The following is a 144,179-nucleotide window of genomic DNA, read 5'->3' as shown; positions in this document are numbered from 1 at the left end:
AAACCATCTTTTATACAAATAGTGGTTACTGTATACACTCTATAGCTTGATAGATGTTAAAGACGACTAATTTGTATTCATTTGTACATATGCTAGCTTTCTTCTTTTTTTTCTTTTCCACGTCCTACCTTTTCTAGAAAACGCTTTGTTACAAAATCAAAATGCAATTGCTATGGGACGTGACATAGTCTGATGAATATTCAGGCTGGAAAACACTTCTCTTTAGGGGGGAGGAGGATATATTTTAAGACTTATTGTTCCATTTCCTTAACTTAATACCCTTACACTTTCTCTTAGTTTTCTTTTGGTGTGTACAAGGAAATGGCAACTTTTTTTTCTCAAAAAAAAAATAATAATAATAATTCCTTTTCATTAGTTATTAGATTAAAATTGTGCCAATGCCTATCGGGACTGTGTCTTGTACACTACGTGGGCAGATTTGATGTCAAGATTTTTAAAAATCCAATGTTACTTCAGTACTGTCCCCCAACTGCCTTTAACCTCAACCCTTTCCACAATCCTCATGGCACCTACACACAACCCTTTATGGAGTATCATAGACTCTCTAGACATTGGCAACCCTTCCTTCTCTCAAGTATTTTATCATGTGTTGAAACAGGGTTATTTCTATTTTCATCACTGTGGCCTATTCAGTCTTCCAATGTGCGGACAAGTAGGAAATAAAATTCAGCTGCCAAGTGTCTACATCTTTTGGTTTACAGCTTGCTACATAATTTGCTATTATTAGTTGACCATGTGACCTAATTAGCTTTTAGGAAACTGAGATTTTACTTTTATGACAAAGTCCTTTGCAACCAGTAACATGATTATAGCTCCGGGACAGGAGTAAGCCCAGAGGTGTTTTCTGTATTTCCTTTTTTTTTTTTTTTTTTTTTTTTTAATTTAGAATTTTACTGAGATAGTTGTAGGTGCACAGTCAATTGTGAGATATGATACAGAGAGATCCTGAGTTCCCGTTACCCAGCTAACTCTTTTAGGGTTACTGGACCCAGCTGCAGTGTGGGAGGAGGGGCTTCCCACACAATAAGCAATTGTCACACTACCTGAAGATAGCATCTGATTCCACAGGTTAAAGGTGCACTCCTACTGCCACTTGAGACATGAGTCACTACCCTAGGCCATCACCTTTGCTTCTGACTGACCAGCTACAGATTGGGGGGTTCCAACGACAAAGAACTTAGGTTTGATTAATTCGCTAGAGCAGCTCACAGAACTCAGAGAAACAGTTACATTTAGCAGTTTATTAAAGGATGTGGATCAATAGCCAGATGAAGAGATACATGGTGGTGGGGGGGGGGGGGGTTCCTGAACAAAGGACTTTCTGTTTTCATGGAGCTTGGAGCCCAGCTCGGTGGCACGTGAGAGCATTCTGGTTCCCCAAGCATGAAAGCTCTCCAAAAACAAGGACCGAAAAACCCCTATCCTCTTGGGTTGTTATGGGGGCTTTACTACAAAATATCAGGACTGACTAACTCATTGACCATTGGCTAATTCAACCTTTGACCCCTCCCCTCCCTGTAAGTCAGGGGGTGGGACTGAAAGTTCCAACCCTCTATTCAGACTTGGTTCCCCTGGCAATCAGCCTTTATGGCTCTGAAGTGTTTTCAGGAACTGTGGAGGAAGTCCAAATGTATCTGAGAAATAAACTTTGGGTTATTTGAATGAGCAAATATATATTTCTTATAAATCATTATATCCCAGGAACACATGGCAAAACTATAGTACAATGCTGCAACCCGGATATTGACATTCATACGCTCAAGCTACGGAACATTCCATCACCACAAGGATCCCTCATGTTGCCCTTTTATAGCCACATCTGTTCTCCATTTCTATAATTTTGTCATTTCAAGAATGTTCTATAAATGAAATCATACAGTATATAACCTTTTGGGGATGTACCACACTTTGTTTATCCATTCATCCATTGAAGGACCTCTGGAGTGGTTCCAGGTTTTGGATCACAAAAGAAACTGCTGTGAACGTTCATGCGCAGGTTTTTGTGTGAACATAAGTTTTCACTTTTCTGGGATAAATGCCCGGGAGTGCACTTGCTGGCTCGTATGGTAGTCACAGTTTCTCAAGAAGCTACCAAACTGTTTTCCAGAGCGGCTGTGCCATTTTACATTCCCACCAGCATAAAGGAGCATTCCGGTTTCTCTGCATCCTTACCAACATTTGGTATTATCACTATTTTTAAGCCATTTTTATAAAAGTAGCCTGATGTCTCAATTTACATTTCACTAATGCCTAATGCGGTTGCACATCTTTTCATGTTCTTATTTGCAGTCTGTATATCCTCTTCTGTGAAATGTCTTTTGCCCATTTTCTAGTTTGATTGTTTTCACTGTTGAGTTTTGAGAGTTCTTTGATTTGCAAATCTTTCTTATAATCTGTAGCTTATTTTGTCCTCTTATGGAGACTTTTGCTCTGCAAAAGTTTTTAGTTTTGATGTGGTTCAATTTATCAGTTTTTCCTTTGATGCATGGTGCCATTGGTACCGTAGTCAGATGTGAGCCAGAAAGATTTTTTTTTTTTTTTTTTTTTTTTTTTTGCAAATTGTCATTTCCTAATTAAGTGACATGGTCTTGAGCTGTATAGAAAATGGACTCTTATGGGGCGCTTGGGTGGCTCAGTCAGTTAAGTGTCCTACTTCTGCTCAAGTCATGCATGATCTCACAGTTCGTGAGTTGGAGCCCCACATGGGGCTCTTTGCTGACAGCTTGGAGCCTGGGGCCTGCTTTGGATTCTGTGTCTCCCTCTCCCTTACCCCTCCAGTGCTTGCTCTCTATGTGTGTGTCTCTTTCTCTCAAAAATAAATAAACATTAGGAAGAAGAAAGAAAGAAAGAAAGAAAGAAAGAAAGAAAGAAAGAAAGAAAATGGGGGCGCCTGGGTGGCTCACTGGATTAGGCATCCGGCTTCAGCCCAGGTCATGATCATGGGCTTCCTGGGTTCGAGCCCCTCATCGGGCTCTGTGCTGACAGCTCAGAGCCTGGAGCCTGCTTCAGATACTGTGTCTCCCTCTCTCTCTGCCCCTTGCTCACTCTGTCTCTCTGTCTCCCAAAAATAAATAAACATTAAAAACATTTTTTTTAATTAAAAAAAATAAAAAGAAAATCGACTCTTATTATTTAAGTTAGATTTTTCCTTTGGAGAAAGGAATCTGAGAATGTTCAGTTCCAGGCTCAACTCTTTATCAATATCATTTCCTCTCCTTAACTCTTCTGATGTCAGCCTTTGTTTACTCATTTTTCAGTCTGAGATTCAGCAGGGCTGGTAATTTAAAACCTGGGACATGTAATGGAGCAAAATGGATAGTTAAATAAGAGTAACTTCTACTTGAAGGTTAAAGCAATTACATGTCCCCTAGACTTGGAAATTGTTTACGTTTTTTTCCCTCTACATTAGTACACTGAGTAACATGTAATAAGGCACAATAATATGAAAAGAATGATAGCCAAGAGCCACTCACTTGGTTCCTTTAAATTGCAACCTGTAATCTGACAAATACTGAACTCAAAGGATCTTGATATTTTCAGTTAAAGGATTCTGTTCTTTTTCGTGTGCAAATATCACTTGGGAATACCATCATAGGTGCTTATCAGCCATTCACACCGTAGAATAAATGAAGACCCTGGTATCAAGTATTCGTTGGGAAGGGAATGGGTCAGAATAGGGGGTCATTATACAGACAAAAGGAGAGAAAGAGGTAGCCATAGTGAGGGATTGGAAAGGGAGGGGAGGAAACAAATGAGAAAAAAGGAATCAAGGATTAAGTTCACCAGCTCTAAAAGTTCTGACTGGTTCTCAATGAATCATTAACTCTCTGAACTGTTATAAAAAGGACACAAAATCTTACTGAAGGGGCAATGAGGAAAAGGATAGTTCTCTTTTCTGCTGAACCCAATAATTGTATCAATACTGCTACCAGTACTCTAATAATTGCCATTTATTGAGTATATATGATGTGTTGTTCACTGCGGTAGGGCTTCAAAAACATTGTCTCCTTCAATTATGACAATAATCCTTTGAAATAGTATTGTTTTTCCCATTTAAAAAAAAATTTTTTTTTCAACGTTTATTTATTTTTGGGACAGAGAGAGACAGAGCATGAACGGGGGAGGGGCAGAGAGAGAGGGAGACACAGAATCGGAAACAGGCTCCAGGCTCTGAGCCATCAGCCCAGAGCCTGACGCGGGGCTCGAACTCATGGACCACGAGATCGTGACCTGGCTGAAGTCGGACGCTTAACCGACTGCGCCACCCAGGCGCCCCAGTTTTTCCCATTTTTTGAGGTAATTTAAAATAAAGGAAATTTGGGGGCACCTGGGTGGCTTAGTTGGTTAAGCAGTCTGACTGTTGATCTCAGCTCAGGTCTTGGTCTCAGGGTTGTGAGTTTGAATCCCGCATTAGGCTCCACCTTAGGCTATTTAAATAAAATAAATAAAATAAAATGAACATAAAAATAAATACAAAATAAAAGAAATTATGTAATTTGTCCAAATCCACAGCTGCTAAATGATGGAATCAAGATTTAAGCCCAGGCCTGGCTTACTCAGGCATAGTCTCCTTCCCACTATACAACACTGGCTTTATTCAGGTCCTTAATGGGGACTGAAGGCTTCTTCCTGCCTGCTCCCTAAGCACACGTGTCTACCCTGACAGTGCAGCAGGGGCTGCTTTTATGTACAGCTGTAAAGTGGGAGTGGTCGAAGGAGAGTGTTCTCCAATCTGGGAGCTGCCCCCTCTTCCCCGCCCCCACACTGCCCTGAGCCCCAGCTCCTTGTGCTACTCCCTCCCACTCTTTGCTCTGAGTCGGTGTTCAGCAAAGAACCAGAGACATTCACTCAAAGATGCCACTGGATGGATGTAGTGTATGTATCAATTGCACGTACCACAAGTGAACAAACCTTTACCAAGCATGGCCATGTGTCAGGGGCAGTAGCCAGTGCTAGGGAGAAAAAGATGAATGAAACACAGCCTCCGCCCCCCAAGGAGGTCTGAGTCAAGTGGGGAAGACCTGTATGGTTCTGAAGTGATCATTTATGATGTCTTCCAGAAAAGAGGGTGCTTGTATTAAAAGAGGGACAAGACATAATGACTTGAAAGCCAGTAAGTGGTTTCCAGATGCCCGAAGGGTGAGCACCAGCCTTCAGAAGAGGTGTTGTCTTCTGAGTTCCTTCTGTCTGGACGTGAGGACAGAGGGAGTCTAGCCCTCAGAAGGGATTAGTGGAAAGCCATAGAAGGATTCACAAGTGGGGAGGTAAACAGAGGTGAGATCATTGGAGGAATAACAAATGGTTCTGCGTTGAGAGCAGGGCGTCGACTTGGAGAATCCTTTACCTCAAGATGATGCTCAGAGTTTTGTTGTTGTCTTATTTGCATGAGGAAATGTAGATGCTTCGTCTCAGAAGTGAAACAGATTATGTAAAATCTGAACTATAAGCCATGCTTCCTTTTGTTGGATGGTGCTTTCTGGAGCTCTGTTGTCCTCTTCTGGAACATTGGGGCCCGTTGTTGAAACCCGGGGTCAGGGTGAGTGCTGGTTTGAGAAGTGCATATCCCTATACTTTTAATCCCCCGGCACCTAGACTGATGGGGAGGAAGCACAGAGAAGCTCAGGGGAGTAGCAGGAAGAGAGTCATGTGAGGCTGGAGCAAAGCAGAAAGGAAGGAGAGAGGGAAGAAAAAAGAAGGAGATGGAGAGCCAAGTTTTGTTGGGAAATATTTGGAAAGAAACGACAGCACTCAAGACCATAAACTTCTTGGATTTTTCTAAGGTGTTAAAGTTGTGTGTCCCTTTCTTGGATTCTTAAGGCAATTTCTGTTTATAAGTGGGATATGAGTCCTGCCACTCCTGTGCCACCCTGGTGACACATCGAGTCTTTGGAGCACCTTAGCTCGAGACTGGTGAGTGGCAGCAAAATGAGGTGCCTGGGAAGGACAGAGATTCAGGGGTGAGAGGAGTGGGAGATGATAATCGTGTGTAGGGCCACACCCCCCAGGAGCCACTTCTGTCGTTTGTCATCAAACACCCTCCTCCACACCGCACCCTATCCTCTGGCCACACTTCGATTGACAGGATTATTGGGGGAAAATGTGGGCAAGGAGAGGGATGAAGGGTGGAGCCTCCCAAACCCAGATTGGTGGAGGAATACAACTGGAATTTTTTTCGATAAGAAACTTAATCCACTTAGCGGTACCATTTCCAAATGGGGAAATTCAGCCCATAAGCAATGGTCGCAGCACGCGGTACTCGTCCGGGTGGGGAGCAGCAGAGGCTGAGCTGTCTGCTAATGTCCACACTGGTTGGGCTTGAGTGGCTGAAGTTGCATATGCAGCAGCTTTCGGAGGACTTAAGGATGTAGGTTGCAGAAAGTCTGGGGAAAGCTGAAAATTGCAGGTGTGTGTCTGTGCGTGTGTGTGTGTGCACGTGTGCACATGTGTGGGCAGGGGGGAAAGCTGCCGTAGGCATTCTTCCTCACCAGGATAAACACAGTTCTCTAGTACAAGGTTATACATTATTAGCTCCTAAAAAATATAAAGAATTGTTTTTATCATCGTGTAGGCTGAGCATTTTTGCATCACTGAACCTGAGTATGCGTGTTGGATACTAATATCTTATTCTTTCAAGAAGACTTTTTTTCCTCTTCCTTTTTTTTTTCCTGTTTTAAAGTAGACTCTTTGAAAGGTGCATATGAACCCGGTTTCCATAGCAATTGCAAGCATCAGTGATAACCCAGAGCTTCTAAGTTATAATACACAGGCTACCCTATTAATGAGTTTCAAGCTGCATTTCCATGACACAACAGCTCAGCCGCTGATAGATAAGGTCAGACCCCATCTCCAAACTTTAAATTAAATCAGGAGAGATCAAAATGCAACAGAAGGAGTGTCCTTTTGGAAAGTGTGCTGTTAAAAAAAAAAAATATGTTCTTTGTGGAGGCAAAACAGTTGCTTTTGTGGTTTGTAATGCCCAGATGGAAAAATTCTAAAACAGATACAGCTTCTTCTGGGATATTAATGGCATGTTGTCATTTCCTTATGCTATTTGTGAGTGAGTTTTTTCCTGTGGTAGCTCCGACTCGAAGAAAGCACATAATCCTTTGCTCCAGGAAGAACCGATGTGATGGTTAATTCTTGCCAGGTCTGGAATAACACAAGTTCAATTATAATATATTAAGTTGTTTATTCAGGCACTAAACGCTGAGACCCAGTGCTTGTCTTCAAGAAGCTGCCAGATCAGTGGAGAGCTCGGCCTTGTCACCAGACCATTTCTCTACTGGGCCGGAGTGCTATACAGAGGCACTTAAGGGGCGTTGTCCAAGGTCTTGAAACACCTTTCTGTGGAGTTTAGTTTGAGGATAACAACTTGCAGAAGAAATGGAATTTTTGTTAAAAAAAATTTTTTAACGTTTATTTATTTTTGAGACAGAGCATGAACGGGGGAGGGTCAGAGAGAGAGAGACACAGAATGTGAAACAGGCTCCAGGCTCTGAGCTGTCAGCACAGAGCCCGACGCGGGGCTCGAACTCACAGACCGTGAGATCATGACCTGAGCCGAAGTCGGCCGCTTAACCGATTGAGCCACCCAGGCGCCCCAGAAATGGAATTTCTGAATGAAGAGGGGCAGGCCCTGGAAGATTGGCATTCCCGATGCAGAAAAGAAGCAACTGACTCTTGATTTCGTTCAGGTCATGATCTCACGGTCATGAGATCAACCCCCATGTCAGGGAGCCTAAGTGCAGAGCCTGCTTAGGATTCTCTCTCTCCCTCCCCTGTTCTCTCTCTCTCTCTCTCTCTCTCTCTCAAAAATAAATAAATAAACTTAAAAAAAAAAAGAAGTAATGTGGCTTTTTCAGGGCTCTGCAAGGTGTCCTTTTCCAGGGAAGGTGAGGGATTAAAGAGACAAGAAAGGTTCTGGAAGGATTCACGTACCACACAAAGGCAAAAGACCCACTAACATGTTTAGCAGGAGAGCAACGTAGTCAGACTCTTATTTTTGAAAGACCCCATGGCCACACAGTAGGGTCTGGAATGGAACAGGGTGGGGAGGACAGAGATGGGGACAGGAGCACAGACGTGACATTGGTCTCAGAAAGGGAATGATTGTAATGTTCAAATGCTGAATCTCTCACCTTTCACTCATAGCCAGGTCAGAGCCCTCTCTACACTAGCGCCAGGCAGTGTGGTCCCTAGACTGGCGCCATGAGCATCACCTGGAAGCTGCTTAAAAATGCAAATTCTCGAGGTGCCTGGGCAGCTCAGTCAGTTAAGTGTCTGCTTCTTGATCTCAGCTCAGGTCTTGATCTCAAGGTCATGAGTTCAAGCCCAGAGTTGGGCCCTGAGCTGCGCGTGAAGCCTACTTAAAAAATAATAATAATAATAATAATGCAAAATTCTCAGGGCCAGCCCCAGACTTCCTGAGTCAGCATCTCTGGGACTGGTGCCAGCCACTGGTGCTTTAACAAGCTTCCCAGGGGATTGTTATGGACGGTCAAGTTTAAGAACCACTCCTCTACAATACAGCTTTTTAATTAGCTGAGCTCAACTCTGTGGGACAGCCCTTACTGTTACTGTGTGTGTGTATGTCTGTGTGTGTGTGTATGTCTGTGTGTGTGTGTGTCAGACCTCACAGTTACTGTGTGTGTGTGTGTGTGTGTGATGTATATACAATTTTGCAGAAATTCATCACACTGAATGGCAGGACTGTGCACAGGTTTGCCAAGAAACTTCCACAGGTATCCTGCCTGATTCAGACCACAGCCAAACTCAGACCACTGTCCCTACCTGTCCTCCTGCTATTCTTTAGTCCTTCCTCCTCATCCTCCCATACACCACATCCTCACCCACCAATCCACACACACACTCAGTCACTGTTGCCGTGGGCATTCCTGCTGCCACTACAGGGTCCCAAGACTTCCCCACATCTCCATCTCTGCCTGGGCTGTTCCTTTTGCCCAGAATACATGTCTCCCTGTGTTTTTTTTTAAGTGTATTTATTTATGTTGAGAGTGACAGAGAGCAAGTGGGGGAGGGGTGAGAGAAAGGGAGACCAAGGATCTGAAGCGGGCTCCGTGCTCGCCAACCCTGAGATCATGACCCGAGCCGAAGTCAGACACTTAACCAACTGAGCCACCCAGGCGTCCCTGTCTTCCTGTTTTCACGGCATGTTTCACTCAGTCTTCCACATTTAGTGCAAACCACACCTCAAACTCCTGAGTCAGAATAGTGGGTGCCTGCCTTGGGGGAGGCAGAAGAGTCTAGTAATTGACAATAGCAGATTTAGAGTCAGAAAGATCTGGATGTGTACCCGGGCTCCACCATGTATTAGCTGAGTCATCTGAGGCAAAGCTTGTCGCCTCTTTGAGTCGAGTTTCTTCACAATCCAATGAAGACAATAATAAATAATACCTTCCATTCCCAGTAGTTGGAATGATTAAATGAAAAAATATTAGTAAAACCCATGGCTTCTAGTAACTATTCAATACATGCTATTGAATGGTTCTTATTCGATATTTGAAACTACTCAAATCAATATTGAATATACATTCAAAAACACCATTTTTCTCACGTGCACACATCTTTCTCTACACCTGCTAAAGTGCTGATCATTTCTGTAACAGTGTCAGATATTTCTGAACGTATCTCTTGTCTCCAACTGGACCACGGGCCTCTTGGAGACAGGAACTGTGGCCACGCTCAGATACAGCTTGTTACCTGAGGCCTCTCAAGCTTTGGGGCCATGAGCTGTGAGGGGCACCAGTGAAGACAGAGTGAAATGCTCCCACAAGGCAAGCCTTGAGTGGCTGCTGCTTCAAGAAACCTTCTCTTTGAAGACGTCTTTGGTGTCTTCATCACCAGGAGTAGGAGATAAAATGAGAGGGCAGGAAGCAGGCTTTAGATGTAAAGCCAGGTATACATTTTAATTTTAAAATGCATTAAGACTTTGGGGCGCCTGGGTGGCTGAGTCGGTTAAGCATTCAACTCTCAATTTCCCCTCAGGTCATGATCTCTACGTTCATAGGATCGAGCCCCGCATGGGGCTCACAGCGCAAAGCCCGCTTGGGACTCTCTCTCTCCCTCTCTCTCTCTGCCCCTCCCCTGCTCGTCCTTTCTCTCTCAAAATAAATAAGTAAACTTTAAAATAAATGAATGAATAAATAAATAAAATTCATTGAAACTTCAAGAACAGTTTCAAGTTTATGAAATAAAGGAATTAATTCTGTCTTATGAATCCAAGCCAAAGGTAAGAACCGCATTCAGTTACTTACAGTAACACACAGCACTTTATATTCTCAGAATGTTTTTTTTTCTCTTCAGAAGTCTCTTTATTAGCTACTATGGACTTTGATAGCAGCGTACAATGTTTAGAGCTGGAAGGGGCCTTAAAGACCCTTTGTTCCAACTCCCTCACCTTAGAGGTAAAATTCTCTGTCTCATAAGCAGCAGAGACCAAAAGATCACCCAGGGCTTATGAAGCCAAGGGGAGGCCATATTTGTATATAGCCACACCATCTCCTCTTTTATATATGGGGAATATAAATTGAAGACAGATTGAAATGTGTTTTCAAATTGATTTGGGGGCTGTTCTTATATTTAGAACTCAGAAAAGCCTTCAGGGAGCATCTGTCCTTTCCTAGAAAACCTCACCACAGACCAGCACCTGACACCCTCTCTGGCTGACGCTGTGCCTTTTCTAGCTGTGTGAGGAGGTACCTTGCTCCTCTGGGGGTGCCTGAGCAGAAAAACAATGCAGAAAAACAAGAAAGATCAGTGGTGCACTCGGGACAACCCACTACGTCTAAATTTCCTATCTTCTCTGAGTGACGGAAGAAGAGGTGCTCATGGTCCCCTTCTGCTTTGTCTCCTTGGCTTCCTCATTTGTGAGATGCAAAACTACTGATGTCGTGAGGTTGTGAGGACTTATGAAATAACACAAGAAGAGGGCTTAGAACAGTGCCAGACATCATTGCCTGTACTTAATATATATATTTATCTTTTAATGTTTACTTATTTATTTGAGAGAGAGAGAGGATGCACAAGCAGGGGAAGGACAGAGAGGAAGAGTGAGAATCCCAAGCAGGCTCTGCGATGTCAGCACAGAACCTGATGCGGGGCTTGAACCCACGAACTGTGAGATCCTGATCTTAGCCCAAATCAAGAGTTAGACACTTAACCAACTGAGCCACCCAGGCGCCCCTATTTAATATTCTTTTTGATATTGTTAGCACTGTCTTGGAGCTCTCCATGGGGCTACAGGATCAATCACAACCTGGCATTGAACAAGGGAAAACTCTGCTGCTCACAGGTAGGCGGGACATGTCACAGGAGCCAGCATACTCTTCACATCACAGACTAGGCTTGGTTCTTGAACGGAGACCTGGCTGCACCATTATCGGACCTTGTGGAGAACACCCTTTAGCATTAGAGCTGCTGAGAGTGCCCTCTACAGACAGCCCTCCACTGTCAGCCCACTCTTCTCCAGGACAGGCTCAGCTGAAAAGAAACACTTGGCTCAAGATCACAGCTCCTTCCTGAGGTGGCCCAAAACCAATGACTGATCAGTGTAGGGTTCTAATGGGCCTGTTCATTTGGACCCAACTCGGGACAACTCTGAAAGGCAATTCCAGCTTCAAAACTCCCTGTGGAGCTGGCCAAGACTTAGCCCTGAGACTTCATCACAGATGGGCTTCTCCTTCAGCCCAGTCTCTCGTCCTTCCCCTCCCCAAACCTGGTGTTGTTTCCAAGAGCCCCTCTAATAACTCCCCAAGTCTGCTTCCTAGGAAAACCAACGTGTGACAGACCTCTAACATTAGAAGTGCTGAGCTGAGGGACGCCTAGGTGGCTCAGTCGGTTGAGAGTCTGAGGCTTGATTTCGTGATTTTGGCTCAGGTCATGATCTAGCAGTTGTGGGATTGAGCCTCGTGTCAGGCTCTGTGCTCAGTGTGGGGCCTGCTTGGGATTTTCTCTCTCTCCCTCTGTCCCTACTCATGTGTACAGTCTCTCTTTCTCTCTCTCTTTCAAAAAAAATGCAGAGCTGAGATTGATCTAATGTCAAATCAAAACATCTCTGTCCAGTCGTCAGAAATGAGTCATCTATACCATCTACAGCTGGCTGCAGTGTCAGAGATCTGTGTGGTTACTGACTTTTTCTTGGCAAGGTGGCATGCAAAGCTAGTAACAAAGGCACAAAGAGAGAAATAAACAGGGGTTGGAACACCTGCCTTAAGCATTGCCACACTTAGGGATTGGTTTGACAGGATCCCCTTGTCCCCAACTCTTGGCATAGGAGCTTTAATCAGCCTATTGTTCAGGTCCTGCAGGACCCCCAAATCTCATTTTATCTATCCACAGTGTATTGGGGATTTCTGGCCTGTTGGTTTATCAGACTCTGATCAGGAGTGAACCCCTGTGTGGACACCGATTCATGACAATCTCAAGTCCAACCAACAACAAATAAATACCAGCTACATTCTTAAAAATCCATCCAACATACCCAAAATGTGGATGGTCATGCCATCTGTTAGAAAATACATGCAAGTTATCATCATGGGGTGGAAGCTTCTCCATGTTACCTTTGGAATTCACTAAAGGTTTGTCATAGTTTGAATGCTATCTGTAGTTATGGGGTATCAACTCCAAGATTCTAATCTGTGCCCTTCTGGTGCCCTGTGATAAAGAAGAAAGAAATTATATTTTAATTTTCTGTCTGCTTTTTCTATTCCTAAAAATTATCTCCTGTCTGACATTGGGTTGCTACTGCCAATATCAGAGAGATTACTATCTATGTTCTCTTCAAGGATTATTTATGATTCCAGGTCTCACATTTAGGTCCTTACTCTATTTTGAGTTTATGTTTGTATGTGGTCCAGCTTCATTCTTTTGCATGTGGCTATTCAATTTTCACATTTTCCCAACATTCTTTGTTGAAGAGACTGTCTTTTTTCCATTGGATATTCATTCTTCCTTGATGAAGATTAATTGACCGTATAATTGTGGGTTCATTTCTGGGTTTTCTATTCTGTTTCATTTATCTATGTGTCTATTTTTGTGCCAGCAGCATACTGCTTTGGTTATGACAACTTTGTAATATAACTTGAAACCCAGAATTGTGATGTCTCCAGCTTTTGTTTTCTTTTTTCTTAATGTTGATGTAGTCCCAGTAGTTTATTTTTGCTTTTATTTCCCTTGCCCCAGGAGACATATCTAGAAAACAGATGGGAATATAAACAGGTTGGGATACCTCCAGGGATATTAATGGTATTGCATGAAAATAAGTAAGTAATGCTAAATAGCATGTGCATTACTTTTATTCTTCTCCATCATATGTTGCTGTTTTCTTCCTGCCACAGACAAAACATACAGATGGCCAACAGACACATGAAAGATACATGAAACAAGATAGTATATTATTGTGTAAAGACAGACAAAACAATATTGACATTTGATTTTCATTATATTTCATTATGTTGTCATTCATTATATTTCATTATACTGCCTACTTATTCAATTCAGAAGGAATGTGTGCAAACAGTCTGAAGTGTGTAAGTGTCATGCAAGCAGGAGAAAAAAATTGTAAAAAGACAAATAGCAAAACCAAAGGAATTATAGAATCTATATCCTAACTGTCATTTCAGGATCAGAAATAAGAGTAACCACTAGCGGTACATAATATGCGCATTGGCAGGTTCTTGACCATCTGGGACTCGAACCATTTTGTTTGTTGAAACATTTACCCTCCATGTATTGATATGCTGGTAGTTCAGCTCATCTGAAAAAGTCCATACAATAAGTCTCATCATTGTCAGTTGCTTGTCTCGAGAGGACCCAAGAATGTGTAAGTGAGTACGTAGATTTTGGTATTATCACTAATGCCCCTTTGTTTAAGTAACTTTAATCAAATATCCTTGAACTTGAAATGTTACATAAATTTTGTTTATATTGCATTGGGAATGCAAAAATGAATGATCCGGTCCATGTTCTCAAGGAGCTCCTTTAACTGGGGCAAATGTTTGCTTAATAACTGCAACACATTGTGACAAAGGTTTAATAGGCAAGTGTGAGAAAGCACAAAGGATATTGAATGTCTATTTTAAATAGATCCCCCCTCTTTTATCCATAGAATCTGCATAGCACCACATTTTTGGTTAGTGGCTAAGGAGAGGGAAGAGAATTTTATGATCATGCTTAGCTTTAATCTTTAATCTTCTAGCATGTTGAAACAATATGGTGTATAAGAAATAATTTGAATTTGGAGTCAGAGCACATGAATTTGTATCCAGGATCTGTATCTTATTAACTGAGTCTAAGAGTGACTTGACTAATGCCACATAGTTTTGTCATATGTAAAAGGGAGTAAGAGACAATTATGGAGAAAATAATACCACCACCACCAACAACAATAGCTAATATTTCTTAAGCACTTATTATGTGCTAGGCCCTGTTCTTGTTTACAGGTATTCTAATTTCATGACCCTTTGAGGGAATTACCACTATTAATCTAAATTTACAGATAAGAAAATTGGGCACAAGAAAAGTTAAGTCGTTTGTAGAAGATGGAGGTAGTTTTCACAAGTTCACTGGTGACTCCAAGACTGGAAACAAACCAGTCTAATTGTCTTCACAACTATGTAGCAGCTAGTGTAACCTGATATATATCTACCTTAAAGGCTTGTGATGAGAGGCTCAACTGAGATATATGTAAATACTTTGTAAACTATGAACTTTGTCAACACGTGCCTACAGATTTTAGTTGTGCAGTATGTGTAGTTTAATAACAATTAACATTTGCATACAATTATTAAATTTAGATCATGTGTAATTTAGTAATAGAGCATGTATGCCAACCAGCATTTTAATATTTAGAATGCCAAGGGAACTTCTGGAAACAGAATTTGAAAGATAGAACTACTACATAAAAATTAGCATAAATAGCCTGACTTCTTTCTATAATTCTCTTTCCCTTGGAACAGACTTCAGTCGAATGAAGTTTATCTAAAATTCATTCAGCCTCCTTCAGGATGGCAGACTTCACTTTTTCTTTCCCACCCTCACTGAAATGACAGTAAAGAAGTATAAAAGGGAATACATCTATAATAGAACTAAAAAGGGGATAAAGGGCCATGGATTGACCAGAGATTTTGACAAATTTCTGAAAGACTGAAAACATAAGGGGTTATTTTGACAGATGAAATAGTGGTGGATGCAAAGCTCACAACACAGAAGGGGGAGAGGTCGCTGAACAGCCTCTGAAGGTGGGGGGATTCTGAGCTAAAAGCTGTCAGGTACAAAGAGTTGGATTGCAAAGTGGGGTAGAATTCATAATGATTAACAGAAATACTAGTCAAAATAGTCAATATTGACTAGTCAATATAGTCAAAAATAGCTATAACAGGTACTCCACTCCCCACACCCCCATGTAGGAGGACTACCTCTACTTTTGAATAGGAGAATGACTTTATAAAGAAATTGAAAGGTCTGGAGTCCTATTGTGGTTCTGGGGTGCCCTACAGGAAAAGTTTCTTAGTTTTAACTACAGAGAAGATCTTCAGCCTGCCTCCCTTATTTCTGTCCTTCACCCCCCGAAATAAAGCTCCCTCATGAATGATATGCCTTCCCTCTCAGGTGAAGACAGATCTACATAGCTCCAGAGGGAAATTAATATCAACTGTCTTTAAAAAACCAACCTGTTCCCATATTTCTAAGTTCAAATGTACAACTAAAGATTGCATGGCATTTGAAGAAACCAAAAACTCATGATAGAGGAACCCAATGTAATAATTTTTTTGTTTATTTATTTATTTTGAGGGTGACTGAGAGAGAGTGTGCATGCATGTGCACATACTGGGGAGGGGCAGAGAGAGAGGGAGAGAGAGAGAATCCCAAGCAGGCTCTGCACTATCAGCACAGAAATCACGAGTTGGATTCTCATGATGAGAATGACTGAGCCACCCAGGTGACCCCTTAATGTAATAATTTTTATTTTTATTTATTTTATTTTTATTTTTTTATTATTGTTTTTAATGTAATAATTTTTAAAAGATCCCAGAGGAAAAAGGAATTCTGGGAATATAAGATAAGGCTGAAAGAAAAAAAAAGCTTTAACTGAAAGTTAAGAAGAAAGCTATTTAAAACCCTCAGGGAGATTCGAGAAAATGTTGCATGCATAATATAAGAATAAGGTGTTATAAAAAGCAGCATGCAAAGGAAAACATTCTTGAAAATTAAAAATATTTATTAAATACACTTGAGAAAAGAGAGAAAATAAAAAGAAAATTAAGAGATACAGAAGATCACATGTAGGGAGTTGAGTATCTATCTAATCAGAGTTCCAGGAAGAGAGAGCAAGAAAATGCAGGGAAGGAGATAACCAAAGAAATAATAGAAGAAAACTTCCTAGAGTTTAATAAAATCATATGTTCAACTGTAAAGAGCTCAATAAATGTCTAACAGAATAAGTACAGAAAAGCTCACACTGAGACACATAATTAAAATTTTATAAGAATAGTGATAAAGACACAATCCTAGAAGATTCTGGGGGTCAGTGGGAGATGGAAAAAGAAACCAAAATGATACATGACTTTACAAACACCACATTCTAGAAGACAATGGGTCAATGTCTCAAACTTCTGAAGAAACATTTTTTTTCAACATGCTATTTTATATCCCAGAAAACTTTGAACAAAGTCAAGAAGCCAAATAAAGACATTTCAGACAGGCAAGGATTGAGGAAGTTTAATAACTACACATACTTCTGAAAAAAATTAAGTTACTTGAGAATGTAGTTCAGCAAAACCAAAAATAGAAGGAATCCAAGAATGAGAAAAACATGGAAGACTTGAGAGCCAAGAAACAGTGCAATGAAAAGAAATTCCAAGATGACAATTATACAGCAAAGCTTCTAAGGCAACAGGTTAGTATTAAACACAGGCATATGAAGTTCCTATAAAAATGTCTTTAAGCAAAGTGGGTCATCTTGGTGATTAGGTGAAAACATATGCTCTATTTAATAACAAGGAAAAAAAACCATAGGCAATTAAAAAGCCCAAAGGGGAAAAACTGACGAAAAGAACACGGTCAAAGTAAGAAAGCAAAATAAAATATGATGTAAACTTTGCCAAGTGAGGTAGAGAAGACAGAGGACAGAAAATTTGAGGGTGTTTTGGGGGAAGGGAGGGTCTATGAAATAATAATGTTCGAACAAGGGTTAGTACATTCTCTTTTATCTAAAATGCTAGAAACTAAATGTCCCCTAGATAGGCATAGACTGCGAGTAACTGTACTCATAGACATTGATGGTTTTTCAAAGAAGTGATGTATAATAAAATAAATTTAACACTAAAGTCACTTTGAATATAATTTAGTCTTTGATGATGCAGAATAAAGTCTAAGATCATTCATTGATCAAAGATCATGATTCTGAAAGTCTTGTTTTGATAAGGCACAAGAAGTATTGGGTAATTTATCTGCAGGTTAAAAAGCAAGAAAGAGGTCTTTATTTTATGGTACACACACACACACACACACACGGATAGATAATGAGGAACAACATTCAAGACTATCAGTGTTTTCTAAACAGTGACTAGAGCTTTGAATACTCATGAATGTTTTCCATGGGCATTGTGGAGGCAAGACTTGCACTCTAAAATATTCAACTCATAAGCTTATCAGTGGCAGGATGAGTGGGAACTGTCTGCTTCAACTCCCTCCCCTCCACTACCCCTAATGTTCTACCCCAGTCTCCTTACTTGTCTGCTCTCAGGTAGCATAGAATTTTTGTTTCACAGGATATCCCATGGAACATTAGAAGTGGCATAGAAGGAAATCGGGCTCAGATTTTGGAGGAGGTGGGGAAACATCTAAACCATTCATCTTTACTGCCTCATTTTCAATGAGAACAGCTTCTCTCTTATCTGCTTTATTTATTATGCTTCCCTGTCAGTTTGCATTTGAGGAAAGAGTTTGCTTCTAGGGGAAAACAATCACCACAAAATAACTACTAAATCATGAGTTATTGGATTTGAGTCTATCTCACACATCGAAATCTGTGACGTATTCATTGACTTTAGAGCAGTGTCTCTGCTGCCTCTGGAACATGGGACTTCCCAGTTCCATAAATACCCAGCTATGGGCAGTAGTCTTCTGAACCCTGGTACTAGACAGGGTCACTTTTCCTTGCCCATTGGAATTGTTTTCCTTCTAGAACTCCCCCTCCCGCACATCCCACCCTTGGCCCTGTATGCTGGTCTCAGGACCTACCTTGGAGCCCTTGGCTATGACACCCCACTGAGCAACTCTCAGCCCTCATGGGCCAAATTTCTAGTGTGTCTTTCCCACAGCTTGGCACAGCTCCAGGTTGGGGGATCCCTTATCAACCACAGATCCAACTCTGCCTCACCCATCTTTTCACTAAGAAGACAGATCAAACAGAGAGATGAGCTCACTCTGAAGACTCAGTTTGGCATGGGAACAGAAGCAGAGCGAGCTTGCATGGATGTGTAAGTTCTGCATGGTAGTCTTCTGCCTGACACAGTCTGGGATTTGGGAAGTCGTGCCTGCTGAGCATCCCTGAGGGGCTATGGGTACGCCTACACTATTGCATTCCCTGAAAGGCAAACTCTGCCCTACTTATTCTGTGACTCACTCAGCGCCTGTTCCCTCTTGGAATTAACCCAAGGAAAAGAGTCCTCTCAGCAAAACAAAGTTTGCCTGCTTCCTTGTGTGTGGCCTGCTTATTTTATTTTTTGGAGCTTTACTTTAGACGTGTAGAGCAGCCTGAGGCCCCCCTCCCCGCTTTTTTTTTTCCATTTTGTTTTGTGTATCTTCTTAAAATTGTATCTTAACTAGAACTACTCTTTCTCCCGTGGTGGTTTTATAGCTCACAAGGTGAACCATGACCCTGAAAGATCAACAGGAATACCCTTAGGATATGTTAAGAGAGTATCATATATAATAAACATGCTCCCCAGTACTAGAACAAGGGCCTCAGGAAGAAGGACAGCCGTTCCATCTTGGTTATGGGCAAATGGGACTAGGAGGCACAGAAGTGTTAGTACTTCATGGTCACCTCAGGGCAGGGTTTAAACCCAACAGGTACCTGGGGGTGAGGAAGAAGTAATATTTGAAAAATGCTTGGGGTTTGGGAATGAGAGGACATTTTATCAGTCTTAGCCTGAGTTCCCCAGGAAACAGTTTTAAGCAACAAGTTTTCATGCCCCACTTTACTTTAGAGAGCAAATCCAAGAAAGCAGGAGTGAGGGGAAAAGGTACTGAAGTAGGGAAGGCAGGAGAAAGATATTAGAGGTTTTTGTTTGTTTCACGCTAGCCACAGCTTCATAACAAGTAGAGGCAATTGCCTGGTCTTATGAGGCTTCTACAGAAAGGCTGTATGAACCATTGCATCTCAGAACAGTCCACTACAGTGGAAGAAGGAAAAATGTATCCTCTGGGCAGAGCAGGCTCATCATGTGAGAGAAGGTTTCAAATACAGACATACAGATGTCAGCAGTTACAAGTCAAGCCAGGGTGCATTAAAATTACTTGAGCTTAGGGGAATATGAAGGAGATATCAACAGTATTTGCTGCAGCTGGACTGATTTGGCAAGTGTGTTAATTTTTAATTTATCTTATGTATGTATGTATGTATTTACAGAGCCTGTGCATGAGAGCGGGGGAGGGACAGAGAGGGAAGGAGAGACAGAATCCCAAGTAGACTCCATGCTATCAGTGCAGAGCCTGACTCGGTGCTCCATCCCACAAACCACAAGATCATGACCTGAGCCAAAGTCAAGAGTCAGATGCTTAACGGACTGAGCCACCCAGGCACCCCAGAAGTGTAGGCTTGCTTTTTTTTTTTTTTTTTAAATTTTTTTTCCCAACGTTTATTTATTTTTGGGACAGAGAGAGACAGAGCATGAACGGGGGAGGGGCAGAGAGAGAGGGAGACACAGAATCGGAAACAGGCTCCAGGCTCTGAGCCATCAGCCCAGAGCCTGACGCGGGGCTCGAACTCACGGACCACGAGATCGTGACCTGGCTGAAGTCGGACGCTTAACCGACTGCGCCACCCAGGCGCCCCGCTTTTTTTTTTTTTTAATGTAGGCTTCCTGCCCAGCACAGAGCCCAAGGCAGGCCTTGAACTCATGACCCTGAGATCAAGACCTGAGCTGAGATCAAGAGTTGGACACCTAACCAACTGAGCCACCCAGGCACTCCTTCATTTCTATTAGTAAAGCTTTAGAGATTGTTTTTGGTTGTGGAGCATTTGTGGTGAATAGACTCTAGGATGGCCCCAAATTTTCCCTGCCTCCTGATATTCACATTTTTTGTGTGATCTCCTCTACTCCAGTTGGGGAGGGACCTGTGACTTTCATCCAACCAATAGAGTAATTGATGGGATGTCACTTCCACACTTAGGCCACATATAATTGTGACTTCTGTCATTCTAGCAGATTCTCTCCCTTCCTAGTTTTGATGAAGTAAACCACCATGTTGGAGAGGTCCACATGGCAAGGAAACACAAGTGGCCTCTGGCTAACAGCCCCCAAGGAACAGAATCCTGTTGCAAAACATGCACTTAGAAGCAGATCCTTCTCGGGGCGCCTGGGTGGCTCAGTTGGTTAAGTGCCCAACTTCAGCTCAGGTCATGATCTCCCAGTTCGTGAGTTTGAGCCCTGCATCAGGCTTTCTGCTCTCGGCACAGAGCTTGCTTCGGATCCTCTGTACCCCTCTGTCTCTGCCCTCTCCTCTCAAAATAATGAAATAAAAACCTTAAAAACTAAAAAAAAAAAGAAGCAAATCCTTCCTCATTTGAGTCTCAGATGAGGCTCCACCCCCAGCTAGTAGTCAGGCCTCGTGAGTGACCCTGATGTATAGGGCCCATCTAAGCTGCAATGGATTTCTGACCTATAGAAACTGAGAGAATAAGTAGAAATGCATTGTTTAAAGCTGCTAAGTTTGTGGTAGTATTGTTACACAGCAATAGATAACTACTATGGCATCCAAGAGGAGGCATGGCTAAGAGGATTGGTTAAGGGACAAGACAAGCCTCTGGTGAGAATTAGGAAATACTAGCCTAAAATAAAAAGGCTCTGCAGAATGGAACAGGCTGGAGATCAGGTGCAGACATGGCGATCCTTTTGGGCAACAGGAAAGGTCTTGGCATCCTACTGCCAAGTTCAAAGATATTTTTAGGAGGTTGCAATTGGAAATGCTCAATGACAAGAACGTTCAGTGCAAATGTGTGATTCGTGTGTCAGAACGAGAACCCGTTAGACAATGAAGAAGAAACATGCTTGCGCAAAGCTTTGTGCATAGTAAGACTTCCTCAGATGGTTTTCAGGGGCCCGAGTCTTTTTGCTTTACGTAATTTTATGGTTTTGATAATGGGTAGCTGGGGTGGGGGTTAAGTGAGGCAGACAAAAGATTTCTCAAAGCCCACGTGCTCTATGAAACACTGAGGAAAGGGAAATGCAGTAGTAAAAGTAAACTCTGTGTTTGCTCACTGTCCCAGGGGATGGAAGATTCCCACTGGACACATGCGATCCAACATCACAGCCCAGAAAGAAGACGGTATGATGTTTACAATGATCTTTACCTCCATTGGATGCAGTAGCAAGATAACGCATACATTAAAAGGTGAATCATCGGTCTCAGAAAAATGTGGTCTGGTGGTCGGGATCACGAGGGACTATTGCTTTATTCTGGCTTTCTTTAGACACAGAATCCAGTAGCAGGAGGTATTTTTTGTGTTCAGAAGGAGAAAGAGAGAAAGGGGAGTTTGCCCATCGGTAATCCATACTTCCTACATATAGGCTGAAGCATCGTCTTTTCTCTTTTCTCTGCCATTTTGTGATCACTAGATTTCCTGCACGCAGTTCCGAAGCTTAAGCTGCAAATTAGTTGTTGTTTCGTGGCTAAAAGAGGGATTTAAGAATTACTGCATGTATGGGACGCCTGGGTGGCTCAGTCGGTTCAGCGTCCAACTTCGGCTCAGGTCATGATCTCACCATTCATGAGTTGGAGCCCCACGTCAGGCTCTGTGCTGACAGCTCGGAGCCTTGAGTCTGCTTCCGATTCTGTGTCTCCCTCTGTCTCTGCCCCTTCCCCACTCACATTCTGTGTGTGTGTCTCTCGTCTCTCTCTTTCTCTCTCTCAAAAAAAAATACACATTAAAAAAATTAAAGAATTACTGCGTGTGGTATCCATGGTTGATGTGGGGCTAGGGAGTGGGCTGAGGTGGAACATTCTAATGCTTGTTTACTTTTGAGAGAAAGAGAGAGATGGAACACGAGCAGGTGAGGGGCAGAGAGAGAGAAAGGGAGACACAGAATCCAAAGCAGGCTCTAGGCTCTGAGCTGTCAGCACAGAGCCCGACACGGGGCTCGAACTCAGGAGCCGTGAGATCATGACCTGAACTGAAGTTGGACGCTTAACCGGCTGAGCCATGAGATGGAGCATTCAAAACCCCAGAATATAGTGTATTATTCCTGCCTCTAAGACTGAAGCTGGAAGAGCCTGTTTATAAAATATTTTCAAAATTATGGAGCTCCTTCTATATTTGAAAATACTGTCCTGGGCCTTCTCGAACAATCAAAGAAATCGCTCAAAAAAAAAAAAAAAGCTTAGCAAGCATCTGAAACACTGAGCTAACACCATCAAAACACTTTGGGATAGAACAATTGGTGGGGAAATCTTCCCCAGAACAATTGATTTTTCAGTGCATTCAACAACTGCCTAATAGTTACACCCATCAGCTTAAGGGGGAAAATATATACTACCATATAAACCTCTGAATGTGCTTTACAATAGCTACAATTTCGGAGAAATGAGACCTTATTTTAAAGACGGATTCTTAAAGCTGTTACAATTTTTGAGTAACACTAATGGGCAAGGCAGGAGCTGGCTTCAGTAACAGTGTTTTATTTTTCCTTGTAAAAACTACTACTTAACAACCCACATCCTATTTCTTGTTCCACGTGATTGTTGCTACCCAAGGCAAGGTGCAAGGGGAGAAGGGGAATATGAAAAATCCAACACAAGGATTGAGTCACAGAATGCCCCAGAAAATAGGATCCCTCCTGACACTCTCATTAGCCAGCTCTCTTCTTATCCAATATTATCTTTTGTGATTTAAAATATTTTTAAACTTTTATTTAGTTTTGAGAGAGACAGAGACAGAATGTGAGTAGAGTAGGGGCAGAGAGAGAGGGAGACACAGAATCCAAAGCAGGATCCAGGCTCTGTGCTGTCAGCACAGTGCTCCATGTGGGGCTCGAACTCATGAACTGTGAGATCATGACCTGAGCCGAAGTCGGATGTTTAACCGACTGAGCCACCCAGGCGCCCCTCCAATATTATTTTTAAGTGTGAACAATATAAAAATGTCTAAAAAGGAAAGAAAAACCCCAAAGACTTCAAATGGCAGCTTTACTATTTCTTATTATGTTATTTAAATATGTAGGGACATAATGCTAGGTATAATAAGCCACTCGTGTGTATTGCTATTGTACAAATATAAATCAAAGATAGGCTTACAAATGAAATATGAACAAAACTACAAAGTGACAAAATATAAATTAACAACATTAATGTGATAAATAAGGTGGATGTGACAAAGCCAAGCTGGTATTCAGAGTGTAAATATTCATTCATTTATGCGTTTATTCATTCAGTACACATTAATCGAGTGCTTGTTATTTCCAGTGGCACTCTTCTAGGGAATGTAGATACGTCAGAGAACAAAACTAAATTCCCTGCCTTCATGGAGCTCACATTCTACTGGGATACGATAGATAATAAACCAGATACATGAGTGAAATATATAGTGTATCAGATGATAATGAGTGCTAAGGAGAAGAATCTAGGGAAAGAGAGGGAAAGAATTTGAGGAAAAGGGAATTGCCACTTGTGATACAGGAAGGCCTCATGGAGAAGGTGACATTTGTTATAAAAACTTGAGTGATTATAGCAGCACTTTCAACAATAGCCCAAGTATGGAAAGAGCCTAATGTCCATCAACTGATGAATGGATAAAGAAGATGTGGTTTATATATACAATGGAATACTACTTGGCATTGAGGAAGAATGAAATCTGGCCATTTGTAGCAACATGGATGCAACTGGAGAGTGTTCTACTCAGTGAAATAAGTCAGGCAGAGAAAGACAGATACCATATGTTTTCACTCACATGTGGATCCTGAGAAACTTAACAGAAAACCATGGGGGAGGGGAAGCGGGGGGAAAGTTACAGAGAGGGAAGGAGGCAAACCATAAGAGACTCCTAAATACTGAGAACAAGCTGAGGCTTGATGGGGGGTGGGGGGAAAGGGGAAAGTGGGTGATGGGCATTGAGGAGGGCACCTGTTGGGATGAGCACTGGGTGTTGTATGGAAACCAATTTGACAATGAATTATACAAAAAAAAAAAAAACTTGAGTGAGTATTTGGGTATTATTGGGGGTGGGGCATGGTGAGTGTTCCAGTCTGAGGGAATAGTGAGTGCAAAGGCTCTGGGGCAGGGGTGAGCGTGTTTGTAAGTGGTTCTGCTATAGGGCAGGTTCTTTTGAGTTCAACAGACTTTTACTACCATGTGCCCTAAGACGACTCGATTTTTCCATCACTTTCCCCTTTTTCAAATTATTGTGAAACTTTTACTCTTCCTGTCTTGGCTGTTAGGTCATTTGTCTTTTACTGGAGACTAAAGACATCTTTTATATATTATATCTACTTCATTTTGTTTAAGTTACATAATATGATGGTTAATTTCATGTGTCAACCTGACTGGCATAAACGATGCCCAGATAAAACAGTATTTTTGGGTGCTTCTGTGAGGGTGTCTCTGGAAAAAATTAGCATTTGATTCAAGAGACTGAGACATTCACTCTCTCCAGTGTGGGTGGGCATGATCCAATCCGCTGGGGCCTGAATGGAATAAAAACTCAAAGGAAGGGGAAATTTTCTCTTCTTGAGCTTAAAATACCCATCTTCTCCTGTCCTCAGACATCAAAGTTCCTGGTTCTCTGATCATTGGACTTGGGACTTATACTGGTGGCCCTTAGGGTCTCAGGTTTTTGGAATCTGACTGAATTATACCACTGGCTTTCCTGATTCTCCAGGTTGTGGATGGCAGATTGTGGGACTTCTCAAACCTCATAATCTCACAGGAACCAATTTCCATAATATCTATCTATCTATCTATCTTCATCATCCTCATCATCTATTTACCTACCTATATCCTATTGTTTCTGGTTTTTTGGAGAACCCTAATACAGGTAATGACAATCAAGTGATATATTATTTAACACCAATGTGATAGCAAACCTAACCACACATGCAGACCCTGAAATACAGTGATGGAACTCAGGGTTAATTGGTCAACAGGATCATATGGATTATGTTTAATTTAATATTTTAAAATTATTATCAAAATCTAAAGACTGAACTAGTAAAGTTTCATAGAACACTCACAGGCTTCTGACGATATGTTCATGGATCTCGTGTGGTCTGAGGAATCCCACTTTAAGAAATCAAGAGGGAATGCTTTGAAGCTGGCCTTCGTCCTGGCTGGCTTATGGCCATATGTTCCACTAGCAAGATTTCTCCACTTCAGCTCCGGTGATGTGGCTGAATGATTCAACACATGGTTGGGGAATCTGCAGGATGTCTGGCTAGAAAGTAAATCCAAAACAACAACCTTCAGTCTTTTGTTGTCATACCCACCTGTGAGAAGCTTCTGCGATTGAAACTATGTACCGCCTAGATCTTCTACCCACAATATCTACCCACCTATCCCAGATAGGGCAGGAAACGACTTTGTCAGTTTTGCAGTAGAGAGAGGAGATTAGAATCTAGGCAAGCAGCATCTGCACCTTTTCTGTTGTGCCTGAAATCTACAGCCAAGGCAGGAGGAAGGCCTGAGAGCAAATTTTATGATGCTGGCCCATCAGTCATAAGGCAAGACTGGGTCTTAAGGTTGAAGGGAAAATAGCATGTAAGGCAATGAAGCTCAGGCAAAATGGCTTTTTGCCCAGGTTTTAGGAGCCTGCACTGTTCTAGGTGACAGTTCTGAGAAAGTTCTTTTTCAAAAAGCATAACGCAAGAGAGGTAAATAGGGCCCTACCATTAGAAATGGATGTAGAAGGCAATATCTGTTACAATAACTGGTGCGTATCTGTGACATTTAAGATAAAATTGGAAGAACTCCAAGATATTTTGTAAAGGATTGAGCATAGTAAGAAAAAAAAATTCTTACTGTGGTCTGGAAAAATGGTTATATATTCTTGACCAAAATTTTTTAGTTAATCTCACATGGAAAAATAGATCACTTTGGTAGGATCTCCTAACTAATCTGAACTGGATGCAACGGCTTTAGGTTTCCATCCTTAAATTTTTTTTTATCAGGAGTAACTTTAGACCACCAGCCTAACTTCTAGTGTAGACCTCCATGAGATTCTAGGACACAATCTTGGCCGAATAATATGATTATTTCCTCTTAGAATAAGAACATAAATTTCATATGTACCAAGATCTTTTCTTTTTTATTCACACTCTCTGCTTTACCCCCTTATCACCTTCGGCAGCACTTTCTTTTCAACGCACACGCATGTGCGTGCACACACACATACATACCATATATACATTTAAGAGGCAGAACTGGCATCGCATGGGACTAATAAATTGTTTAAATAGCTCCAAGACGTGGGAAATGGGTGTTTCACATCTAAGATCTCACATCATCTTTCATGTGGGGTATCAGAAGACACATGGCATCAGCATCTGATATCACAAGGGAGCATAGCATAGCACTGGGATAAGGAACAGCGACTCTAGAAGTTAGACTTTCTGGGTTGGAATCTTGTCTCTACTACTGACTGGCTGTGTGATTTACTTAACCTTTGTGCCTCCATTTGCTCACTTGTAAAATGTGTGTAATAATTTTACCTAACCCGTCGTGTCATTTTGAGGATTAAATGAGTTAATATTTGTGAAGCATGTGGAAGCATGGAAAAAATAGACAAAGAAATAAGTGAGGCTTGTTTTAGAAAAAAAAATAGCAGAGGGATTCTTATGAATTGTGAAGGCATGACAATGAGGTAGTCAGAAAGTGTTAGAATCCTGAAATAATAGCAGATCTTCATTTTCCAACTTGTGTGGGATTTTGGTTATGCAGATGACATTGTTTTTGAGTACAAAGCAACCAATGCCTCAAGAACTATCTGGCACTTTCTCCCCCTAAGGTGAAACATGGGTTGTAAGAAAAAGTAATACATGTTCACGAAAATGCACTGATAGGTTAAGAAATGAATAACTGCTTGATATTCCTGAAATACCTTTTTCAGTATTATCACGAAGGGGCTCAGGAATGAGTGCCGTTTGTAGAATAAAAACTCAGTAGACGTTAATAACTAGAAAGATGCAAATGTCTTTAATTGTTGCAAGAGTGCTTGCTTTATACAGTATAAATACTGTAGTGGATGCTGTGATGTGCAGCTCAGATGCTACCTGCAGACTGAAGCTCTCATTTCTTCAGGTTGTGAGAGTGTTGGCAGCTGCAAGCCTTTATCTGTTAGCCCTCTCTAGAAATTGTCCTCTGCTGAAGAGTGCTGCATCATCCAAGGTCATACCCCCTTCCCATGTTGAACCCATAGCCAATGACGGCTCAATCTGGGTACATAAAGAGCTGCCCCATTTGACCCAATGCGAGACCATTCTTCAGGGCCAGTCCATATGATTGGTTGAGGCTTTTCTAGTAATTGCTTCTCAATTCAACTTCTTCCTCTATCCATCTTGCTTCTTCCACTCTCCCATAGTTATTAATCCAAAAAACACTTTGCAATAAACCTCTTACATGCAAATCTCTGTGTCAGAGTCCAGTTCTTGGAAACTTGACCTGCAAAAGGTACACAGTGAGTAGAGTGTATACCAGTTACAGTGATATGAAACCACGGGCATTCTGATATCTCATTCCCTTTTTCACAGGGATATCTTTATGTATTGCAATCTTCTTTAAGGGCTTCCTTAATTTCTTCAACAAGGTCATCATCTATTGGTCCCTGGATCACATTTCATCAAAGCACCTGGCTACAGTCAGAATCCAAGAATGCACGCTCTCCATAGAATAATGGTCAAGTCCAGGGTGAATAGAATTTTCCAACCAAGAGTCCTATACTCCAACTGATCTTTGATGAATGAGAGTTTAAGTGATTCCAATTATAATTGTTAAATAACAGGTGAAATAATATTGGGTGAGGTCAAATCATGTAATATCTCCCTTCGGAAAGAAAACCAAGGAGCTTATGGAACAGAGTGTAAGTTCTGTTTAAATGCCTTGTTCTTCAAAGTGTTCACGTGATTATATAATCACCGTAAGCAAGAAAGCTTGGACAATCTGTTTTGTTCAAAAATGCCTTGTCTGATTAGATGTGAAAGATCTTTATTTCTCATCTTAAGCTTAGAGGAACAGGTACGTTTTTATCCTTAATGTGAGGTGGGTCAAGATCTGGATCCAGCTTAACTGGATTTGTTTAACTTTGTGAGTTCCTAAATTCTCACACAGTGTCTTGAGAATGCTATTACAAAATTCCTGAAGATACGTAATTCTAATAGTACCACTGGCTTGAACACTGACACCCAGTATGATAAACCAGCCAGGTCCCAAGTTTTCTTGCTGTGCTCTTTGTAACAACACACAGTAGCAAACCGTACGGGGATATTGGATAAATACTTACTGAAACATAAAAGAATAGGGATGGTAGCAGTTACTTATGCAAATTCAGTGTAGATTATAGCAGCATGCTACATTCATAGAAAAGTTACCATTGTTATTTTGATGAATACTTGGTAATTCTAACAACACTGGCAAATGGCATTTAAAAAAAAAAAAAAAAGATCGGAAATGTTGTTACCAGTCATGGATTCCACGCAACAGAGACACCTCCATTTTGAATTCAGAGCCATACTGCACATTATTGGAAATGCCATACAGTGCAAAAACATGTTGGTACTGAAGCCAGGTGGTGTGACCTGCTCTCATAGCTCCTGAATGGAGTTTAACAGCCTTTAATTGCCATACTCTTTCAAAGGCAGTCCGACTTCATGCACAGTGTGCATTTAACATCCTTGGGAGTTATTTCAAATCTAGGTGAAGAATGGGTCTCTCTTGACGGATACTTTTCTTGGGCATCAAAAATTATGAAATTTTATTCCATCAAGAAACACCGTTGGATTGCTTTGTTGTAGGCTTAATGCATAAGACATGCCTTCGTATATTATGTAAGGACACTCTCTTAAATTACAGTGCTAAAATAAATGACACAGCGCTGTGAGGTAAACAGCAATTCCTTTACCAGATTGATTCTGTTTGTGACATTTAAGTCTCCAAACCATGACTGATCATGCTGGGAAGGAGGGTGTGGCAGATTACATTTTTCAAAAATGGCCCACCCCACATGCTGTTCTCCAATGTGACCTTGCTACCACCCCAGCGAGAGGTGGAGTCTGTTTCTCTACCTTTTAAATCTGGGTAGGGCCCTGTTGAGTGCTTTGACCTTTAGAATACGGTAAAAGTGAGGCAGTGCCTATTCCAAGCATAACCTTCAGTCGGCTTGGCAAATACTTCTTTCTGCATCTTAAAAGCCAGCTGCCGGGTTAGAAATGTAACCTCCCCGGAACTACCATACTGTGAGAAGCCCAGGCCACACAGAGATGGGATCCCATATGAACAGAGACATAGAGGGAGGGAGGGAGAGAGATAGAGACAGAGGGAGAGAGAGAGAGAAAGAACAAAACACCAAGCATGCATGTGAAGTAAGTCATCTTGGAAGTAGCTCACCCCAACCGATGCCATGTGGATCCAAGAAGGCCCCAGCTGAGCCCATCCCGAATTCTGGATCATGAACGAAATAAAAGTGATTTCTTCAATCCTCTAAGTTTTGTAGTAGTTTGTTATGTAGCAATAGATAACTGAAACAAAGGGATTTGCAAATAACCTGATTCATTAATCAAATATGCTGGCAAGTATGGGAGCTTAGATGCATTTTTGAGACTGTGGTGTCGTACTGCCTGCCTTTAGATTCTGGATCTGCCACTTAAAAGCTCTATGATGTTGAGCAACGCATGCCTCAGTTCTCTCATCTGTAAAATGGAGATAATAGCCACCTCCCAGGGTTGTTCTGGGGACTGAATACCAAAGACTTACAACAGTGCCTGGAAATTTAGGAAGCCCTTATATAGATTTTAGCTATTCTTATTTTTATTTATTTATTTTTATTTTTATTTTATTTTTTTAATTTACATCCAAGTTAGTTAACATATAGCGCAACAATGATTCCAGAACTAGATTCCTTAATGCTCCTTACCCATTGAGCCCATCACCCCCCACAACCACTCTAGTAACCTGTTTATTCTCCGTATTTAAGAGTCTCTTATGTTTTGTCCCCCTCCTTGTTTTTACATTATTTTTGCTTCCCTTCCCTTGTGTTCATCTGTTCTGTGTCTTAAAAGTCCTCATATGAGTGAAGTCTTATTTGTCTTCCTCTGACTGACTAATTTCGCTTAGCATAATATCCTCTAGTTTCATCCACGTAGTTGCAAATGGCAAGATTTCATTCTTTTTGATTGCCGAGTAATACTCCATTGTGTGTATGTGTGTATATATATAAATATATATATATATATAGGGGTGCCTGGGTGGCGCAGTCGGTTAAGCGTCCGACTTCAGCCAGGTCACGATCTCGCGGTCCGTGAGTTCGAGCCCCGCGTCGGGCTCTGGGCTGATGGCTCAGAGCCTGGAGCCTGTTTCCGATTCTGTGTCTCCTTCTCTCTCTGCCCCTCCCCCGTTCATGCTCTGTCTCTCTCTGTCCCAAAAATAAATAAATGTTGAAAAAAATTTATAAATATATATATATATATATTTATATATATACCACATCTTCTCTATCCATTCATCCATCTATGGACATTTGGGCTCTTTCCATACTTTGGCTATTGTTGATAGTGCGTCTATAAACATGGGTGTGCACGTGCCCCTTCAAAACAGCATCCCCATATCCCTTGGATAAATCCCTAGTAGTTCCATTGCTGGGTCGTAGGGTAGTTCTATTTTTAATTTTTTGAGGAACCTCCATACTGTTTTCCAGAGTGGCTGCACTAGTTTGCATTCCCACCAGCAGTGCAAAAGAGATCCTGTTTCTCCACATTCTCGCCCTGAGTTGTTAACATTAGCCTAGATTTTAGCTGTTATTATTGCGACGTAGAGCTGGGCCTCAACATTGTTGACCAGTACAGCGCCCTTCTGTTCAACACAGTAGGAGTGAGCTTTTAGAATCAGACAGAGCTGAGACTAAATCCTGGATCAACCATCTATGTGTAATTCTGGAGCCCCCGCTGGGCCTCAAGGTTCCCCTCTGTGGTACGGGGATAGTAGTACTTCTTAAGGTTGTGAGTGTTCGATGAGCTGACCAAGTAAAGCTCTGAGCTCAGAGGCTGGCATGCAATTAGTGTACCGTAATTGTTGATCCCCTTGGCACCACAATGTCCCTTTTGATTCCACATAGGGTGAAACTCTCAACGCAAGAAGAAACTGACTGGTTTTCAGTTCGTCAGCAACGTTAAACAGAGCGGGTACTCAAGTTTTGGGGTGAAGGCCTAGTTCAGTTGTTTTCAAGGAGTACCTGGAACTATACATATTTACAAGAATAACTTGCTGATATCCAGTTGTTTTCTTTTTCTTTCTTAAGAGGATGCTCTCCTTGTCATACAAAACCATATGGTTTGGGTAACGGTAACTGGCTGAGGATGCACGGCATCAATTATCTATTACAACTCAAAGCTATCAATCAAAACACATGTTATTTCCTATGCCCCAGGCAACCAAAGGCATCAAACTAACAAGAACTCAGAGGAGCAGATAAACATGAATGTTGAGCTACAACGTTCCCAGGAACACACAGAACAACACCAGTCCCTATTCCTATCAGCTCACTCTGGCCGGTACCAGGCAGAGCTGGAAACATAAGAGGTGGTGGTGGAGGGGGGATGGGGCCCCCCGAATCCCAAGATTGGGGCTGATATAAACTCGAAAGAGAATGTAAACACTGACTCTGCTGCAGGGAGTAAACAAAGCCTCGTCAAAATAAAGAAGAGGGGTGCCTGGGCGGCTCAGTCAGTTAAGCGCTCGACTTCAGCTCAGGTCATGATTTCACCGGTTCCAGAGTTCGAGCCCTGCACCGGGATCTCTGCTGTCAGTGCAGAGGCCCCTTTGGGTCCTCTGTCTTCCTGTCTCCATGCCCCTCCCCCACCTCTCTCTCTCTCAAAAATAAATAAACATTAAAAAAAAAAATAAAGGCAAGAGGGTCAGTGATTTCTGGAGACTTGCCTCCTGGACAAAAAGCAGTAAGAAAACTTAGAGTGATGTCAGCTCATGAGAAAATAATGGCAAAGTCAGGAAAAATAGAGGAGTAGATCAGAATAAATCACCTTTTAAGTGAGCAGAGTCAGGGACCAGGAAGGACAAAATTCCCAATACCTGTTTTATATCAGCGTGGGAAACTAGCTCATTTTAACCTGTCATTGTATATAAATCACTCTTCAAGCTTGGTGAAGGCAGGAATTCTTCTTCTAATACATCATATTTACCTGCAAATGGGTTGCCATAAAATGATAATGGTGGATTTTGCTAAGGAATATGTCAACACTGTAAGGATTGACCCCGCCTCCACCCTGCAAAGAAGATGTGTGGGGAGAGTGTGAAATGTATTATTAAAGGACATTAAAGCACGGTCGAATTCTTGGTATAAAGGGGAAAATAAAAGGGCACCCGGGTGGCTCAGTTGGTTAAGCATCTCTGACTCTTGATTTCAGCTCAGGTCACGATCTCACAGTTTGTGAGTTTGAGCCCCGAGTCAAGCCCAGTGTCAGGCTCTGCACTGACAGTGCAGAGCCTGCTTGGGATTCTGTGTCTCCCTCTCTCTCTCTGCTCCTCCATCCTGATCTCTCTCTCTCTCTCTCAAAATAAATTTAAAAAATAAAAAAAGAGGGGGGGGAATAAAGGCAAATGTACTGGCATAGTGTAGAGTTCTAATTAACAGGTAGAATGAGCCCTGAATTCCAGATTCCTCAATTAGAAGTGACCTAGTAACCTCTACCCTACATCAAGATCCCAATAAATCATATAATAGCATGGTATTTATTGAGTACCGATGGTGTGCTAGACTCTGCTCCTTTTTTCAAATGCATGGCTTTACTTAATCCATATAATAACCCTATGATGCAGGAACTATTTTTAACCCTCATCATGTAGCTAAATAAATTGAGACAGAGGAATTAACTTACTTGGCCCAAGTCACACCACTACTAAGTGCTGGAGTCAATATTTGAATTTAAAACTCCTCGATTACAGGGTCAAAACTCTCAGGCTCTAAGCTATATTACCTCTATTAACCCTAGATAATATTTACATGCTCCTAAATACTTCCCCAACAGGATTACCCAGAACAGATTATCCCATGTCCTCAAGTAATTTTTACTTTCTATATTCTGTAACTATAGAGTCAATAAAACAAAGAAATAAACATAAGCCCCACATGTTGGAACAGGAGGAGATAGAGCAAATATTTTATGAAAGATTCAAGCATACTTTGTACTGTTGGAGCACCTAACTGACTAGTTACCTCCTACATAGAGAAGATACACAAGTATTGTTCATTGACTGACAAACCACTAAACTGACCTTGGGAGAAGCGTTTTTTGGTTTTCATTTTTTTTAATTGTTTTTTTTGCTAGGCTTCTAAACTCAGTGAGTTCAATGCCTGTGGTGGACAGCCTCTAAAAGGGTCCCTGGTGGTTCCTGCCTCCTAGTATTCTTGCCCTTCCTATAATCCCCTCCCCTTGAGTGCAGGCTGGACCTAGTGGCTTGATTCTGATTAGTAGGCTATGGCAAAGATCACAGGTGCCCCCTCTGAGGTTAGGTTACAGAAAGCCCTTTCTCTCTTGATCTCAGAGAGTCCTCACTGTGGGGAAGGCAAACTGTCATGTTGTGAACTTCCCTATGGATATGTCCATGTAACAAGGAATCAAAGGAGACCTCTGGCCAGCAGTCAGTGAGAACCTGAGGCCCTCAGTCCAAGAGTCCCCCCCCCCCCCCCCCCCCGGCCCAGATCTGAATGCTGCCAGTAACTAGGTGAGTGAGCTTGGAGGCTGATCTTCCCTGAGATAAGACTTCAGCCCCAGCTGGCACCTTGACTGCAGCTTTGTGAGAGACCTGGAGTCTGAGGACACAGTCTAGCTGCTCCCAGATTCCTGACCCACAGAAAAGGGGCCATGATAAATGCTCATGGTTTAAGCCACTAAGTTATGAGGGTAATTTGTTACACAGCCATAGACAACTAATACAGTGCCCCTCCATTCTTGTGACACACAAAGGGTGGACTTTCCATTTGAGAAAGTCCAGTCAGGGGAAAAAAAAATTCACAGGAAATCTTGTTGCCATGGCAACAGATTACTGTTTTCTTATGCCCAGTGTAAACACCAGCTACCAATGCTGATGGTTCTGAGCCCACAAATTTCCTCAATTAAAAGAGGAATTAAATGTTGAGGGAGACATAGGTAGTGGGCCTGTCACATGGCCATTGGTCCCAGAATCACACCACAGTGGCCTTTTTTGGCATGCCAGCAGTGGTTTAGGACTGAGTGCAAGGGACAGTCGGGGGAGTAATTATTTAGTCTTTGGCAAGAAAGGTGGTGGTAAAGGCAGGCCAGCTTAGATACCCCACTTCCAGCCAAATGGAAAGGACATTGCTTGGCTTTCAGATACGTTCAGAAGGAGAAATAGTAACAAACCAAACTGAATACTTAACCTTTGTTTAATGCTCTATTCTTTTCAAGCCGCTGCCATGATGTTATCTCGACTGGCACCTCCCAATGGCCAAATCAGATGGGCAGGGAAGGCATTGAATTACATTCGAAAGAGTAAAAGTGTATTTTTGTGGTTCTTGCCTTGTATTAAAAAAACATACTATGTGAGAGACTGTCAGAGAAGCGACTCTTCTGATATCACAAAACCACTGGGCAGCAGAAGCAGGGTGGGAACCAAGTGGTCATTTCCCCAGTGAGGAGCCCTTTCTGTCCCCTGCCCCTCTCTGCTGGTCAGACATTCTCCCTCACAAACCCCTCTTTTCTGTTCTGGGAATTGAGCAGCCCTACGTTGGAGGTTGTGCCCCTGAGCCACTGCTGGCACCATGAAGCTTATATGTCTTTCCCTGGAGTCGTGGGAGGCCATCTGTGCCCTCACATTTTAAAAAATTGAGGTCATTTTTGGGACTTGTTCATATAGCACCGTTTTTGCAAACTTGATATGCACAGACCTGTCTAGGAACTGAGTTAATGTTCAGATTCACAGGCCCTGCCTCCCAGAGATTCTGATTAATTAGAACTGGAAAGGGGCCCAAGACTGTATTTTTTCCAAGTACCTTCGTGTGATTCTGATGGAGGTGATACGTGCCCAACTTTTTTTAGAAAGATTTTCTTAATGTTTCTTCATTTTTGAGAGAGAGAGAGAGAGAGAGAGGTGCAGAGAGAGAGGGAGACACAGAATCTGAAGCAGGCACCAGGCTCCGAGCTGTCAGCACAGAGCCCAACATGGGGCTCGAACTCACGGACCCTGAGATCATGAACCGAAGTCAGACACTCAACCGACTGAGCCACCCAGGTGCCCCTTGGCCAATTTTAATAAATGCTCCTCCTTATCAGTACTGTGTTGTAACAAAGAGCTAAAAGAGCATACACGTGAATACACCCACAGAAGAATATCTTGTGTTATGTAGTAAGTTGCTTTCTAAAAGGTTGTATGTGTCTCACATTTTATATATCACTTCACATGCGAAAGACTTTACACTCACATAGTATTTTTCTTCAGGGTAAGGGCTGCATCTTAAAGGTTGTTTACTCCTCAGCACCTAAGCACAATGCCCGGTTTTGGTCGAATTGAATCTTGGTTGAACGAATGACTATTGAGCTTGTTCAAAGAGGGGGTAGGTCTTGAACCTTGATGACTAGTCAAAGACTCATTCAACATACAGCAGTACATCTTAACGTCATTCACTCTCATCTCCATCTAATGATTATAAGGCATGATGATTCTGAAGGGTGAAAGACAAATATAAGATGGAAACTGAAATAGCTCTCTGAATGAGAAGCCTCTAGAAAAGTGGTTACCTTAGTCTCAGGGTCTTTCTTTTCGTCTCTAACCTTAAAAGTTATAGCCTCAGCTTTGCCAGGAGACTTTATGATCTATTACATTTGTAACTCCTAGAGAAGGAGAAGGGATATGATTAATGGGGGCCAACACAAAGCATCCAATTCCCCTTTCCCAAATCACAGGGCAGACGAGCTTTGTTCGTGAATCGACAACTTACAACGTATTATTTAGCACAGTGAATTAGGATCTCTTAAATAGGTGTGAAACAGAGGTACGTATAGTCACTAGAACAGGAGCTGATGAGGGTGTGGCTGGCCCAACTTAAGAGACCAAAATACAGCAGGATGCTGGCTCCAGTAAGCCTCGGGAGCGGGCATCTACCCTGAGCTGTCAAATGAAGGTTTTTCAGCTGATTTGTTTATGTGACAGCTTGCCTGTTAACAGAAAAATATTGATTCCTCTGGCTTAGCAACGAGGCTCTTAAAACATTTCATCCCTAAACTCATAAATTGGTAATAAAAAAAATTAAGCTTTCCCGAGGAGTTTGCTTGGCCTCAAATGTTTGATTGGACAAGGCACAGATATTTTTCCTGATACTGCAGTTAAGAGCCAGACTTTCTGCTTTCTCTGGTTTGACTTATTGGATAAGCCTTTTGAAAAATGGAACTTGTACTTTGTTTTATTTGAACCTCAATGATGATATACATCTCAGCAGTAAATTTTTAAATAGCTGCGTTATATATGCTGAATAAATGATGAACCCAATTGTGCTTTCAGTCATCCTCATAGAGCATCTGGAAGGTAATCAGGGTCAAGATTGAGAGACAGAAGGATAGGGACCGAGAAAGATTTAATATATGTCATGTTTCTGACAAGTGAGGAACTGTTGATTGATGCCAAACTGTTGATTGATGCCAAACCCAAAACCATCATATATGGTAAAATCACTGGGGACACACTCCCCACACACCAAGAAGGGTCTTTTGAAATTGGTGTCTAAGTAAACATCATCAACACATAACAAAGTTGATAAGTTATAGGCACAGATCAGAACAGTGGCTCGTGTTGTAGACTGTTTCCAAAGCCCGTGCTTTGCAGTGTCTCAGTTCAGTATCATCAGAGTCCTTTCCTGTAGTTATGATCCTTTTGCTTTTTAGTTTTCAACAGCTTTGTTGAGGCATAATTGACATACAATAGGCTGCACATATTTTGAAGTATATACTTTTCTTTTTTAAAAATTAAAAAAAAATGTTTACTTATTTTTGACAGAGAGACAGAGTGCGAGCAGAGGAGGGGCAGAGAGAGAGGGAGGAGACACAGAATTGGAAGCAGGCTCCAAGCTCTTAGCTGTCAGCACAGAGCCCGATGTGGGGCTCGTACCCATGAACCGTGAGATCATGACCTGAGTCGAAGTCAGACGCTTAACCAACTGGGCCACCCAGGTGCCCCGAAGTGTATACTTTTCTAAGTTTTGCCATATGCATACACCCATGAAACCATTATCACAATAAGATGGTGAACTTATGTATCACCCTCCAAGGTTTCCTGGTTCCCCTTTATCATCTCTTGCCCACCCCTCTCTCCCAAGGAACCTAGGGGCAGATTAGTATCTGCTTTCTGTTACTATAGATGAGTTTGCACATTCTCAAATTTTCTGTGAATAGAATCACACACTCTGCACTCATTTTTGTTGCTGTTGGGGTTCTTTCAGTCGGCATGATTATTTTGAGTTTCATCCATATGGCTGCATAAATCAAAGTTCATTCCTTTTAATTGTTGAGTAGCATCCCGTTGTATGGATGTATCACCAGGTTACATTCACCTGCTGAGGACCCTGGGGTTGCTTCCAGTTTGGGGTTATTAGAAATAAAGTTGCTGTGAACATTAATGCACAAGTCTTTATATGAATATGTGCTTTCTTTTCTTTTGGGTAAATGCTTCCACGTGAATTGCTTGGATCATATAGTAGGTATATGTTTAATTTCTTGAGAAACTACAAAGCTGTTTTTCAACTTGTTCATATCATTTATATTCTCAGCAGCAGCATAAGAAAGTTTCCGTTCCCTCTATTCACACCAAATCTTGGTATGGTCAGTCTTTATCATTTCAGTTTAATTTTAATTTAATGTAATGGATGCATAGCGGCATCTTACCGCGGTTTTAATTTGCATTTCCTTACTGACTAATTATGTTAAACATCTTTTCCTGTGCTTATTTGCCATCAGTATACATTTGGTGAAGTGTCTCTTAAAATCTTTTGCTCATTTTTTTATTGGGTGCTTTGTTTTGTTATTACTGAGTTTTGGGAGTTTTTTGGTTTTTTTTTTAATATATTCTGAACGCAAGTCCTGCATGAGACATGTGCTTTGCAAATATTTTCTCCCAGTCCTTAGTTTGTCTTTTCATTCTCTTAACAGTGTCTTTTGAAGAACAGATGTTTTTGACTTTGTTGAAGTCCAATTTATCAATTTTTTAAATAGATCATACTTTTGATATGGTATATAAGAAATCTTTGTATTATCCAAGATCACAAAGATTTTCTCCTGTGTTTTCTTATAGAAGTTTTTAGTTTTAGTTTTTAAATTTAAGTCTAGGATCCATACTGAGTTAAATTTTGTATACGGCGTGAGATATGGACTGAAGCACTTTTTTGAGAGCACACAGATTTTCAATTATTCCAGCACTGTTTGTTGAAAAGATTATCTTTCTCCACTGAATTTACCGTTATACCTTTGTTTAAAATCAGTTTTCCATATATGTGTGAGTCCATTTTTGAACTCTCTGTTATGTTTTATTGACCTATTTGTCTATCTTGGTGTAATCGTATATTGTCTTGATTACTATATATTTAATATTGTCTTGATTACTACAGCTTTAAAATAAGTCTTGAAATCAGGTAGTATCTGTCCTCAAAAATTATTGTTCTTCAAAGTTGTTTTGGCCATCCTAGGTCTTTTGCATTTCCATATGAATTTTAGAATTTGATTTTCATTTCCTACAAAAAAAAATCTTGTTGAGAACTTGATTGGGATTACATTAACTCAATACATCAATTAAGGAGGATTCATACCTTAATTATATCAAATCTTCTGACCCATGAACAAGGTGTACCTCTCCCTTTATTTAGGTCTTGTTCCCTCAGCAGTGTTTTCTAATCTTTGGTGTACAAGTCTTTCTTGTCTTTTGTCAGGTTTATCCCTGAGTATTTCATATATTTGATGCTATTTTATTTTTTTAAGTTTATTTTTTAAAATTTATTTTGAGAGAGTGAGAGACGAACAAGGAGGGGCACAGAGAGAGGGAAAGAGAGAGAATCCCAAGCAGGCTCCACACTCTCAGTGCAGACCCCAGTGCGGGGCTTGAACTCAGGAACCACAAGATCATGACCTGAGCCAAAATCAAGAGTCCAATGCTTAACTGACTGAGCCACCTGGGTGCCCTTCTTTGATGTGATGCTATTTTAAATGTTACTGCTTCGTTCTGTTTCTGATTGTTGCGGGTATTTAGCCATACGCTTGATTTTCATATATTGATTTTGTGTCCTGCAATTTCGCTAAACTTGTGTTTTAGTTCTAGCAGCGTTTTTTGTTTTGTTTTGTTTTGTTTTTTGGTAGATATAATCAGATTTTTTACATAGATGATCATGCTGTCTAAGAATAAAGAGAGTTTCACACCTTCCTTTCCGATCTGAATACCTTTTATTTGTTTTCCTCATTGGATTGTACCGACTAGAACTCCAGTCCAGTGTTGAATAGAAGCAGTGAGAGCAAACATCCTTGTCTTGTTGCTAATCTCAGGGGGAAAGCATTTCATCTTTCACTATCAAGTATCATGTTAGTAGATTTTTTGTACATGCTTATGTTCATTTTCTGTTGCTCATAAATGCATTACCCCAAAACTTAGCAACTGAGAGCAGCAGTTATTATCTCACAATTTCCGTGAGTCAGGAATCCAGACATGGCATAGCTGGATGCGTCTGCCTTCAGGTTTCTCACAAGACTGTGATCAAGGCATTATCTGTGACTGTCGTGTCATCCAAAGTCTGAGTTCAGGGAAGATCCACTTCCAAGCTTACTCATGTGGTTGTTGGCAGGATTCATTTGACTGTGGGTGTCAGTTCCTCTTTAGCTCTTGACCTGGGGACTCCAACCCTTTGCCACATGGGGCTTTCTGTAGGCAGCTCAGCTTCTCTCAGAACAAGTCAACGAGAGAGCGTGAGAGGGCCAGCAAGAGGAAAGTCACATTCATTTTGTCAACTAATCTCAGAAGGGCCATCTTATCACTTTTGCAGATTTCTGTTTGTAAAAAAGTGAGTCATCGTTAGGTCTGGCCCACACTTAGGGGAAGGGCTTATATAGGGGGCAGGCAGCATCAGAAGCCATCTTATAGTCAGCCTACTACAATGCCCTCTGTCAAGTTGAAGAAGTTACCTTCAGTTGTTAGTTTGCTGAGAGTTTTTATCAAAAACGGACGTTGGATTATGTCAAGTGAATTGTACTTCGTGTGGTTTCTTTCTTAGTTTGTCTCATCTGGTGACTTTTTAAGGCTTGTTTACACTGATTGGATTTTCAGATGTTAAACCAAAACTGAATTCCTGAGATAAACATCACTTGCTCATGATGTATTACCTTTTTTACATATTGTTTGCTTCTACTTGACAAAACTTTGTTTATAGTTCTTATACCTATGTTAGTGCAGTATAAGAAATACTGGTCTGTAGGTTTTTGTTTGTTTGTTTTCTCATAATGTGTTTGCCTGGCTTTGGTGAGAGGGTGGTAGTGTTGGCCTCATAGAACCAGTTGGAAAGTAGTCCCTCCCCTTTGGTTTTTGGGAAGAGTTTGTGTAATACTGGCATTATTTCTTCTTTATGTATTTGGTAGAATTTATCAGTGAAGCTATTTGGGCCTAGCAATGACTTTGTGGGAAAGTTTTTAACTACAAATTCAATTTTCTAGTAGATGTAAGTCTACTCATATTATCTATGTCTTTTTAAGTAAGCTTGGTAGTTTGTGTCTTTCAAGGAGTCTGTCCATTTCATATAAATTGTCAAATTTATTAGCATCAAGTTGTCCGTAACATTTCCTTCTTACCCTTCTAATGTATGTGGGATTTGTAATGTCACCTCTCTCATTCCCGATATTGCTAATTTGTGCATTGTCTCTCTTTTTCTGGTGAGACGTTTATCAATTTTGTTGTTTTATTTTGCAAATAAAGAATTATTGGTTTCATTGATTTACTTTTTTGTTTGTTTTCTATTTCGTTGATTTCAGCTTGACTCCCGTTAACTCCTTTCTTCTGCTTACTGTGCTTTTATTTTGTAATTTCTTTGGGTAGAAGTTTAGGTCTTTGATTGAGACTATCTTTTCTAATCTAAGCTATTAGTGCTATAAATTTCTTCCTGGGCACTGCTGTCTCAGCAGCCCATGCTTTTTGAATTTCATTTTTGTTTAGTACAAAATACTTTGTAATTTCTCTTTTGACTTCTTCTTCGATCCATGGGTTATTTAAAAGTGTCCTATGTTACTTAGTTTCAAAATACCTGGGGATTTTACAAATATCTCTGTCATTGATTTTTAATTTCATTTAGAGAAATCTAATGAATTTAGAGAATCTAATTTGTTAGAGAATCTAATTTGTATAACTTACATACTTTTAAAATTATTGACACTTGTGTTATGGTCCAGAATATGGTGTATCTTGATAAATGTTTCTTGTGTACTTGAAAGGCAAATGGTTTGATGTTCTTATTGAGTGGGTTGTTCTATTAATGTCAATCAGGTAAAGTTATTTGAGTCTTCTACATCCTTGTTTATTTTCCATCTACTTTTATCAATTATTGAGAGGGTAGCATTAAAATCAACTATAATTGTGTATTTGTCTATTTCTCCTTACAGCTCTATCAGATTTTGCTACATGTATTTTAAAACTGTTTTATTAGGTTAATAAATGATTATGATTGTTATGTCCTTCTGATGCAGTAATCCTGTCTTCATTATGAAATAGCCTTTTCTATCCCTGATAATATCCCTTCCTCCAAAATCTATTTTGTTATTAATATAGCTACCAAAGCTTTCTTTTGACGAATGTTAGTGCGATTATCTTTCATTATTCTTTTACTTTTAACCTATTGGTATTATAATATTTAAATTGTATTTCTTTTGGTAGCATATAAGTGGGTCTTGTTTTCTTTGTCAATCTGATAACCTGCATTTTAACTGGATTGTTAGATCATTTACGTTTAATGAGAGTATTGACATTCTTTGGTTTACATCGATCATCTTGCTATTTGTTTTCTATTTGCCCCACCTGTTCTTTCTTCCTATTTTCCCTCTTTTTCTGCCTTCTTTGTATCGAGTGTTCTTAAACTTTGTTTTATATCCTTTGTTGACTTATTAGCTATACCTTTGTTTTATTGTACTAGTAGTTGCTTTAGGGTTTATAATGCATCTTTCACCCCTCGTAGTCTACCTTCAGGTGATGCTATATCACTTCACACTTAGTATAAAAATCTTACAATAGCATAGTTCTATTTCTCCCCTCCCAGCTTGTATGTTATGGTTGTCATACATTTTATTTATGCATATGTTTAAAACTCTATTATACACTGGGGTTTTAAATTTTGTTGTTGTTGTTTTTTAAGCAATTATCTTTTCAAGACTTAAATCATAAATAACATTCTTTTTTAAAAAAATGTTTATTTATTTTAGAGAGGGGGTGGAGAGCACACGTGTGTACATGAGCAGGAGCAGGGCAGAGAGAGAGAGGGATACAGAGAATCCCAAGCGGGCTCCTTGATGCTCTAACCCATGAACTGTGAGATCATGACCTAAGCCAAAATCAAGAGCTGAACACTTAACCAACTGTTAAGTTGGCGCTCCTCATAAATTAAATTCTTACAGATTTACCCAGGTAGTTACCATTTCCAGTGCTTTTCAGTCCTTTATATAGATCCACATTTCTTTCTGGTATCATTTTCTTTCTGCCTGAAGACTTCCTTTAGTATTTCTTGTACTGATGGTGTGGTGGTGATTAAATCTTTCAATGTTATATCTTAAAAAGTTGTTATTTTGCCTTCATTTTTGAAATAGTTCTGACTAAACATAGAATTGTAGGTTGGCAATTGTTGGGATGAGCACTGGGCATTGTATGTAAGTGATGAATCACTGAATTCTACTCCTGATACCAATGTTGTACTGTATATTAACAAAAATTTAAATAAAAAATGGTAGGTTGACAGGTTCTTTTTAGTGTTTTAAAGATGTTTTCTCGCTGTCTTTGAATTTATATTTTTTATGACAAGAAATATGATGTCATCCTTACATTTATTCCTCTGTACATAATATGCTGTATTCTCTCTTTATCATTGACTTTGATCAATTTGATTATAATGCAGTTTGGAATAGTTTCCTTGTTGTTTTGTGTGTGGTTGGGGTTCACTGAGATTCTTGGATCTCTGGCTTTAAAGTTTTCACCACATTTGGAAAACTTATACCTATTGTTTCTTCAAGATTTTTTTTCTGTCCTCCCCATCTCCTTCATGGATTCCAATTACATATCCCTTGTGTTGCTTGAAGTTGTCCCATGGCCCATTAATGCTCTTTTCTTTCCTCCCTTCCTTCCTTTCTTTTTTTTCTTCTTCCTTTTTTCTGTCATTCTTTCTTTCCCTTTTTTTTGAGTCTTTTTTCTGTATGTTTTTCATTTTGATAATTTCTACTGCTATGTCCTAATATTCACTGGTCTTTACTCCTGCTATTTCTAACTTCTTGTTAATACCATTTAGTATTTTTGTTTGTTTGTTTACTTTTTTTTTCCTCTCAGACATGATAGTTTTCTGGTACTTTGAGTGTTTTCTCAGACATGGAAGTTTGATCTTCTAAAAATTTTCATGTTTCTACATATAGAATACAGTAATGATAACTATTTTAGAGTTTTTTCCTGATAATTCTAACATCTATGCCAACTCTGGGTTGTATTTGGTTGATTGATTGAGTGATTGATTAGTCTTCTCACTATGGGTCTTATTTTCCAGTTTTTGTTTGTTTGTTTTCTTGCCTTGCAATCTTTGATTTGATGCCAGCCATTGTGAATTTTAACTTGTTGGGTTCTGGATATTTTTATATTCCTATAAATATTCTTGAGTTTTTTTTTCAGGGATGTAGTTACATTATTTGAAAACAGTTCAGTCATTTCAGATAGTGTTTTATAATTTCTTACTTAAATCTAGGGCTAATTATTCCCTACTAGTAAGGCAAGAACTTCCTGTGTACTCTACCCAATGCTGCATGAATAGTGACTTTTCCCAGCCTGGCTGGTGATAACATATTATCCTGGCTCAGTGTGAGTGTTAGGCACAGTTTTCTCTGATTCTCCCTGATGGTTCATTCCCCATCCTCAGCTGGTTTATTCACACACATGGTTTGATCAATATCCTCCTAAGTAGTTGAGTGGAACTCTTTACAGATCTTTACAGAACCCTCTCTTTGTTCACCTCTCTCCTCTCTGGTACTCAGACCAGCTATTACTAGTTGCCTTGGTCCCCCAGACTCTCAGATTTCTCTCCCCAACTCAGGGAGACCATGAAACTCTGCCTAGTATTCCCCTTTCTGCACCACAACCTGGAAACACAAACAGTAAGATGGGGTAATCATAAGTTTCATCTCATATCTTTCCTTATATCAAGGATCATTGTTCACTGTCTGATTTTCAGTGACTTGAACACTGTTCTTTCAAATATTTTGTCTGTCTTCTGTGGTTGTTTCAGGCAGGAATATAAATATGGTCCCTCTTGCTCTACCCTGGCTAGAAGTGGAAATATGATCATGCAATTAAAAAAAAATTGGGGGGCACCTGGGTGGCTCAGTTGGTTAAGCATCCGACTTCGGCTCAGGTCATGATCTCCCAGTTCGTGGGTTTGAGCCCCGTGTTGGGCTCTGCGTTGACAGCTCAGAACCTGGACCCTGCTTTGGATTCTGTGTCTCCTTCTCTCTCTGTTCCTTCCCTGTTCATGCTCTGTCACTCTCTCTCTCAAAAATGAATAAAGATGAAAAATATTAAAAACTTTTTTTAAGTTTATTTATTTATTTTGAGAGAGACAGAGAGAGAGAGAGAGAGAGAGAGAGAGAACATGAGTGGGGTTAGGGGCAGAGAGAGAGGGAGAGAGAATTCCAATCAGGCTCCATGCTGACACAGAGCAGAGCCCAAGGCAGGCCTAGAACTCACAAAGTGTGGGATCATAACCTGAACCAAAGTCAAGAGTTGGATGCCTAACCGAGCCACCCAGGTGCTCCAATTATTCCATTTTAAAATGAGCTCAAGAGGGCTTAGTGCTGTGGTAAGTGGTAGAGCTAGAATTTATGCCCCATTCTCTTGACTCCTGCTTCAAAAGCATCATCTTAGAAATATCTGTATAGCTGGAGAAACTGCAGGGCTTTCCCCTTCCCCTCCCCAGCTTATGGCTTTTAATAATTGCTCATTTTATGTTTAATCCTTAGTTTTTGTTGGTTTGTTGTCATTTTTGTATGTTTCTTTGTTTGTCTTTAGGAGTACAGGTGAGCAGCTACTGGGGACTGTTGATCTACTCTCCATCTCTCTTTTCAGGGAGAATAATGTCCTCCCTGCTCTGTAGAGCTCTGTAGAGCTCCATTCTCTAAAGCCTGGTGTTTGTTGTGAATCAGCAGAGAACCTTTCTCTTTGTGTTTGAACCTTGTGTAGATGCTCATTCAGCTTCTGTTCTTATTTCTTAGGCTCACTGATACATCATATCCTTGCCTAGTTCAGAACCTTTGTTTGTCTCTTCCTCTGGTAGAACACTCTTCTGTCATTCTTTCCTTTAAATTCTATCCCTCATTTCAACCCCATCCCAAGTTTTGTTTCTACTAGGAAACCTTCCCCACTTATGCAATTTCTACCTCTATGAAATCATGCTAGGTTTGTTTGGACGAGATGCTCCCAAAGCCCCTTCCAGCTCTGAAACGAATTTTGTGGGGGTTAATATTACTCTCCCCCCATTCTAAATTACACCATTTGGCAAAAGTTGACTCTGAATTATATTCTAAATTTGTTCCATATATCCTCTGCACTCTGTCTGGCAAGGTGCCAATCAATAAGTTCCAAATAAATGTGGTTGAAAGGAGGGATGAATGGCATTTCTTCCCTGGTCATGCAATGTATGGGTTCTTTTGTCTTTTTTTAACCAGAAAATACATTTCCTGAGGGCAGAGCTAATGTATTTTGCTTATTTGACATTACCTATAAGACCTACCCTATGCTAGAGGCATTGCTGAGTGTTTGCAAGGATTCTGATTCCAAGAAATCACTGGCAACCTGATTGCCCAGAATCATGGTACCAGGCTCAGGTGATAATATAGTCCCCAAGTAAATATATGTTGAATGAACAATGAGATGGCTCTGGAATAGAGAGTTTAGCAAGACCTTCATGCTTACACAGAGAAACAAAGGTGCAGATAGTGCAGACACACTCAAATTTTATTGTTTGTTTGATACATCTGCTGCTTTGAGGCTTATACTTAATGTGAGTCTGTTGAATGATTTACAGGTATCCTCATGCACCGAGATGAAGGGCTTTATTATAAATCTCCCTCCTTGTGCTGTAGGATACTGTGCATTTTTCAATGCTGTAAACATAAATAGAAAAGTGTTTTCTCTGTGACAAGGACAAATGTCACTTGGCAAAGCTCTTAAAGATGCAGACTTTTGAATTTGAGTTCTCATTATTACCGTGTCCTGATTCAAGAAGTAAGTATAAAAGATGCTTTATACTTATAAATTTTATTCCACAAACCTTTGTAATAAGGAAAAAAACAATAAACGTTATCATATAAAAGCAATACATGGAGAAAATAGTGTTAAGCAAAAATAAGAAAATGAAATCCATTTCTATCTCCAACATAGATAACCACTGATAACATTTTAGAGCATATTCTCTCAGTCTTTTTATACACATATTTAATTCAAAAATGTAATTGTGGTGAACATATTATTTTTGCATGCTTTTTCATTTAGTGACATGGAGACTATTCAGTATATATTCATAAAAATTCTCCAGATTCTCATTTCTCACTGCTATTTAGCACTTCCATGTATGGATCTACTATAACTTATTTATCCAGACCCCTAATCTGGGTCATGTTTGTCATTTTCAGTATTTTTGCTGTCATGAAATCAGAAGAATAAGAGTCTTTGCAACTAAAGCTTTGTGTACATCCCAGATTCTTTCCTTAAAATAATTCCCTAAAAGTGGAATTCTTGGGTCAAGAAGTATGCGAAATTCAAAGGCTTTTGACACCAAAACTACCTTTGTTCTGGGGCGTCTGGGTGGCTTAGTCGGTTAAGCATCTGACTTCGGCTCAGGTCATGATCTCACGGTTCATGAGTTCGAGTTGTGAGTTCGAGTTGTGTGTCTGTGCTGTCAGCCCAGAGCCTGGAGCCTGCTTGGGATTCTGTGTCTCCCTCTCTTTCTGCCCCTCTCCCACTCACACTCTGCCTCTCTCTCTCAAAAATAAGTAAACATTAAAAATTTTTAATAATAAAAAAACTACCTTCAATCTAATTTAATCTCCTAACAATGCATGAAGCACTTTTTCAATGTGATATCATTTGTACTTATAACCTTTATGTAAGAAAAATTTAAGGCATCCATATTTAATAGTTGAGGAAATCAAGGTGCCGATTTCTAGAGAATCAAGGGCATAGAGGATTAACACCAGAGCTATGAGCCTGCTTTCTCTATTCCTTACACTACTGGAACAGTATCCATTGCATCGATACAAGTGGTGTTTGGAAAAGCTGAGTCTGGTAGCTTCTCTTATCAAAATCAAGATTTATTAGTCAAACAGTTATTGAAAACAAAGACTACAAAGCCTATGATGGTAATAAGATGAGTCATACCTTTAGACCATCAGGAGTCATTTGCCATCAGGAGGCAGCAGAAAGTCACTTTCCATCTCCCCAAGAATGAAGTGTGGTTTTCCTGAGAAGATAGTCTCTCTCTCTCTCTCTCTCCCCTTGTTAGACAGGAAGTAGGATTTATTGGTGGGCATGAATAAGAAGGGGGCAATGCTGAGGTTCTCATGAATACAGAGCCCACCATTTGTCCAGAGGGACCTGATCAGGGATGTATTTGACCCCACAGCCATCTGAGATGAGCCACTTTTCACCACCATGCCTTCAAATTCATCCACATTATAGTTAGTAAAGCCCCACTTCTTGGATATGTGGATCTTCTGGTGGCCAGGGAACTTGATCTTGGATCCGTAAGACCTCAATCACATGCTCCTTGTTCTACTGCTTAGTATAGATGGACATGATGATGTGGCCAATGTAGACCCTAGCCACTGTGCCCTGCGGTCTTCCAAAGGCACCCCACATAGCTGTCCGGAGCCTGTCAGCTCTGTCCAGCACAGGACAACATCTTGTGATAAGGATGACGTGGAAGGCGTGAAGCTGCACTCAGAAGTGAAAAACCCTCTTTGTCACAGATTTGCACTCCATACTTGTGCACGCAGATACAGGCATCTTCCAGGGCTTCAGAAGAGAGCTGCTCATTCATCTGACACCATGTGGCCGCATCGTGGGAACTCATCCACTTTTGCCTTCTTCCACTCCAGGTCACAGATGTAGATCTTGGCCTCAGAGACACCTCTGCAGAGGCAAGGCTTTGGATACGGGTTGTTCTTAGAATAGCGGTTACACTGGGCAGCCTGTGGCCCATTGCAACACCAGGATGTTCAGTGGTGTGGAGGGAAAAGAGAAGATAGTCTATTTTCTACTTTGCTACCTGTTGCATAATCACAAGCTACAGAACTTTGCTTTGTATCCAAACTGAAATTTATGAAATTAGGACTTCCAGTTCAAATTAAGATTGAAAATAAGTTCTGTATATTTATTTTTTTAAGTTTATTTATTTTGAGAGAGAGAGAGCCAGCATGGGTGGAGGAGGGGCAGAGAGAGAGGGAGAGAGAGAATCCCAAGCAGGCTTCATGTTTGGCATGGAGCCAGATGTGGGGCTGGATCCCACAAACTATGAGATTACAACCTGAGCCAAAGTCAAGAGTCAGATATTCAACTGACTGAGCCACCCAGGCACTTTAAGTTTTGTGTATTTCTTCATAAAACCTCAGCTCTTCTTACAACTTTTTTTTTAACTTATATTATAAGGGATTATCTCACTGTATGCTTTGAGCTACACTTAAAGTGGATTTCCTAAGAGATATATTTTTTTAAGTAGGCTCCATGCCAAATGTGGGGCTGGAACTCACAACCTCGAGATCAAGAGTTGCATGCTCCATGGACTAAACCACCCAGGCACTCTTGGATTTTATTTTTAAAACAAGATTCTGGGAGGAAGGGGTGGGGGAAGAAAAAAAGAGAGAAGAAAAAAACATAGAAGACTCTTAAAGATAGAAAACAGAGTTGATGGAGGGAGGTGGGTGGGGGATGGGCTAGATGGGTGATGGGTACTAAGGAAGGCACTTGTTATGATGAGCACTGGGTGTTGTATGGAAGTGATGAATCACTGAATTCTACTCCTGAAACCAATATTGCACCATATGTTAACTAACTAGAATTTAAATAAAAATTTGAAAACAAGACAAGACTCTAACTCCAATATAACTTGTCACTCTTGATCTAGTTAATTTTGTGATCTTTAATTTTCCAGGATGCTACTGTGAAAGAAAAACAAACAAAGACATAGCCAGATGTAGTTCTTCACTGCCAAACAATACCATAATTCTCTCAAACCTAGGAGACATTTCCTTAGCCTGGGATGTGCTTTTCAACTTGTAGGCCTCCTATTTCAAAGTACATTGATTGTAAAAATGGCACAACTGGACATGCCCCTCTGGATCCATGGCCTTTGCAACCTGACTTTGAAACTTCTCCCTTCAAAGGTGAAGTTTCTATCCCCATCCCATGAAACTGGCCTAGCCCTGTGACTTGGTTTGCCAATACAATGCAGTGCTGTTTCAGTTCCAAGCCTAGGTCTTATAAGGTCTTGTGTACTTCTCCTTGCTCTCTTGGACCCTGATGATCTGTGTGAACAATGCCAGACCAGCCTTTGGGGACGTGAGCAATCACAAGGAGGAGAGCCATCTCAAGCAAGGCCCGCACAGACCAGCCAGTGCCTAGCTGATCCGCCAACTAACTACTGACACATGAGTGTTTCCAGATGCGATCATCTTAGCCTGGCCCAGACCAGAAGAACCACCCAGCTGATCCACAGATCCATGACCTCTGGTTTTATTTTCGGGGTGGGGGGAAGAGAGAAAAATTTGTTATGCAGCATTATTTATGACAATAGATAGCTGATACTTTGGGTCTAAAGCAACTGAGCCAATAATGAGTATGTACCATTCCCCTGCCTAGGATTCAGAATGAAATAAGTCTGGGAGAGAAAAGATTTTGTTTCTGATTTGGCAGGTTTTGTAGATATAGATCAATGAAGATGTCTGGCTGTATTTATACACACTGATGATTTACCTCCTGATAGTCTTTCTGATTCCCACTAGTAATGGTTAAGACTCAGTTCAAAAATATTTCACCGGCCTGGTGTCCAGCTACTCCCAATCATATGTCAGGACCACATTAAACCATTCCTTGCTCCCCAAACACACGTCAAACACAGTAACACTGGCATGCCTTCACTTAAACCCGATAATCCTTCCTTCCTTCCCTCTTCATCAAAATATTTTGGGTAGTCTATGAAGCAGTTGATTTCCTTAAAGTTTCTCTCCTCTGTGAAACATTCTTAATCACAGGCCTTCATCCTCCAGTATAATTTTTTTTCTTTCTTCTCTGTTTATTTTAATACTTATTTTATAATGCTTGCTTCAGTTTGACTTATGGAGAAAGATCTAAAATTCTGCCAGTATTAGCCAATCTAAAAGGCTAAGAAAAAATAAAGTAAGTTTCAGATAGTGTTTTAGGTATCTTCTTATAGAATGTGGTTATTATTTTCTGCCTTAAGGAAAAAAAAAAGAAGCAAAAGTCATTTTAGCCGTGTTTAGAGTTCAGAAAGCAATGGTATTTTGGCTTAAAATATACCGTGGAATCAGAATTAACTTTCTACAGGTCATTATACCATAGCCAAATCATTGTTCGTATTTTTCCTATTGAATTATTATTATTTTTTTTAAGAAGTAAAATGGAGCAGACCTCTACTCCAGAGAGAGGAACAGGAAAGAGAGAGAAAGAAGAAAGACCTGGCCCGGTTCAGGTCGAGAGGAGGAATCGGTGGAGAATCTCATCAGTGTTCTGAACGCTACAGCCAGAATTCATCCATCTTGTTAAGGTAAGTAAACTCAAGCCCCGGACTCCCCCTCATGTAAGACGAGCACAGCTAAGCTTTCATCTCACATAACACTTGAATATCTCCTTTCCTATAAACCACTTCCATCCTGAGAGGAAAAGGCTACAGTTTATGAACATTTGTATTGGTCATATTCTACCATATGGCTAACAGGGAAATGTTAGAGGATGGTTGTTTGATGGTGCTTTGTTTGAAACACACATCTAAATAAGTTTGCTTTTTCCTCGTTAAAGAACTTAAAAATTTTTTTTTTAAATATTTATTTTTGAGAGAGACACAGAGTGTGAGTGGAGGAGGGGCAGAGAAAGAGGGAGACACAGAATCTATAGCAGGCTCCAGGCTCTGAGCTGTCAGCACAGGGCCTGACGTGGGGCTCAAACCCACGAACCGTGAGATCATGACTTGAGCTGAAGTCGGATGCTTAACGGACTGAGCCACCCCGGTGCCCCAAGAACTTTTTATAATAATGCTCCATTTAATTGAAACATGTTAGTGAGCTGAGACGTGAAATAGATTTATGAATCAACACGTAAAGCTAGAAGCCATTTTGCAGCATGGAGTCCCGGCCATAAGACACTCCGTTCCACTGGCTAGCATAATGTCTTGCCCATAGAATAAACTCAAAAAGGGTTCTGTCTGCAAAACAAAATGGATACAATTGAGTTACCAGAGTTTTAAGTGGTATTGAATAGAACATCAATAGAAGGAATAAAAAGAAAACTGATTTTATTACAAAGTCATTGTGGATCAATAATACATAATAACACAGACACGAGAAGCAGTCAGTGACAGAAGACATTCAATGATTTATGAGCACATTAAGTTCATGAAATAATAAGCCCATGCTGTTACATACTATCTTTTTCTGAATCAATAGCTATGGAATTGAATAAGAAAGTAGAATGTTTTCAAAAGGTGTAATAATAAGGGCGACAAAGCTGTGCGAAGTTGCTTATCTGGAGGATATCTCCAGTATCTAGCTACATAAGAATAAAAAATTAAAAGGTTTAGCATGGAATAAACCCAGATATGTTCCCCATAGCAAACTTTGTAGACACGTTGGTGGACCACGATTAATCATCGTGTCAACGAATGGTTCTCTGGTTAAGAATCTCTTTTCTAAGATGGAAAATCTTAGATGCTGGGTTCGTGTCCCCCTTTCCACGGGATCATGAAGGAAGCAGTGTGTTAACAGTAATGCAAACACCCAAGCCCCATCCCACTCCAGGATTCTGGCTAGTGTGAGGTGAGGACAAATACATGATGTGGGTATCCAGAGAAATGGCAGCCAATGAAACCTATTTTCTGACCCTCCCGTGAACGATGCCATGTTGTCTCTTTCAGCAACCGAAATAAGTCTGCAAAGGAATCCATTCAAAATCTCAAAATATTCCCTTCCTAAAACAGTCCTTCCTCGGAACAAAGGTTCTCATCATACCTTTTATGCCAATTCCTTTCGAGAGTCATTTTCTCTCTGTCTCTGTCTCCCTCTCTCACCCACCCACACACACCTCCCCACCCACACACACATACACACACGCACACAGCACAAACATCAGTCTCACAAACTCATATGCCAGAAATGGAGATCTCCAAGGTCAAACATGAAGCATGATTTTAAAACGCTTTGCTAGCTTATTCCAAAACACAAAATGGAGATTCTAAGCCATGGAAACCTTTATCTGGGTCTTTATTTGAGTGTGTCTTTTCTAGTTATGTTTCTCTGTTTATGTGGGTTTACTGGTGTCCTCCTGTACCTTCTGTTAGTGCATCCAAAGCCTCTCCCAACCCACCTCTCTCTCTTTCTCTCTCTCTAATCCTCTTTTTTACTTATTCCAGTAACTATGGACAAGAGAGAATGGAGATGCATATATATTTTATTTGTTCTATTTATTGAATTTTTTATGTTCCCTCTTCCTTTTGTATAACTCAGAAAAGTCTGATGCTATACATTTCTCTTTTAAAAACAATAAAAATCCAATTAAATTGCCTTTTCTGTATTGATTACCAATGGTTTCTACCTCCCTTGAGCCGCTGATTCTGAAAAGAAGCAAGCTTCACCTTCGTTCTGAACTTATTTTTATGAAGTCAAAGCTTTCCTTTCCAGGAAAAAAAAAGGAGGGAGGGCTCCCAATTTTTTCTTGCAGTCAGAATTTCAGTTGTCCCTGCTTCTGGACTTCAATTCTCAACTCTTCTCTGCTAACAATGAGAATTCATGTTTCTACGTCTCTATAATTTTGTTTATACATCATTGTATATACCCAGCCTAAATTCCAGGCCACCCTTGGCACACTTTACCTCACTCTTTTAAATGAAGGATTCTGCTTAGAAGACATCCTTTTCTTTCTCTTTTCACATTCTCATGTAGCCAAACAATTATCTTGCTTTAGAACCTCATTCACTTCCTGATTTAGGCAGAAAACAGCACGTTCTAAAATTACAGCATCTTGGGGATAGAAGGGATTAGTCAATGTATCTAATTTAACTCAGTTGGCTCCCAGCTGTATTCTCATTGGTTTAAAGGATAAGACAAGAAATAGGGCTCATTAGTTGTTAAACTCTCCAAACATTTATAAAGCAAGCCACTGGCAGACACCAGAGATTCAGAAATGAATATGTGGTTCTTGTCTTCAGGAAGCCCATAATCTAGTGGGTGGAAAGAGAAGTAAACAGTTACTAATGATGGAAATCGTTTGCATGAGAGGGAGATACTGTGGGAGCCAAAAACCCAGGTTGGGGGGGGTGGGCGGGCATTTTTAGGAACGGGATGCCTGACCTGGACCTTGAAGGACAAAGCCTCAGAAATTCTCAAACTCTGGAAAAAGTCTCTGTGTGAGTGCATGATATTCAAAATGCAGTTGCTGTTGAAGAAGTTACTATAGGAATAACTGTAAAAATGTCACCTTTATACTCAAGATAGCACGGCATGGTGTCTGTGTGGTTTATCGGCCAATGGCAGGCTTATTACTTTTAATGCTGTAATTTTCGCAGGGTCACCGTTCTACTTTTCCCTGTTATATGTGTTACATAAAACTGTACTTCTTCATCTCTATTGGAAAAAGCAAAAATGCCTGTAGAGGAAGTTGCTTTTTGATAATGGCATATTTTCCATGAAGAAAATGAAACCCTTGCAAATTCACTTCATTATGCTTGGCTCCCTCCTTCATGGCTGTTGCTTTCATATCAACTCCCTCTTTCCTTCTCCTCTTCCCCATGCCCCTGCTGTTCCCTCCTGTTGCCCTGATATGGTGATCCTGGCCAGACTAGGGGGACCCCTCCCGTGCTCTTGTTAAAGCTAGGACTTGAAGTACAGTTTGATAATTTTCTAATCGTCTTTCGCTACTGGGTATTTCAGCCAAGATAAGTTTGTCTTCATTGAAGACCATTAGAAGGGCCTGGAAAGCTAGGCTGCTTCTGGTGTCATTGTAGGGCAGAGAGCAGGGACTTACTGGGTTGATCAGTGCTGATCAAGACACCTCTGATCCAACCCATTCTATACCTGGAATGTTAAGGAACAGGAGGTCATTCCAGGGGCCAGGAGAAAGAGAAGTATGCCACGGGGCTGGAAGAGGAGTCACAGGAACAGCTGAGTGGAATAGACTAGAAAACTGAGCCTTACTGCTAGAGGGCCATGTTGGCTGCAGTCTGGTTAGGAACAAAGAGACTGATCGAGGTAAGAGAGCAGAAGTGGGCACTAGGGGCGCTTGACAACAGGATGTGCTAACTTGGGCTCTCTGGCACACCTCACATACCCATGCAGGCTGCAAAAGCCAACTCGCTCTAAAGAGTGCCAATTTTGCAGCCTCGCACCCCCCTCACTGCCAGGGCCCTGCCTTGGCCCCCATTCAAGCATAATGAGAAGGTTTCTATAATTATCGCCCCAGCGTTGGCATTTGCACACAGCTGCGTTATCACACACAGATCTGCCCAGTCCCTGAGAAGGAGTTCCAGAACAAGAGGGCTGCTGTGCTTGACGCCACCGCTGCCTTCAGAGCCCTCAGACCTTGCCCTTTCTTCTTTTTTTTCTTTTCTTTCTTTCTTCTTCTTCTTCTTTCTTCTTCTTCTTCTTCTTTTTCTTTTTCTTTCTGAAGGGCTTAATTTGAAAAGAAAAAAAACCAGTGAAACTGTCCAATATCCTAGACTATAGAGCCAACTGTTAGCAGGGCTGAAGGTCGGATGCTGGCAGAGCTATTCTCTCGAACTTGCCATGGCCAGTGCCCCTCTTGTGTCAGCTGCGATGAGAAAAGAACACAAACACTAGAGCCCTGCGTATTCCCAGAGGCTCCGGTATGGACATGTATCCTGCTTTCTAGGCCCAAGGTGGGAGGCTGGGAAAGAAGAGAATGACTTTTCGTTGCCAGTTTTGGAAGAAAGCAAACAGGTTCTCAAACTTAGGTGCCTTCCATCCCACTGTGAAGCATGGGGTCCAGACCAGAAGAGTCTACAAATTTTCAGAATTAGAAAGAGCCATGGATGTTTTTGAGGCCCATTTCACACTCGGTGCAGCTTCCTCATTGGAAATATCCTGAAGCTGTCATCCAAAAAGAAGAATTCTCTCCTTGGCTGCTTCTGGGAACTGGCTGCTCCTTCCCTGGCAAGGGAGCTGGATTTATATCTGAACAGCTCTGATCCTTGGACATTCTTGCTCTCTTCACTCTATAATGGAAAGAGAAAATCATACTAGGTGTCTCCGTAGCTTTAAACCCATCAAGGGGCTCCCATGGCCCTTGGGATCAAGTCCATGTTCACAACAGCTCTGTGTGTTTGGCCCTCCCCACTCTCAGCCTCATCCTTGATAACATCTCCCACCCTCCACCCCCACTCTCACCCTCGGAAGAGACAGATGCTCAATGTACGGTTTCTTTCATTTTCTAGAATGAACCTCTTTCACTCTTATCCCTCCAGCCCTCTCACCTATAAATTCCTCTTCTGGGAACATTCCTCTGTTTTTAAAAAAATATTTTTTTAATTAATTTATTTTGAGAGAGAGGACACGAACAGGTGAAGAGTAGAGAGAAGGAGAGACAGAATCCCAAGTTGGCTCCAGGCCCTCAGTGCCCAGCCTGATGCGGAGCTCAAGCCCACTTAACTGTGAGATCATGACCTGAGCCAAGATCAGGAGTCGGTCGCTCAACAGACTGAACCACCCAGGCGCCCCCCAGGAACACTCCTGCCCAGGTTGGCCTTTCTTTCCCCTGCATCATTTTCTGGGAGGCCTCTCTGACTTCTAACCCTGATGAACTCCCTTTGCCCTGAGCTCTTGAAGCATTTGCTGTGGGGTTAGCACAATGCTTGGCATGTTGTAGAGGCTTACTGAGATTAGTTGAATGAATAAATGAGTACATGAACCCAATCTTCTTGTAACTTCTACTCTTTTGTCTTAATTCCACCCTCTTCCATATGACAGCCCTTGAAATATTCAAAGACCATCATCCTAATCATTCCAGCATCAGCACGAATCTGGTCCCAGCAGGAAACAAATCCCACACTCAGGCAGGGTAATTGAGGACAGTGTGGTAAAAGGGTGTTTACAAAGATGGGCACACCCCAGAGCTAGCAAGAGCAAGATCTTAAACCTGAAGAGTCGAGGGGAAGGAAAGCTTACCTGAGGCCAGAGAGAGTAGTTGAAGCTGGAGGAGAGGACCACCCACCAAGCCAGTAGGAAGGTGGCCAAGCGAGGGAATACGTACCCATCTCACATTCTTCCCAACCTTAATCCACCCCCCCACCCCCCGCCCCATGCTTCTGACTGGTAGATAAAGGGCAAGGAGCCTCCTAAGATACAAGGCCCAATGGAAAAAGGCAGAGAATAAAAGAATGGGGAGAGACAAATAAAAATTATCCACCACAATCATCCAATCCCAACAGCTACCCTAAATCTACTCCCGCCAGACTAAACAGCTTGAGTTGTTTCTGCTATTGCTCAAAGGTCGTGTCTGCTGGACTCCTTATTATCTAAGTCAACGCCATCTGGGCAGGTTCTGGACTGCCATCCATTGCCTGTCCTGAAGCATGTGGCCAGGAATACCACAATGCTCCTGACACCCTCTGAGTAGCACAGCAGCCAGGGTAATAGATACCAATCTCTGCCACTCTGAATGCTACCTTTGTATTAATGCAGGTTTAACACTGTGGTTCCTTGCTTATTGAATGCATTTCAATTGTTTTTTAATTGGGCTTATGATCAATTAAATCCCCCAGGCCTCCTCACACAAACTACTGTGAAATCAAGCTTCCTCCTAAATTGTACTCATGTCATCGATTTCTGTTGTAACCTAACTGCAAGATTTTACATTTATCCCTGTCAGATTTTATCTTATTTACTTCTGTCCATTGTTCCAGATTATTAAATCCTTATTTTGTTATCTAGTGTAGCACCTTTTCCTCTCCGCTTTGAGTCACTAGCTAATTGCATTAGGCCGTTCTCTTTGTTTTCATCTGTATTGATGATGATTTTAAAAAACTTCTTTGTAATGTTTCATTTATTTTTGAGAGAGAGGGAGAGAGAGAGAGAACCAGCAGGAGAAAGGGAGAGAGAGAGGGAAACACAGAATCTGAAGCAGGCTCCAGGCTCCAAGCTGTCAACATAGAGCCCGATGCCGGGCTCAAACTCGCAAACCGTGAGATCATGACCTGAGCCAAAGTCGGGCACTTAACCGACTAGCCACCCAGGCACCCCTGTTGATGACTGAACACAATCCCAGACAGCTGGGCACGGAAGACCTCCTCTGGTGGAGAGACTGAGTAGTATGGTGTGGGAAATAGAACACTATTTCTGCAGTGAGTTGGTGGTATAATGGAAGGCAAAAGATCATGATGAAATAGTTTTGGGGAAAACCCTGGGTTGCACAAATTAAACGAGTTTCTTTCTTAAAGTATCCCTTAGAGCTATTAACATGCTAATGTCTATGGGCTATCTCTGGAATCATATCTTCAAGACTACCACATTGATTTGACTATGGAACACTCACACATGTTTGTGCGTATGTGCATATTTGTACATGTGTGTATTGTGTAGTATTGCACAAGATAGGGTTTCACCAAGTTCAATTTGGGAAACGTTGACTATGGAATGGAACAGACCTGAGTTTCACTCCCAGTTCTACCACTTGCCAGTTTGGAGAAAGATACTTAATCTCTCTAATCCTCCGTTTTCTTATCTATGAAGTGGGTGTAAAAGAAGATCTTACCTCATACGTTTGTGGTGAGAATGAACTAAGATAATGTATGAATGAATAAGTGCCTCTTACCACGCTAGGATAGTAAATACTCACTAGATGTTAGCCAACATGACACAATATCTTCGTAATTATCATTATCATTAATGTTATTTTGACATCAATCCAGTAGTTAGCTTCCCTACGACAAGTACGTCAAAATGTAATAGTCTAAACAAGCTGAAAGATATGCAAGAAGGTAGAAATATGTTTCTAGTTTACATGACTTATATGACTGATAAATGATGAATATTCTAAATAAATGAGAAAAATTCTCACAACCCAATAAGAAAAAATAACGTCCTAACAGAAAATAAAGGACGCAGGCAGCTAGTTGACAATAGAAGAAATGTAAGTGGTCTTAAGTTGGACATTTTTATTCTTAATGAAAAGGGATACTTGTGAAGGCTGCAACTCCCAACCCAGACTTGTAGCACCTGCCTTTTCATTTCACTGGTGCCAGTTGAAAAATGACGACAACAACCACAATAATAATAGCTAATGAGAATTTAGCATTTAGTGGACATTGACCACTGTCCTAAGCGTACTGTAAATATTTACTCATTTACTTCTCACAATGAAAACTGTGAAATTGTTTCCACTTCACAGATGAGAAGACTAAATACAAAAGATTTAAGTATACCATTTCTGGAGCAGTTTGGGGGAAATTGTGAAATTTTTGATGGTATCCATAAGGAGCCTTAAAATATGCACGTGCATATAGGACACTCAATGCATATAGGACATTGCTGCATATAGCAATGCATATAGGACTCACTGCATATAGGACAACTCTATAGGACCGTCGCTGCTGCAGAGCTTCCCATGGGATCAACTGAACCTTTGCGGTGGTTCTGTCACAACTCAACTTCTCCCTCTGCCCAATCCTGCTTCCCCCTCCCCCCAGAGGTTTTTGATTCTAAGAGTTCTTCCTAAAAAACTTGGGCAAGGTGATCGCCATCTTAGAATCTGCATCCCGGAGAACACACACAGCAGCACCTGGGAATTTAACATCTAAGAACACATCTGAAGTAAAAGCCTGCTGTGAATGTAAAGAATTATATATGAACCCTGGTGGATGGTAAAACCACAAGAGGAAAGAACCTAGGTCCCTGAATCAGTGTGTGAAAAATGTCATCCACCAGTTTCAGCTTGGATCTCCAAGCCATAGACATCTGGAAAAAGCTTTGCTCTCATCCTTTCAACAACAATAACAAAGAAGGTGAACAAGCTTCACAGTAATGGCTTTTATTGAACACATGAAAGAACTGAGGTCATAGGGCAAACAACTAGCCTGAAATCTAGAGAGAGATAGGTGACTGCAGGGAAAAACAGGATGCTAGCATTTACCAACCTGTCACAGGGGCTACCAAAAGCCACAGAAGCCCAGCAGAGGATTTAGCTAGAATTTTTAAAATCAAATTGCTAAAGGCTGAGTGTAGGCTAGTATGAGAGAATAAAGCCCCTTAGCTTCAGGCATAGAAATGTTCACATCTTCTTGTAGGATTTTCCTTTTGGGACTCACAGGTGCTCATGGAAGGTGGAGGGTGGGGGGTGGGTGGCAGATGGGGAGCACTGTTTTTTTTTTAAGTTTGTTTGTTTATTTATTTATTTATTTATTTTAGAGAGAGAGAGAGATACAGAGTGCAAGTGGGAGAGGGGCAGAGACAGAGGGAGACACAGAATCCAAAGTGGGCTCTGAGCTGTCAGCACAGATTCCGACCTCGGGATCAAACCCACGAACCGCAAGATCATGACCTGAGCCGAAGTTGGATACTTAACTGTCTGAGCCACCCAGGCGTGGATGGGGAGAATTCTAAGAAAGCTTCTCCCTTCTCTGTGACGCTGACTGGTGGAGGGCAAAAACTCCACCCAGACTCCACCCCTCTCTCCCACAAGAAACAAAAACAATCTGCAGGGCTAAGGGCAACAAAAACTGTAGCCTTATGGCACTGGTGGAAACCAGAGTTCATCTAAGGGAAAGAAACAGAGAAAAAAAAACCAAGTTTCTGTCCCTGGAATAAGACAGGAGTGCACGCTTGGCCCAGCATTATGTCTGGAAGAGGGGCAGAGATACTTGGGAAGGCTACAACTCCCAACCCAGACTGATAGCACCTAAGACTGAAGATAATGCAGAGCATCAGAGAATTCCCCCCACCACACTGCCACCTCCATGCTAACAAGTGTCAAATGAAAATAATAGTGGAATAGAGCTGGGAGAGCTGCAGAATAAGAATTGTCTTCGAGGAGCATGACAGTAAGAAGACCCAAAGCCAAGTGGAAAGCAAACTTCAAAATCAACCCATCTCCTGATCATGTTACTACAAGCTTTCATACTAAGGGCATAGCAGAAGGAAGAGCCTGCTCATCTCCAAGCATTAAAAAAATGTATCTACTGTCCTACATAACACATCCTGCTTCCACCAAAAAAAAAAAGAAAAAAAAAAAAAAAGAAAAAGAAAAAAAGACATACAAAAAGTCCAGGAAAAAGAGTCTAAAGAGACAAAGCAATGATCAGAAACAGCTTCAGTTATGACACAGATATTGGAACTAGTAAGGAATTTACTATGATTCATACATTAAAGTCTCTAATTGAAAAGGAAGATTAAGGGGCACCTGGGTGGCTCAATTGGTTAGGCGACCAACTTAGGCTCAGGTCATGATCTCGCAGTTTGTGAGTTTGAGCCCTGCATTGAGCTCTGTGCTGACAGCTCAGAGCCTGGATCCTACTTCAGATTCTGTGTGTCCCCCTCTCTCTACCCCTCCCCTGCTCGCGCTCTGTGTCTTTCTGTCTGTCAATAATAAATAAACGTTAAAAAAAAATTAAAGAAAAGGAAGATTACATGCAAGGATAGTTGATTTCATCAGAGAGATGGCAACAGTAAGAAGAAACAAAATGGAAATGCTAGAAATGAAAAGCAAAGTAACAAAGATGAAGAATGTTTTCAAAGGGCACACCAGTAAACTCAACACAGCCAAGGATATAATCAGTGATTTTGATCAGTAGAGATTATCTTAACTTAAATAAGAAGAGGGAAAAAAAAGAGTGGGAAGAAAAACAGAAGATCAAAGAGACATGGGACAATACCAAATGATATAACACGTTTGTCATGAAATTTCAGGAGAAGAAAGAACAAGGCAGAAGAAATATTTGAAGAAATAATGAAATAATGGCTGAGAATTTCCCAAACTTTGTGACAGACACCAAATTATAGATCCAAGAGGCTCAGAGAGCATTAAGCAAGGACAAAACAAAACCTAGGTGCATTGGTTTCCAGTGGCTGCTGTAAGAAATTACCACAGACTTGGTGGCTTAAAACAACAGTGATTTGGTCAATCACAGTTCTGGAAGCCAGAAGTCTGAAATCAGTATCATGGGCCAGAGTCAAATCAGAATGTACTTTCTTTTGAGGCTATAGGGGCAAATCTAGTCCTTGCCTCTTTCAGTCATGGGTGGCTACTGACATTCCTTGGCTTGGGGTTGAGTCACTTCAGTCTTGAAGACCAGCATCTTCAAATATCTCTGTTCTGTCTTCACATTGCCTTCTTCTCTGTATGTGTGTCAAAAGCACAAGGAATGGGAGAAGGAAGTAGAAATACACTGACATTACATATGAAGCAATATAGCAGTCTTTGAAGGTAGACTCTGATTGTAAACCAATTAAACATGTTTTTAAAGAGGGATAAGTAATAATTCAATAAAAGATGAAATGTATTCACAAGAGTGTTAAATTATACCTACAGAAGGCAGAAATGAAGAAATAAAAAAGAGCAAATAGAGCAAACAGAAAACAGCTAACAAGATAGTAGATTTTAATCCAATCGCACATAATCCCATTCAGTGCAAATGGTCTAAACATACCAGCTAAAAGACAGAGATATTCATATTGGATTAAAAAAAATCAGGACTCAAACACATACTGTCTACAAGAAATCCACTTTAAATATAAAGACACAGGTAGCTTAAAAATAAATGGATAGAGCAATGCATGCCATGCAAACACTACATAAAAGAAAACTGAAGTGGTTATACCGATTACAACAAAAGTAAACTTTAGAACAAGGAAGATTGTCAGGATAAAGAGGAACATCACATAATGACAAAGAAGTCAGTTATTTAAATAATCCTCCGTGTGTGTGTGCCTAACAATAAAGCTTCAAAATATATGAGGAATAGGGGCACCTGGGTGGCTCATTCGGTCTGAGCCTGTGTCTGACTCTTGGTTTCATGATCTCATGGTTTGTGAGTTTGAGCCCCTCCTTGGGCTCCATACTGACAGTGCAGAGTCTGCTTGGGATTCTCTCTGTATTCTCTCTCACTCCCTCTCTCTCTGCCTCTCCCCTGCTCATACTCTCTCTCTCTAAATAAACAAATAAATAAACTTTTAAAAATATATGAGGAATAAAAAAGGACCGATCTGAAGGGACAAATAGACAAATCTACAATTCCAGTTGGAATATACTGGTTGATATTTTGCCTACAAAATATCAGGACAGATATAGATGATCTGGACGACACTATTAACCAACTTGACCTCATTGATATTTATAAAATATGCCAAACAACAACAGCAGAATACACATTCTTTCTAAGTGCACACGGCACATGTACCAAGATAGACCCCATTCTGGGCCATAACACGAGCCTTATGATATTTTAAATAGAAGCCATGCAAAGTATGTTCTTACAGCATGCTAGAATTAAACTGGAAGTCAATAACGAAAAGCTATTTATAAAATCGTCAAATATTGGGAAATTAAACAACACATTTCTAAATGAGTTATAGGTCAAAAAAGAAGTCTCAATGGAAGTTAAAAGTATTCTGGCTTAAATGAGAACGAAAATACGGCCTTTCAAAATTTGGCTGATTCTAAGGCTCAGGCAGAAAATCACCCTGAAGCATCTTGTAGTAACATAAAGCAAGGAAGTTCTAAAACATAAATTAATTAATAAAGAAAATTAAATAGGAAATACATTTTAAGAGTTGGAGGCATGTCAAAAAGATACAGGAGCCAACCTGAAAGAGCTCCCCATGATCAAAGCTGGAACAATTTGAAGAACAAAATAAATAACATTAATTTTGGAGTATAAACCTAGAAAGCAAATAAATATCCATGATTTCACACTGATATAAATAATTGAATAAAAAACAAGTGGGAAGAAAGGAATAACTTGTTATAATGCAATTCCAAATAATACATGTAGAAGGAACAAGAGAAATAGAAAATCAGAGCACTATAGTCATAATTTACATAGCAGACCCCTGATGGATGCAAAAATTAATGGAAAAAACTTTCAGGAGAAACAAAATATTTGCATGGCCTCAAAAGTATCTCCCTCTAAATATTTATTAATTATTATGGTTGTTGAGCATATGCCCATGAAGTCCTAGCTACTCCTTCCTCCAGAAGACTGAGCATAATTCTCCTTCCCTTGAGTATGGGCTGGTCTTTACAGTGGAGAAACTGGCAGCCATTGCCTTAACCAAGAGGATTGAGGTTAACATAATCAGGGATAAGTCATGTGGGTATCCCGTACCTCCTAATATGATGCAGTAAGAAAGTATTCTCTAAAATCCATAACTCCAATCTAATCACAGGAATGCATCAGACAGACCCTATTTGGTGGACATTCTACAAACCACCTGACTTCAAAAGTGTCAAGGTTATGAAAAACCAGTGAAGACTGAGAAACTGTCACCAATTAGAGGAAACTAGGGAGACATGACAGTCGAATGCATGGTGGCATTCTGGGTTAGATTCTGGGACAGAAAAAGGTTATTAGTGGGAAAACTGGTGGAATCTGATTTAAGTCTGTGGTTTAGTTAATATGGCTGCACCCATGTTAATTCCATAGTTTTAATAAATGCACCATGATTATATAAGATTCTCACTTTAGGAAGAGCTGGGGAAAGGGTATCTGAGAACTCCCTGTACTATCTTTGCAATTCTTCCGTAAACCTACAATTACTTCAAAATAAAAGATTTTTAAGTTATCCATATCTAAGTACACCCACACTGGACTTGTATATAAGAAATTAAATTCTCTTGTGTTAAGCCTTTGAAATTTGGAGGGTTTTTCTTAATTGAAATTAGTGTCATCCTAATGTACTGTTGATCATAATTATTAAGCAGAATCCTTTCAAATTAATTCTGTTCCATGAACACATATTTGACCACTCAATCAAGAAGAGATTGCATATTTGTTGTAAGTTGTTGTAAGAGATCCAGAAAAAGTTGACCAGCTGCTCTCTTTTTGTAATTGGTTCTCCAAAATTAAACTCTAAATTAGTCTCCACTTTTTTCTATGTTTGTTATTTTTATCTTCACAGCTATATTATAAGTACAATAAGATCCTTGAGATGAGAGCAACCAGAGGACCCTGAAAGGTAAACTTGAACGGAACCTTGAGTGACAGGGAAGACCAGGCATCATAAATTCAGATGCCTTTGGGGGCAGGCAGGTGATATGCATGTCTGAATGAGGCCTACTAGGAACTGAAAAATGCATGTTCACCTAGAGCTATGTCAGTATAGAATTGTTAACATCATGCTGATCAAGTGAAAGAAGTTTGCCATTTAGAATGGTCTAAGTGTAAGAGACTATGCCTAGTGATGGTGATCCTATTGGGAGGAGAAACCAGAATGCCTTTCTAGCAGAGGAATCTCAGGGTGAAAAGTCTACTTATACTTAAGCAAAGCACGTTCAGAGGGTCATGGCACTCTAGCCTGGTGTTTAAGGAGAGAAAGTAGCATGCCTAGGGCATTAGACCCAGAAGAGATTTTGGTGTTCTTGTAGCTAAGTGGTGTGCAGTGTGACTCTGCAGGGCCTAGGGGCTCATAGAACCCTCCCGAAGCCTGGGGAGAAGGGCTTCTGAAATTTACCTCCCAGATCTGTTGAATTTGATCTACACATGGTAGGTATTTCTCTGTGACAATTTATTGAAATCAATAGTTCCATGTCAAAAATACGTTTGAAAAGCATTGATCTAAGAGCCCTAAGTCTTTTCATATTATAAAGAGGCCCAAGATGTTGAAGTGACTTGTTCCAAATTTATCTGGATTTCCTTAGATTTGACCTGCAAATCTGGCCCCAGAGTCAGTACTCTTTCTACTATATGCCTGTGGAGGTCTGGACAGGACTGGAACAAATTTGCCCCTTGGGAGAACCCCACTTTTATTTTATTTTTCTATTCTATTCTATTCTATTCTATTCTATTCATCTTTTGCCCTCTGAGTTTCATGTTAGGTGCTGATCTGGAATCAAGAATTTAGGAAGGAAGGTAAGACTTTGAATTATTTTCATCCATTCCCTAGGTGAATAAAACATCTGAGAGCAGGTTTTAGTACAGAGTAAAGAGCAATGGATATTTGAGCGATGGGCAGTAACAACACAAACAACAATAACAATACCTTATGTTTATTGAATAGTTGCTATGTGTTCAGCACTGCCCCAAGCACCTTACAAATATTTTATCACTTAACCCTCACAACAACCCTATTTGGTAACTATTATTATCCCCATTTAATAGGAATGAAAGTAACACCTAATTAGAGAGGTTAAGTAATTATCCCAAAGTCTAATTATATAGTTATTAATCTATTATTGGAACCTCTTAGGTAGCAGCTAAGCATGAATAAATCTATGTATTCCCCTTTGCTGTTTTCTCCAGAGCTGTATTTGCTGCCGTGAGAACCCTAGCCTTCTGTTGATGGGATGGTTGCTCCCAGCAACCCCCACTCCACCCTCCTCCAGATAGGCTTTAAAAAATGGGCCCTTCCTGATTCCCATTAAAAGGGGTTAGCAGATGTAGGTAAAAATGTTCCTGTGGAGCTAGCGTCTCAATGTCAAGGCGGGAGAGCCACAATAACACTAAGAATGAGGGAGCCCAGTTGTAGTCTGCCTCCATCAAATGACTCAGATAGTTTTCAGATGTGGTAGGTGGGATGAAACTCAAAGCTTGTTGGACTTCAAACATTTCCTCCTCTGTTTAATACATCCTGTGTGTTCTCCAGGGGAAATGCAATCCCTTATGCTTCTGTGATTCAACACAGTTGTTGCTTTTAAGTATGTTTGAAATCCCAGAGGTCCCTTGGGCAAATCCTTTTAAGCGAGAGAGCTACATTTTACTGAATCAGATAACTCAATTTTGAGTTCCAAGAAACTTGGGTTGTGATTTGAAACTTCCAACCATTAAAGTATGAGCTGGCGCAAAAGGTGGAAAAGCGCATCTCGTCTTTGCTTGTCTGACAACAGAAGGGTGAGAATGTTCCCTCAGCCACCATTTCAATGTATAGGAGGGTAGGGAGGGGGAAATATACAGCAGGAAAAGTGAGTTCCCACACAGCCAGGGTAGAAGACTTAGTTCCTGCTTCTTCTCTCTCATCCACTGGAGAGAAGTCCCAAGATTAAAACTCCTTGGTTGTAGCCTGATAGTGTTTGGACCACAACTTCCCATGGTACACTGGCAGTGATTACTGTTTGAGTTTGAATCTAGTCTCTGCCACTTTCAAACTGTGTGACTTCTGGATCCACTTAATCTCTCTGTGCTTTAGTTTTCTTACATGGAAAATGAAAATAATAATAGTTCAACCTGGGGCACCTGGGTGGCTCAGTCACTTAAGTGTCTGACTTCAGCTCAAGTCATGAACTCACAGTTTGTGAGTTCAAGTCCCGCATTGGGCTCTGTGCTGACGGCTTGGAGCCTGGAGCCTGCTTCAGATTCTGTGTCTCCCTCTCTGCCTTCTCTGTCTCCCATTCACCCTCTGTCTCTCTCTCCTTCAAAAAATTAATAAATGTTAAAAAAAATTAAATAATAGTTCCAACCTCATTAGGTTGTTGAGAGTATTTGATGAGTTAATCGTGGGAAGTGCATAAACCATGCCTGTCACGTTGTAAGAACTCAGTAAAGGTTAATGGTAGTAAAGCTTTAGTAATCTGTTCCTAAGAGGTTCTGGGGACCCCAAAGAATCCTAAAGCTCTAGAACTCTAGACATGATTTTGTCTCTCAGGCAGTCTCCAAATCACGGGGGGCTAGTTCACAAATACACTGGCCGTTTAGAGGACATTCAAGAATGGTCTGACCTATTATGACTATGGGTGTGGTCTCCACCCTATTCCTCCAGGATTATTGTAGAGTCTTCTGATACTACTTCAGAGTCTAAATATGGACACTAAAAAAAGAAATGCTGTAACATGACATGTCACTGTAATTCAAACCACATGGTAATGTGGGTAGAATGTTAGCTGATTGTTAAGCAGGATGGTGATGCAACCCAGGTAATGCTAATGGAAGTTGCACTTGAGGAAGATATAGATGCTGAATGTGTGGTCATGGTGCTAACTAAGATACTGGGGGCCGAAGAGGTCCTGCATTGTATTTCTGGTCATTAAAGAGAAGTCACACAGTATTTGATAAACACTTTCTAAACACCTATTATGCACTGAGTATGTTGTGAGACAGTTATTTCCACAAATATTTATTGAGCACCTACTATGCACCAGCATACTTCTAGGTCTTAGGTATACAACAGTGGGTAAAATAGGCCAAAACCCCTGCCCAAATGCAAGTTCTATTTTAGTGGAAGAGACAGACTACTGATAAGGTAAATAACTAAACTAGTATGATGGATGGCAATAAGTGCTGAGGTTAAAAAAAAATGAGGGAGGGAATGGAGATAGAGTGGGTCAGACTTGGAGTAGTGATTGCTTTCTAGATAGAACTGAAAGAGGTGAGGGAGTATGCCATGTGGATACTTACAGAAGAAATATTCTAGGCAGAGAAAAGAGCGATACAAAGGCCCCAAGGAAGAATTGTGCCTCGGATGGTCAGAGAATGGCAAGAAAGCTTTGGGGTCTTGAGTGGTAGGGGATGAGGTTAGAGATGCGGTGCCTGACCAAATCACAAAGGGTCTTGCACATTATTGTAAGGACTTTGGCTTTTACAGTATGAGCTAGGAAGCTATTGTAGGGTTGTAAGTGAAGGAATGATATGTTCTGCTGATGTTTGATGAGATTATTTGGGTGCTGTGTTTAGAATCAAAATGAAGAAGGCAAGGACAGAGGAAGACAGACCAGTTAGGAGGTTACTGCAACAATCTGAGCAAGACATAACCATTGCTTGGGTCGGAGTGGTAGCAGGAAAGCTGGTAAGAACTGGTCAGATTCCAGATCTATTTTGAAAGTAGATTCATCAGGATTTTCTGATAAATTTAATGTACAGTGTGAGGATGAGAGGAGTCAAGGATGCCTTCAAGGTTTCTGGCCTGAATGACTGGAAGATTAGAATTATCATTTACTCTTCTAGTGGTGCTAGGGAGACTTCAAGAGGAAGAGGTTTGGAGAAGAAGACCAGGAGTTTGTTCAATTTGCACATGAAATGCCTATTAACATCCAGATGGAGATGTCAGGCAGGTCCTTGGGTGTATGCATGTGAAGTGCAGGAGAAGGTCTGAGATGGAGATAAAATTTAGGGGGTCATGAACCTATAGGGAGTGTAGAAATCTAGGAGATTGAATGAGATCATCAAGATAGTGAGTGTATCCAGAAAAAAGACATTCAAAGATGAAGTCCTGTGGCTTCATTTAAAGGTCAGTGGGATGAGAAGGAAGTAGCAAGGGATGGAAAAGAAGCAACCAATAGGTAGGACGCAAGCAGGAGAGTATGGTGTCCTGGAAGCCAAGTGAAGGAAGTGTCTTAACAGGAAGAGTCGTCAATTCAGTAAAATGCTGCTGATCTAGCAAGTAAAATGCAAATGTAGAACGCATTACTGGATTTAGCAATATGGAGGTCATCCAAACTGTGTAGTTTTAGGGAGGAGTGATGGATGATCTGGAAGAGATTAATAAGGAGGAAGGAAGACACTACCTCACATCTAGACCCAGTGAAGATGAAGGGTCTGGGAGACGGAACGGCTACTGTTTGAGGAGGCATCTGAGGAAAGGTAAATTTCACTTAGAATAAAAAGGTGAAGGGAATAGTCAAGGAAGTACAAGGGGATATGAGGCATTTGGCTGATGATTGATAGATGCTTGGCAGAAAGTTCCAGTTCTTTCAGGAGATGGGTCCGTGGGAGGGGAGATGGTTACAGAAAAGGCAGTGTTTAGAACCATAAGGAGACTAGAGGCCAGGTGATAGGGGATGGCTGGGAACCCTAGATGTCTCCCGGTGACTGACACAGAACATGTTGTTCTGAAGCAGACTGTGCTAGTAAGTGTCAGGCAGCTTGAGAGGAGTGATGGGGATATATAGAATTGGGGAGCCACTGCTTGACTTCTATGGGTGGAGGATGAAGCCTGCATAAAGGAAACCTTGCCCCTAGCATGTGGGCTTCCTCTTTCTGGTGGAGGACTAGAGACTCAAGGAGGGGTGACCTTACATTGAACTCACAGGAACTCTCTTGACCCCTGGTGATGGTCGTTTGCCCAGCCAATACAAGAGACATTCTTGCAGGGATGAGTGCAGCCATGGCAGCCTCTGACATATACCTCCCCACTTTAGCTGGTGAGGGGTTGTCATTACCCATTGCCATACTGGGCAGCCACTTTTGCCCAATCCCCACTCCCAGGCTTCTGTGGCCGAAAGTCAACACAGAAGCATTCTCTCAATCGCCGGATCATCTCTATTTTATAGGAACATTTCCCGTGGTTGTTCTCTGCCAGCTTTGTTCCAAACGTGTCCAAATGTATTTTCATGTGGCTGGAAGTGTTTAAACATTCTGACATTTCAATCACGTAATACGGCTGAATGAACTTCCATGGTATTTGGCACAGCAGTGTTGCTTAATTCTTTTCTGACTGTGATCACCAAGCAGGAACCTAAGAAGTGGCAGGTACTCCCTAGGGAGATACAGAAGGCGTATGTCCGCTCGTGATTGCAGAGCACCGTTGATGCAAAGCTGTTCTCTTGAGTCCGGTGGCGAATGGTGGGTATTACATTGCCCGAAAATCACAAGAGACTAGGAACTTTGAGAAGTCTGAAGTCTTGAGGGCACTCGTACAATTTTTTAAAAATTTTTTCTCAAGATGTTCCAAAGTGCTTTGCACCTGATTCACCTTCTTCGAGCTTCAACCCTAACATTGACATATTGCCAACTTACCAACACACAAAGTAACTTATCCAAATTATACAGAGAGCTTACATGTGTCTAGCACTTACCAATTTAGCAATTAAAGGCCTGGAAGTATATTTTCTGATTTGATAATAAGGGTAAGATATTATAGTCTTTATTTTCCAGATGAGCAAATTTCTACAACTCCTCAGGTGGGACTTATTTTCACCAAACGATACCATTTATTCATTAATTCACTCATTTACTCAATATTCTCTTATTTGGTCCTAGTAAGAGCTCTTCAATATTTTCACAGCCAATACATCTGTTTAAGATTTGAACATTTGCACATTTTAAACAAATAACGACTCAATTCTTACTCTATGTGATACTCCTTCAAGAACTATTTTTTAAGGAGGACACAAAGATAGCTAGAATATGGACTCTGCTATAAAGGAGCTCAAAGTCACATTTACAATATTTATTCTGAACTTCTCAGCTGAAACCCAAGCTGACATGTGTATTAATCCAACAGTGTTTCTTGGTGTCTGTACTGCTTAAGGTAACCTTAGATGCTGCAACATACAAATCCAAATGTATATAATGCTTCAGACACAACAGAAATTTCTTTCTTTCTCATGTGCAGTCCAAAGTGGGTGGTCCAACTGGTGGGCAGCAATCTTCCAAGTAGCAATTCGGGGAGCCAGGCTTCTTCCATCTTCAGTGTGTAGCTTCCGAGCTTGTTGGGCTCATTTGCATCAAGTCAGTAGCATCAGAAACAACATGGAGGGTGGCATGTGGGAGGTTTTTATGGGCCAGCTATGAAAGTGGAACACAAGAGTTCCCGGTTCATTCTGGTGGCTGAGCCTTAGTCACGTGACCACAACTAACCTCAAGAGAAGCTGAAAAATGTGATCTAGCTGTGTACTCAGGGAGATAAGAAAACAGCTTTGATGAGCAGCTGCCATTCTCTGCCATTGTGTGTGTGTGTGTGTGTGTGTGTGTGTGGCTTTCGGCATAGGAGGGTTTATCTGGAGCAAGATGGATACAAGTAAGGGAGCAGAAAGCTAGACCAGTGCCCTCCCCAGTAGACTTCTGAGCTGTGCTGAGAGAGATGAGTTATGGTCATTTCCAAGGTATATCTCTTCTTCATGAGGGTGATTCATGTTTGAGCTAGGAGTGTGAAAGAATCCCCCAAGGTGGGGGAACTTAGCTTCAACTTCAAGTTCTTCTTGTCTCTAGTGCATTTATTCTTCTGAAGTTCTGTCTGCCCATATGATTAATTCGATGATCTCCTGCCCTCCAGCTTTGGTACTACTTCTGGCTCCTGAAGGCTTTTACAGAAAAGACTTTCCTTGACTCTTCTGATCTTGGATCACATGCAGTCTTATCCTTCAGATCAATCTAAGCCTATGGGACAGAAAGAAATTATTAAATTGAATTCTGTCGTATGTTTGTTAACAGGCTTAGTCAGTTGGTTGATCACACAATAATAGAGTTCTTTCTGAAGTTCTAACAACTCATTACTGTCCCCAGGAAAACCACTTCATGTTTCTATATCTCTAGTTCTCCTTCTAGGGTGTGTGTGGGGGGGGGGCGGGGAGAGAAATGACATTTTACACATCATAGCTATCTTGAGGACCCACAGTGGTTTCCCAGTAAATGCAGTCGACATACTAGCTTTCCATTAAAAGTAATTCTGAGGTCTTCTGCAAATCCAAAAGTACCAGCCAAGGGTTCCTTACTGCTGAGTTTGTGAGCACTTCCAAGTTTTGGCTGAGGGCAAAAAAAAATAGCCTCCTCACACTTTTTACTTTATAATTGGATGTTAAAATAGAAATTTCTGCTGAGACACTAATAGATACCAGATACCAAAATGACATGTGAGATAGACTTTCCTACAGGATTTGCAGAAAGAAATGGCGAAAACCCAAAATTATGAGTTTTGTGACTCACTCACAACATGGGGAGAAAGGGTCGAGGGTTAGAGTTGAGAGGGAGATTTTCTTAGACATGATTTATTTGAGAAAGTTCTGTTGAGAAGGCCAGGAAATACTTCCTTCTTTACCTCAGATCACGAGAGAGGGCCTTTCCAGAAACCATTTGGCAGGGTAATATGTGTTGCCCATCGTTCAAGGGGAGACACAGTAGATTAACATCTACTTCGTACCTGGAATGGATAGACTAACTGCTCTAGTCTAGTAGCTGCATTGGGTGGACCAAGGGCCAGCAGTTCTGGAATCTATTGGAGAAAAGGATGCATAAGTGTTTACCGTGAAACAGATTTGGACGTGTGTGTGTGTGTGTGTGTGTGTATGTGTGTTTGAGAAAAGGGAGAGAGAGAGAGAGGGAGAGAGAGAGAGGGAGAGAGAGAGAAGCAAAGAGATGAGACAGGAGAGAGTCCATCACCTGGGGCAAGAGAACCTCCAAGCATTTGGTGGGGGGAGACATCGCAGTTGCAAAAGGCCTAAGTACCCCCACCCCCAGCTATATACTTCCCCCTCTTCACACACCCGTGCAGGGGGCGTGAAGGACCGGGAGAACAGCCGGGGAAAGAAAATGAAGAAGCACTATTTCTTCTCCAGATAAAAAGCTGATCATGTCTCTCCCTCACCTTACCCCCTGCTCCAGCCTTCCTACCAGCATCCGGTCATGTTCAAAATTTTCATCACCACACGGACCTGGAAATTTTGGTTACTGCTCATTACTAAAAAGAGAATGTGTTTTGGACTTAACGTAACCATAAGAATTTGTATTACCTAAGCACTCCAGAAAAGAAGTGGGGCTCCCCAGTATTTTGTCTAGGGGCTGGGAAGGAATTATCCTTCTGAATAAATGTAAGGGAGCAGGAGGAGACAAAAAATAAAGTTACCGTCTATTTATGTGACTACGTGGTTACAGCCCCTTCAGAATACATTGGGAATGTTCGTGATCCCTCTCCATGATACATACCCTGGAAAGAGGCAGATTGTTTTCTTTTACGGACACGTGAATACCACCCAATGTGTATCGTATCCCTTTTCCTCACCCTGATCTCAGAGGAAATGGAGACGTCCTCATTTCCATTACCTGCACTTACAACTTTGCCCACAATGCTTAAAAGGCATTATTTTGGAGTCAATTTCTAAATGTTGAGATGCTTAATTAAATAAATGCATGCAAATTTTAGGTTCTTTTTTTTTTCCTGCTTAAACAAACGACCACAAATCTATTGCTTCCAAATTGTGCTTTGCTCCGGTATTTAGCCATAGTTGTGAGCACATTAGTACCGCACTCTGAAATGACACGATTGTTTCGGCATCAGGCTCCATTTCAAAAGATACTTCATATGCCGGTAGGTCTCCAAGGGATTTATTTCCTCTCTCTCCTTATTTACTTATTTTCTTTCTTTGTATTGCAGTAAAATTCAAGGCTGAGGAAGAGCTAGCTCTCTGAATCCCAGCCTGGGAGTAAATAATTCAGCACAGTGTGGCACAGAAAATGCTTCCCTCTGCCTCATTTTTTCAAAACTTGTGTCTGTGTGGATTCAAGATCATGCTGAGTGCTCTGATATAGAGCAGGGCAGATGTCCTGGCTGAATCGAGAGATACAAACTCAGTGAAGTGTAAGTCATGGGACAATTGGCTGTTCTCAAAACTTGATGGAAAATGACACCGCTTTGAAGCTTTTGTTTTTCGGTGAAGTAAGAGCTATTAGGTGTCTTTTGCAGCCAGGTCAGAGCAATAAACAGACATACTATGCAAAACAGGGTGAGGGCTTTCTGGCTACTTTCCTTGCAGATCGTGTTCCTTTTTTGCTTTTGGATTGACGGCTCAGAGTCCTGGGTACAAATCATTGGTTAACTTCCAACCGATATGTTAGTTGCGCTGATTCCCCCAGCAATTTGGCAATATATCTTTCCCACTCCCTTCCCCAGAACCTTAAAAAATTATCAAAATTTACCTCCTGCATTTAACTACACATTCCACTGCCCGGTATGGTATTTGTTCCACAGTGCTATAACCTTCAAAACCACCATGCTGGCTTGATTTTGTACGCGATTGAGTAGAATTGTTTGGAAATAACAGCTTAGGGCACTGTATTAAGTGGGTTGAGACCACAGAGCTGATGAGCACCATCCTGCAAATGACAATGTAGCAGGTGTTGTCGATGCCCCGCCCACACCCAGTTCACTGCACTCAAAATGACTTCCAACTGCCAACATCCACATCTCCGGGTCAGGAGGCCATGTCCCAAGCCACGGATGGTCACTCTGCCTGTGCACGTGGCTGGCTGGATGTGTCAGGAATTAACACTCCCCAAGAGCAACTCTCAACCAATGATACTCAGGAGTCGGTATACAAATGTTCCAGGTCCTTTGCCTCTCGAACAGGATGCTCCTGAGATGTGTGGTGGTAGTAGGTGATAATACCTACTAAGACTCAAATCCTTCTCTCCCTGAGTTTGCTTTTCAGGAACCCAAACAAAAACCAAAAGGCCAGTCATACCCCACTTAAAGCCTGTGAAGGACTTCAAACTCCAAGTATATGAGGATAATTCTTTTATTTTCATTTCCTTAAGTTCATTTGAGAGAGACAGAGAGAGTGAGCTGGGGAGGGACAGAGAGAGAAGGGGACAGAGGATCTGAAGCGGGCTCCGACAGCACAGAGCCCGACAGGGGGCTTGAACTCGCAGACTGCGAGATCGTGACCTGATCCGAAGTCGGACCCTTAACCGACTGAGCCACCAGGCACCCTGAGGATAATTCTTTTAAACAAACGTGTCCTGGGGATGGAGGAGTGCCCCTCCTCCCTCCGTACAACTCTCTTGTGTCTTTCCTTCCCTGTTCTGTTCAGGGCCACTGCAGTGTGGCCAGAAATGGAAGCTGCTCTAAGTTCTAAACCATCCTTTTAACTCATCTCTGTCCCTCCAGCATCTCCTCCCTCCCATCTGCCCTGTATCCCACTGTCAGGCCAGTTCTCTTAATACCCCATTTTCAGGTGTTGCTCCCTGTTGAGAAATCTGCAACGGCCTCCTAATGGGACAGCAACAATGCAAAATGTCTCTGCCTCACCCTGAGCCTCCCTCGTATGCTGGGAAGAGAAGTTGGTTGTTTATTGTCCCAGCCCCCTTCCTGCTGATCCGTGGCTTGACCCGATCTGCATTGATCTGCATTCCTCCCCGAAGGCCACAGCTCCTGTTAGATACCCGCTGGTACTATAGCTCTCCCTTAAGGTTATTTAACCACTCTGTCCCCTTGACCCTCCAGGCTACGTTCTCATCCTGGGGTACCTCACCATCGCTTGTTAGTTCTCTCTGGTAAGTTGTCTCTAGTTATCCTTTTGACCGTACTCTGGTTTCTGCCAGGTCCCTGGGCAATCCCAGGGCTAATGGAGAAATCAGGAGTTCTGGATTCCAGACTTGCCTCTGTCACTTTCTGTCTGGCGTGACCGACAAGACACAATCTAACTAACAATCTTAGTTATCTGAGGGTTTTTGAGCCTTCTATTCATTATCTGTTAATGGGAACAATAAGGCCTACACAGCATGTCTCAAAGGGTTGCGATGTTGATACAATTTAGTTTTGTGCTGCAAAAGATATTGTCTTATAAATGTGGAGACCGCATATATCTAAGGTTTTGTTATTACCACATATAGAGAAGAATCTTGAGCGAAACTCAAAAAACACATTACCAGAAAAGGGAAGAAACCAGGAATGAGGTCACAGAAGGAAATGGACGACTCGAGAGAAACATCCATGCCACTTATAAGTCACTTATGCCAGTGATTCATCTGGTGCCGTCCTCACTCAGGGCCCCAAGCACAGGGCAACCCTGTGTGCGTTGCCATAGCAACTGCCAGCCAGAATCTGGAAATTCCAGCAGCTTACGATATCAATCATCATGAGAAAAGGGGTCAGAGCAAACTGCAAAAAATGTATATCATGGAGGCCATAGAAAGAGGAACTGTAGTAGAGACAGTCTGTAGAAGTTCTCAAAATATTGGTCCTGGTCCAGCAGCCAGGGAACTTATTAGACATGCAGAGTCTTGAGCCCCACGCAAGATGCACTGAATTAGAAACTCCAGGGGGTGGGGCCCAATACTGTGTTTTTGTAAGCTTTCTGAGTGATTTAGATGCGTGCTAAAATTTGAGAACCACTGCTCTAAGGGTCGGTAAATGTAGCTTCAACTCCCAATGTCCAAACGTGCAAGGGTGTGCATGATAAAGAGACTACAAGCAAAGTTCGAAAATAGAAGGCAAATATCATCTCATAATTTCCCTGTGGTTTACCTGAGTAGGAATGGTGACTAAAATACAGCAGTGGAAAGTCTGACCGTATTCGTTTTCCATTTCTGCATGACAAATGACCACAAATTTACTAACTTAAAACAACACACATTCAGTATCTCACAGTTTCTGTGGGTCACAAGTCTGGGCATGATTTAACAGGGTCCTCTGCTTTAGTCTCTCACAAACTTGCAATTAAGGTATTGGCCAGGACTGGGTTCCCATCAGAGGCTTGACTGGAGAAGGATTTTCTACCAAGTTCCCTCGCATTGTTGCCAGACTTCATTTCCTTGTGGCTATAGGGTTTATGGAAGCTTGCTTCTTCAAAGTCAGTAGTGGAGAGAGAAACTTCTGGCTAAATGGAGTTTAATATAACATCACACAATCATGGGAGTGACAACCTATCACCTTGACACATTCTATTGGTTTAGAAATAAGTCAGAGGTTTCACCCACACACAAACAGAGGATAGAGAATTATACAAGGGTGTGAACAGAGGGAGGTGAGGATCTTAAGAGCCATGTTAAAGTCTTCTATGGTCTTCCCTCTGGCCCCCAGTGATTATTCATGTCTCTCTCACATGGAAAATACATTTACCCATGTCCAAAGTTTCCCAAAAATCTCATGGCATTAAAGCATCAGCCCAAAGTCCAAAATCTCCTAATTTAAATCAGGTCCAAGTATAGAGGAGGCTCCTGGGTGTCATGACTTAAGCACAGCCCTGGAGCTACAATTGCTTTCCATCTGCAGATCTGTGAAACTAAAGAGACACATTACCTGCTCTCAGCATATCCAACGTACAATGGTGAGAAGGCACAGCACAACAGCTGTAGACGTTGAAGTTCAAAAAGGGACAAAATGGGGGCACCTGGGTGGCTCAGTCAGTTGAGCATCCGACTCTTGATTTGGGCTCAGGTCATGGTCCCAGAGTTGTGGGATCGAACCCTGTGTCAGGCTCCATGCTCAGTGTGGATTCTCTCTTTCCCTCCCTCTACCCCTCTCCCTACTCTCTAAAAAAAAAAAAAAAAGACAAAATGGAAAGTAAAAAGGAGTCAATGGTCCACAGCCATATTGAAATCCAGCCAGGCGAATAATGCAAGTTACTTGATTAGATTTCAGTCTGGGAATCATTCTTCATGGCTCTCAGCTCCACCCTCTGGGCTCTTGGTTCTGTGGTCATTGTCCTTCCTTTTTCATGAAAGCTAGCATGTGTTTTCAGCTTATTAGTTTTATCAGCCTGCTTCCTGCCAGTGTGATTTTGGGGATCCAACAACCTCTCCATTTTGTACTCTCTTTTTCCTTTTCAGTTCAAGCTGGCAGTGTTTATTATGAAACAATTTTCTCAGGAACTTTGTGGGTGTTCCATGGATTTCAAAGGGGTTTACTCCAGTAGACAAAAGCCACACCCACAGATTTTTTCCAAACAATCCCTTCTCTATTTGGACCTCTTGTTGAGAGAGCATAGAAGCTTTTGAGAAAGACTCCAGTTTGATTGAGAGGATCTATGATCCTCCCTCCATCTCTTGAAACAATCCTTTGTATGACTGAACACTCTGACTTTTTTACCTTTCTGATGTTCTAGCAAGAGCTTGTAGGGTTCCACTCTTCAACATTTTCTCTAGATGAAGCTGTCTTAAATTAGCATCTTTTTTGCCATCTGAAAAGACTGGGTTTCCAAGATCATCAAGTCCTCTTTCTTTTTTGTTCTTCCCTCAATTTACTTCTCTCCTCTCACATTTTACTCCAAGCACCAAGAAGAAACTACGCAATACCTTTAACACTTCACTGGTGAATCTCAGTTAGATAATCCAGTTCACCACTTACAAGTTGTGCTTTGCATATAACAATAGGAAATCATTCTTCTGAGCCTTCAGCCCCTACATAACAAAGATTCTCCTTTTCGTTTCCTAAAACATATTCCTTACTTCATCTGAGCCCTCACCAACAGCATCCTCCAATTCCAGATTTCTACTGGAAAAATCTACTAGCAGTCCAGCAGTCTGCTCAAGGCAATTTAGGCTTTCTCTATAATGTTCCTCCAGATTCTTCCAGAGTCTATCTACTGCTAAGTTGCAAAGCCTACTTTTTGTACCAAAATATGTAATGGTTTTCTATCACTGAGTAACAAATTACCATGAAATTAGCAACTTAAAACAAGATTCAGTTGTTATCTCAGTTTCTGTAGATCAGAAGTTAGGATATTGCTTACTTTGGTCCTCTGTTTAGGGTATCACAAGGCTGAAATCAAAGGATCAGCCAGGAATCAGAGGTTTGAGTGGGGAATAATTTGATTCCTAGCTCCCTCAGGCTACCAGAAGAATTCATTTTCTTGGGGCTGTAGGATTAATAGAATCTTGCTTCTTCAAAGCCAGCAGTGAAGAGAGAGAGAGAGACAGAAAAAGAAAGAGACCACTAGCAAGATGGAGTCTTATATAATGTAACATAAACACTGGGATGACATCCATCACATTTGTCATATTTTATTGATCAGAAGCAAGTCATAGGTTTTACACACATTCCAAAGGAGAGGATTATATAAGGACATGAACACAAGAAGATAGAGATTATTAGAGTCACCTTAAAATCTGTTTGCCACACTGAACTTTTTCAAAATAGAACAAACATAATTTTCAGGGGAAGAACCCCTTCACGTTAAGAACATGTGTAAATTAAAACCCAGGAGCTCAGGGGTGGGTGGAAAGAGAAAAGCAATTAAGTATGGAAAGAAATTTTTTTTTTACGTTTATTTATTTACTTTGAGAGAGAGAGAGACAGAGAGAGCGAGCTGGGGAGGGGCAGAGAGGGAGAGAAGAGAGAATCCCAAGCAGGCACCACACTGTCAGCATAGAGCCTGATGCTGGGCTCAAACCCACAAACTGGGAGATCATGACCTGAGCCAAAATCTAGAGTTGGACGCTTAACTGCCTGAGCCATCCAGGTGCCCCTGGAAAGAAATTTTTTAAAAAGTTTCACTATAGATTACTAAGGGAGGTGTGGAGGATGCCTTGCTAATAAAGATGATGTAGAAAGAAGGAAAATATCCTGAAGGATAAACTGGCTAGGGAAAGATATGTAGGTGAGGCAGGACTTAAAATGTACTTTGGATGATGGATAGTATTTAGAGATGAAGGTAGCATTTCATCACATAGTGAAGGCATGAAGACCACTTGGAGCTGGGAACCAACATGGAACATTGAAGGGACAGCTAGGAGACTGAAGTCATTCGATGGTTCTCTAACGTGGCTACACATTGGAGTCATCTGGAAACATAAGAAAATACTGATTCCAGGCCCATCAGTTTGGTCTCTATAGTTGTCTTGGTTTTTCCTCTTCCCCCACCCATGTTCATTTGTTCCATTTCATAAATTCCACATATGAGTGAAATCATATGGTATGTGTCTTTCCCTGATGTATTTCACTTAGCGTAATACTCTAAAAATATAGAAGGATTCACGAATTTGTGTGCCATCCTTGCCCAGGGGACCATGCATATCTCTGTATCATTCCAATTTTAGTATATGTGCTGCTGAAGTGAGCATTCTTTCTAGTTTCTTAAGGTTGAAACTGATGCCATTGATTTGAGACCTTTCTCCTTTTCTAATATAGGTGTTTAGTGCCATAAATTTTCTCTAAATATTATTTAGTGACATCCCACAAAAAGTTGTGCTTTCATTTTTATTTGGTTCAAGATACTTTTTAATTTCTCTTTTTATTTCTTTTTTGACCCATGAGTATTTTAGAAGTGGACTAGTTTCCTAATATTTAGGGATTTTCTGGAGACTTTCCTATTATTAATTTCTAATTTAATTCCATTGTAGTCAGAGAATGTACTTTGTAAGTATGAACACTTTAAATTTATTGAGACAACTATTTTAGGGCCCAACATATGCTCACCTTGGTAAATGTTCCATGTGTCCTTGACAAAAACTATTGTCTTTGGGTGGCATGTTCTGTATAAACATCAATTTGGTCATTTTGGTTAGCATTACTGTTAGGCTTTTTTTTCTATCCTTAGTGATTTTCTGTATACTTGGTCTATCAATTATTGAGAGGGGGTATTGAAATTGTTTACTGTATTGGTGGATTTATCTAGTTCTTATTGACATTCTATCAGTTTTGTTTCATGTATTTTGAGACTCTGTTATTAGGTGCATACATATTTTTGATTTTTTACATACTCTTGATAAAGTGATCCTTTATCATTGTGAGATGATGTTCTTTGTCCATGGCAGTATTCTTTGTTCTGAAATCGACTTTGGTATTAATATTGACACTGAAGTTTTCTTCTTATCAGTGTTAGGATGGTATATGTTTTTTCCATACTTTTACTTTGGAACTGTTTGTGTATTTATATTTGAAATGTTTTCTTGTAGGCAGCATATAATCAAATCTTACTTTTAAAATCACATCTGACATCTCCACTTTTTAATTGAGACACTGAGACTACTTACACTTAACATGATTATTGATACTGTTAGGTTTAAACTTATCTTCCTGCTACTCGATTTCTATTTGTTCCATTTGGTCTGTGTTCTCCTTTTCCTTTTTTTCTGCCTTCTTTTAGATTAATTGAATATTTTTTATGATTCCACTTTCTCTCCTGAGTTGGCTTCACTCTGCTTTTTTTTTAAATTTTAGTGGTTGCTTTGGTGTTTATAGTATAAAACTTGAACTCATCACAGTTTACCTTAAAATGGTATTATACCACTTCACATATAGTATAAGAACTTAACAAAAGTATATTTCTTGCCTCCTAACTTCTGTATTGTTGTTGGCATACATTTTACTTTTACATATGTTATAAACACTGAACTACATTGTTATTATGTTAAATAGTCCGTTTTGACTTAAAAATCCTTAAAGACAAGACAAACATCTTATAAATTTACCCATGTAGTTACAATTTCCAGGTCTTGTCATTTCCTTATATAGATTTTTTTAAAGAATTCTCTCCTCTCAGTTTTTTTAAGCTTTATTTATTTGAGTAATCTTGAACTTGAACTTGAACTCACAACCCCAAGATCAAGAGTCAAATGCTCCTCCAACTGAGCCACCCAGATGCCCCTCTTTGTATAGATTTCTATTGCCATCTGGTATCATTTACCTTCTGTCAGAATGATTTCCTTTAACACTGCTTATAGTGCATGTGTACTGGTGATAAATTCTCTCAGCTTTTGTATCTGAAAGATTTTTATTTTGCCTTCCTTTTTGAGAGGTATTTTCACTGGCTGTAGAATTCTAAATTGACCCTTTTTGCTTCCAATAAAATATTGCTTTGTCTTCTCACTTGGTTTTCCCCCCACAAGAAATTTGCTGTCATCTTGATTTTTGCTTCTCTGTATATATGCTTTTTTCTCACTGTTCTTAAGATTTTCTCTTTATCACTGATTTTGCAAATTTATTGTCATATGCTTTGCACTATTTGCTTTCATCTTTCTTGTGTTTAGGGTATGGTAAGTTTCTTGAATCTCTGGGTCAATATTTTTCATAAAACTTGGATTTGGAGGCCATTATTTTTTCAAATTATCTTTATTCTCCTACTTTCTTTTCAGAAATTTCAATTACACATGGATTAATACACTTGCTGTTGCTCACAACTAATGGGTGCTCTTTTTACTTTTTTAATGTTTATTATTATTTTATTATTATTATTATTGAGAGAAAGAGAGAGAGAGGGAGGGATGGAGGGAGGGGCAGAGAGAGGATGAAACAGAAGATCTGAAGCAGGTTCTGCACTGACAGTAGACAGCCCAATGTGAGGCCCGAACTCATGAACTATGTATGAAATCATGACCTGAGCTGAAGTTGGACGCTTAACCGACCAAGCCACCCAGGCACCCCTTACTTTTAAAAATTATTTTTTTCTATGTGTGCTTTATTTTGCTATGTCTTTGAATTCTGCAAATAGTTTCTCCTCCAATGACTAATCTGCCATTAATCCTATTTTGCATCTCTGCCATTGCTGTTTTTATTTCCAGAATTTTGATTTGGATTTCTGTTATATCTTCCATATCTCTACTTAAGTTTTGAACATATGAAAGACAGTTATAATAACAGTTTTAACATCATTGTTTACATATTCTAATCAGTTTACCTGTTCTGGGTCAGTTTTGATTATGTGATTGTGTTTGTCAATGTAGGTCATGTTTCCCTGTTTTGTTTTTGTTTTCGTTTTTGCAAGCCTGGCAATTTTTGATTAAATGCCAGATATTCTGAGTTATGTTTTTAAAATGTATCAGGGGTGGGACTGGAACTATGTTGTCTAACACTAATTATCCCTTCTTTTTGAGGTAAAGCCCTTCTGTGTACTCTGGCTGATGCTTCATGAATCATGAGGTTTTCCAGTATAGCTATGGGGATTACTCTCAACTCACTGTGAGCATTATGCACTGTTACTTATAATCTTTTTCGGTGGTTCTTTCCCCAGCCTTAGAATTTTTCACACTTGCATGCACTGATCAATATTCTGCTAACTACTCAAGAGTGATGCTCCCACAAATCACCAAAGTTCTCTCTGTGTGAAGCTATCTCTTCTCTGATACCCTGTCTTGCAAATTCTAACCATATTCTTTCTAGACTCTCATGCACATCTCCTTAACTCAGGGAGCCCTTCTGGCTCTGCCTCAGTTCCCCTTCTCTGCACTTCAACCTGGAAATTCTTCCAAATCAGTAAACTGGGCTAGTCATTGGGCTTACTGCATTTGTTTTTCATTTCTCAGGAATCACTGTATTTTGCCACATGATAGTCAATGTCTTAAAAACCATTGTTTCATAGGTTTTGTCCAATTTTTGGTTGTTTCTGTTGGGTGAATAAATCTGGTGCTTATTATTCCATTTGCGCCGGAATTGGAAGTCTAACTAGTTGTTGCTAACCACATGGATTGTTTGCATGTCAGAAAGTGATAGTTTGAGCATTTTACATATCAACACAATTTATTGTAACTTACATGTTGGCATTTGACTGTGTTTTAGTTATGTTCTAGAAATTGGTGAGCTGCTTTTGGTTGACATTTAACCCATTTTTTTTTCTCATTTAAAATAATGGGAAATAGGTTCCCAGTTAGCATTTTTATGTAGTATGTCTTATTTCCTGTAATGGATTATTGATGCTAATCGGGAAATGCCTATATTTGGCTTAGACTTTTCTTCTTTCACATGAAAATTCTCCTAGAAGTAGCCTGTCTGGGAGACATGAAGTTTTCAAAGACAAGTGTCTTCTGTCTTTTTTCTCCTTTGTGTATGAATTTCATCTTCCTCAGAATTACCAGATGGAGCATTAGTCATCAAGTCCACATTCCAACAGCTCTTAGCTAAGTCATCCCACTTTTAGTAGATTTCTCTAGGAGCCTATCCCATGCTTTTCTCTTACTGTGGTGGATAGGCCAACCATATCTTCAAGAAATGGCATACAAATGTAGTCTTTTCATCAGGCATCTTATTGCCCTGAATAGAACTAGAGTTCTGTTGTTAAGCCATAAGGAGAAAAGGGACATGGATAAGCCATTAGGAGTGCCTGCGAAATTTGACAATGGACATGAATGACAGGCTAGGTATTATGAATGCATTTTGAACATGGATATGTCATAAGGTTTAAAGAAGATTTTTCTGGAAGTGTAGAGCCATGGGTTGTAGAATGGCAGAGGCTGGTGACAGTCTCCTATTTGGTCTCTCCATGACAATAATCCAGGAATGCAGCATTGAAGGCCAACAATGGAACAGATAAAGGAAATTCTTCAAAATACTTATCCAAGGAAGAAAATTTAGGAAGTACTAGGTGGCAGATGGGATATAAAGGGCAAGTAGGGCAAAAAAGAGTGTGTAGCAAAGAAAGACTAGATTATGAAAACTCATGGAGTGTCAGAAAACTCATGGAAGTCACTACTCCACATCTGGTAAGTTGGGTCCTGCCCAGGACTTGAGACAATGACGTCTGCAAAAATGCACTGAAGACTCTCTATTAGCAATAGGACTGTTGAAATAGACTGGCACTAACACATCTGGAGTCTGTGGTGACCCAAGATGGGCAGAGTACAGCTTGATATGTACAGTAATCCCCATCAAAGATGGTCAGCTCATTGAGACCATGAATGTCCAAGCCTTTGTTTCCATGTCCCCACAGGAGTTCCCTCTAGGATAAGGAGCTAATCCTAACCCCCAGCCCTGACGTCCTTAGAGCCTGCCAGCTTCTGTATCCAAAGCCAGTTCTATCTTTTGCCATATCAAAGATATAATAGGAAAATAATAAACATGTTGTAGTAAAAGAGTAAATATCTGGGGTCAGACCGGTCAGGACAGAATTATTGGTCAATATTTTGTCAGTTGCATGACATTGGGTAGGTTACTCTTTTTCTCTGAGCCACATTTACTGATCTGAAAAAGGAGAATAATTATAATAATACCTGCCCAAATACTTTTTTTTTGTGAGACTTAATCATGTTTGTCAAAGAACGTGGCAATTGAAGAGCTCAGACTTTGGCCTTGGCTCAGTCCATTTACTTGATGTATCAACTCTCAAGTTGCTTCACTCCTTTGGGTCTTAATTTCCTTATCTGTCCTTTTACAGAGCTTAAAAACCAGTTTTTGGCATATAATGTCTGCTGAATAAATATTTGTTAAATAAAATTCTGTTGGATCTATAAAACAAAACGTTTCATTTAGATTAGCATTTTCCAAAGTATGTGTTGTGAGACGCTGATGAATTGATAATGCATATTACAAAAACCCAGGAAGATATTGTCATTGGTGACACCCACAAAGCCACCATACCTATTTTTTCCTGTCTTTAAATATCCAAACTATTAATATTTACTTAATAGTATTTTATAGAAGAAGCCACTGTTCATTCACCTCTTTTGATTTTCAATCAATTCTTGCCACTGCAATCTATTTGGATATAGGGGGACATTGACTTAGCTAAATCATAATTAGATATTAGTTGATGGCCATAAATTGGACAGCAATTTTCCTGAAGGCAGGGACTCATCAACCTGTGGGCTTGTCCTTGCCCCTGATGTGGAGTATAATGGGAGCGGGAGACATGCTTGCTCCACAGATGGTTTAATTTGTACACCTGGTAGTCCAGTTGCTCAACCAATTGGCTTCCCTATTGAAATGACAGCTAATTTAAAAGAATAAATGGCTATTTAATAGAATGGGAAACCATTAAACCCAGAACCTTCTAATAAAGACTGATTCTTATGTAAGTCTTATGAAGTGTTAATTACTGGCTCCTGAGAAAGGGGAAGAATGAAATATTGCCCGTGGAGTGCTTGTTGCCTCACTGTGAACTCAGACTCTACCTTGAATAATACTGACAATGCTAATAATAATAAAAATGCTGCTGCTGCTCCTTTATTTTTCAGTTGTACTTTGTGGTTTCAAAACCATGTAAATGTGGAGAAGTAATTGAATACAAAGGAAAGAGAACAGGCTGTGGATTCTGTTAGATCTGGGTTCAAATCCAACCTCTACTGTCTGTGTTCTCAATGCTACCATCTGAAAAATGAGAATAACAATACATATTATAAGTCTTAGGGACTTATTAGAGCCCCCCCCCAAAAAGAATTGAAAGTAAGGAAAATAAAAATTGTGTTTGAGAATGAACCTTAAACATCAACACCGTGACTCATTGCCCGATAGTCCTAAAAATACAAAATGGCTGTGAGACCTGGTAACAAATGCAATCAGAATAGCAGCTGCAGTTAGCTATGGAAACATAGCAGAACATTACAAACACAATTGTCCAAATATCAGAAAAGGGAGACAGAGTATGAGCCAACAAATTTCGGATGTTTCCTGCCCAACAGGATAGACTATACCTAACATAGAAATAAAGATGTAGTAGATTAAAAGCTCCTCACATCAGAAGGTAGAGTGTATTCCTCCACCCTTGAATACAGGTTTGTCCATGTGACTTGCTTTGGCCAATGGGACACTGGGAAATATGGCACAAGCAAAGGTTTGAACAGTGCTTACAGAGTGAGGCTTGCCTTGTCTTGCTGCTGATATCTTTTCTCATCATGTGAATAAGACTGGAGGATGAGAGCCTACCTGTAGGGAGGCCTCAACTGTTCAGCCATCTGAGCCATCACATTTGAGGCCCTGTACATACGAGTGAGGCTGTCCTAGACCATCTAGCCCCAAACAAGTCTCCCCAAACAAGTCTGTCCTAGACCATCTCCCCAAACAAGGAGAACCACAGAACCACAGCTAACCCACAGCATTATGAAGAATGGTTGTTTGTTGTTTTAAGTCGTTGAGTTTTGGGGTAGTTTGTTATACCACATCAGACACCAGAAGACTTTTTAGCTTTCGGTATTCCAGTCCCAGGGGTGAGGTCATCCACTCTGTATATATGTATATGAACGTATCAGGCAATTTTACGTTGACATCATCAAAGACTCCATTCTCCTCACTTCTCTTACCCTGAGGCCATGCTCGCCAACAAATGTCTAATCATGATCTGGCCTGTCACATAGTTTACCTAGGTGGACAATGGACTGACCACATGAACCCCAAGGATTCCTAGCCCCTGGTAAGGCAATTATTTATGACAAATTAATGACGTGTCTTCTGACCAAGGTTTGGCTTCAGGAGTGTATATCCTATGTCTCTAAACATTTGCTCTCCATTCTTCTCTATCCTGCTCTTTAGTCCAGAAAGTTCATCTGTATAGATTCCCTCAAGGAACAATCTTGCCTTGTGGCTTCTTATTGGGCTTCCCCAGTGGGAAGCTTTACCTGGAAACTGGAGAGAAGGAGAGTGATTTCAGAGGATTGATCCTTACAGTACCTCCAAGATTGATTTGGGTAAGCTGAGTTCCTGGACTGAAGATTGCTGCTCCTGTTAAGATAATCCCTTCTCTAAAACTCTCTCTTTGAAACCAATCCTTTCCCTCATCTTCTCAGGCTTAGAGGTAAAAATGGAGCAATTTTTACTCCAGTTCTGCACTATCCTATCTGGTTTCCCTACTCCTGCCCACACTTTTGTAAATAACTCTTTTATTAAGCCTTTTCCCAATTATCCTGATCTCAGCATGCCATCTGTCTCCTGTTGAGCCCTGACTGATACATATGCTAAGCATGTGGGTTTGAGTATCTGGTTTGTCTGATGGTGGTTTCTCTTTGGCTTATGATTTACCCTTGAGAGATGGTTCCACATTCACTGAGCCAATGTAGTCGAGTTTTTAGGCCCACGAGGCTGAGAGTCAGACTGAAATTCACAAAGGTAACAAATTCCTCTAGGAACCAGCCAGCTGGCCTTTTCCCTTCTGGAGTGGAGAACAAGAATTGTACTTGTCTGTATTTCTACAATACCCACTCTTCAAGGTTGCTGTTAGGATTAGATAAACTGCATGCAAATTGCTTTGTGCCTTTGTATCTGCCATCTTGTAAATTCTCGACATGTTAAGAACTGCTGTTATTGTGTTTTTTTTAATTTTTTTTAACGCTTATTTATTTTTGAGACAGAGAGAGACAGAGCATGAACGGGGGAGGGTCAGAGAGAGGGAGACACAGAATCCGAAACAGGCTCCAGGCTCTGAGCTGTCAGCACAGAGCCCGATGCGGGGCTCAAACTCACGGACCGCAAGATCATGACCTGAGCTGAAGTCGGCCGCTTAACTGACTGAGCCACCCAGGTGCCCTGCTGTTATTGTGTTTAATGTTCCTTTGCATAATATGGTCTTTACCAAATGATGTGTAATATTTTTCTTGGGCTCCTTTTTGGGATGCTTGTATTAGGGTGCATAACATTGAGATTGCAGGGCTTGGGATAAAAAAAGAGAATGTAGGTGAGGCATGATTTACATGTGGTGCACACAGCTTCTAAAGCCTTGTGACAAGGCACCAAACGGAAAGGATTCTGATTTAGCAGTTGTCACATAAGCATATTCCATGAGTCAAACATGGAGGAAAAAATGGAGCACTTGAAGTAAAACAAATAGTTTTGCCAGTTCATTGTAATTAAGCAGTCATGGAGCACTTGATTTGCTTGTGCGCGGAAAGGTTGGTATAAGAGTCAGGGGGGTGACAGGTGGATCCCTTCTGGGACATGACATGGTGGCAAGATGTGTAAGTTTCCTTGTTATGTACTAAGGAGTATGGACAGTCAAGTAAAAAGATTCCCTAGCATTCTCTCCTTTTCAGAGCAAGCCAGTATCCAAGGCGCCAAGGAGGCAAAGTAAAGAGGGCCCTGGTAATGTCACTCACATCTCTTCCCATTATGGATTCAGGTTAGCCTCTACATTGTTTTTTTTTTTTAAGTTCATTTTGATTTATTTTGAGAGAGAGATAAGAGTGGGGGGAGGGGCAGAGAGAGAGACGGAGACAGAATCCCTAGCAGGCTCTGCATTGTCAGCACAGAGCCCAATGTGGGGCTTGAACTCACGAATCATGAGATCATGACCTGAACCAAAGTCAAGAGTTGGATGCTTAACCGACTGAGCCACCAGGAGCCCCAGGTTAGCCTCTACATTGTAAGGTCCTGCCTCTATTTCTCTTCATACAGCAAATATTCTCCTACTCACCTACACACAAGCACACACAACCCCCAACCATGTGTGGAGAGTCATTCAAAATTGATCTTAATAACCTTTATTCTCTACAAATGTATTCTCTGATGGAGGCTTTTGTTTCGAATTGCTTGTTTACTTTAAATGATTTGTTTGGGGGCCTCAATTTCATGTCCTTACCATTCAAAGCAGGATGTGGCCTCAGAGGAGCTCTAAGCAGCTCAGGACAAGGCAGACCAGGAGCCATCATGGTGCATAGTGAGCAGAAATTGTCATGAAAATGGGAGTATAGTTAGCATAGGGTCACAAGACAGACATTGATCGGAAGTGTTCCTGTGGAACGGCCCGTGGACAGAACATGGAAACAGACAGTCAATTGTAAGGTGGAGGATGATGTATAAGATGGAGTGTGAGCCTGGGGTAAGTAAAGGAATGTCATATCGAGGTCATAAGAACCTTAACACTCAGGGAGATGTAGAACAGAACATTGATTCATAAGTTTTGAGACAAAACATAACTACCTGAACTTGAAATCAGGTGGGGCACCAGGTCAAAAATAAAGAGGAATCTAAAAAAATAAAAAAATAAAGAGGAATCTAATTTAGATATGCAGTTAAAAATTGCCCATGCTAAGAGGGCAAGAGATTTTAGCAATAATGGTAATTAAAAAAAAAATCACCAGATTACCTCCTAGTTGAAAATGTCTAAAAATCATGTGAAGCACTGACTAGAGACTATTTTTTTTCATTTTTCTAATGTTTGTTTATTTTTGAGAAAGGGAGAGAAACACAGTGTGAGTGGGGGAAGGACAGAGAGAGGGAGACACAGAATCTGAAGTAGGCTCCGGGCTCTGTGCTGAGTAGGCTCCAGGCTCTGAGCTGTCAGCACAGAGCCCAACGTGGGGCTCGACGTGGGGCTTGAACTCATGAACCATGAGATCATGACCTGAGCCAAAGTCGGACACTTAACCAACTGAGCCACCCAGGTGCCCCTACTAGAGACTGTTTGAACTGGCGCTGAAGAAAATATGAAAAAAAAAAAAAAGGCTATCAGAATTCACATAGACTTATTCAGCTTGTATCACGTAATCAGCAACCAACCAGATGAATGTTCCTTTGGGGGACGAGCAAATAAGAGGAATCGGCCCTGGGTAGGTAAAATAACCTTAGCTGGGTATCTTGGGTGTCTCTTTAGCCTGAAAAGCATGATCTCACCTTAGAGTTTAGTGTCACAGTGAAGTTAAGTGAATCCCCCAGTCTCTCTTCTGAACCGTATTAACAACACAACTGTTCAGTCATTGACAGAGCAGGGTTACTTTTCAAATTTAAAATATGGGCTGTGGGTGAACATAAAATATGGGCTTTGGATGAACCAAATGCTGACTCGGGAAAAGGAAAGGAAAGGAGAACACGTGGCCAGTTCTCTCCAGAGCGGAAAGCAGGAAAGCCTTTGTCATCTCTGTCCTGTGTAATTTGACTAAACCTACTTGAAGAAGAAAGAACGGATGGCCTCAGAGAAACTTTGTACTCTTAAGTGAACAATAATCATAGTGCAGAAAGGGAAAAGGGAAAAAAGGAAGAGGAAAGAAAATGAGGCTGTTTTCCGCCCCCCCTCAGCTGAGAATGTCTAAGGTTTCATTAATGCAACTGGGATCCTTTCTCTCTAAATGAGGTTCCAACTTGCTGGAAAAAGGCCCGTGCAGAAATATCATGTAATTAATAATGCCTTGAAGGGAAATATACTTTAGGTGTTTTGCTATTTTTTTAACCACTGGATGTGGTTTTTAAATTATTATTTATTCATGCCCATGTTGATGCGGACTGATTTTGGGGTGACTTACATAAATACATTTATTTTTTTAAATGTTTATTTATATTGAAGGGGGGCAGGGACAGAGAGGGAGAGAGAATCCCAAGCAAGCGCCCTACTGTCAGCACAGAACCCAATGTGGGGCTTGAACCCACCAACCTGACCTGAGCTGAAATCAAGAGTGGGAGGCTTAACTGACTGAACCACCCAGGTGCCCCCATAAATATATTTAATATCGTAAGATTAAAATAACAATAAGAAGCAAATAGGAAAATCGGGGAAAGGGGAAAATTCAAGCAGTTAATATAAGATAATATTCGTACCCGAAATGTTTGTTGTTCTAAGTCCTCATAGTTCCACTAAGAACCAAAGATGTGAGACAAAACCAGATACATGATTTGCAGTGTCCCTAAGATAAAAATCAGACTTGATGCTCAGGAGAGCCAGAGCAAAATGCCTCCCTTGGGTCCTCATAAATAGGAACGTAATGGACAACTTCCTCAACAGCATCCTTACAGTAAACACAGACACCAGCTTCACAGATCAGTTTCTTATCCTCCCCTTGGTGCCACCATATAAACATTAGCCAGGAAGAACAATTCAGTATGGGAATCTACACACATCTCCGACGGCCCGGCTTACACGAGGCCAGCGTATCAGTGCGCACAAAAAAAATGGACCAATGCACTGCACATCACTTTTTCAATCGATCACCCTCAAGTATTTGATTTTTTACCCAAGCTTGAGAGAAGCACTGAGTGCAGCCTGATGCCCCGGACAAAAAGCTGGAGAGTATCTGCTCTGTGTTGCCAGTTTCGCCAAGCCAGAAAAATAAGGGTAACTTCATGGGAATGTTGAGGAGATTCAACTCCTGGGGCAGTTTCCCCTTATTTGCCCATAAGAAGATAAGAAGCTGTTCCCTTCACTCACTTCAGAAGGACCCTGAACCTTAGAGCTGTCTGAGCTCTCAGTTTGGGGATTGTCTAGATTTTATTGCAACAGAAGCTTATACAATTCTGAGAGTCCCTTTAGGAGATGAACACAAAATCAACTACATAAGTTAATTGCTATTTAGAATGGAAAAACACAAAAAAAATTGCAAATTTTAGAAAAACTTGTCAAATATCACAAAAATCTCTAAAACTTCTTTTTTGTGTGTGAATTAACTGCCTGACACTCCTCAACAACAGGGTTTTCCTAAGTTGGGGCCACAAATTGCTTGATCTCTTATAAAAATCATATTCTATACAGGGAATAGAAAGATAATTCAGTCTTCTAGCATAGATGATGGAAATTTGTTTTTTTTTTAATTTTTTTTAATGTTTATTTTTGAGAGAGACAGAGAGACAGAGCATGAGCAGGGGAGGGGCAGAGAGAGAATCCGAGGCAGGCTCCAGACTCTGAGCTGTCAGCACAGAGCCCAATGCAGGGCTTGAACTCACAAACTGTGAGATCATGACTTGAGCCGAAGTCGGTCACCTAACCAACTGAGCCACCCAGGTGCCCCGGAGATTTATTTTTTCTTATTGACAGTTGAGGAAAAATTTCTTTCCACTTTACAACCTGTTACGGATACTGGCATGTACATTTAAAATTTTTTAAAGAAATATTTATTTATTTATTTATTTATTTTGACAGAGAGAGTACCTATGAGCAGGCGAGGGGCAGAGAGAGAGGAAGGAGAGAATCTCAACCTGTGCTGTCAGTGCAGAGCCTGATGCAGGGCTCAAACTCACGAAGCATGAGACCATGACCCAAGCCAAAATCGAGAGTGGGACATTTAACCGACTGAGCCCCCCAGGCACCCTGTGGCATGTGCATTTTTAATTTTAGGAAAATCTGTGTCAAATTTCTGTTATAGATATGCTGTGATATTTAGAATAATTTTTCACAGATCAGTTTCAGGCCCCTTACATTTGTCTTTCCTCCACGACCTAGCTACATACTTCCCTTTTTTTTTTAAAGTTTTTATTTAAATCCCAGTTAGTTAACTCTATATACTTCTGGTTCCAGGCCCCTATGGGGCAGTTTCACATCACAATACGGCCCTGTACCTTCATGTGACAATATGAGGTGAGTCACCACCTTGGGAAGGAGGGTAATTTTATCTGGATGGCTAGCAGCTACTTAACTGTGCAAAGAAATGACTTCAGGCTGCACGGATGTATCCTGCTAAACACAATTAAAATGATTCTAGTGAGCTGAATAATGGCAACCCCAAGATACCAGATCTTAATCTTTGGAACATGCCCTTGCTACCTTATAAACAAAAAGAGTGTTGGGGATATAATTAAGAATCTTGAAGATCTCAAGGATAAAGAGATTATTCTGGACTATCCAGGTGGAGCCTAAATACTGTCGACAGGTATCCTTATAAGAGACAGGCAAAGAGAGATTACACTCACAGAGGAGAAGGTGATGTGAAGACAGAGGTAGAGATTGGAATGATGTAGCCATAAAGCGAAAGAACACCAAGGAATCCTGGCAGCCACCAGAAGCTAGAAGATTCGGGGCCAAAAATCGGACTGCTTTCCAGAACCCCCCAAGGGAGCCCTGCTGAACCTTAAGTTTGAACATCTGGCCTCTAGAACCATGAGAGAAGAAATTTCTATTGTTTTACGCCACTGACTTTGTGAAACGTTACACGAGCCCTAAGGAATTAATATAGACTCTTAGTTCCACTTCCTTACAGCCAGATCCCATCTAGGGTCATAGCTTTTCCATACCCACTTTAACGTTAGGGGAAATGTAAAAGAGGGGAAGTTGGAGGAGAATGAGACAGTTATTGTAACCAATTGCTGTTGAAATACTTTTGTTCATTGTAGAAAATCCTATGACAATGTGAGCCTATCACTTAGGCCCCTCCCATGGCCTTGGGAGGGGCCCAGGAAAGTGAGGGGCCCTGAAGCTTAAGACTCATTAGCTTCACGGTAAATCTTCCTCTGACACGAGGCAGCCATGATGGTTGTGTTGAGGAAGGTCTAAAAGGGAGATCTTGGGGGGCCTGGGGGTTTCAATTGGTTAAGTGTCAGACTCCTGACTTTGGCTCAGGACAAGGTCTCACCAGTGTGTGAGTTCAATCTTGGTGTCAGGTTCTGAACTGACAGTGAGGAACCTGCTTGGGATTCTCTGTATCTCTCTCTTTCTCTCAAAAATAAATAAACATTAAAAAAATAAATAAATAAAAGGAAGGGTGCGTGCCTGCATGTCTCAGTCAGTTAAGCATCTGACTCTTGGTTTCAGGTCGGGTCATGATCTCATGGTTCCTGAATTCAAGCCCCATGTCCAGCTCTGCACTGACAGTGAGGAACCTGCTTGGGATTCTCTTTCTCCCTCTCTCTCTGCTCCTATCCCACACCTATGGAGTAGAGCACTCATTCCCTCTCTCTCAAAATAAACTAAAAAAAAAAAAAAAGATTTAGGGGTGCCTGGGTGGCTCAGCGGGTTAAGTGTCTGACTCTTGATTTCAGCTCAGGTCATGATCTCACAATTGGTGAGATTGAACCCTGCATGGAGCTGACAGTGAAGAGCCTGCTTGGGATTCTCTCTCTCTCTCTCTCTCTCTCTCTCTCAGTCTGTCCCTTTCCCACTCATGCATGTGCTTTCTGTCTCAAAATAAAAAACATTAAAGAAATCTTTTTAAAAAAGATTATAAATCAATCAATCAATGAATCAATGGAAGATCTTATGCTTTTGTGGCAAGGAAGGACCCATTTGGAAAAAAGCAGGAATTTCTGAGCATGAGTACAATGGAAACCAGTTTATGGTGGGGGTGGGGGTGGCAGAGGATGAAGAAGGAATGGAATAAGAGTAATAATAGCATTTTTAAGAAATGCTGCATGAGCTCTGTCCCTGCTTTTCCCTAGAAGAGGTGGGAAATTGTAAGCTTTTTTCTTGTCCCTGATTCCCATAGAGACACCAGTTTCCTCTTCTCCCCTAACAATTGCACTTCTGGTATTTAAATCTTTGCTGAATATTCTATAATTATTTCTTAACATATCTGTTCCCTCCCCCAAGGTTTTGAGCTCTGTGAGACAAAGAGCCACGGTGATTTACTTTTGTAAATCGGTTAAGTTAAAAAAAATGATAAGAGATCAAGAAAACCTGGGGAGGGAGCCTACAGTACAGGGTCAGACCACTCCAGCTTTTATCTGTATGTCCCCTTTTCTCTACTACCCTGACAATAGAATCCTTACCGAGTCTAAGGAAGGAGAACCGACCTTCTCAGCATGTGGCATCACCAATCTACTGTTTATGGCATAAATATTGATTTTTGGCACTCAAAACACAGGCTGTTGAGATTCAAAACCCATTCTTTCAACCCACTGTTTCTGCTAGGAGCTTGAACCATTTATTTTGAAATCTTCCACAGATCTCCACCCCAGCTGAGAATGTATTCTCTTACTGTGCTGTGTCCTTCCTTCACTGATTCAGTAAGTCCTGGGTGCCCAAGGAGATGAGGCGAGAGAGGAGCCATGGGGCAAAAGTACTTACAGAGAAAGGAAAACATATCAGTTAATAGTAAAATATTACCCCACTACAATTATGTCTGTATCAGATCATCGGTCCCAAAGTTTCATGGGTCTGGCTGGTAGGAAATGCCATCTTAACCATATTTTGGAAGCCCTACAATAGATCATGCAGAAGTCCAGGTAGTTTGCGATAGTGATTAATACTATTCACGAATGTTCCAGATCTTTCTCCTTCCAGTGCACTGGGCAGGACTTACTTTCTTCCCACTTGAAATTAGTTGTGCCCATTGGGCTTGCATTGACCAGTGAAGTGTGAGTGGGTATAAGGCATACCTTCAAGAAAGGACTTCGAAGAGCCACACTGTGATTCACTATGCTTTCTTTTCTTTCAGCCTGGTTACCAGAGTGAGGGGACAGAGTAGAGCTCTCAGCTGACTTTCAATGGTCTCAAAGCACTAGCGAGAGACCAGATCTTTATTTATTTAAGCCGCTGTCATTTTGCATTTGTTTGTTAGTATAGCATAAACAACTAACCTCTCATGATTGTTACAAACATGAGAACATAGCTCTCCCATCAAAGAGTAGTAAAGTCCCTTCATTTAAATCAAAACAAAGATATCTACAGAAGAAGTGTGTGTGTGGTTACCGGAATATACACGTAAGTGGAATTAAATAGATAAAAAGCAAATTTTTTGAGGGAGCTGTACTGACAAAGAAGCCATGGGCCTGGATAAAGAAAGTCTGTGGCAGTTTGACATGACTGAGCCAAAGGAGATTGACGCAGTGGCTTATCCCCCAAGGAGAATATGCCCTCCCATGCCTTTCTAAATGAGGCCCAAGAGAGTGACTAAGAGCTAGGAAATAGAACTGGGCCTGAATAATTAAGTGTTCTCCATTTCCTTGACAGAGGACCCTTCCAATCCCTGCGCAGTAGAATCTCTACAGACCAACGTCTCCCATTTTTCCAATTGTAAAATAGAAATGTTATTGCCATTAGCTTGCCTCTATTCTACTGTGAATGCTATATACGTGGGGATACTTTCCAGCGTTAGTTCATCCGTCTCTGGATCAAGAGAAGTTCCATCTAGACCTGAAATAGTCATCATTGCATATCACTCCTAGATGTAGAGACTACTGTGCATGACCCAGAGATGTTGGACTTTGAACTTTGATGCCAAGACTAAATGGGACTTTTGGATTGCTTCCTTTGAGTTAAGTCTGAATGTTTTATGCATAAGAGGGGAGTAAACTGAGCATTCCATGACCAGAAAGGCAGACTGTTAAAAGCATTAAGATTGTTCACAATATTCTGTTCTCTTTCCTCCAGGGCACATGGTAGGATTGCATTTCTACCTGCACAAAGTTAGGTGCAGCCATAAGACTTACCTTGGCCAGGGGCACCTGGGTGGCTCAGTCGGTTGAGCGTCCGGCTTCGGCTCGGGTCATGATCTCGCAGTTGTTGAGTTCGAGCCCTGTGTGGGGCTCTGTGCTGACAGCTCAGAGCCTGGAGCCTGCTTCAGATTCTGTGTCCTCCTCTCTCTTCTCCCCATCCTTGCTTGTGCTCTCTCTCTCTCTGTCTTTCAAAAATGAATAAACATTAAAAAAAATTTAAAAAAAAAAAAGACTTACCTTGGCCAGCGAAAAGTGAGCTGAAATGATGTGTGCCACTCCAGGAAGAAGCTCTCTGAGATCCACTGCATCCTTTGCAATGTTTTCAGAGAGGGTTTATTCCCTGTGTGGGCCCCAGGGCGTGGATGCAATGTGGAGCAGAGTCCCTAGTCAACCATGAAGGCTGTGAGCAAGAAATAAACATCTTTCGTGTGAGGTCACTGAGATTCAAGAGTTCCTTGTTTCCATAGTACTTTACCTAACCTGCCTCACAGAGGTTCTTATAGGATATTCTGGCAGGGCCCTGTAGTCTTAGCAGATGCTTATTGTCCAAGCCTAAAAGTGGCCCAAAGATCTGTATCTGAACTCTCAAGTTCATATCTCTTATCCTTCAGTCCTAGCCACCTCTTGGCAATTCATGATAAAAAGGTCATAGACATCCATGGTACTACATGAGACACCTTATGAGAAAGTCCTTCTCTAAAATAAACCCTCTCTGGCCTTGGGGAAAATTGTCCTCCCAGACACCTATGTCCTCGTGGGCCCATCTCTGCCTCTCAGGCCTGGAATTTCTAGAATCCCCTGGGTGGGGAGGCTTTTTCCATGCCTCAAAAACTCTATCTTTAGCTCTGCAGCACACAAGCCAATAACAATCTCATCGACAAAGAGTTCTGAACTCAGAAACCAAAACTCAGACTGCCTTTTTTAGCTTATGGTGGGGGTGAGACTATCGCACACACTTTTCAAAGCAATAGGAAGAGGCTATTCTTTTTTTTTTTAATGTTTATTTATTTATTTTTTTAATTTTTTTTTAACGTTTATTTATTTTTGAGACAGAGAGAGACAGAGAATGAACAGGGGAGGGGCAGAGAGAGAGGGAGACACAGAATCCAAAACAGGCTCCAGGCTCTGAGCTGTCAGCACAGAGCCCGACGCGGGGCTCGAACTCACAGACCGTGAGATCATGACCTGAGCCGAAGTCGGACGTTCAACCGACCAAGCCACCCAGGCGCCCCAATGTTTATTTATTTTTAAGAGAGAGAGATTTTGAGAGAGACTGCGCAAGTGTGAGTGGGGGAGGGGCAGAGAGAGGGACAGAGGATCTGAAGCGGGCTCTGCGCTGACAGCCGGGAGCCTGATGGGGGCTCAATCCCAAGAAATGTGAGGTCGTGACCTGAGCCGAAGTCAGATGCTTAGCTGACTGAACGACCCAGGCGCCCCAGGAAGAGATGATTCTGCTACTTGTGTCATTGACAAAACAAAGGATTCAACTCAGGCATTCAGACTCAATGGGAAATGGGACTTGTTCCTCTCTAAGAACTTAATATAAATTCTTTTAATCAAAGGTCATTCTGAGAGTGGACAGAGGAAACAGGGAAAGAACTAGCATTTGGGGGACCCTACTATGTGCCAGGTACTTAACCACATTCAACCCTCTAAGCAGCTATATGAGAGAGGTGCTATTGTTTTCTCACAGAAGACACTAAGGTTCAGCGAACTGAAGACACTTGCCTAAGGTCACAGAGAAAGTAAGTGGCAGAGCGGGAATTCCAACCAGATGTCTCTAGCTGCAAAGACTTCACAGTTGTACTCTTCCTTCGCTACCCGTTGCCATAGCCAAATGAAGTTAAAAGAGAGCAAATATTTACCATAGTAGGGTAAGAGAAATATGATGCAGAATTAAAGAAATTGTTGTTTTCTTAATATGAGTAAAATTTACATTTCTGAACATTGTAACATCTAATCTATTATAAAATCTCCCCATTGGGGCGCCCAGGTGGCTCAGGTGATTAAGCATCCGACTTTGGCTCAGGTCATGATCTCGCGGTTCGTGAGTTTGAGCCCCACATCAGGCTCTCTGCTGTCAGCACAAAGCCCACTTGGGATCCTCTGTCCCGGTCTTGCTCTGTCCCTCCGTACAGGCACTCTCTCTCTCTCCCCAAAATAAATAAATTTTAAAAAATCTCCCCATTAAACTACCACTTAAATAGTGACTGTAATTATATCATTTATTCAGGAAATCCTGTACTACCGATGTTTTGGATGGAAATACAATCAATATCATTATCTTCAAGACATCAGACATAAAGAACACAGAGGTTCCTTACAGTTGTAGTCTGGGAAATGGATCATCTCCCTTGCTGGCCATTATATTTGTACCTTGCTCCTGTGTCCGTGTAGCTTTCACCTAAAGGAAAACTGAGGAGAACAATTTCACAGGACTTAAAAATTTATAATAGAGCATTTCTTGGCTAAGACAGCGTTTCATGTGTACAGAGCTTAACACAATGCTTGACACTTAATAAAAGTTTAACTAAATTAAGGGAACAACATGGGCTTTTGAGTCATGACTAGGATTCAAAGCTGGGTGGATTCTCCTGTCCCTCATTAGACAGGGGTTAAGTCATTTACCCTTGTCGAGATGGAGCTTCATCATCTATAAAATGGAGGAAATAATACCTATCATACAGGATTCTTATGAGCATCGTTCAGAAGATTCTTGGGGAAAATTCTACTTCAGAATCTTAAAGCCCCTGACCCCTGTCATGGATGCATTAGTCTTCTGTCTCTCAAGAAAAAGAAAAGGTGGAAATAAAAGATCGTGTCTATTAGCTCTTCTTAAATTAGTCCAACAAAATTCGAAATCCTTTCTCAGAAAGATAAATTTCATGCTGTTGGAACAAATGGAACATATAATGCTTGCTAAGTCTCTGGCAGGTGTCTGTCTAAAGCTTGATGTTCAACGTTGGTTCTAAAGAACAGGGAAGTACCTTCCCATTGATCCACCTCAATAAGGCCATGGAGTATGGGTTGAATTTCACAACAGTCATTTCTGCCCTAGAAGAAATTAGAAAAAGGGGCATGAGTCCTTTGAAACAAATGTCCACTATGAGGGTGAAACTTCCTATTTCCATCCACCCACTCCACTCCTACCCCATAATAAAAATGGGAGGGTAGCAATCTGCTTAGATATGTGAAAACTAGGGGAAATCTTCCATGCAAAAGGCTGAAACCAGTCAGGGTCAGAGCTGCTGCTGTGTAATATTGCTCTGAATAGATAAAAAAAAAAAAAAAGACAGTAAAAAACAGCCATTACCTATCACCTCAATTTTTATCTTCAAATGGCCACCTCTTTGCTTATCTTAAAAATCAGTCCAGACTTCCAGTTCCAGACAAGATTGCATAGACCCCTTTCGCCCTGTTCCTCCCCATTAAGCACAACTATAAACCCTGGAAATTAGGAAAGAAACAGCAAAATGAGAAGTTGGGAAGATGGTAAGAAGATGAACTCTTTTGAGACCCCAAGACTAAAAGAACAACCTAGCAGCACAGTGTCTTATGTGCTCCCACCTGATAGAAGAAGACAACTCAGACCCAGCCTTTCCCTACTCCTGACCTAGCAACAGAAGGCAGCCCAGGCAGGTTCATTTCTTCCTCAGATTGAATGGGAGTCCATCTGACAACATCATGCAAGACATCACTCACAAGAGGGACCAATAGGGAGCCTCACCGACAATAAGCAATCAGGAGAAGTGCTCTCCATCTAGGTCGTGCCTTAGACACCCCTACCCCACCGAGAGATAACTGAGGCAGATGGGTAGAAACAGCAAAAGGGAACTCCACTACAGCAAGAGGCCCCATCCAGAAAGCTTCTTTGTCCCCCCTGGAATTGAAACTCTCTTCCCTCATCCAGAGGGACCTTGCGATTGCACTCTTAGGCATTTATTCTAGAGAAATGTTCACACAACAACCTATACACAAATGTCAATAGTTTTTTGTTGTTGTTGTTTATTTATTTATTTTGGAGGGGGAGTGTGAGTGGGGGAGGAGCAGAGAGAAGTGAGAGAAATCCTTCACCTCCAGTGTGGAGCTTGCGGGGCTCGAACCCATGAACTGTGAGATCATGACCTGAGCTGAAACCAAGAGTCAGATGCTTAACCAACTGAGCCACCCAGGTGCCCCAATAGTGGTTTTAATTTTTGATAGGCAAAGACTGGAATCAGCCTAGATATCCTTCAACAGGATGGCTAAGTGACTGTGATTCATATACACATGGACTACCACTCAGAAATAGGAAGCAATGAACTGTTGATACATACCACAATTTGAATGAATGTCCAGAACGACCCTGAGTGAAAAAGGCAATCCTGAAAGGTTATATACCACATGATTTCATTAAGATAATATTTTTGAAATGGGAAAATTTTAAAATGGAGGTCAGATTCGTTGTTGCCAAGGATTTGGGATAGGGAAGGAGCTGAACATGCTATAAAGGAGAACCCAGCGTGTCCTCGTGTTGATGGAGCTGTTTGCTCAGAGTCTTGACTGCGGTGGAGGGTACAAACCTTGGTGTATGGTGAAATTGAATAGAATGAATTGCATGCACACGCTTTTTCATTCCCACTTCAAATCATGGAAACTTATCAAATTGTCCTCCTCCCAGAATGCAATAAAAGCAGACCGCAGAGCCTTGCACCAACTACAGCCCCATGATTTACACCCTTGTATTGGATTGACTTCCACTGTCTCTCAGGACTCTTGCACAGCGAACCAGAGGCAGTACGGGCCTTACAGCTGAACAGGTCATTGTGGACTCCAAGTAGCTCTGGAGGTCACCAAGGAGCTCACAGCCAATAGAAGAAAAAGACCCAGATTAGAGTATTAGTAGAATACTCCACCTTGTAGTAGAATTAGAGTAACCCGACATAAATCCTACAAAAGAGGTAAATAACCTTTGAGAAGATGTCTACACGAAAGATTAAGGAAGTGAGCTGTGCTTTCACTCCGATGTGGAATTCAGGCCTAAATGCACCTAAAATTACAGGTTTCACCTTACACAAAGTAAACCTCAGTTTCCACATATGTAAAATGGGGATGATAAGGGAACCCACCTACCTCACGGAGTTCCTGAGAGGATTAAATGAGATTTGGTAGGCAAAGTGGGGAATGCACTATTATGGACTGAATTGCGTCCCGTCAAATTTCATATATTGAAGCCCTGACCCTCAATGTGACTATATGTGGAGACAGGGCCTTTAAAGAGGTAACTAAGATTACACGAGGTTATAAGGGTAGGGCCCTAATCGAATAGGACTGGTATCTTTTTTACAAGGGGAAGAGACACGAGGAATGTGCACACACACACGGGGAAGACCAACTTGAGGACACAGAGACAATGTGACCGTCTCAAGTCAAGGAGACCTCAGGAGAAACCAAACTGCTAATACCTTGATCTTGAACTTCCAGTCTCCAGAACGGTGAGAAATAAATTTTTGTTGTTTACGCGCCCCGAGCTGTGGTGTTTTGTTATGGCGGCCCGCGCCAACACATGCACCATCAGATGCAGAGCTGTGTGCGCCATGAATATGAGCTGTAATAATGATGTTTATTGCTAGAATTAATGTAAGTAAACTTGCAGAATTAATGTGGCAAAAGATGTGGTTCCTGCATCCTTAGAGGCCCAAGAGGTCTCTTTGGTAGGGAGGGGGCTGTGGTCAAAACGGAAGAGCATAAATTAGGAGCGGATGCCAAGAAAAGCCCAAAACAGGGAGAATGAGCAAAATGAAGCTGGGTGTGGGATTTTCTGACATGCACCCATGCAAAGAGTAGATGACCATAGAGCCACAGCGGGAGCACGGAGGAAAGACAGCCAGCTGGTGAGTTAGCCTCTCGTCAGTGGGGGATTCATCCAGGGAGGGCAGCATTGGGGTGGGGTTCTGGGTCCACAGCCAATCTAGGGCTTCCTATATGACAGCCACGAACAGGAGGACAAAAGTAGACACCTGAGTCAAAATTCCTAGAGAACGCTGAGAATCAATACTTGGAAGAGCAAGTCTAAATGTCAAGTCCAAATTGCTGGGGCAGGGGGAAAACATGAGAGACAGGGACAAGGGTCAACAGCAGGGAGAAATTGGAGAGTGCCGTAGAAAAGTGTGAACAGCCCTGAAATGTTTGCTGTTTGCTTTCATTTGTTCCTGCATGCCGCACCGTGGGTATGACTAGTCGAAAGTTACAAGGTCAGTGGGAGAGGTCCCAAGCCCATGTTTTATAGTAATAAGAGACAGCTAACACTCAAGGCATCACAATAGACCTTGAATTGAGCAAAAGGAATCACAGAAAAAGCCAGAATTCAATAGGCCTTTCAAACAAACCTGAACAAATTGACCCTAAATGATTGTTCATCACCTGGTATCTAGCAGGAACCGATATTAGAGTCAGAGAATAGGCCACCAGCCTCACCAGCACTACCTGGGCATCCCACCAGGTAACCCAGTGACATTTGTTCCCAGGATGTAGACCATTTGGGTAATGAATATGAGATGAGACTTGATTTTTATTAGTGTGGCACATTGTAAGCAATAATTGTGCTTGTAAAATAGCCACGTTTTAAATCCACTCTTGTTTCTGATGCTAATTGTTAAGGCTAACGGCCCCTTTGATGCATTAAAGAGCGTTGTTTGATCCTTTTAGCTCTGGCTTTGGAATACATCCTGATTCATTTCTTATCACCTCCTTCAATGCTTCTCTAGTCTACGTTACCATCATTTCTTGCCTGGATCATTGCAATACTGCCCCAACTTTCTCTTTTCCTCTGACAGTCTCTTCTGCACAAAGAAGACAAGCAACCCCTTTTAAAATATAAGTCTGATGACATCACTCCTTTGCTCAGAAACCTACAGTCTTCCCATAACACATTAGTCACCTACACAAGTCCGTATCCAATTCTCTGTTGCAGGTTGGATTCCCCATCTGAGACGGAGGCTACAGGGCAAGGTATTTATTAGGGAGTGTCCTTGGGATCAGCATCTGTGCAGAGGAGGGGAACAAAGCAAGAACAGGCAGAGGAAGAAATTGAAGTTTGACATAGGCTCAACAAGAGTCTTGGGCAATGTCATGTAGAGTTCTAAAGGTGGAATGGTGTTTTAGAGTTGTCCTAAGTTAGGTCAAGATGCTGGGCCTTTAGACTCCCTCATTGATCAGTCATTGGATGCTGGCAGCCCTAGGAAGGGGCATGACCTTGGTGGAGGTGGCTCTCAGCAGCTGAGGAAGGTCTGCCCACAGTACTCTCAAAGCTGGGACAACAAGTCCATTAAAGGGGGATCTGGTCAGCACATCACAGTGCCTGACACTCTCCAGCCTCATCTCCTATCAATCTTCCCCTGGTTCATTCAGCTCCAGGTAAACTAGCCTCTTTGCCATTCCTCAAGCAGGTCAAGTACAACTGTACCTCGGGAACTTTGCTCCTGCTCTCCCTCTCCCTGAAGCACCTGTCCTACGCTTCCTCACTTTAACACTCTTCTGAAATGTAGCCACCTCAGAGAAAGAACTTCTCTAACAACTCTGTCCAAAATAGCTGATACCTAGAATATATTTCTGCTTCCTTGATGGCTTATTATCTCTCTCACTAGAATATAAGCTCCTTGAGTTGAGGATTTTATCTGTCTCATCCGTCGTTCTATCTCCAGAGCCTAGAGCAACATATGACACACAACAAGTCTTCAGTAAATGATCGTTGAATGACTACAAAAAAGAATGAACTGCTTGACATTGATTCATAACACTGACATCTGTAGGTTTCTCTTCTTATTATTTAAATGCAGATAGTGTCTTCTCTGCTCCGACACAGGCAGTTCTCCGCCCTTCCCCTCCAGCGGGCTCCCAGACTCTCCTCTCGAAAACATACAGCTTAGTTCCTGGGTCCATTTTCATAACCCACACAATTTCAAAGCTTCCTGTCTCACCACGTACCCTCCCCCACACCCTGCAAGGCTACCATTGCCACTCCCGAAATGGCAAATATTGCTACTTCCAATGAATTCTCCATGGTACCTGATCCTTACCATTACTAGCTTCTAATCAGTCTAACTAGGTCACTTGCCAGTCCTCAAGCTACAAGGGAGGCTGAGAAAACAAATATCTCTTGTTTCAGCTTCTATCGTGGGCAAATTTTCAAATCTAGCCTGGGGAGTCAGATGCCAGGCATTAAAAACAGAAACAAACAGATGTTCCCCCACCTAAGAAATAGTAAATCCTGTCACTGCCCCTTAAGAAACTTGAAATTCAGTTGATGACACAGGCCTTCACAGTTTTGTCAATCAGTCAACATTTTTAGCCTCTTCTATGCACACAAGGCATTGTGTTAAGGGCTGTGCATATTCTAAATAAGAAAAACACAGTTCTTGCCTTAAATAACTTTCTCCTAGAAGAGGAAAAATAGTGTCAAGAACAGCAGAATTCAGGGATAGAACTAACTCTTGCCCATTCTTAAATGCAATCAATATTGGATTTTTGTGTATTTTTTTTTTTGCTTTTGTTTGAGTAGTAGCTTGTGAGGCAGCCATATTTCGAACAGAATTTGATCTATTGTCAATGTCCAATAAATATTTTTAATAATGAGTGCTCTGGAGGAATAACATCCAAGAATATTCTAGCAGATGGTAAAACATTTTTGCACAGTTAATTTCTGCCAAAACAGCCCTCTATCCTACTTGAGAGCAGTGGAAAATCAAACAGAAAATTAAAGACAGCTAGACAAAGCACGAGAAATGTCTGGCCTGAGCTATGGAAGAGGCTTAGTCCTTTGCCACGGTTGGATTACCTGTGTCTTTTCTTTGCTCTCATAAAGAAGGAGAAGGGAAAAAGTGCCAGTACACACAGGGTATGTATTGTATTGTCTCTTATTTAAGTTCACAGGACCATTGAGGAAAAAAGTAACAACAATCCTGTGTTTAGAGTAAATCTGTTCCTTGTTGTCAAAGGAATTTCTAACATGGTTAAGTTCCCATCAAGGAGCACTTAGACTCTTTTTTAATCATCCCCGATTTACTAAAAAGACAACTGAGGCACGGAGAGTTTGAATCATTTACTACAGGCCAGAAATTCAAACTGAGTTTTCTGTTAGCCCGGTTCGTGCCTTAGATTTGTTCTAGAAAAATAGACCCTGTTCAAACACTTCTGAAGGATACTGTGGGGTGTGAGAAGATGAGAAAGGTTCCTTGCTCTGTAACTCAAACATGAGGGCAGTTGAGAGTCCACAAAGTTGTGCAGTGTTGTTCTAGTTCTATTCAACATGGGGCTGGAAGCTTCTCAGCAAGTTAGTTAGTATGGTGCAGATGAAAATAGAAAAGGCCCAGTGTTCTTCCCAGGTTATGTGTCCACTAAATACAGTAGATTAAGATGATAACATATATATGTGTATTCATGTATGAATATGCATATGTGTGTGCATATGTGCATATATATGTGCATGCATATGCATACACCATGGTAAACAATACAGACATGGTAAACCTAATACTGTCTTACGCACCAGGAAACCTGTATTATTTCAACACTGGAAAAGAAAATGAGCCTTCTCCCATGTTAGTCCCATCATTCCTTTTCTGCTCTGAGTTGGAAGTTTCTGCGTAAAAATGGGATGTAGAGGGGTGCCTGGGTGGCTCAGTTGGTTAAGTGGCCAACTCTTGACTTCAGCTCAGGTCATGAACTCGAGGTTGGGATTCTCTCTCTCCTTCTCTCTGCCCCTCTCCCACTCTCTATCGCTCTCAAAATAAACAAACATTAAAAAAAATAAATACGTAAAAAATAAAAATAAAATAAAAATGGGATGTAGAGTGAGGGACCGACTCTTTCCTGACAGCATCCCAGCAACCCCATGACCTCTGAGCTTAGGGACTCCCTCTTCCTTTTCATATAAATCATCAACTGCTTTGTAACTGCCCCCTTCGACTCCCAACTGGGATAACTAGATGGAATAAGATTTATGTTTCTGGGGAGTTTGGGCTCAAAGTCAGCAAACCTATTATCTATGAGCACATTACCTCCTGACTTTTAAATCTAGCGTGTGGACCTCTCTCAGTTTATTCGTCCCAAAGAATGAGAATAATAGCTCATGCTCCATTCACCTGTTTGGACTATTTTATTAGAAAAAAAAATATCTGAAATGTAATTTTCACTTTCAACAAAAAACGTATTACTGTTTAATCTAAGTTGCTATAGGGTGGTTGATGTATTTCGAGACTGTAGATATTTCTGGTGACTAAAGTGCAGTGAGGACTAGGGAATCTTGCTGCCCTATTGGCACAAAGAAGTGAGAGGACACCCACACGGGTATTTCACTTGAGCCCATGTCTCCAAATGAAGGAGGGACTGATTTCAGCATTAGTTCTTCGGAGGCTCTGTGGCTCAGAATGGTTAAAACTCTCCTATATTACTGTTTCCCAAACTAAATGCTAAGCTCCTTCAAGGCAGAGGCTGTGTGTTATGCTTCTCTTCGCCCCCTGAGAATTTCTTAGCCAATATCAGCTGCCTCAAAAAGAATCAGCACACACACACACACACACAGACACAGAATTAGCAAAAGCCATTGGAGAGGCAGATGAAAGAGCAGGAAGAACTGTATCTTATGATATATTAGTTCAGGCCTTTAACTCCTCCCCCCAATTCATGTACTTCTATTATGCAAGCCTGGACGATTTTTTGCATTAAGGCATAAATCTATGGTAAGTTAAACCTCTTAAAGTCACTTTCTTTAAAATCACACAGTTTGGGGCGCCTGAGTGGCGCAGTCGGTTAAGCGTCCGACTTCAGCCAGGTCACGATCTCACGGTCCGTGGGTTCGAGCCCCGCGTCGGGCTCTGGGCTGACGGCTCAGAGCCTGGAGCCTGTTTCCGATTCTGTGTCTCCCTCTCTCTCTGCCCCTCCCCCGTTCATGCTCTGTCTCTCTCTGTCCCAAAAATAAATAAACGTTGAAAAAAAATTTTTTTTTAAATCACACAGTTTAGGGGAATCTCGCAACATCTGATGTGGTCTTCCTCGGAAGAGAAAGGAAGTTCAACCTAGCAACGTCCGAAAAGAGCATGCTACGAACACTCAAAAGTGGCAAATGACCTAGGGGTGGAGCCATCGATGTGACAGATGTGACTGACTCTAATCTGTTCGGCAGTGTGTCACAGGATGCTCAGTGTGCCGGGCCTCCCCCACCTTCATTTCTTTCTTTAATCATTTTCATCTCACATTTTGATGATTTTTCTCAGCCCTTTAAAAGTCTCATTGAATCCACTAATGAACGGAGCACTGAAAATGTGCTAATTTGCGAACCTGTGGTCTCATGGCCAAACTGATGCTGCCTTTTCCCAGATGACAGTCCCAGAATTGAAAGTGACCGCACACCGTGGTCCTCAGAGGACGGAAATGCGTTCATGAGTGAGAAATGAAATTGCAAGTTTATGGAGCGTCGTTTCATATCTAGACGGCCACGTTGTGCCTGGGTCTTTGGTTCAGACAATTAGCTGCATTATTGTTCTGGCAATAAATAAATAAATAAATGAGGCTATTTTGTGAAATTTTTGGTCTTTCATGGCAGGCTTTCCTTTTTCCCTGATGATGAAAAATAGCCAATGCAGAATTCATAGAACTGTCATCAGGACTTTGAGATATAGGATTTGGGAATACTCATTCATTCAATAACTGTGTACTTGGAAAGAGTAATGAAGCCTAAAACCCATTGCTTTGACATTTATTTCAGTTATCTATTGCTGTGTAGCAAACCCACCGCAGAACTTAGTAGTTTAAAAGAACATTTATTTTACGGTCTCACAACTCTGTGGCCTGGGCTGTGCACAGCCGGGGGTTCTTCTGTTAACTTCTCCCAGTGGTCACTAGGGTGGCTGAATACAGCAGGCAGATTGGCTTGGGGCCAGGCTCGGCCGGAATTCTGAGATCGCTGGGCTTCTTTCTCTTTCCATGTGGTCTCTCCACATGATCTCTCCAGCAGGATAGTCAGACTTCTCTCATGATAGCCCAGGCGCCTGGCAGCACAAAACAGAAGATGCTGAGCCCTCTTAAGGCTTAAGCCCAGAACTGGCATAGCAGAAATCCACTGTATTCTTTTGACGAAAGCAGACACAGGTCCAGCCCAGATACAATGTGGGAGAAGACATGAGATATGAATACCAAAAGGTGTGGTTCATTTGGGGCTACCGATGACACAGAATAACACAACAGAAGCACCAGGATCACACACGTGCATGCACACACACGCACACACACGCACAATGTATAGGTGAATAAGTCACAGGGAGAAAGAAGTCACAAAGATAAAAGGTACAGTATAGGAAATGTAGTCAATAGTATTGTAATAGCGTTGCATGGTGACAGAGGGTAGCTACACTTGGGATGAGCACAGCATAACATATAGACTTGTTGAATTACTATATTGTACACCTGAAACTAATGTAACATCGTGTGTAAACTATAATTCAATTTATTTATTTAAAAAATTGTTTTAATGTTTATTTTTTGAAGGAGAGAGAGATACAGCGTGAGTGGGGGAGGGGCAGAGAGGGAGACACAGAATCTGAAGCAGGCTCCAGGCTCTGAGCTGTCAGCACAGAGCCCAATGCGGGGCTCGAACTCACCCCACCGTGAGATCATGACCCAAGCTGAAGTCAGACGTTTAACCGACTGAGCCACCCAGGTGTCCCAACTATAATTCAATTTAAGGAAAATTTTAAAAAGGGTGAATTTGTGGTAGGTAATTATATTTCAATAAAGCTGTTTCGAAAAATCCCCCTGGGGCGCCTGGGTGGCTCAGTTGGTTAAGCGTCTAACTCTCGGTTTCGGCTCAGGTCATGATCTTGCGGCTTCATGGGTTTGAGCCCCGCATCAGGCTCTGTGCTGGCAGTGCGGAGCCTGCTTGGGATTCTCTCCCTCTCTCTCTGCCCCTTCCTTGCTGGTGTTGTCTCTGCCTCTCTCAAAATAAATAAATAAACTTTAAAAAAAAGAAAAATTGCCCCCAAGTGTAAGCTGAGTTGGTCTGTAGACTACTTCAGATGGTTTCCAATGGCCACTGTTTAACGAATATTCCCATCTGTGACCTGCAGAGAGAATTAAGGGTCTGACATTGCCATGTTACATAAGCTCTCTGAGTCTCAGTACATTCATATGAAAAACAGGAATAATGGTGCATATCCACCTACTTCAAAGGATTATTATATTAAGAAAACATCTGTGAAATCGTATTTCAAAGTGTAAGCCACCATATAAATGTAAGTTGCTATTAGAGCAGTCAAAGGATTTCATGACTGTCATTTTGTGTCTTGTTTTGAGTCTTCTGTGATTTTTGAATTATGCTTGTAATTTTGGATGAGAATTCTTACAGCTAACTTCTAGTGAGACCAAAATATTAATTGTTCCATAGCTGTTATTATGTTTAGTTTCTTTCTTCAGCAACCAATTTGGATGATAGCTTTAAAATCACAATAGAATATTTGGTTATTATATTACCCCTGGATTGATTTTAGTGCTAAACGTTGTGTATCTTGTGATTAAATAATTTTTCATGCCATTTCCCTATTAGTGGAAGATTAAGATAATTTCCCTGCTGAAAGTATTAGGGACATGCTTATTAATTTTTGAGTTATTTATAGAGTATTCTAAATGATTATTTTGCCACTATTCAAGCCTATCCTGTTTAACAATTGCCATGAAATGTATAAATGACAGAGTTTTAGTAGGACCCAAAGTATCTAACCAGATCTTTCTCTGACAACATTTCAGCCCTCAGACTACTAAAAGCAGGAGACAAAGGGAGTGCAGAGGCGAATTTGGGTCCTTCTCCTCTGTAGTGTAGGCAGCATGAAAAATTTGACCTCCATCAGAAAGCTCTGTACCTGGGAGACCAAACAGGAGTAGCAGAAATGATGGCAGCCTCTCTCTGCGTTTCTCCTGGCAACCAGAGGTCTGTGGTTCTTGCTGGAAACATGCTAATGTGGGCCCGTTGAGATCCACTGCTGAGAAAGGCAGGCTGCCCCATTTGATGCCTCCTTCTGCTGTAGGTTTCTCTAGTGGCTCCCAGGGAAACCTTAGATCCCGACAAGCTGTATGGGTTGCTGGTGTCAGTTTTACCAGAGGGGAAACTTTTCAATGTAATGTCCTTCTTGAATTCATATTGAATTATACATGTATTTTAAACAGCAACAGCTGAAGGAGTCAAATTTCCAAAAATTATGAAGACATGGAAACATACTTCTTTGTTTTCTTTCCATCCTTCCTTCCATCCTTCCTTCCCTTCCTTTCTGCCTGTCTCTTTCTCATGGCAGATGAAGGGTGGGTAATAAGGAGAGTGGAGGAAAAAAGAAAATGAAAAAATACACATTTATATATTATTGTTCAGAAGTCCTTTACTCCAGGGGCACCTGGGTGGCTCAGTCGGTTAAGTGACGGATTTCGGCTCAGGTCGTTATCCATGGTTGTGAGATCTAGTCCCATGTTTGGCTCTTCGCTGGCAGTGTGGAGCCTGCTTAGGATTCTCTCTCTCTCCCTCTCTCTATCCCCCGCCCTTGCTCACACTCTCTCTCAAAATAAAAAATAAACTTAAAAAAAAAAGAAGTCCTTTACTCCATAAAATCAATATACTGACTTGAGAATTTAAAATATATAAATTAGGGGCGCCTGGGTGGCTCCGTCGGTTAAGCGTCCAACTTCAGCTCAGGTCACCATCTCGCGGTCCGTGAGTTCGAGCCCCGCATCGGGCTCTGGGCTGATGGCCCAGAGCCTGGAGCCTGCTTCCGATTCTGTGTCTCCCTCTCTCTCTGCCCCTCCCCCGTTCATGCTCTGTCTCTCTCTGTCTCAAAAATAAATCTTAAATTTTTTTTTAAATAAAATAAAATATATAAATTAAACTTTATTTGCTTATAAAATTATCAAGTTTGCTACACTGAATATGAACTATGGTTTATTAATAATAATAATAACAACTTATATGACGAATGCATTTCAGGCTTTTTAATCCTTATAATGAGATGAGGAAAGTAAGAAACAGAGGCTAAGTAACTTTCCCCAGGTCTCAGCTTGTGAGTGGTAGAGACAGAATTCAAACTCCATTAATTCCAAAGCCCATGACAATGAATTTTTGAGGTGACCCCACAGGTCACAAGGAATCCAATCTCATTATTTTCTTTTTAAAAATTGGGCAAACTTTATATTCAGACAATAATCCACTGCATTTAAAATATTCTAAATTTTGTCAAGCACGGAATCTAAGACTGTTAACCATTAAGAAATCTCACGCTTTTGAGAGGCTGCTTTTTAATGTGCAAATTTTTGTGCCATGTTTCCTGGGGTCCTGTGGTGCCTCCTAAATTTGGCTAGACTGCACACTTTCTGAAAAGGAGAGAAAGAAAACCAGCCGTAATTCCCTAGATGTTGCCGTTAGAAACTTAAGTTTATTCAGCCATTCTCAGAGCTCACCGACTTCCATTGCTTTGTCCAAAATCTGCAGATTTACTGAACTGAGGCAAGCTTTTCACCTCTTTGCCATGCTAAATTGTATCTTGATTAAATGGAAAACATGGCCAAGCATGGACAAATTTCTTCCATGTGTGGCAAGAGGCGATCACATCAAAAATGAGTGCTGGAGGTTCCAGTCCAAGTTAGTGACAGAGGAATCTCCTGAGCTCCCTTCTTCCCAGTGACGCACCAAATGTACAGCTGCACATGGGACAATTCCTTGTGAAAGAAATCCGGAAACCAGCTGACTGAATCCTACACATCGGCAAATGAGAAAAGGTTCACAGTGTCTCCCTGAGAAGCAAAAGGTGTGAACTCCACATCTAGATCTCCAGCTTTTAGGAATATCACCTAAGGGATTTGTCCCCAAAACACCTATCTCCAAAAACCAATGGCTCTTGTGTCCACAAGACTCATAGCACTATAGAAAACAATGAAAAAGTTCTTAATGGACTCTAGAGGACTCAGTGTGGCTATCCCCTTGGGGCTCAGCACAGAGGAAGCAGGCAAAACAGACATCCATATCCAGGAAGCCCACGAAGTACCAAATAAGATGTATCAAAAAAGACTCGCACCAAGGGAGCACAGTTCAAGAGGTGGAGTAGGAAGCTCCCTGAACTTACCTGCTCCCACAGGCATATCATACTGACAGCTACACATGGAACAACTCCTTCTGAAAACTACCTGAAAACAAGCTGAACAGCTCTTCCACAAGAAAAGATAAAACGACCACATCGAGATAGGGAGGAGAGGCAGACACAGGCTCACGAAAAACCCCAGCGTGACAACCCACAATTGGGAGGGATCTCATAAATATGGAGCTTCTCCCTAAAGAGCAAATGTTTCATGCCCCACATTCAGCACCTCAACCCTTGGGACTTTCATGGGAGAGACAAGCCCCCCATAAGCCTGGCTTATGCCCAGGAGACCCAAAACACTGTAAGGAATGGAGATTCCTTAAGCTTAAGCTTCTTAAAGCTTATTTATTTATTTTGAGACAAAGGGAGGGAGAGAGAAAGAGAGAGAGAGCACAGGGGAGGGGCAGAGAGAGGGAGAGAGAGAGAGAATCCCAAGCAAGCTCTGCACTGTCAGTGTAGAGCCCGATGTGGAGCTGGAACTCGAGACCATGAGGTCATGACCTGAAATGAAACCAAGAGTCGGACACTCAACCGACTGAGCCACCCAGGGACCCTGGTACCATACTGTTTTGATGACTACTGCTTTATAATATTACTTGAAGTCTGGAATTGTGATACCTCCAGTTTGGTTCTTTCTCAAGATTGCTTTGGCTATTCAGGATCTTTTGTGGTCCCATGCAAATTTTAGGATTGTTTGTTCTATTTCTGTGAAAAAATCAAAACTGGAATTTTGATAGAGATTGCACTGGATCTGTAGATGGCTTTAGGTAATATGGACATTCTAACAATATTCATTTTTCCAATTCATGAGCATGGAATAGTTTTCCATTTATTTGTGTCTTCTTCAGTTTCTTTCGTCAATGTCATATAGTTTGCAGAGTGCAGGTCTTTCACCTCCTTGGTTAAATTTATTCCTACATATTTAATCCTTTTCTAAAAATATTTATTTTTGAGGAAGAGAGAGAGAGAGAGAGAGAGAGAGAGAGAGAGAGAGAATGACCGGGGGAGGGACATAGAGAGATACAGAGACAAAAAATCTGAAACAGACTCTACACTGTCAGCACAGAGCCCAACTTGGGGCTCGAACTTGGGAACCATGAGGTCACGACCTGAGCTAAAGTCGGACTTATAACCAACTGAGCCACCCAGGCGCCCCAGTATTTTATCCTTATTGACACAATTGTAAATGAGATTGTTTTCCTAATTTCTCTTTCTGATGATCTAAGCAGACTAATTTATTCTGAATAGGTCCCAGTTGTTGATGACATGCCAAGACCTGTCAGTGTTCCAAAGGGAAGGATCTCAGTGAGCACCTCGTTTCAGGCTGATTGGAAGCCAGACACTCAGGCAGCATCTCTTTAAAGGATGCAAATATATACAATGTTGTGAGACCACAATCATAAACATTGCTGGCCCCCAGGCCAGGTGATGTGGAAGGGTCTCCTGGGCAACGGTAGCAAAACTCCAGGCTCTAGATGAGTGTATAAGCTCCTACCTGGAAGATACTGGTGAGCCGTGGTGAGGGGCCAACGGAAAGTGCAGAGATGATGTCCCTTAGCCCATGTGGTCCCCAGCCCCATACCATCTCTTATTGTTTCAGTCCCATGGAGCCCAGAAACTCAAGAAGAGAGAGGTACTCAAGGGTTTGCCTCCTGTGTGCACTGCACACACCCACCTGCTTTAGCTGGCCTGCAGGGGAGCACAAGGGTGGGGCATACTCACCAGCTTTAGCAGGGTTGTGGGAGGACCCGGGACAGGGCAGGCCCACCAGTGCCAGCAAGGTAGAGTGAGAACACAAGAATGGCAGCTGCCAGTGCATCCTGCCCCCAGAGCGAGCCCCAACGGGTCTCTGCCTCTCCGGCAGACACTTGAAGATTAGCAAATGAACCTTCTTCACGTATCATTTAGGTGTTCTTCAAACTGCTGCTCTTGCTCTGGGTTCCAGGGCGGGTGAGTCTGTGCATGAATCCAACATTGGAATCCCATTTCCTATATAGTCTTCTGAGTCTCCTGGACGTGAGCCCTGTCAGTTTTCAAAGCCAAACATTTTGGGGGGCTCATCTCCCTGGTATATGTCCCAAGGGTCTGGGTGCCTGATGTGGGGCACGAACCCTTGCTCTTCAGGGAGAAGCTCCATATTTGTTAGATCCTTTCCGACTGTGAGTCACCACACAAGCAGAGAGTTTTTTGTTTGTTTGTTTGTTTGTTTTTGATGAGACTGCATCTCTGCCTCTTCTTCTGTCTTGATGTGGTGGCCCTTTTATCCTTTGTTCTGGTGGAGCTGTTCAGCTACTTTTCAGAGGGAATTGTTCCATATGTAGCTGTAGACTTGGTGTGTCTGTGGGAGGAGGTGAGTTCAGGATCTTCCTACGCCACCATCTTGAACTGCCTCTCTTAGTTCTTCTGAGCAGTCGACAAGATCATATATAGAAAAACCTTACACTGAGGGCTTGGCATGATTTTCAATCCCTGAAACTTTAATGACTGAATGTTTATATAATTATTTTTTCTAGTTTAACCACCTTCACGTTTTAATATTGGCTAGATAATATCAATCAAATCCATCTACAAGCATCTGAAAGCTTTAAATTCCTAAGATGCGCTGCATGTTTTTAAAGACAGTAAATCAAATATGTTGTTATTCCCAACTGTTTCCATATTGGTTTTCATTATCCTTCCTTGATTTTAGGTTAAAGAGCACTTGGTCTATTTTTGTCCCGTCTTTTTTGGTCTCTCAATTTTATTTATATTTGAGAATCAAATTTATCCCATCCACTGACCCAAATCCAAATTAAATATTATATTGCAATTTGTTTGTTTAAGCAGATTTTTCCCCCTAAATCTCTTTAAAAAAAAAAGATTCTAGGTCTCCTGAAGTAATGTCATTCAATATTAAATTGATCTTTGTCAGCACTTTAGTCCTGATATCTTGGGCAAAAATGATGTGTCCTTAAATATGTATATCAGCTACATTTTGTGCATCTCAGCTCAAATAATTAGATCCATTTCCCATTAATTTTTTCAGAGTCCAAGATTATCTAGATGGAGTTTTTAGTAATGTAACCTTAATTCTTACACTTGGCAAAGTTCTCAAATGGTCCAATTTATCCTGTCATTCCCTTTCAATGTGACCTTATTAAAGCCATTATTACATTTCCCCTTAATTTCATTTAGAGGACATTTGTCCACTCTCAGCCTCTGGTTTCACACATGGACCTGTGGAGACACTTATCTTGTTACATATATGGTAATTCCAAATCTTTGGCTAGCTAAGAAATATAAGTAGAAATCGGTTGTAAAGTGGAAAGCGTTTTAAGAACCCCATGTTAAGGTGGATTCTTAGTTTTGCAGAGCAATGGTCAAGCATGTACACATATAAGCTTTACTTGACCTTGAGAACACACAGACCCAGAGGAGAACTTTGGCAATGCGCTGCTCCCCAGGACTCCCTAGACATCCCCAGCTAGATCCAGCTCTGAAAGCCTTGGCCAAACCAACAAGTCAAGACGTCCACAGATACCAGAATGAAAAACTACCCTCAGGATTTGCTCACTATCTTGTCTAGCCTTTTTCTTTTTCCACACCATGGGTGAGGCACAAATGACATATCACTGTAGCAAGGCACTTTGAACACATTCCATTTACATGAACTTTCTTTTTTTAAAATTTTTTAAAAATATTTATTTATATTGAGAGAGAGAGAGAGAGAGAGAGAGAGAGAGAAAGGGGGGGGGAGGGGCAGAGAGAGAGGGAGACACAGAATCTGAAGCAGGTTCCAGGCTCTGAGCTGTCAGCACAGAGCCTGACACGGGGCTTGAACTCTTGGACCGTGAGATCATGACCTGAGCCAAAGTCAGACCCTTAACCAACTGAGCCACCAAGGCACCTCAATTTATCTAAACTTTCTTATGCTTTTGGTCCATTGCCTTTTGGAACCCATGTTTCAGACATTCCTGCCACATTCATGTCCTTCACTCCCTGCCACTTTATGTTGCACTCAACATGTATACACACACACACACATACACACACACACACACTTGAGTGTTTCTTTGATCTTTGTTAATAATCAATTTTTACTGTGTGTTTTAGCCCCGATTCCCTAGAAATCGGAACCAATTCTACCAATGGTAGAAGCTTACACTTTAACCCTTTATTGGGGAGTATAATCCCAGGGAAGCAAGAACAACAACAAAAAAGTGAGGCAGAGAAGGAAGGAAAGCAAATACAGAGTGGTGCGTTATGGGGCTGGCCACAGCCTTACAGAAAAACACAGCTTGCTCATATAGAAAGTGTCCAGAGAGGCTGTATGGAACCACTGTGTCTCAGAACAGTCTGTTGGGAGTGAAAGGGAAAGCAATGGCTTCTTCTTATCTCCAGTCCCTTATTGGTCTATAGAATATTAGCTTACCTGTACTGCTGGGCTGAGTTACCTGAGTCTTCTTGGAAAGCCCCTGGGATAACAGGTTCTCTGTGGGCCCAGTCCATAGGCCCTGCCTATGTTGCAGGCATAGTTGTCTCTCCTTGTCAGACAACACTGCATATGGAGGCTCCTCTGATTATGGCAGGAAGGGCAGCCAGGGTGTTAAAGAGCACAAGAAAAGCATGGAACTTCCTTAGAACTACTCCTAAAGTCAAGCAAAGGCAGCTATCTACACGGCGTGGTTTGAGGAAAACCAAAGAATCTTCGACCTCTACAATAGCTCCCCGATCATATTGTTCAACTAAAAAGACCACAATTTGAACCTGTCTTTTGCTTCAGGCCCTGAGAGATTCTGTTAGGATGCAAGTTATATTAGATAAGAGACATCATATTGAGCCAATAACCCAGACCGCTTTATTTGTAGAGTAGAGCTCTGGGGGAATGAACTTCAGGAAGAGTTAGGTTTTATTAGGATAAAAGGAAATGAAAGCTGGGGAAGAAATCATCCAATCCAATTCAGTACTGCCCAAGAAGGATATATCTAGGTAAGAAACAACTAACTGAGAAGTCCAGAGCAATTGGAGGGTAGGCTGAGGCCAGAGAGCTTAGAAGTTAGATGGAAAGAAAGGATTGAATGGGAGACATTAAGGATCAACTTTCCCTACCTCACTTTTGGTCTTGGTTTGTTCAATGGTCCTTCTCCCACGAGTCGAATGACAGAGAGGTTGAACACTGGTGGGGCTCTGGCTTCAAGGCCTTACTCTGCATGTGCTCCTTTTAAACTTGATTAGCTACGGATTCCATTATGGGATCTTCTGTGCCTCGTCATATCTGCGTTACACTGGCCTCTCCTACAAACTCTGTCAAAGGCTCCATGTCCCCCACACCCACCAGTCTGGACATTAGTCCTGCAAAGAAGCTAAACATCCCTCAAACATGAAATTCCTGTCAGCAGGAAATTCTCTGAAGGACTCTCTCTCGTCAATCAAGCACTCCCTTTCCTGCCTCCCAACACACACACACACACACACACACACACACACACACCCTTCTTTCCGTGCAACATTTAAGAAGGATAATGATGTTATGTTGTTTGCTTACTTCTAGGAATCTTGGTGACCACAATGTGGCCAATTTACTGTTTGGGGTTGTGAAATTCAAGGTTATGTTAAATGTGAACCTTTGGTGCTATTTCTGTTGCTGTCTCTAATGGTTTTCAGATTCTTCTGTTCATAAATTCAAGTCAGGTATTTTCTTCTAAGATCCTGCCCCTGATTCACTGCACCACTCACATTTTGCATTTAGAAGACGTTTCCCTATGACACTAAGATGTTTGATGTTATTAAAATCATGCTATTGGTATTCATATCAATTATGTCTCGAGTGTTATGCTTAGTATGTCTATTAATAAAATTCGGATTTTCCTCTTTTTTTGGCTTCTGCAAAAATAATTTATAGAGACACAAATAGTAATATTAAAGCTATCAACCATAAAAGTCAATACATGTAATTTCAGAGTTGTATACATATGAATTCAGATCTTGTGTCTGCTAAATGTATATACATTAGCTGCACACTAGAAATTTGGAGTTTCAGAAGCAGCAAGCTGTCAAATAATAGAGCACTGATGTTTTGAAAATGAACTTTTCAGCAAAGCAGGAAAATTGGCAAAGCTGGGTTAGTACATGAAATGCATATGCCTCTTTACTCCACTAAATTGTCCTTAGGTGTATCCATTAACACTGTTTCTTCGTTGAATATTTCTGTTTAAGAAAGGCTTTCATTTTACCTTTGAAGTGGGAATTTCCCAGAAAGGAGGAAAGTTTTGCTCATGATTTTGGAAGCTCCTTTGCAAATAATATTAAGCATAATCTTCAATTAAGAAGTTCACAACTATATTTATAAGATGTTTAATCATCTTGTCACTATATTTCTCAACTCCAAAATATTTTCACAGTAAAATAAGATCAACAGAGAAAAATAATTTGCTATTTCAGGAAGCGGGTCTATTAAAAGTGATCTGAATTTTGGGGCCAACTTGAGAATTCAAGTCCGATGATACGTAATATAAGTATTCCCATAACTTGCCAGCCAATGGGTACACATGTAGAGGGAGGAGAGATGTTACTTACATTGCAACACTTGTTTCTCTGATCCTTGCTATCCATGAATGACCCCTCAAAGTACAACTCAGTTATTCCTGCTAATCCCCTAAGATGTTTCATTTCAACTACGTTTTTGTTGTTGTTGTTGCTGCTGCTGCTGTTGTTTTCTGAGTCTTCTGGTTAAGTCCACTGCCCTCAACAAAACCACTTAGAAGTGGGGAAATGTCTTGCTTCTCCCGAACCGCACCATGTTTCTTCACTTGGGCAAAAGCAAGATCCCCTCCTGTTTCAATTCCTGCTACATTCCTCTCCCCTGGGGCAGGCAGAAATCCCCTTCTCCTCCAAAAGAAAATCCTAACGACAATTGATAAATGCAAATGACTTTTAGGAGCACCACGTTAGTTTATTTGTTAAAATCGAGTTTATATCAGTAGTGGCTAGGTAAATCTCACTACGTAGAAATAAAATAAGGAGTTTTTAAGGGAAATGAGAAGGTTCAATATGGGTACAAAGCGGCAGATAATCTGGCAATATTTACAAAAATTTCAAATGCACATCCCATGTGATGTAGCAACACCACTTTGAGGAATCTATAGAAGTGTTTGTATTACAGTGTTTACTGCAGTATTGTTGGTGGAGGCAAAAAAGCTGCAAGCAAATTGAATATCCATCAATAAAGTGATAAAATAATGGTTGAATAAATTATAGTGTGTCCAATGGACAATATTCTGCAACTACTAAAATAAACAAACTAGATCTATTTTGAACTACAGGTTTCAATGACATACTGTGAAGTAAATTGCCAAGTGGTAAAGGAAGGCACGTAGTATAATCATATGTTTTATAAGACAGAAACATAGTGTGTGTGTGTGTATGTGTGTGTGTACATGGGAATGGAGGGAAAGAAATGGAAAGAAATGGAAGAAACTGTGGAAAGCTAATGGCATGGTATGGTATGAACACAGGTTACCTCAAAAGGTAAACACAGAAGTAGTAGGGAGATACACTAAAAATAAAATCTGTGGATCATTTCCCTGGTCATTATGATCACTTAGTCATGTGTCATTAAAATATTTCAATTAAGGCCAATGGGGAAACACTTTATGGAATAGAAGAAACAGAAAACTCACTAGAGTGATACCTTCAAGGGTAAGAAATAGATAGGACACAATTATGGCAATCAATTCATTTCCAAAAATATATACTGAGCGCTTACAATATGCTTAACGTGTTTCTCAGTACTGTGAGAAATAAGAAAGACGAGTAGGTCATGATCTTCGTTCTCAAAAACCCTGTAGATCTGCTAAAGGACAAAATGCATGCCTTATTATTATCTCAAAGGCACTGCTTTGCTCAGGAGTGACGCATGTAATATGTGTCTATTGACTAATAGAATGGAGGTGACTGGAGCTGGATGAGCTAGAAAAGACCTTGTGGGTGTAGCCAAGACTATTAATAACCCCCCTTCCCCTAGCCCTTACCACTTCAGTGCATTCCCATCCAACTTCCAGCTGCCAGGATCTGTATCCCTTGGTCCGAGAGCTTTCTCCGACCACCAGAGCCTGCTCTACCCAGAAGTGCCAACAAGTTAATACAGCTCTCAACCAAGGATGATGGCAGTTGGTGTATAAATTCTCCAGCTCCTTTGCCCCTCAAGTAGAATAACTGAGCTCCATGTTCTACACGGGCTCACATAATTCCCCACTAAGATTAGGTTTTGATTTAACACAGTGAAAACTCACTTGATAGCATACATTGGCCTTGACCATCTCTCCTTCCCTGTTTCACTTCCCCACTCCCTCACCGATGTTTTCCAGGAAACACTGCAACCAAATCCTTTTCTCAGGGTCAGTTTCCGGAAGAACCCAAACTAAGACAGTGGAGGTCAACAGACTTGCTTTAGACCTTATGGTTTTTATATTTTCATTTATTTCACAAATATGGATAGAATACCTACTTTTCCCAGTCAGGAAAACAGATACCTCTCTAGAGGTTTCAAGCAGAGAGAAATTCAATGCTTGGAGTTGGTTTAAGGGTATTGTATTAGTTTCCTATTGCTGCTGTAACAAGTTACCACAAATTTAGTGGCTTACAATAACACAAATTTATTCTCTTACAGTTCTGAAGCTCAGGAGTTTACTGTCAGTTTCATTGGGTTAAGGTCAAGGTGTCAGTAACACTTGCTCCTTCTGGAGGCTCTGAGGTTGAATTTTTTATTTCGTTTAGTAAATTTACTTACTCAATTTTTCATTTCAGCTATTGTACTTTTGACCTCCTTTGGTTCACTTGACTAATTTATCTCTTTATTGATATTCTTTATTTGCTCAGACATTATTCTCATTTCTTTCAGTTCTTTGTCCATATTTTCCTTTAGTTCTTTTAGCATATTTAAGACAGTTGATGTAAATTCTTTGTCTATTAAGTCCAAAGTATAGGCTTTCTCAGAGATGGTTTCTGTCAATTTTATTTATTCCTGTGAGTGGGCCATGCTTTCTTGTTTCTTTGTATATCTTATAATCTTCTGTTCCAAACTAGAAATTTTGAATGTTATAAAGTAGTAACTCCGGAAATCTAATTCTTGATCATTGAGGGCCTCGGTCATGTTTGCTTATTGACTTTTCCAAACTCTTTTTGCGAAGACCATGTTCCCTGTTGTGTGTGGTCATGGAAGTCTCTGTGCTGTTATTTCCTAGGTCATCCAATGATTTGCAGAGGTTTCTCTTGTTTTAATATTTAATTTTAATAATATGTGTTATGTTTAAATAGCAATGCACAAAGAAAAAATCTTCAGGGAATGTTTACACACAGTGTGACACATGCTTTAAATATGCAGAGGAGGAAAAAGGGTGATGCCAGAGATTTCTTTAAATACTTGGGGCCAAAAAGGTGGGGGGAAAACTACTTCCCAGTCTTTGTAGATTGGCTCTGTGCTGGGGCACTCCTTTAACACTAAGCCAGGTCACCTACCGCTCTGTGTTAGCCTTCACATCCTACTTGTTCAGAATCCAAAGATCATCCAGAGATGCAAGGCTAAGATCACTTAGGGTCTTTTGTCAGCATCTGTCTGCCCCTGGGCATGCATTTTGTGCTCTGCATTCCCTGGTAAATGTGGTAGCCATTCAAAAAGCCTTTATTCCCCTCAAGAATCTTCCTCCTCAGTTTTTTTTTCCTTCCCACACTTTTGGGTCTGCTTCCCCTTGCCCCACCTTCTTCCCCTTACCCCAGGCAGTTATGTGCAGTATATCTTCAAGTGTTTTTCAAGAGATGTCACTTGGAAAACTGCTGTACACCCAGAGGATGGGGGCAAACAAAAGTCTGTCTCTGCATCAGTCCCTCAGGGAAACACTGAACTGGTGAAAACACAACCAAAATATTATCAGAACAAGAACTCTATTGCTCGCCCCCACTCCCAGCACCAGCAAATCATACCAAGAACACGGGCCACTGTCCCTATAACCACCACTGAGCTGGGGAATGGGGTATGGTAGACAGGTAAGAAAAAAAATGCCATAATATATGCTTACCGAAATTTACCAGCATCCATCTTCGTTAAGCACTTCCTTGGTTGCTGCAAGATTTTGATTAGATCCCAGAGTTCCATCAAAATTGATTCTGTCAGTTTTCTCCAACTTCATGGTTGTTTCTGTGGAAGGACCAATTCTTTCAGCTTTCTAATCCACCGCTCCTGTCACATCATCTCTACAACTCTTTCTCCCAGAAATTATTCTCTCCCCCAAAGGGGGAAATACAAGATCCCATTAGTCACTGCATCCCTTTCTGGTGATGTTAATTTCTCCCATTGATCAGTAAAAAGCCCACTGGGGGTGTTTGATAGCTTAAGACTAAATTGCAAAAGTATTTATTTTTAAACTATCATGTATTTATGAACTGCTACTTATTTGTTTACCTATCTATTGTTAACTATTTTTGTTAACTGTTACTAACATTTCTTATCTAAAATAGCAGAGGAAGGGGAGACAATAATAAAAAACACAAATGTATACAAGTCAAGCAAGAAACCAAGTACACTGCATGAAATATGTTATGGCTCTTGGCTCCGTAACTGAACACTAAGCTATAGCAGAAATTGAAGTTCCTTTGTCTACTAGTTAGTCCGTGTTTTGTTTTGTTTTCTTACCCTCAGCCTTCACCTCAGCTGGTCAACTTTCTTTTTTTTAGCTGGGTGTATAATTAAAACCTTCAATGTAAGGAATCTGAATCCTAAGGGGTCCTGCATTAATTGGGTAGTGTTTGATTAACTTTCATGACTGAAAATGGAGACCTATGGAATCCCCTGAGTTCCAGTCATCATCCTCTATGCCCCCATTATATACAGTAACCCAATTTTCCCTTAATAATCAGGATTAAGCACCCTGTCTACTATAGTAACCCCCTTCCTTGCCTGTGGTAAGTTTAGCCTGAGGAACAAGATCAAGTAGCTGGTCTCAGCTTCACATTCAGTAGAACTTTCATTGTATCCTCTGGCAGACACACATTCCCCCCTTGGGAATAAATACCTCTTAGCTAGCACAGCCCAAACTTTCAAGGATTTTTAGCAAAATCTCATGAATGTATTATGAGGTGGAAAAGCAAAAGAGGCCACGCTCCATGTCACCCCTTGGTTTTGAGGCCCATTTTGGCAAAATGGTACCAGTTTTGGTCATGCGTTTAAATTGTATGTCACATCCTTGAGGACAGTTTTCCAACCTGGTAGGTACAGTCTCCCGCTGTAACAGGCACCAGAACTGCCGCGTCAGTAGGCTATTTCAGCATTCTGTGAGGCCAGCTGCTTTTTGAGTAGTGGAGCACATGGTAAGAGCAGTGAATTTTGTGACCATGAGGCCAACCCACACTTGTTTTCCCGAAAAAATTAGATATTTGATGAGAAGCAAAGTTATTTGAAATAATAGAATAATTAATTATATCGCAGGCAGGGATACCGGTCTGTATTTAGAATATATATATATATTCCTATAAGGACTAAGTGCTGCTCTTTCATCACGGTTGAATGCAACCAATCTCCCACGAAGTGGCTAGCTGGTCTTCCCTCAACTCCCTCAACACCTCAGAGCTGAGGATTATTTCTGGTGTTGGCAGACAGGCCAACTGATAGTGATGATAAGGCAAAGTTGATGCTGTTGAGCCCATGCCTAACCCCCATTCCTGCTGTCATGGTCCCTTGCACACTGAGCAATCTGCCACGATGTAGCTTGGGAAAGAAGCCAATTGACATCCACAGGATAGCTATTTGGAGTGACCAGCTTTGCCTGAGAAAGTGAGAAAATTGATCAGATTTGCATGAGCAGATGGAAAGGAAGAGATGTTAGTTTAAGCAAAAGAGTAAAGGCAGGGATAATCATAGAGTCTGGCAGAGTATGGGGAGCCCAGCCTGGCTGGAGGCAAGTATGGAGAACTTTTTGAGAAAAACACAAAGGTTAGAAAGGAAGGGCATTATAAAGTTCTACCAACAACAGCAACAACAACAACACCGTTTTGTAAGTACGTGTGGTGATGGATGTTATCTAGACTTACTGTGGTGATGGTTTCACTGTGTATACAAATAGCAAATCAGCATGTTGTACATATAAAACTAATATAATGTTATATGTCAATCATGCTTCAATTTTTAAAAATCATAAAAAATAACAGCAATGCATCATACTAGCTTACATTGTTCAAGTCCTTACTGTATATTGTGCTGAATGCTTTCTATGTATTTTATTACTTAATCTTAAAAAAAAAAACTCCTATGGCAGAGATTCTATTTTCGATGGACTGAATGTTTCTGTCTCCCTCAAAATTCATATGTCAAGACCCTAATCCTTTGAGAGGTAATTAGATCATGAGGGTGAAGCCTTCATTAATGGAATTTCCACCCTTCTAAGAGTCCAGAAAGCTAGTTAGTACAAATATTTAGCAATCTAAGGGGAAGATGCAAGAGGGAAAAGGGCACTGACCAGAACCCAACCATGCTGGCACCCTGATCTTATACATCCAGTCTCCAGAACCATTGAGAAATGAATTTCTGCTGTAGGTCAGGTACCAAATTTACGGTATTTTCTTTTTTTAATGTTTATTTATTTTTGAGAGATAGAGAGAGACAGAGTGAGAGCAGGGGAAGGGCAGAGAGAGGGAGACACAGAATCCGAAGCAGGCTCCAGGCTCTGAGCTGTCAGCACAGAGCCCGGTGCAGGGCTTGAACTCATGGACTGGGAGATCATGCCCTGAACTGACATTGGACGCTTAATATGGTATTTTCTCATAGCAGCCTAGACTGACTAAGACAGTCTTACTATACCCATTCTAGGGAATAGTTTCATGATAAAGTAAGAAATTAGAGATTCCCCATGGCGCTGATACACAGAAGCCCACAGATGTTGTTTACCACTGGACAATACTGCCTTGCTATTTGGGCTGAGTAGTATGGATTCTAATGTTAGATGAAGGGGAATGATTAAGGAGATCAGAGCAAAAAGGTTTAAGAAAATCACTCTGCAATGTGCTGTGGAACAGAGTGGTTTTTCTCTCTTATAGAGAATGATAAAGGAAGGAAGGTGGAAAGAACCTGGGACCATGAAGACAGTCTCAGGCTTGAATCTCTGATCTATCCCATAATAACCTGTGACCCGCAAAATTCTTAATCTGAGGTGCCCCGGTTTCCTCATTGGTAAAATGGAGATTTAACAGTTCTTACTTAATAAGACTGTTTTAGAGAATAAACAAAGCAAGGTGTATTACACTTGGCCCTTGATGTAGAGTTGATACTCCACAAATGTGGATTCTCTTCTTTCCATCCCTTTTCTTCCCAGTAGCAAACATTAGAATGGGTTTTTTTTGGAAACTTCTCAAAATATAAATCTCATTATTTTAGAATTTGGTGAATGGGACTCTCTCAGAAGATGGGATGGCATTTTGAATTCAAATCATTCAACAAGCATCTGTTTATTTTCTGTTTATGAGCCTTTCTCAATACTGGGCTCTTGAGCTAAAATGAATCGGCTATGGTCTCTAGTCAGTGAATAGGTAAGTCTAAGTCACTGAGATAAGGGCCACAGTAGAGTTTGTATCAGGAGGCACAGGAAAACCACTGGGGGAGTGTAGGAGTGTATGATCAGTTTTTACAGTGGAGTTCATTGATTCATTTAAGGTTCATAAAACAGCAGCACCCCTCAAAATCACTCTAATAGGGCCCTACATTATCTTATAAAAAATTAACAAATAATCTCTTTTCCCTCTCCTGTCCCCCAAGGCAAGAGGATTGGTGGAGATAATAAAGATCTTTGGCTAATAGGTCATCTCAAATTTCTCTCCTGGTAGCTAAGAAAGTAGCTGGTAAGGGGTGTCTGGTGACTCAGTTGGTTAAGTGTCTGACTCTTGATTTCGGCTCAGGTCATGATCCCAGGGTCATGGAATCGAGCCCTGCGTCGGGCTCTGCATTGACAGCAGGGAGCCTGCTTGGGATTCTCCCTCTCTCTCTCTCTCTCTCTGCTCCTCACTTATGCTCACTCTCTCTCTCAAAATAAATCAATAAACTAAAAAAAAAAATAATAAAGTAACTGGTATGAGACAAAAAGCTCATCAAGGGGCCTATTTATTATTTTATTATTATTCCCACCAGTTCCAATGGTAAGTGATTGGGGAGGAGGGAGCCAAGAGTAAATGAGAGGGTTTCAACGCTCCTTGGAGGATAATGGAAAATCATTTGAGAAAAAGAGACCTTAACAATTACAGAGAAAATAGGAAAATATTTCCCTTCTCCTCGAGAGAAGCATGGTTGGAGAAAAACAGGTCAGGAACAGAAACGGAATTGGTGACTTCCCTGTGAGAGGTTCACTTTATCGGTCTCAAAGCACCGTAGCAAAACACCATGGTATGGCACTAAATTTTTTCCCATCTTAAAGCCCACCTTCGCCCATAGCATTCAGCAAAATGCATCCCACCCTTCTTGCCTTTTGTTGAGATATAACAAACAGAAGCACCAGTTGGCAAAAGGAAGCAGGGCTTTTATGATGAAATAGCCCCGAGGGCTCAGGGGGCCAGAGGCGTAAACTAGCAATACATGGGCTGAACAACTGGAGAGGAAAGGACCTAAAACTTCCTCTTACCCTAGAAGAAGCTGAACTTTGAAAGCACAAGGGGTGGGGTGTCAGCCGGTTAAGCACCTGACTCTTGAGTTCGGCTCAGGTCATGATCTCTTGGTTCCGTTGGTGGGTTGCGAGCCCCGCGTTGGGCTCTGTGCTGGCAATGCAGAGCCTGCTTCAGATTCTCTCTCTCCCCATTTCTGCCCCTCCCCTGCTCTTTCTTTCTTTCAAAATAAACTTAAAAAAAAAGTACAAGAGGCAAATCCTTGGGTATTAAGTGCTGTCCCTCATCTTCGATATTAAAGTTGGAACCAGACTCATCCATCTTTTTGTTTTTCTGTCTAAACAGAATTTCCGCACGCTGTCATTGTTTCATTAACTTCCCTCAGAATGTCATTTCCCCTTGTGTGATGATCTGTGTAACGAAGCCTAGTTCCCACACGAGTACTCCCTATACGTAGTCCTTGTTTTCGCATGACGCGGAATGCTCTATTCCAAGTTGTGCAAACTAGAAATGAAGATGTTTTAAATAAGCCTCACCTGCTCACAGCTGACAGGCTCGCGCCCCATGGGAAATTCAGGCTAAGAACTGCAGTGATGTGGTGTGGCTGTGACTCAGGTTTCCAAAGCTTCAGGGACTCACAAGCATGTATTATCAGAGATGACAGCTGTCGGTCCAGAATGAAGCATTTTCAAACAGGTGCAAATTTCAGTGCAGGCTCCCAACCTACTAATAACCTGCCTTGTCAAAAATTTCAGTATTTTCTAAGGTAAAATGAAGCTTCACATAGATTCCATTGGTGGGGTGGTGCATTTGCCTCTTATGAAGTAGATAATACGATTGGATATTTTTCCTCACTCCTACGTGCAAGTAAAAGGCAAGGGAAATTCACATGATCCATCGTCACTCCTGTGATGTGTAGCTCTTTGTCATTAGTTTAGAGATGTTGGGTTTAAGGCCTGGGGACACTTGCCAAATATTGAGTTAGGAAACGGTACAATATGTAAAATGTACAATTTATATAAATGTGTGTAATATATATCGTTTACATACAATTTTCATAATATATACAATTTATGTAAATTTATTATATATAAATATTCTGTGTGTGCCATTAACATGTAATATGTATTTATTATTGAAGTAACCACTTATTACACACCCCTGCACACCTCTCCTTTCCCTTCTTTATCCACTTTCAGCCCCCATTCCCCACACACTACAATTTATGCCACTGGGCTCCCTGTTCTTCCTTGAACCCATCTGTCCCGTTTCCAAGGCTCGTATCAGCAATTCTTAACCTTTTCCCCCAAGTAACACAGCTAAGGAATGGCATCCCCATGGGCAGCAACGTAACTCACATAGCCATGTCCAGATCTTGTCAAAACCCCCAAATTCTGCAGGGAGGCAAAAAAGGTATAATAAGTCCAAGCAACCCAGATATTGGCTGGCGGAAGCAAGCCACTGGTGAGGAGCACGATTCCCTCTGAGCAAACTCTTGGGCGCTCAGTTCTCTCCCACTCAAAGCAAGGGAGTGAGAATGAATATTTATAGGGACAACTCTGAATCTTCTCTAATTTTAAAAATGTGAATCATTTTCAAACTTCGGTGCTTTATTATATTTGCCACGGACCACACACATGCTGCCTTAGCCCTTCCCACTCTTACATGCTGAAATACTTACCCCCACATCACGACTTGCTGAAAAACCCTCGCATCATCTAAGGTTCCATTTAAATACCACCTCCTCCAGTGAAGCAGATGCCGTGTGTCCCCCAGCCAAATCCTGTCTCCACACACCGCTCAAGTTGATAAGTCTTTGCCTGAATGCTTTCATGGGCTGCAGGGCAGCTCAGGAGTACCGTAAAGTTAACACCCCTGGGCAGAGCCCTCAGACAAGGATGAACAGGGTTTGGTAAATAAATATCTTCATCTTCCTCCCTCTCCAGTAGACCAACACTGAGATGTGTTCTTCATCAACTCCCAGAGATCCCCAGTGGGATGGTGCCCCAATTGCCCATGACAATGACTTGCTCAGCAGCCTGTGTTTTGCTTCCTGAGGTCGGCATCCAAATAAACCTGGTGCTCAAATACTACACCTGGCATCTGCTTCTAGGGGAATCAAGTCCAAGATTTCTTGAAAATCCTTTTCCAGTGACCCCACAGAAAATAACTCCTTCCCCTCCTGGACTCCCTTAACACTCTTGTTACAGTAAAGAGAATATCAGACAGGATATAAAAAAGACACCGTGAATCGTAGATATATCTGTCTCTCCCACTAGACACCAGTAGATAAGAATCCTGATTTCCTTGTATCTATATCCTCAAATTGCTGAGCACCACACTTTGCATATTCTTAGTACTTCATGAATATCTGTTAATTTGAATTAATATCAATACACTGATAGCATCAAAGATAGCAATTCTTAATGTCTTTTTCTGCTTAGGAAATTATTAAAAAACAAGCCGAGAAGAGAGTGGATGTTTAGCATCAAAATGATAGCTAGCCAAGTGTTTGATTCAAACTTTTCTCAGCTTCCTTTTAGAAATGCGCAGTAACTTGACCAAAGGAAAGCATTGTGGTTGCATGATAACTAATTTTGAGAATAAGGTAGCACAAGAGACCAAAGTGGAGAGTCCAGCATCGCGTGGAAGCAACGAGAAATTTTCATCAATGATATCACAGATATGTGTGGATCAAAAAACCCAATTAGGGAGCAACAGATGTTGGCAGGGATGCAGAGAAAGGGGGAACCCTCTTGCACTGCTGGTGGGAATGCAAACTGGTGCAGCTACTCTGGAAAACAGTATGAAAGCCCCTTAAAAAGTTAAAAACAGAACTACCCTATGACCCAGCAATTGCACTAGTAGGTATTTATCCAAAGGATACAAAAATGCTGATTCGAAGGGGCACATGAACCCCAATGTTTGTAGCAGCACTATTGACAACAGCCTAAGTATGAAAGAGCCCAAATGTCCATCTACACTGATGAATGGATAAAGACAATGGAGCATTACTTGGTGATCAAAAAGAATGAAATTTTGCCATTTGCAACCATGTGGATGGAACTAGAGTGTATTACGCTAACCGAAATAAGGCAGTCAGAGAAAGACAAATATCATATGATTTTACTCATATGTGGAATTTGGGGAACACAGCAAATGAACATAGGGGAAGGAGAAGGAAAAATAAGATAAAAACACAGAGGCAGGCAAACCATAAGAGACTCTTAAATACAGAGAATGAACTGAGGGTTGCTGGAGGGGTGGTGGGTGGGGGGATGGGTTAAATGGATGATGGGCATTAAGGAGGGCACTTTTTGGGATGAGTACTGGGTGTCATATGTAAGAGATGAATCATTGGGTTCTACTCCTAAAGCCTAGACTACACTGTACGTTATTTAACTTGAATTTAAATTAAAACAAAAAAAGAAACCCAATCACAAACCAAGGCATGTTCAAACTTGAACAGAATAGCACAGTTTGGAAGTGAGTGGAAAGAGGTTAGGGCCACCACCACTCTCTGCCTCTGGCTCAAAGGACGAAAGCCATTGTCATCCCCTCTACTACACGGGGACCATCTTTGTAGGGAGATACCATCTTCCCAACTCCTACTTCAGCCTGCTCTTATAGAGTTCCATGTGCAGCCTGATGAACGGCTGAAGGCAGTGAGGAGGGTGAGAGATAAACCAGGGCATCGTGGAACGCCCTCTAGGGCAAGGCAGGCTATATGCAGAGGACAGGGGTAGACTGGCAGGAAGCAACATGATCAAGAAAGAGCTTCTACAGAATAAAGTGTTGCATGATGTTCAAGGGCATAGACTGTGGAATCAGACAGATTTGGAGTGGAGTCCTATCTCTTCATACTACTTGTCACAAGGTTTTGAGTTATTTAATTTAGCCAAACCTTTGTTTTCTTATAAATATTACGGGATAAGAATAGTAGTTCTCTCTTAAAAGTTCTTAAGAGGATTAAACGAGACAAGTAATGTAAAGATCTTAGGGAAGTGCCTGGTAGAGTAGCCAAGACTATTTTCTCTCTCCTCTTCCCCTTCCTCCTCCCCCTCCTCCTCCTCCTCTTCCTCCTCCTCTTCCTCCAACACCATTATCACACATGCATTGTGCAGAGTCAAAGAAGAAGACACTTGAAGAAAACGGGTTTCTACTTTGGTCCAGCAGATCTGTAAGAAATTAATGCTTAAAGACCAATGGATGTGGGGCTCAGGGTTATGCAAATCAAACTAGCATCTGGCTTTACAGCTGTGAAGAGAATTCTCTCAGTTTCCAAGTGGATGGTCAGAGTGAATGAGGATGATCAAGCCACTACCTATTGCAAACATGGGACCAGTATAGATTTCTCCTCATTTGGTATGAATGGAAAGAAAGCAATTGATAATGCAGGGCCTGGGAACCATTCTGTTGTACTTATAAGAGAAGGCAACTCCAAGAAAACTCAGAAAAAAAAGGGAAAAACAGGTCAAATGAGGTGGTCACAGAAATTGAAATAAAAATTAAAAAAATTTTTTCTGCTCTTATCTCAATACAATTCTTATTAGTGTGACAAGAAAAAACAAGTAGGATCAAACAAAAAGAAAACAAATGTTGCATGTGAAAAGATGACAAGATTAAAAAAAAAGGCAGTAATAGAATTGAAATCTACATTGGAGACAATAACTAGCACAATTGACTCCATAGAAAACTAAATCGACAATGTAAATAGATAACTTTAGAAATTCTGCCAGAATGCAAAGGGAAAAAGATTCAGAGATAAATAAATATGGATGGAAGAAGTAAGTACAGACATCAAGGAATAAAACCCAGGGTCCAACACACACACACACACACACACACACACACGCGCGTGCATACACACACGTACTCAGAATTGACAAGGCAATTCCCAGACTGGCAATGGAGATCTAACAATGGGACTTTGAGTATAGAGGCCACCAAGCATTGGGCATTGTCTACTCTCTACTGCAAACAACCACTTTTGTCCTGTTTCCTGCCATACACGCCTCCCCGTATAAATGGTAAGATTTTATTTTCTCAAGACTAATTTTTTGAGGGTGAAGACTGTGTCTTACCCACTGCCTGATACTTCATAAATGCTGGGCCAGCCAACATACAGTTCTGTTTACATGTCTTTTGTCCTCATAAAGAACAAAATGGAGTTGGGGCGCCTGGGTGGCTCAGTTGGTTAAGTGTCCGAGTTATGCTCAGGTCATGTCACAGTTCGTGAGTTCGAGTCCTGCGTCGGGCTGTGTGCTGACAGCTCAGAGCCTGGAGCCTGCTTCGGATTCCGTGTCTCCCTCTCCCTGCCCCTCCCCAACTTGCACTCTGTCTCTCTCTCTCTCTCTCAAAAAAATAAATAAACATTAAAAAGAAGAACAAATGAAGTTCTGAGTAAGTCCTCCATACAACTTTTCAGCACAAATTTCTAAAATGACTAAATGGTCAGAGATGCCCCACCCCATCCTCATACCCTCAACATGCAAGGGAGGTAGTATTGTTATCAATTGAGCATGTTCCATTTTTCAAAGTAATGAAATTGTGTTTTAAACTGTACTAAAATGTACTCGAATACTGTTACCAGAAGTAAGGAATTGAGAGGATACTCTCGAAGGTGAGAAAAACATTTTGGAGAAATATTTTCTGGTCTTTGTTTCACTGATTTTGCAGAAAGGTAGTGAAGGGGCCGTGTGCCAGTATACATTTTACTTCAAAACAGCAAATAATAATTTGTAAAACTGCTACAGGGAATTTGTCAAGAAGAGAGGTATTAAGGGTTGAATGAAAATGGACTCCCGTGTCATATGTCTTACCCACTCCTATGTTAGCTAATGTATACTCCCCAGTATAAGAATAACTAATGCCAGGGGCGCCTGGGTGGCTCAGTCGGTTAAGCGTCCGACTTCAGCTCAGGTCACGATCTCACGGTCCGTGAGTTCGAGCCCCGCGTCGGGCTCTGGGCTGACGGCTCAGAGCCTGGAGCCTGCTTCAGATTTTGTGTCTCCCTCTCTCTCTGCCCCTCCCCCGTTCATGCTCTGTCTCTCTTTGTCTCAAAAATAAAATAAACGTTAAAAAAAAATTTAAAAAAGAATAACTAATGCCAAATGATCAAAACAGGTTCAATTAAGTTCAGCCATGCTATGTGAGATGAAATAAAAGAAATTAAATTATATGGGACATTTCAAAATGATTTATATTTTTAAAGGTTTGATCAATATTTTAAATATTAACACAGCTATGAGAAATTTGACTCTCAAGAAAAACTCATTTCTGGAGAGCCCCAAATTGTTTGCGTGTATGTGTGTGTGTGTGTGTGTGTGTGGTGGGGAGCTTGATCGTTGGATTGCAAAAAATCTGTCTTTTGAAGCCTGGTTCTGACACTCACTAGATGTGCGACCTCAAAAAAAATTTACTTACGTAATAAGGCCCAAAGAGATTACCTGTAAGTGCGAGTAATAACACCTACTCTTGGAGAACTGATGGAGGACTAAAGAGCTAATTTATTGAACATTTACTATTTGCCAGGCAGTGACTTAAGCACATTAGATACATTAATTCTCCTAATGACCCTATGAGGTAAAGACAGCCATTGTCCTTATTTTGTAGCTAATGGTGCTGGAGACCAGTAACTTGCCTAAGTAACTCCACGAAGAGGAGACAACTACAAAGTAACAGAGCCAGAATTTGAAGTCAGGGGCTTGGCTAGGAGACTCACGGTGTTTCAGCGGTTAACCACAATATGGGTATATAAAATGCATAAAGTGCCTCACACGGGAACATAACGAATCATAATGCTTACTCTTCGGGTCACATGTAAAGTCACAAAGCGACCCCAAATAACAATACACAATCCCCTAAGCTATAGACCCCGCCCCCACCCCTACCCCATCCCCCCCCATCCCCCCCCCCCCCCCCCATCCTGCGGGATGGCCCTGGCTGCTGCCTCTAGCCCTGAGCGGAAGCAGATTTCCCACGCTGCAGTTCCTGTGTGTGGACGGACGGATCCACGACCGGCGCCAGCCCTGTTCAAACAGGGCAGACGGTGCGGATGCGTCCGATCTTCGTTATGTCTGGCTCTCTTCTTGATTTTATTACTATCTGGAGCAGTGATTCTGAAACTGGAGCCTGCATTTACATCACCTTGAGGGCTTGCAAAAACATAGGTGCCTGGGCCGCCCCCTCAGAGTTTCTGGTTCAGAGGGTCTGGGGTGGGGCCTGAGAATTAGCTTTTCTAACACGTCCCCGAGGGGCATGCTAATGCTGCTCATCTCATCTAGGTAGCAGGCTTTGACAACCACTGGTTCTAGAGGAGAGTTGGTAAATGTTTAGGTTTTGATTTTTTTTTTCAGCAGTGCCAAATAGTAAACACTACAGGCTGACAGGCTTTACAGTTTCTGTCACTCTGCCACCATAGATTAAAAACAGCCATAGACAATGCAAAATAAATGTGTATGGTTCCAATAGAACTTTCTTTACAAAAACTGGTGGCCAGACCTACAGGCTATAATTTGCCACCCCCTGCTTACTTCCTGTTCTACAATAATACAAGGAGGGACTTCGGGGCCCTACTTCTTAGAACTCAAAATTTTTTTAATGTTTATTTTTTATTTTTGAGGGGAGGGAGGGGCAGAGGGAGAGGGGGACAGAGGATCCAAAGCAGGCTCTGTGCTGACAGCATAAAGCCCGATGCGGGGCTTGAATCCACGAACCGTGAAATCGTGACCTGAGCTGAAGTCTGACGCCTGACCGACTGAGTCACCCAGGCGCCCCAGAACTCAATTTGTGGTGGCCAAGCAGAGATGGATGATCTTGCAAAAGAAACAAAATATGGCCAGAGAGGTAGGAAGAAGAAAAGCAGGACTGTTGTATCATGGAAGGGAAAGAAAAAGAAATTGGTTAACATGTCAAATGCTGCTGTGATCAGTAAGCTGAAAACATCTACTGGATGCAGTGATTCAGGAAAGAGCTTTCTCATGGCTGGGAGGGCCGTTTCAGGGAAGGGAGGAAGCCAGAACTCAAGCTGGAGAGGATAGAGGGGTGAGGCGGAAGGTAAGAAAATCTCGGACCTCTGAAATATGAGCCATGTGGTAGATTAGGAAAGACCACCGTTTGCTTGCTCTTCTTCCCATGAAGAGATGGAGTCTAATTCTCCTTCCCCTAAATCTGAGGGGGCTTTAGTCACTTTTCTTGGCCAATAGGATATGGCTGAAGTGATGTTCTGGGCTGAACTGTAAGAAGCCTTGTAGCTTCTACCTGAGTTTCTTAGAACACCCACTCTAGGGAAAGCCATCCACTCTGTAACAAACCTGTCTCCTCTGAGGCTACCGGCACTGAGGCACCAGCCGAGTGAATGAAGACGCTATCTTGGAAGTGGATTCTCCAGGCCTACCCCCTCCCACCCCCCCAGCTGATGTCACATGGATCAGAGAAAAACAAATGCCAACTGAGCCCTTCTTGAACTCCAGAGCCACAATATCTGGAGCAAAATAAATGGGCGTCTTAAGGTCTTAAGTCTTGACATAATTTGTTATGCTGCAAGAGGTAACTGTGAGTGGCCATCGCCACTCCGGAAGGCCACAGGAGAGACCTTAGAGAGAAGCATTTTTCAGTTAGAGTCAGGAGGGAGTAAGAAATTCCACATCAAGGCTGAGAGTAGACTAGAGCTTTACAAAGAGACAGGAGCTCTGTGCTCAGAGGAGAAGGTTGGCTCTGAGGACGGCAGCAGCAAAGCAAAGGATCATGGGAGAGGAGCACGTTGGCCGACAGGTTACTGGAAGGGATTGCTTTTTGAATGATGGCTTGGGTTGGCAAAATGGAGGACTTGGACACTTTCATGGACCTCAAGAGCCCAGTCATCGGGGAAAACATTGACATGTGGCCCTGTCAAAGTTTCCAATCACTTGTCAGGAGGAGCTGTTGTAGTGGCAGGCTTTATTTTCTCAGTCTTTGCATTGATGTAGCATAAAAACCCCATTTGGCTCCAGTGGAGTGTGGCTCTGAGAGTAGTAAGGGAAACTGACAGGTCTAATCGCCAAGAATGTATTCAGGGTCTATGTGAGACACTTTCAGGATCTTAACTCTCAAGGGTGAGGTAGCAGATGGTCAGTGGAGAACAGAAAAGGAGAAAAACTGCGAGTCATAGAAAACCCCTCTTAAATCCTGCATCTCAAATTTCAAATCTTCCCTCTGTCACTGGCTGAAATATAGTGCTCTCTTCAGAGGTGTTTGGGATTTGTGTGAAAGCACAACACAGCTTTCTTTTTTTGTCTGGTTTTTTTTTTTTTTTTGAGTCAGCAAAAGGATCCAGAGAAAAGAGGACAGAGTGTGCTGCATTATTAATAGAAAACGCATTTTCCATTTTATTAGGAACACCTGCACTCTTAAAGTGCCACTGAGTGCTGAGTTTTGCCAGAGGAAAGACCGAATGAGCCACCCAGTTGTTCACTATTGCCATGAGCCGGATTTCCAGAGTAGTCTTGCTAAACGTGAAGTGAATAGGAGTCTGGTTTCCAGAGTCACTGTAACCTTCCTCCGTATTGCACGAATGAAGTCTCAGGAACCGTGTGGTGATGAAGAACTCATCGAGCTGCAAGAGAGTCCCTGGTTCCATCCCAGGGACGAAATAATGGGAGCATAGAATGGAAATCAACCACAGTCCAAATTCCAGACGATGCTTGCTTCCCAGGGGAGGAAAACCTTGTGAATAAGAGACGTTCCAGTCTCCTCTGCTGACAGTCGCTTCTGCTGATGCCTGGCTTTGAAAGCAGGCGACTTTAACAGTGGAATGCCAGTAGAGTCACTCAAGTTAATCAGGCTAATAAATGCATGGGCATTTCATTTAAAGGCATATTCCCTCATGAAGAGGTCTCTGCTCACTGAAATCTTAACTTTTTGTTATTCAACAATTCACAGAAACTTTGCCTTGCGCTCTTCTTCTGAGCGTTCTCTTCCCTGCTCGAATTCCGTCAGTCAGTGTAACAAGCCAATAGGCTTTGGGGGAGAACCGGAGACAACATGAGAACAAACAATAGGGTTCAACTTACACCATATTTACAGGTAGCTCACATACTTACAGTGTCAAACAGAGGCACAGTCTGAGGCCTGGTTGCTAATTTGTTTCTAACTGTAAGTTTAAAAAAAATTCATCTTCCGAGTTGGAATATGCTGGGTTGCTATAGAAACAGACCCCTCTCCCACCTCATATTTTACTGTTCACAGCTTTCCATGTGAAGCCGCACTATGTCGCTTCTTTGACTGACTGAGGAAGCAGTTTCTACCATTTTTTCCCCCACCGCTCATATTACCGTTTGCAAAGCCTATAGAGGTTGATATTTCCTCTTCCTTCTGGGTGCAAAGTGAGATAATTCAACAGAGTAATTATAATAAACAATTTATCCTATTCAGGTTTACGGTCCCATCCTTGCTTTCTTTTCCTAGAGCATTAGAAATCCATCACCGGTTTGAGATCTCTTTAAAAATGCATGAAGGGAAGAGAATTGGCAGCACAGTTAAATGAATTTAATTCAGCCAGATTTTACATTATTAACTCACTTCCGAAGAGCTGAATGCGGGGCATGATGGAAGAAGAAAGTGGAACTAAAATTGGACCATTGATCCTGGCAGTCTCAGTGCCAAGCAGACGTGGGAAAACAGGCTAGGAAAACTGTAAATGTCTTTTGACACCATTTAGAGATACAGAGCATTTATTTATTTTAATCCCTATGAGGCATGTATTCGGTGGATTCTCCCCCACTCACTACCCATTGCCCCCTGATCCTGGCTTGACTGATGCCAGGATTGGCAGCCTCACAGTCCAGGATTGTTTGCAATGGCATATTGGAGCCACAGGATTTTCCTCCCCTCTGTCGTTAATAGGAAACAGAATGCCTAGAAGCCAGGAGAAAAGGACACTCAGCATTCAAGTGATTACCCTCGTGCTCCAAGATCTGCCTTCGGAGGCAAGAGGAAGAAGTCAATATACATAATAAAGTATTCAGGCAATGAAAGACAGTGGTGAATGCATGGGCTTTACCTTTGTTCCATGGTTAGAACAGCGGAGATGTTTATCCCCTTGAATCCCCATTTGAATGCCGGATGCTGAGCTATAAACCTTCCAGTATCAAAGATATAACTTCTATCTTATTTGGTCTTTGCCTTCACAAATAGATTGTTTTTCTACAAGGATTACCACCTTTTCACTTCAGATGCACTGCTCGCTTGATAAATGACTCCGTGTATTTATTGTAAATGATGAAGAAGCCAGATGACCCCATTTTTAAAGCCACTGAAACAAGATTTCCAAAATGCGAATGTGTGCTAGTCATTAGGGCTGTTCACAGATAGCCTGCTCTCCTTCTCTTCACAGGGTAGGATTACACTTCGCTCCCCACTTTGAAATCAGGTAGCACCATGTGACTTGCTTTGGCTAATGAAAGAGTGGTAAAGTGATACTCTGGTGTGGAAGCTTTAAGAGCCAGTATGTGATTCACCACATTTCTTCCCCTGCTGAAGAGATAGTACCGGCATGTGAAGACATGGAATCTCCATAAGCCTACAACAATGAGATTCCTCCAACAACCAGTATTGGACAGATAGTAGAAATGAAAAACAGACTTGTCTAAAGCTCATAAAATGTGGGTATTGATTGTTACTGCAGCAGCACTTAGTTTATTCTGACCCATGTCTCCATTAGAATGCCCCTAAAAGGCCAAAATGAGATACAAAGCCATAAATAACAACAAAGAATATGTGAGTGATGCTCAATTATTTGCTGAATCCTACAAGAAATTTCCACTAAATGCAGTGAAGATGGGACTAAATTTAGTAAAAGTGCTGTGGACCTCTCCTCTGAAATAACAGCAGGGTTCGAAGGACAGAATGTTAGTTGGGCCCTTGACCCACCGTCACCATCTTCCTCCAGAGTTGCAAGCCCTGTGGGAAAAAATACACACAGTCATCGCAATACTGTAGTGAAACTTCCTTCTAAAGCAGATGGGAGACTTTCCAGCTCTCAGTCTCCACCAATGCTCTGTTGTGGGCCAATGCCAGATTGTGTGATTGTTGATACCGTAGCAGAAGTAAAAAATTACGTTAATCAAGACCAGGTGAACAATGCATATGTAGAGAATGATTCAAATAAATGAAGGGCTACATCATTTTGCATAAAAATCCTATAGCTTGAAGATTTTGATTATTCCCAGATGATTGTGTCATTTCAATGTAATTCCCAATAAAATTCCAAATGAATTTGTTTTTGAAACTCAAGATAATTCTAAAATTCATTAGGAAGAAAGTGAAGAGAGGAGAATATTGGTTTTGAAAAAGAGTATTTCAGGAATTGCCATACCAGTTATCAAAATTTATTATGAAACCTATAATAATTAAAACATTATAAATCTGGTGCAAGAATAGACAAATCAATTAATGTCATAATAGAGACAAAAACAAATGTGTGCATGTGAATTAATTCATCATAAAAGAAACACTGAGCAGTAACAGGAAAATTAAAAATTATTCAATGACAGTGGCTGACAAAATCAATTTAGACACCCCTCTCATACTGTATAATAAAAGAAGTTCCTGATTTGGCCAAAGAATAACATTTTTTAAAATTATAAATAAACACACACATATACACACTAAAGAGAGAAGAACTTATAGGGGGGTAAAGACATTCTAAGTTTAAAAATAACATGGACAAACAGAAAGGAAAGAATGATAGTTTTGACCACCTATAAAACAATAACTTTATAATACTTTGGCACAAATTAAATTAAATGACAACAAGAAGCATGACAAAGATTTAACGATATTCACATATAAAGAAAATATACAATAGTCTTTTTACGAAATTCCTATAGAATGATGAACAAAGTTCATGAGCAAATGATTCACAAAAGAGAAAATAAAAATAGCTAAAAAACATAAGAACGAAAACTTTACTGGTAATCAAATAAATGCAAACCGAAATAATGAGATGCCATTAATACCTACAAACTAAGCAAAGATTTTAAAAGGTATGCTACTTAATTCTCGAAACAGTGAAATTTGCATATAGTATGATTGCAAAAATATTATGCATATGCATATATATGTATATCTATATGCATGTTTAATATTAATACTCACATAGACATATTTAGAAAAAAGACTGGAAGTAAATACATCCAAATATTAATTATAATTATTTCCGGGTGGTGAGATTATAGCAAAGATTATTTTTTTCTTTATTCTTTTCTAAATTATTTTGTTCTTGACCTTTTTCCTGTATTTTGTAAGTGTTCCACAATGAATATGGATTATTTTCATAATCAAGGAAAAAATTTAAGTCACTTGAATCAAGGTACAAAATCAAAGATTACCGAATGAGCTCTAGTGAAATTTCCTGATAGAAATGTATAGCACATGAGTAACGCACATCTGGTTGTCTGACTTAATGGTGTACGTCCAGATAAAAATGTAGAGAGAACAAAAGAGCCTAATTCCAGGAAGAATTAAAAATAATCAGAATAATCAGAGAATTCACAAGCTTTTAGCTGAGTTTATTGGTTTGTATTTATGAACTTTGGATCTCACATGCAGAAGGTTACATTCATCATACTGTTCAGTTCATGACACATCATCATCATTGGCTGGTGTGAGGCTTCTGTCTTATTTTATTTACATGTTTGTTCCCTTTTCATCTTTTATTGCTTTCCGGTACCCCACCCTTCAGCAACTATTCTCTTGATGATTCACTTATGCTCTTGTAAAATGTGGATCATTATTTTGTATGGATGAAATTTTAATTTATGAAACCAATACTTTGTTGTATATCTCACATTTTCTCCAACTTTTATAAAAACTTTGCACTGCATGTAGGATCCGTACATGTTGTCAATTCGTATTTCTACTCGCTGCTCAGTACTCCGAGATGAATATTCACTACATTTCTTTTCTCCAGTCTCCCAGTGAATGGACACTCAGGCAGCCATCAGCTCATTATAACTGCAGTACTATAATTAACAATATTGTTTCCCTTATGGAGTTGTGTGAGAACTTCTTTCTGATTAACCCCAGGTGAAGAATTGCCAGGTCACATTGTATGCATATCGGTACTTGGCCTAAGGAGCACCAGACTGCCCTCCAACAGAGTGGCTGCTCTGGTCCTCATTAGCAACACATCCCCAAGTCACCAACAACACTTAACACTACCAAGTTTCCACATTTTTTTTTTCCCAGCCAGGTGTAAAGTGGATTCTCATTATTGTTTTAATATGCATTTCTCTGATTACTCTTGATTTTGAGCAACTTTACATATGCTTGTTGGCTTTTTAGAGTTTCTTATTCTGTAAATTTCTTATTCATATGTTTTGCCCAATTTTCCATGAAGATTATCATCTTTCCTTATTTATTTGCTGGAATTGCTTGTATATTCTAGATATTAATTCCATGTCAGTTTTAAGCAAATACCTTCTCTCATTTTTTTAAGCTGCTATTAACTTTTTTCCATAGCGCCTCCAATTTGGATGTCGTCTGCCATGTCATTGTGCTTTTTTAAGAACTCCATCCCTGTCCCTAAATCACAGAGACGTTACTGGCCATTGTTTTCATTACCCTTGTCTAGCCCATATAACTCAAGGAACTAATAAAACTCCAAATCCCAGTAAATTCAATGAGGCCCAATTAAAATATGGTCCCATAGCTCATGGATCACCTTTTCTGCCTGTTTCCCAATCTCTGAACTGGATCCCATAGGAGTAGAGATCTCTCTGATGGATACCACCACCAGATCTTCCAGGATGATCTCTGCTTTCCATTCTGTCTCCATTTCATCTCTTCCAACTATCTATGCTTGTAACAAATTACCCCAAACTTAGGGGTGTAAACCATTTACTATGCTCATGAGTTCTTCAGGTCCCAGGATTTGAAGAGAACACAGTGAGGATGGATTGTATCTGTTCTATGACACCTGTGGCCTCAGCAGGGAAAATGAAGATGTGAAATCTTGGGGTTGATTTAACAGCTGGAGGCTGGAATCATCTGAAGATGTGTTCACTTACAAGCCCAGCGCCTGGGCTAGGATCACTCAAATCCTGGGTTTAATTGGAACTGTTGGCCAGGGAGCCCACACGTAGCCCATTTTTGTGGCTTGGGTTTCCTCAGAAAACAGTAAGTAGCCTGAGGGTTGGATTTCTCAAGTGGTATCGCAAAGATCCAACAGAAAACATGGAGGGGGCTATATGGCCTTTTGTGACCTAGTCTTATCAATGTTGCTGTACTTTGTTGGATAATTCAAGGGGAGAAGACATAGACTCCACTTCTTGGTAGGAGGAATGTCAAAGATTTGGGGACAATGTTTTAAAACCACTAAACCATTCACTCTACACCTAGACCTAAAGTAATTCACTAGAGTTCAGCTCAGATAATATTATCTTGGTCACCCAAACTTTGAATGGTTTATTGCCTTATTGACTTATTGCTAACAATCGAGGCCCCTCACAATCGAACCCCAATTTGCCTTTCAGCCATGTTTCTCCCGACTTTCCAGCATGCAGTCTTTAAATCCCAGCTAACTAGACTTTTAGGGGAGCCTGTGTGGCTCAGTCCGTTAAGCGTACAACTTTGGCTCAGGTCATGATCTTGCTGTTCATGAGTTCGAGCCCTTTGTTGGACTCTGTGCTGATAGCCCGGAGTCTGGAGGCTGCTTCAGATTCCGTGTCTCCCTCTCTCTGCCCCTCCCATGCTCACATTTTGTCTCTCTCTCAAAAATAAATAAACATTAAAAATTTTTTCATCAAAAAAGTAAACAAACTAGATTTCTAGATGTCAACTTCCTATTCAAGTCATACTTTCCAACCTCCCTACATATTTATTCCTGTGTTCCCTCTATCTGAAATATTACCTCTAAGTAATTCTCAAACTGTTCCCTCTTTTTTTATGCCTATTTCAAAATTCAGACTTAATGAGGATTTTCTTAGTATACCGCTCACCCATTACTTCCCTACCCCCCGTACACTCATATTCCTGATACGTTGTCTTTCTCCAGTATTTCCCCTGTCGTAGTTGGTGTGGGCTGCCATAACAAACTGTCATAGACTGGGTGGCTTATAAACAACAGATATTTATTTCTCACAGTTCTGGAGGCTGACAGTCCCAGATCAGCTGAGGG

General features: G+C 41.2%; 1 non-coding gene and 1 pseudogene across 1 annotated transcript; both read right to left on the bottom strand.

The window, feature by feature from the left end:
- Positions 1–48,237: 48,237 nt before the first annotated feature.
- On the bottom strand, positions 48,238–105,303 carry LOC122477046 (annotated as a pseudogene).
- On the bottom strand, positions 80,513–80,617 carry LOC122478092. Its single transcript, XR_006295855.1, has one exon. It is a non-coding gene; the product is annotated as a U6 spliceosomal RNA (small nuclear RNA).
- Positions 105,304–144,179: the final 38,876 nt, after the last annotated feature.

The sequence above is a fragment of the Prionailurus bengalensis genome, chromosome X (genome assembly GCF_016509475.1).
Source record: "Prionailurus bengalensis isolate Pbe53 chromosome X, Fcat_Pben_1.1_paternal_pri, whole genome shotgun sequence".
NCBI lineage: Eukaryota > Metazoa > Chordata > Mammalia > Carnivora > Felidae > Prionailurus > Prionailurus bengalensis.
This window is presented reverse-complemented; position numbering and strand designations above follow the sequence as displayed.